Below are 121,896 nucleotides of genomic sequence, written 5' to 3'. Positions count from 1 at the left end.
CCTCTGCACCTTTTCCAAGGCCACTATATCAGCCACCTTTTATAAACTAAACCCTGCCCCAGAGAGAGGAAGGGAAACATCGGCACGCAGGTCCCATTGGAGCAGTGGCAGCGAGCTGGGAGGTGGTCACCTGGCCTGGCCACCCTCTCAGCAAAGAAACACATCAAAAGCTGACAAGGAAACAAAAGCAGAAGTTGGCACGTTTGTCAAGGAGATAATTTTTCTTCTTTCTGCCTTAGCGCCCGGGTCTCCAGGTTACACACCTGCTAGGGTCAAAAGAGTAGGGTTATCCAAGGCCGCTGCCGAATGTTATCCTCTCGCCAACATTTTTTTTTGTTACTGTCTTGCTCTCCAATCACGTTCTCCCCACAGGAGAGCAGGGATCACCACCTCAGCAGTGTAGAGATTGAACTAGTGACCCTCACCACAGTAGCATTGCATGCCTGTGCTACCAGATGGCGCTTCACCACACTTTGGGCAAACAGTGCTTAACATTTTGAAGTAGCCAGTGGCTGTTGAATACCACACAAGTGCTACACAAATTCTGCAGAATAATTTGAACATTGCAGGAAGTACAATTCCCCCTAGTGGTCAAAAGTAGAAAGCAACTTTACAAAATAAACAATCAAGTTTATCCGTTAAAATTTTCTACCCTCCCCTCAACCAGTGTCATCAGCCCTCACTTAGCTCATTCAAAGTGCCGTTCTTCATATTCGAGCATAGATGAGTCAGTAGAGGGGTACTGCATCCAAGCCCACACTCCTTCCTCAGCTGAGACACACGTGCACATTTTCCATTGGCAGCCACTGCATTTGCAACCCCATCCGATTTTTCCCCTCCTCAACCCCGTGAACACGCCGATCAATGGTTGCTACCTGCATCGCCAGCTAAGTTAAGCATCAAGGGGTCTTCCCGGTCTGAATTGCTTAGTGAACCACGGGGACCCATATTTGGTTCTAGAGTTCCAAAGCACCGCTCCAACGGAAGTATTCCAGGTCAGAGCAATCCTCTTCCCTTCCCATTATGCATTTTGATCTTGCGACCCCCCCTAAAGGATGGTCTCAGGATCAGTTGACAAATTTCAACCTCATTCAAAACAGAGTTATCCCCACCCAACTTCCCTTGCAAGAGGTCACAAAGGTCTCCCTAGAAAAGGTGTTCAAAAAACAGCAACTGTACAACCTCCTACACCAACCCCCTCCCCCAGAACAATACATCATCTTGGATCTCTGGCCATTTAACTCAACAGGGTATCCATTTGATCTGATTCTGCACTGGCTCAGAATCTGGAAGGTCTCTGGAGATGAAGTTTTAAAAAAAAAAGTCTGACCGTGAGATTTGAGAGGTTGAGAGTAGAAGGAAAAACACTTAGCGAGGCCACTTGCTCCCACAGGTCAAATTCCAGCAAGATGCATTACTTCAACCAGGCAAGAGGCTACCCTTTTCTGGCAGCAATCTGTAATTAAAATCTCCCAGAGAGTGGGGGGAGCAAACTAAAGCTTTGGAATTTAAGAAATTCAGTTTCAAGCATGAACGACGAGTCAAGAGACTGACCTGCCCCGATCTCCAGCATTAAATCTATTACCATAAGGGGGGTGGGGGAGAGGGGGCTACTGAAGTCACTGATTACCACGAGGGAGGGACTACTGAAGTAATCAATTACCGTAAAGGGAGGGCTACAGAAGTCATATATTAAAGACTTGCATTTATACAGCGCCTTTCATGACCACCAGATGTCCCAAAAGCTCTTTACAGCCAATGAAGTACTTTTTGAAGTGTAGTCGCTGTTCTAATGTGGGAAACGCGGCAGCCAATTTGCGCACAGCAAGCTCCCACAAACAGCAATCTGATAATGACCAGATCATCTGTTTTAGTGATGTTGAGGGAATAAATATTGGCCAGGAAACCAGGGATAACTCCCCCTGCTCTTCTTCAAAATAATGGCATGGGATCTTTTACGTCCACCTGAGAGAGCAGAGGCGGGGCCTCGGTTTAACGTCTCATCCGAAAGACAGCACCTCCGACAGGGCAGCACTCCCTCAGCACTGCACTGGGAGTGTCAGCCTAGATTTTTGTGCTCAAGTCTCTGGAGTGGGACTTGAACCCACAACCTTCTGACTCAGAGGCAAGGGGGCTGCCCACTGAGCCACAGCTGACAGTGGGGGTGGGGAAAGAAAGAGTCCTTGGAGGGGAAGCTACAATGTTGTCCAGGCACATTTACATTTAGCATGTTTATGAGAGGTTAGGGGAATGGACTTGCTTCATTTTAATAGGGTTATTGATGTTCCTGTCACTGTTTTCCTGTATTGCTCTAGTTATGAATTATTTTCTCCTCCCTCCCTTTCCTTCCATTAATCACTGACGACAGAGTAGGATAATTGGTTAAGCTCCATAATATTAATGGTATTCCTGGCCTGGTGTATAGATTTCAGCAAGTGCAGTCAGCGGGGAGAACCACAATTAACCTTAACAAACTTGGGTAAAGTGTAGTGGGGGGGGGGGGGGGGGGGTGGTGTTAGCAGGAAGAGAAAGGGAAGGGTTCCCACCATCAATTATGCATTCCATAAATGGGATAGCATTCTACCTAACAATTACTCCTGAATTATGGTACAACACACGAGAGATCATGTGGGATCCCCACCACATTCTGTCTCTCAAAGGCGGTAAATAGCACACCGTGAGACCAATGTGTATAGGCTAATAGTCAGATTTATTTACAGCTAAATTAAATGCACAGCAGTAAGACACAGAGAATGGTACAATACTTCAAACAAAAATAATCAGTCCACAAGGCATTAAAATATTCTTTTTACAATGTATTTCTCACACGTTGCGATATTAAAACGATTTGCAGCTTAAAGTCTTTTGCAGGCAGCCCGTTGCAATGTTGTGAACGAGCGATGAGATTCCGGTCAATCTCGTGAGTTGAACTTCACGAGCAAATTGAATGTCGGGAGGTGCCTATATATTCCAGTAGCAAAGGCCTCTGAATAAAGAACCATTACTTAATCAAAGGCAATAGCAGATGCTTGCATTTCATGCTAATGAGGCACTCGCACCTTGTCCAGGTCTCTATCAATGTTTTAACCGCAGATAACTTGATTTAACAGCTAAAACTTTGTATCTCGACTTCCCCAGTGTCTGATAATTGGGCTCTCGTCCCTGTTTTTAAATCTGGTAGTGAAAAACAGCTGCCATTTTAGTTATTTCTCAACTGATCAGCATAAAACAACTGTTTTGATGACTCAAAAGTCCTACTTCTTTTCCAGTCACCTTCAGCCTTTCTCTAACCATCTCAAAATTATGGTAAAAACAAATAGCAAAATTCTACCAACGCAGGAAATCCAAATTTTATTTTTTCTTTTAAATTAATTCTCGGGCAGCATTTATTGCCAATCCCTAATTGCTCCGCGCTGGCGATGGGCCTTCTCCTTGAACTGCAGGTGGTTTGATTGGCTTGCTAAACCGCTTCAGAGGGCAGGTAAGAAGATTCAGCCACATTGGTGTGGGACTGGAATCACATGTAGGCCAGACCGGGGTAAGGACGGCAGGTTTCCTTCCTCAAAAAGCACATTCGTGAACCAGTTGGGTTTTTACAATAATCCAACATCTTCGTGTTAAGGGTTCTGACAAAAGGTCACCGAGCCGAAACGTTAACCCTAACCTTCCCCTTGCCTCAGATGCTGCGTGACCTACTAAATGTTCCAGCAGTTTCTGTTTTATTCCACAATTACTGTTCGTTCCTCCAATTATTTTTTTTTAAAGCGAGAAATTTAACTCCATTTTAACTATGTTTTACATTTCAGTGAATACAAATAGTTTTGCCAATAAGTTTTCACGAGATCAAATTCTGGTTAAGAATTTTCTCAAGATTAAACAGCAACTTAATTCCATCACATTATCACCAAAACGCATCTTTGCTTTATTACTGATTAGTCACAAATCAACTATGTCACCGCCAGGCACGCTTCCTCCTGAATTAGACTTTTATAATTCTTCCAGGCGGTGCACACAAATTTATTTGTACAGATAAATTCAGTAACAGACATTAATATTGCACAGTCACACATTATTCTACCAGAATACTGAAGCTACTGTTTTATGTATTCGCATTTCAACATAACATGGATTTGAAGTAGTTCACACATACAATGCAACATTCAGAGGCTGCAACCCATCTGTTGGAAACAATACAGTAAAAGAAACACTGGAGTTTGAACCATTTTACACAATCACTAAAAAGACAAACACTGGTTTGAAGTGTTCTTTCTTTATTTGACACTGTAGTGCAACAGGCAAAAAGTTTAATCACCCCAAGAAACTGCACACTACAGAACTCATTAAAACATGCTGGACAATATTGTAGTGTTTAGGGCTGGAAATTTATTGTAGCTCAAAGACTGTTCAAACTGACCTATCATATACAGATCTGTAAGTAATACCCATATTGGCTACATACAATTTATAACATGATTACACCTGTTAGCTTTTAACATGATAGCCTTTAAGTCTAACATTATCTACGATGACGATATATGGATAGACTTCAAGTCTCATACACAACATGAACACAAGACATCTATGTCAGACAAATACTTTAAACATAGGATTTATACTTTTCCACCTTTTGAAAAAAAACTAGCAATTTTTTTTTTTAAAACTTGACGGAAAAAAAAAGAATCAAGTAAAACCATATGCCCCCACTGTTAAGAAATCTACAATTTAAAGTTACAAAAGAATTTTTTTTTTTTTTTTTTTTTTTTTTTTTGAGACTATTCCACTTCCTGGATGTACATTAAGTTACGCTATTTGCAAAAATCAAGGCACTCCCAACCAGCTCATCTCAATCCAGTTTAAATTACATGTTTCTGCTCAGGACAGATCCTGATCCATGGAATGGGAGAAGCAAGATGTAAAAAAGCAGACCTGGCTTCAAGGGGTGACTGTGGCCAGAGCATGGAATTACATGCTGTATGGTTGGAAAGGATTTATGAAAATCCTGATTAATAGCACATTCTGTACAAAAACGCTACATTCTTAACTTTCATTTAAAGAAGAACCTTGGATCCTCGTGTCTGGACTTCAGTTGAAATCTCATCTTCAAACACTAACAAATCACTAACTTAGCAGCACGCAAATATATTTTCAATTAGTGGTATAAATGCTACTGGCCCATCCCTGGTTAAGATGCTGGTGTACAACGTTCCCAATTATCCATTAATAGCAATTCTCTCTCGGATGTGAAACAATAGGCCAATTCTACAAAGGTTAGTCACTGTAGTTTATTCACCACAAAGACAGACGGGCTCTTGGAAAACCCATTACAAAACAGAGCTTTAAAATTTCAGTGGAAGGCTACTGTGTTATGTGAAAGAGCTGCATTTTCACTTTAGGCAGTGTAATGACTTAATTTCTGAGCCACCTAAATCAGCAACAATTACTGATACGGTCATTCACATAGCTGCTAATAGAGGCCCTACTCTGGAGATGTCTGTGGGATGCTGGCCTTTTCACAATGCTTTGATATCATAAATGATGCTCAACTACATTCTCTACACTCGAACAAGAATATCTCTCCATGTACACTTCTGATTTCTAAGGTTTACCCTAAGTAACTCAGCCCTGAAAACACTCATCTTTCTATTTGATACTGAAATGCTATGGGCATTCCCATTTGAAACTGCAATGGCAAACACTCTCAATCAAGCATTCCCTGGATTCAGATATTTTTCAAATTGCAGAAATGTTGCAAGAGTCTTTGGGCTAGATTTTCAGTATAGGCAGTTTTGGGGCGCAAAACTTAGCGCCCGCCCGAAGTTAGCGCCCGCCCCAAAGTAGCGCCCCGTTGCCGGAAATTCAGTGGCTTCGCCCTAAGAGGTTGGTGGAGCGCTAAAAGAGGCATTCCACTACTATCTTTAGGCACTAAGCCGGCGGTCCAGAGGGATAGCGCCCAGGCGGGGCGCAGCGCGGGTGCGGTCATTTTTGGACTGACAGCAGACCCCGTGGCGCCGACCAGCTCTTAAAGGGGGAAGGGACGAATTGGTCTGCTGCCACGCCCTGCACACTGCAGCCTTGCAAAGAGGCCTCAACACTGCTGCTCAGCCCCAGGGAGTCATGGCAACGCCAGAGAAGGCCCGTCAGCGTGCCCTGCGCTTCTCAGAGGGTGATCTGGACATAATGGTCACAGCTCTGGAGGTGAGGCACAAGATCATGTTCCCAGAGAGTGGGAGGGATCCAACCCACCACAACTACACCAAAGCCTGGAAGCAGATCGCCCAGAGGGTGACGTTCACCGGCGATGCCCCCAGGACCCACAAACAATGTCGTAAAAAACACAACGACCTGACCAGGATTGTCAGGGTGAGTACCCTTTCCAGTCTCCTCCTCATTCTTGCATGTACACCTGACATGATGGGCAAAGGGAGCTGAAAGTCCTATTGGCCAGCCCTCAGCCAGCAGCATTGGGACAGTCATGAGCATCAATTGGCCATTCGGCACTCTACACTCTGGCCAAGCTATTCCACAATGGGAGGCAGTGCACACTACATCAGGGCTTCACTCTGGCCAAGCTATTCCACCATGGGAGGCAGTGCACACTACATCAGGGCTTCTCTCTGGCCAAGCTATTCCACCATGGGAGGCAGTGCACACTACATCAGGGCTTCACTCTGGCCAAGCTATTCCACCATGGGAGGCTGTGCACACTACATCAGGGCTTCACTCTGGCCAAGCTATTCCACCATGGGAGGCTGTGCACACTACATCAGGGCTTCACTCTGTCCAAGCTATTCCACCATGGGAGGCAGTGCACAGTACATCAGGGCTACACTGCGCACTTACAGCCCGTCCTTTCTCTTGCAGGCTAAAGTAGCCTTTAATCGCCAGGCCCGTGCTAGGGGTGGCCGCGCCAAGCTGCAGAAGCTCACTCGGCTGGAGGAGCACGTGTGTGTGCTCATGGGAGCCCGTGTGCTCGTCCCCACAGCGTGCGGAGTAGCCGACCCTCCACTGCCCGGCAATGGTAAGGACCTCGCCTTTTGGCCCTCTCACGTCGCACTGGCCCATCCGAACTACCTCCTTTGCCACTGTCCCACCAATGCGCTGAATGCCACCAGTCCTAACTCCCTCGCTGACGCCGTCTCCTCACTCTGAAGCTACTCTTGTGCATTCCTGCTTTCAGCTGGTGACGACCAGGACCCTGAAGCTGCCAGTGACAGCACCTCTGAGCAGGAGGAGGAGGAGGAGCAAGCCGGACCATCGGGGGAACAGTCACGTCCCGCAGGAGAGGAGGAAATGCTTGACACCTCCTCACTGGACGAGTGCCTGGAGGAACTGTCGCAGGGCAATGCAGCTTCTGGGACCAGTGGCGTCCAGCCACCCAGGAGCCGTGCGCATGGCCCGCGGCCTTCCCCCCAAAGGGGGCAAGGATCAGAGGGGAGTGCTGCTGACCGGCACACTCGCCGCCACCAACGTGACAAGGGTCCCCTAGTTCGGTCCCCTCCTCCCCAGCGGGAGAGTCGCGACTCCAGTCCGGACACCTTCACCTTGGAGGAGGTGCGGAAGCTGGATAAGATGGCTGAGGATTCGGACCGGCGCCACACGGAGCTCATGAGCGTGGTGGGGCGCATGCCTGAGGCCATCGAGTTGCTGGCGACCAGTGTTCGCGAGTTCGGGGCAGCAACTGCCGCGAGTGGCGGCATGCTGACTGATGCCGTCAAGACCCTGGCGGATGTGATGCGGGCGCACACCAGGACAACAGGGGCTCTCACTGCTGCCACACGCACTGTCTCAGGCAGGCATCGCCAGGGCAGCCGCCGCGCTGGACCATCCCAGCAAGCCGCCCCTCGGCTGATTGTTGCGGATCCTGCAGTGCGGGCCCGGCCGAGTGCCACCGCGCCACAGCACCAGCCAGCGCATCCCAGACGCCAGCTGGCCCACATTGCGCCATCCGTCGCCGCCATTCCCCCACTGGGGCATCAAGGGCAAGCGGCTGCAGCTGATGGTGGCCAGGCTCAGGTGCGCCACTCAGCAGCCGGCCCCTCGAGGCCCAAACGCCATGTAGGCCACCCCCCAGCGGCATCTGGCGGAAGGGCATCTGAGCCTCAGGCGCCTTCCCCCAGCCTCGCAGCAGCCACTGGGCAGAGCTTGCAAAGGAGCAGCAGGCCGGGCAGGGGAGGCAAAAGGCTGGGCAAGGTCTCGCCCTCGCAGGCCACTCAGTAGAGGGTGTGGCCAGCTTTCCATTTATATGGCGGTGGCCATCTTTATTTTGCCCATGGTTGTGTTGTTGGAGGGCTTATTTTTTGCGTTAGGCCGACGTTGAGGCCCGGTTTGAAGAAATGTGGAGTGACTCCTCCCCAGTTTGCGGGAGTGAGTCGTTTGTTGGGCTTTTTGTGGGGCCCGTTTATTGTTTTTGGGGATTCATGTTGGAAGGGCTTTTCATTCTTGTGTAATAAATAATTATCTTTATTCATGCAGTCTCCATGATTGTTCTTCTTAATGTTTGTTGGCTTCGCCGGCTGAGGGCTTGCGGAGCGGCTGCATTCATCTCCCCTCATGGCCCCTGGCCATTCCCTGACAGGGGGCTTAGAAGTACCGTGTAATAAGGTGGCGTCGTGCGGCCCTTGGCCCTGGTCGCTCCCTCCTGGGAACGTACTCCTGCTCCTCCTCCTCCTCCTCCTCCTCATGCTCCTCCTCCTGAGGTGCTGGTCCAACGTCAGGTGGCAGTGCCTGAGTCCTGCAGATAGCCAGGTTGTGTAGCATGCAGCAAACCACCACAAATTGGGAGACCCGGTCCGGCGAATACTGGAGAGCTCCTCCGGAGCGATCAAGGCAGCGGAACCGCTGCTTGAGGACCCCAATAGTTAGCTCGATGATGTTGCGGGTGGTTTGATGGCTCTCGTTGTAGCCCTCTTCAGCAGCGGTCCTGGGTGCGTGGAGCGGGGTCATGAGCCAGGTGCACAAAGGATAGCCTTTGTCCCTGAGTTGCCATCCTCTTGGGGGAGGCTGTGCCTGGAACATGACATGCACAGTACTCTGCCGCAGGATAAAGGCATCGTGGCTGCTGCCTGGGAAGCTGCAATTGACTGCCATGATGCGCTGCTTGTGGTCACACACCAGCTGCACAGAGAATGGTAGCCCTTCCTGTTGCAATACTGCTCGCCATGCTCCAGTGGGGCCCGCAAAGCCACATGCGTACAGTCAATGGCGCCCTGCACCAAGGGGAATTCCCCGAGTCTGGAAAATCCCAATGCGCGCTGATGCTGGCTCTCCAGGGCCATGGGGAAGGAGATGAATTGGCTTCTCCTTCTGAACAGTGCTTCGGCCACCTGGCGGATGCAGTGATGCACGCCGTACTGGGAGATGTTTGCTATGTCCCCAGCAGCGTATTGGAAGGAGCCAGTGGCATAGAAGTTCAATGCCACCGTCACCTTCACTTCCACCGACAGAGACGTCCTGCACCTGAGCTTTGGCCGCAGATCTCGGCGAAGCAGGTGGCAGATCTCTGCAATCACCTCCTTTCGGAATCGGAGCCTTTTAACACATCCCGCGGCACTCATGTTTAGGTACGAGTGCTGCTGGCGGTATAGCCTGACTGGGTAAGGCCTACGTGGCCGACGCCTGTAGCCCCCTCTGCCTCTAGCCAGGGCTGCCCCTCTCACAATGCATCTGCGAGCCCTACAGACATGGAGCTGCAGCTCCGCGTTGGCACCCCATGCAACCCCCATCAAATCCTGGCAAACACTCAAATTTCCAAAAGGCCACTTGCAGCGCTCTGGCCTGAGTCCAAAAATACCTGGCTCTTGCTGCTTGAAACCAGTTAGCTATCCTCCTTGTTGTGTCTCCAGAAATGCGTTGCACAAGAGTGTTTTCTGAAAAAAGGCTGGCCTTTATACTGGAGAGCACGTCCCCTTTAATTTGCGCCCCCCGGGGCCCGCGCTGGTTGTGTTGCGTTCCTTTTTCCAAATGCTCCGGCCGCCGGCCGCACAATGGGGCGGTCCGACTGAAGTTTGGAATCGGGGCGGCCAAAGGGCGTTGCACGAGGATGTGACGTCATTTTCTGCGCGCGCATCCGGGCGGGCGCTAAACTTTGCGCCGGCGCTAATGGGCAACTTAATTTGGGGCGGGGCGCAAACTGCGCTGTGCATGGGCGCTACACGCATAGCGCCCGAAAATCACTTCTCTTAAGGCGCTAACTGCTGGCGCTAGCAACTGAAAATCTAGCCCTTTATTCTCAAGATTTTTGATTCTCGCAAGAGTTTTGCAATTCTAAGTAATTCGAGGAGAAGAAAAGGACGCAAGAGCACAGAACTGTCACTGCATCCACTTCCCACCAGGTCTTGCTTTTTCTTAGAGAGTAGCCAAATTCATCTCATCCCTTCTAACCATTTACACATTACCTCAGTCACAACAAAAGTCCTCACATAAATTCTGCAACAGCTATAATCTTGCCAATCACTTTGACCACAAATACTCCCGAGATCCTTTTCAATTTCTCCTGTTCGTTCAGCCAGGCCTGCTCTGTGCATCTCACCAAAGCTGCATATTTTAGTACCTTTCTGGCAAGCATTCTTTCATATCAATTAAAAATTCATTTAAAAAACATGGAGGCAGAGCACTGTTTTAAAACCACCAAACACGTGATTCACAAATATGAGCCAATTTCTTTGTACAATTTCAACTACAATATTACCAGGAGAAACCGAACTTTACTAAATGTAAACAAAGAGCTTAAAACTACAGTACAATTCAATGTACAGGAACTATTGGTAGTTATTTCAAATGTGTATTGATCCAACAGGGATGGTTCTCAAAGAAAGCCTATTAAGTTCTTGCTTTTGTTGAGTCCATCTCTCCCCATTGTAAATCCTCCATTTTAAAAAGACAGTATTACCTTTGCTTGGTCTATACAGGGCCTGCTTTAACACCAATCCACCCACCCAAGGCAGAGTGAAACTTTTAGAGTCACCAAGTGGTTGCCAATTCTACATTCTGATTAACCTTTACTTTCATTTTAACTGGGGGAAATAAATATTTGAGGATAGAGAAGTTTTATGCCAAAGGGCATACAGTCTTAAAGTCTAACTACAGGTTTATGCTGGTTAAGCAGTTAAAATTGCCCAAAAAACATTTTCCCTTTACTTCAGCTTTAACAGTTGAACACATTTTACAGCAGTACTATTTTATGTAGCGCCAGTAAGGCTGACTTTATCATAATTAAACTTAGTTACAACACAGCCAGAATATTTTAAAAGTATGTTGAGCAGGTTTGACTTGGAGCCTCAAGAGGCCAACATAAAAGATACACTGTCTCTTTAAACGTCTGCTTTTCAAACTCAAGTTTGTCCAATCCCTGTTTTCACTACCACAATGACATTAATTACATAATTTCAATATATTTACAAAATATTAAAAATCTTGTTATTCCTCTACATAAATCGACCTCTTCTGCAATTTTTTTCCACATGCTCTAGAAAAAAATTTAATGACCAGGTCAAAACCAAGCAACTTTAAACGCTACTCAATGCAATTTTTCTTCTTTCAATGGAAACAGAAAATAGCAAAGCTGCCTCTTAGAGCAAAAGGGACAGTCCTGAAAATCGTGTGTATTGTCTAGCTAGAGTCACTCATCCGATGACAAGAAAAAAGTGCAAGATGGTTCCTTAGGTAAGATGGAGTGGGCAACGGAGTCTCCAAAAGCACAAAGCGACAACAGGAAAAAATCAATAGGTAAGAGTCGAGTCATCCCATTCAAGTTGCTGCTGTCTGTTTACATTCTGCTGGTCTTCCTCCTGCTCACCTTCTTCCTCACTGCTTTCAGATTCTGCACTAGTAATGTCATCTTCCTCATCACCTTCCTCACTTTCTTCCTCCTCTTCCTCCTCCTCCTCCTCACTACTGTGCTGGTCCTCGTATGTCTAGTGAGGCAACATAATAGATCATTACTACAAGCAATTCAATGATCCCTCAGTCCCTTCAAGATGTAAAATAAAAACACACACAATCAGCAATTTATTTCTCCAATGAATAGGAATTTCAAAAAATGCTTTGGATTAAATAGCTATTTACCTCCATAGGGTTCACTGTAATTGTCAAGGCTGAATCATCCCAATCCATCTCATTCTCTTTCCCATTCTCCTGATCCCGCATAGTCCGCTGATGTGCGGCACGGATTCGGAAAACCCCAAGGATTATCATGAAGACCAGGAAGCTGACGCAAACCACGATGACAATTGTTGCTGCGCTGGGCACAACTTGGGGGGGGGGGGGGGGGGGGGGGGGAAAGTAAGTTTTTTTTTAAAAAACTAAAAAGGCAACAGTTTACAGCCAAGAACATAGTTCACAAGAACGTATGCATTCACTAAAACTACCTTTCACAAAGGATCGTGACTTGCTTGGCACAGCGTGATATTTTACTCCAGGTCCACACTTGCATCCAACTGCAATGGCTGTATTTTAACACCAAATTTGTAACTAGATTTTATAATGTGGCTATCTGGCATTTATTGTGAACTTCATTTTTAAAACCTGATCCTTAGGATCTCCCAGACCATTTTTCATTTGAAGCAATTTGCTCCAGGCCTTTAGGAAGTCACCAAATGGAACCATGGGTGACTTCCATCTAGCATGAGACAGCTACTTGGGTAGGTGACCAGTTATCGAACAGAACTGGTAGCTGCCTGAAAGCAGGTTACTCTCAGTCCTGATGCTGGAAGAACACACAGAATTGAACAAATTTTAAATTACGTATCTTGGGTAGGATCTTCATTTTTTTCACGTGGAATAACAGAAAAAAAATCATGAGAGCACTGGTACTTCTATATCACGACAGCCAAGCAAATCTCAATCTTTTGTAGCCTGCATTATACACAAAGTCACCTAGAATCACGTCTTAGTGCAGGTGGCAGCAGAAAATATTTGAAACGACGAGGTAAATAAACAAAGAGGAAAGGAATACTATATACCCAAATTTCAGTTGATACTTTAGGACTAATTAAAACAAGGGTGGGATGGAACCAAAAAGAGAAGTGTCTCGATGTGTTTATTTATAAAAATAAAAAGCTCATTTGCTGGGAGATTGATCCAATAACTAATGTTGGGACCTTTGAAGTCTTTCCTCCAGCAGAGTCAGAAGAGGTCGAGAATCAGAAATGACTTCAACAACCTTCACGACAGCCCTATCAATTAACCCAGAATAAAACTGCAGTTGCCTTTATTGTTTTAATATGATGAAATACAATTTCCATACTTAATTTTGTCTGTATTTTGGTTGTATGCGAGACTGGGTGGGTAGGTGGCAGCCCGGCAGCCCCTGTGGGTAGGAGGTGGCATTAATTCTTGCAAAATCATTTACAGTTTTCCAAATGTTCACAACGCTCTCCAGAGATTCTGGACTAGCTCATGCACTGCAAGTCGTTATGCAGTTCTTGAAGACAGCGCAAGGCCTTTGACATGGCCTCTGTTGCTGGAAAGGTCCAGCGACAGAATCTGCATTTTAGATCAGCTACTGGCATTAGCTGTCCAAGGTGGTCAAAGTGAGACTTTGATGGGAACAATATTTGCAAAATCAAATAGTAACACTGAACTGTTAAGACCTTGATTCAAAAAAAGTATAAAAAGAGGAATAGCTGGATTCTAATAAATACAACGAATTGTCAAGAAATTAACCACAGGCAAATTCAAAAACCTTTTTCTACTGTAAATACTGGGATTGATTTGATGAGTGTAACCCTTGCTTGGCTTTAGAGAATGAGGCTTTACATACAGGCACATTGGGGAAACTCAGGCATGGTACTGACTCATATTGCAAGGATGTAGACTTCGTGGCTTGGTGCCTCCTTTAATTCTCATTAGGATGGCTGCTTATACATTTTTACTAGCATACAAAACATTTCACCCAGTACAGTACTTTTGATTAAACCAAGGTCTTATCAGAAATTCTACTGAATTGAAAGCTATTGCCTCAAGCTTTGAAAAAACCCTGAAAAAGGTAGAGATTTCAAAATCCACCTTGTATATAAAAACTGTATTCATAATGAAACTTTTCCAGGTACCTGAGGATGGGTGGGGATTTGCAAGATTGTGTCCAGACAAGTCAACTGAAGCATGATGAACTGGGTGAACAAACTCTGGCTGGGCCAACACATGGTTGGGGTGCTCCACTGGATTAGCAGTGTGAATCACGTTGACCTGAAAATAACATGTATCTCAGTTAAATTGACTGCAAGACTCAGATTAGAGGGTGTAAAGTTAAAATTGTATTTAATGGATATCAAGCCAGGTCCCATTTCACTTCAATTTAAATCTCAAAAGGGAATAGTTTTACATTAGTAACCTTTCACAATAAGAATTCCAAATAGACCAAGAATTTTGTACATTCTTGGATAAGATTCAGATTTATTCACGGGGCTTCTATTGAAATCAATACGCCAATGCAAAAGAAGAATTTAATTTTTCTTTGCTCTGTCAAATGCACAAAACTATGCTTTAAAGTTGAGATGCTATCTCCTGATCACCCAATATTTGTACTCAATTTTTAAAGATTCTAATGCAACAAAAGTTTGTAAGCTTCTTCCACAAAAGCCGAAAGCAGTTTTCACCTACCTCAACTTTGAACTCATTACTGGCATAGCGCCCATTCAGCTCTGAGCAAACAAGCTGAAACTTCCTTTCAAACAGCGACTCACTGTTCCAGTTTCGGTAACGGATCAAATGCAGCATCGCTTCATAATTTGCCATTGTCTCAACACCTGTACAAATCAAAATAATGCAAGAACATGAAACAGATTTCAAAAAAGGTAGCGAGTATTAGGATTTTCATTCCAAAATTGTTGCAAGGCAGAAGACTCAAACGGACAGAACGCCTCAATAGCTCAGCGTGTTTATCCAGTGAGCAGCTGAACCAGATTAGAGAGGCCCTCAATATGAGCTGTTATTTTATCTGCCAGCAGAGGGGGATAGTAGTGTTAATATTGGTGTTAGCATCCCTGGGTTAGGGGAGAGGGAGAAAGACAGTCAGGTTGCTATTTCAGATTGCTGCCCAGTGATCTTTGCTGCAAGTGATAACTCTTGCAGTCAAATAGTGATATACCTATCAATTCCTCCAATAAAAGGCGAAGAGTTACGAAGGTGACTAAAGGTTTTTATTGACTAAATAACAGAGCCCACTCTCGTGGGTGATCCGATCCAAGCAGGAGGAATACCAGCCAGTCGCTCACCTTTATACCTGGCCTGGTGGGTGGAGCCAAGGCGGAGTCGGCAGTGGTCATCCCAGGTATAGCAGTGTGGCAAGAGGCGACCTCGTACCGTGATACAATAGTGGTCAGTGATACAGTTATAACGAACAGTGGTGAACAGTGCTAACTACTAACAGTGATACGATAGTGAACGTGGTTTACCACATTCACCCCTTGTTTAGAATTAAGTCCGGCGGGGTGAAGTGTACTACCAATTCTGGTAGGTCAGTCTGTCCGGAGGCTTCGTAAGCCTCTCCGATCGCCGCAGCGGTGGTGTTGCCTTATCCGGTGCTGGTGCCTTATCCGGTGTTGATGCTGGTGTTTGCGTGGTCGGCGAGGGCTCGTGGGGTTCCGGCATGCCGTCTACCTGGACTGAGGTTGGGGGGGGTGGTGGCGGTGTTTCCGGATCGGCTGAGGGTGCGAGGTCTCGTAGGGAGACAGTGTCCTCCCGCCCGTCTGGGTACGCCACGTAGGCGTACTGGGGGTTGGCGTGCAGGAGGTTCACCCTCTCGACCAGGGGGTCCGTTTTATGGGTCCTCACGTGTTTCCGCAGCCAGACCGGCCCCGGGGCGGTCAGCCAGGTTGGTAGAGTGGTTCCCGTAGTCGACTTCCTGGGGAAAACGAACATTCGTTCATGGGGGGTGGTGTTAGTGGCCGTGCAAAGTAATGACCGGATGGAGTGCAGCGCTGTCGGGAGGACTTCTTGCCAGCGGGAGGTTGGGAGGCCCTTAGACTTTAAGGCTAAGAGGACGGCCTTCCATACCGTCGCGTTCTCTCTTTCCACCTGACCGTTACCTCTGGGGTTGTAGCTGGTGGTCCTGCTTGCTGCAATACCTCTCTCTAGGAGGAATTGCTGGAGTTCCTCGCTCATGAAGGAGGAGCCCCGGTCGCTGTGTATATAGTTCGGGAACCCGAACAAGGCGAAGAGGGCATTCAGGCACTTAATGACCGTGCTACTGGTCATGTCGGGGCAGGGGAAGGCAAAGGGGAAACGGGAGTACTCATCAACGATGTTGAGGAAGTACACATTACGGTCAGAGGACGGGAGGGGCCCCTTAAAGTCGATGCTCAGGCGCTCGAAGGGGCGGGTGGCCTTGATCAGGCTTGCTCGGTCCGGCCTATAGAAGTGCGGTTTGCACTCCGCACAGGTCTGGCAGTTCCTGGTCATGGTCCTGACCTCCTCGATGGAGTAGGTCAGGTTGCGGGCCTTAATGAAATGGTAGAGTCTGGTGACTCCGGGGTGGCAGAGCTGGTCGTGGAGGGTCTGAAGCCTATCGATATGCGCGCTGGCGCATGTCATTCGTGAAAGGGCATCAGGGGATTCGTTCAGCTTGCCTGGCCGGTACAAGATCTCATAATCGTAGGTGGAGAGCTCGATTCTCCATCTCAAAATCTTGTCATTCTTGATTTTGCCCTTCAGCTTGTTATTAAACATGAAAGCCACCGAACGCTGGTCGGTGAGGAGGGTAAATCGTTTGCCTGCCAGGTAGTGCCTCCAGCGCCGTACTGCCTCCACGATCGCCTGGGCCTCTTTCTCGACCGACGAATGTCGGATCTCGGGGCCCTGTAGGGTCCTTGAGAAGAAGGCCACTGGCCTCCCCTCCTGGTTTAGGGTGGCGGCTAAGGCGAAGTCGGATGCGTCGCTCTCCACCTGAAAGGGGATGGACTCGTCCACTGCGTGCATCGTGGCCTTGGCTATGTCTCCCTTAATGAGGGAGAAGGCCGCGCACGCCTCCTCCGTGAGGGGGAAGGAAGTGGCTTTCAGGAGGGGTCTGGCTTTGTCCGCGTAATTGGGTACCCATTGGGCATAGTAGGCGAAAAGCCCCAGGGTTCTCCTAAGTGCTTTAGGGCAGTGGGGGAGGGGTAGCTCCATGAGGGGGCGCATTCTTTCTGGGTCGGGGCCGATGATTCCGTTCTCCACTACGCAGCCGAGGATGGCAAGGCGCGTGGTGTTAAACACGCATTTCTCCTTATTGTAGGTGAGGTTCAGCCGTTGGGCCGTACGGAGGAATTTCTCCAGATTCGCGTCATGTTCCTGCCGGTCGCGGCCGCAGATAGTGACGTTATCTAGGTAGGGGAATGTAGCCTGCAGTTCGTTCTGGTCAACCATCTGGTCCATCTCCCTTTGGAAGACCGAGACCCCATTAGTGACACCGAAGGGGACCCTAAGGAAGTGGTATAGGCGCCCATTCGCCTCGAAGGCGGTATACTGGCGGTCCTCAGGGTGGATAGGGAGTTGGTGGTAGGCCGACTTCAGGTCGATGGTCGAGAATACTTTATACTGTGCAATCTGATTGACCATGTCAGATATGCGGGGGAGGGGGTATGCGTCCAGCTGGGTATATCTGTTTATGGTCTGGCTGTAGTCGATGACCAGGCGGTTTTTATCGCCAGTCTTTACGACTACGACCTGGGCACGCCAGGGGCTGCTGCTCCCCTCGATAATGCCCTCTTTCAGGAGGCGCCGCACCTCAGAGCTAATGAAGGCTCTGTCCCCGGCGCTATACCGCCTGCTTTTGGTAGCGACGGGTTTGCAGTCAGGGGTAAGGTTAGCAAACAGAGAGGGTGGCGGGACCGTGAGGGTGGAGAGGCTGCAGGTGTTACGCGGTGGGCGGTTTAACGTTTGCTGGTTGTTGACTGTGAGTGGGGGGAGGGGTCCACCGTATGCTAGGGTTACGCTTTGGAGGTGGGATTGGAAGTCCAGCCCTAGTAGGACGGCAGCGCAGAGATGGGGGAGGACGAGGAGTTTAAAGTTTTTATACTCCGTGCCCTTAACCGACAGGGTCACGACACAGTAGCCGCTGATGTCCGTGGCGTGGGACCTCGATGCCATCGAGATTCGGCTGCGCGTTGGTAGGACAGAGAGGGAGTAGTGGCTCACCGTGTCTGGGTGGATGAAGCTCTCCGTGCTTCCGCTGTCGAACAGGCAGGTCGTGGCGTGGCCGTTCACTTTGATGTCCATCATTGACTTGGACAGATGGTGCGGGCGGGCTTGGTCCAGGGTGACGGAAGCTAGTGTGTAGCTGAGCGAGTCGTTGTCATCTGCGGGCGAGGCGGTCGGGCGTGGTGAGTAAAATGGCGTCTCCCACGAGGTAGGGCCCCATGAGGCACTATTGGGGTCGGTTGCCTTAATCAAAGATGGCCGCCCCCATGACTCATGTGTGGGGATGCTGGCCTCAGTTGCCCTAAACAAAGATGGCCGCCCCCATGACTCATGTGTGGGGATGCTGGCCTCAGTTGCCCTAAACGAAGATGGCCGCCCCCATAGTTCGCATGCGGCACTGCTGGCCTCTGAGGATCCGCTCCTGCAGGCCTTGGAGAAGTGGCCTTTCTTCAGGCAGGTTTTACATATGGAGTTCTTGGCTGGGCAGCGCGACCTCGGGTGCTTCTCCTGGCCACAAAAAAAACAGCCGGCGGCCCGATCGCGGATGCCCGATGTCGGGGCCGGTGCCGGGGGTGGCGGGGCCGGTCGGGTCCGGGACGCCGACGCAGAGGTAGGTCCCGGGGGCGGCGCTGGGAAGGGTGCTGTGGTAGGGGTCGGGCCCGAGTCCCAGGGTCGCGAGCAGTACCTGGTGAATGCTTCCTGATCTTGGTGGGCCACTTCCAGGGAGATAGCGAGGGCTTCAGCTTTTTCCATGCTGAGGTCTTTAGCTTCCAGCAGTCTTTGCCGTGAGTACTCGGACCGTAGGCCTTTCAGGAATGCGTCGCGGATATTATCTTCAGTATTTTCGGCTGCCGACACCGATTTAAACTCACAGTTCCTGGCGAGTGCATATAGCGCCTGTGAGAATTCGGCTACTGATTCTCCTGGCTGTTGCGGCCGTGATCTTAGGAGGTGCCTAGCGTACATGTAGTTTACCGGGGTCCGGTACTTCTGTTTCAGCAGGTTGATGGCGGTCTCGTAGGTAGTCATGTCCTCGATGAGAGTGTATACTCTCGGGCTCAGTTGTGCCTGCAGGACACTTAGTTTGGATGCCTGAGGGACGCTGGATTCTCTCAGGTATGATTCGAAGCAGACCAGCCAGTGTTTAAAGTCTGCGGCTGAGTTTGCTGCTCGTGGGTTCAGGTCCAGGTACGGCGGTCTGAGGGCTCGCAGCCAAGCTGGCTGGTGTGGCTGTGCTCCTGGGAGCTGCGCTGGTGGCTCCTCCGCCGGTTGTGACTCGTTGTCGGACATCATTAAATTTAGTCAATAAAATTGATATACCTATCAATTCCTCCAATAAAAGGCGAAGAGTTACGAAGGTGACTAAAGGTTTTTATTGACTAAATAACAGAGCCCACTCTCGTGGGTGATCCGATCCAAGCAGGAGGAATACCAGCCAGTCGCTCACCTTTATACCTGGCCTGGTGGGTGGAGCCAACGCGGAGTCGGCAGTGGTCATCCCAGGTATAGCAGTGTGGCAAGAGGCGACCTCGTACCGTGATACAATAGTGGTCAGTGATACAGTTATAACGAACAGTGGTGAACAGTGCTAACTACTAACAGTGATACGATAGTGAACGTGGTTTACCACAAATAGTTTGCTAGCAATTATGGGCAAGGCGCTCACTTAATAATGGAGGTACTAGAGGGGAAGTGGGACCTATCGAACACGACCCCAGCAAGGAGTTAAAGCATTCAAAAGAGATTTGATGAATGAACTATAGAAAACTGAGAGGAAAAAAGCTCAGTTACAGGGATTTTTGCCATACTACATTGTATTAGCAGTAGACAATCAATTTCAGTACCTGAAGTAACTTTTACTTATGCTTTAAGTTGGTTAGATGATGGTGCAGTTATGCACATTTATTGCTCAAGGTAATACCCCCAAAAAGTTATACTCCTTCTATCCAATGTTCTCCCTTTCACCCTTTCGCCAATGTTCCCGCTATAGCGCCACAGGTGGCCCTGCAGCAGCTCATTCAAATGCTAAATCTGCTTGGACAGACAACAGTAAATGCAGATCATCACTGTTGAGCTGGGTCCTGTCCTCGCTCAGCATCACACGCACGCTTCCAGTAGAGGTCAATGGATAGTTATTGGAAACAAACTCCAGCTGTTTTACCCTCCCCAAAACAGGAACAGAGGCCATGTGTAGCATCTGCAATGCCACCTAAGAGAGATTGAATTTTTTGATGTCCATGGGTACACCACCACAATTTGGGGAGGGGGTTGGGGAAAGAGATGAATATTTATCTCATTTCCAAAAAACATTCTTTAAAGTAAGTGTCCTTAAGCCTCACACAAAAAAAAAATCATACCACCAGTCATGTCTGTAAGCCCTAAAACCAGTGGTTTTCAAACTTTACATATTGAGGATCTCCTGCAAATATTGACATTTCCCTGGGGCCCATATCCTAACTTATGGAAAAAAAGACTTGCATTTATTTATATAGATAGATCCTTTCATGACCTCAGGACATCCCAAAGCACTTTACAGCCAATGAAGCACTTTTGAAGTGAAGTCACTGTTGTAATGTGGGAAACGCCGCAGCCAATTTGCGCACAGCAAGCTCCCACAAACAGTAATGTGATAATGACTTGTTTTTTGTGATGTTGATTAAGGGATAAATCTTGGCCAGGACACTGGGGATAACTCCCGTGCTCTTCTTCGAAATAGTGCCATGGGATCTTTTACGTCCATCTTGATAGGGTAGACATGGCCTCTGTTTAACGTCTCATCTGAAAGACAGCACCTCCGACAGTGCAGCACTCCCTCAGTACTGCACTGGAGTGTCAGCCTAGATTTTTGTGCTCAAGTCTCTGGAGTGGGACTTGAACCCACAACCTTCTGACTCAGAGGCTACCAACTGAGCCACAGTCAACACAAATTCTGAACAATAAATTCAGCTACTCAAAAGGAAAACAGTGCTACTATTGAAGAAAATGTTTTAGAATACAGAAATAGCAACATGCCAATCAATAAACACAAAAATGCAGAAATTTGTTGAAATCCAATGGCCTTGGGAACTGCAATGTGAACTCACTCTGCAATTTGGAAACCTATGTTCAAGACAACACTTTGCCAATGCTCGCTCTACATACAGTATCTCTGAAGTGCCCGCAGCCTCCCACACTTTAAAACTCACCTGTGATGGTCATGCCAGTAGAGGAGTTACTCATTTCCATACCCCTTTGTCGGAGTTGAGATTGATCAACTTCAAAGCTCTCCTGCTCTGCGTTCAGCTCATCTCCAAGAACAGAGACCTCGCATGTATCCAGATTGTGCATTATCTCTTCAGATACCATAGATTCTTGAACTGCAAACAAAAAAGCCATTGAAGACTGAATAAGTTTCAACTCAATAGAGATTAGAGAGAAATGGAGATGGAATTGAGAGTAAAATCAACATTTCCTAAAACCCCAATGGCTCAAATCTTTATGCTAAGGCAATTGGGGGGTGGGTGGTCTGTGGACAGAGATTTAATGCAGTATGTAGATCTGGGGAAGATCTAGACGGAAGTACACCAATATCGGATATGAGCACTACCTGAATAATCACTGGTTGAATGATCATTCTATGCTAAAAGATATGGGGAGACAAAGTAAAAGAAAAAATCATTAAGTCACACAGCAATCTACAACACTTAACAGCTGATGGGACTTTTACCTGTAGGCTCATCTTCATCCTCTCCCTCTGGCTCCACTTCCCGTGTGATGGTACTAACAATCTTCAGCTCTGGGAACAGTGGAACACCCTCATTACTTTCAAATTCAGAGGCAGCACGTGCAAAGTGATCAATACCACTAAGGCTTATCTTTGGTTCATCGGGCTGAAGCACCATTACATAGCCCTCCACCTCTGGGACACTGATGCAAGTCTCTTCATTGAAGCACCTGGAATTTAAAAAAGCAAGAATTTTAGTGCAGTGTTCTCCAAGAATGTTAACTAGCTTACAATATGTTTTTCTGCACGCTTTCAAAGTTTGCCCTGCACAATTAAGATTTAACATCGAGGGGGAAAGAACCACAAATAACACTACACTGTAAATTTCTACCCTCGCTCTGTCCTTTTGACCAGGTTATCTTCCCCCACTCCACTAAACATAGGATATCATTCTGAGCCCTTAAACCACAGGAAGCAGTGATCAAATGGTAATGCAAGCAAACTGCTCAAAACTTTTACATTAGTAACAGGAGTGGTAGAGGGTTCGATAGTTAGGGGAGCAGACAGGCGTGTCTGCAGCCGCAGACGTGACTCCAGGATGGTATGTTGCCTCCCTGGTGCCAGGATTAAGGATGTCTCTGAGCAGCTGCAGAACATTGAGTCGGGACGTTGAACAGTCAGAGGTCATGGTCCATATTGGTACCAATGACATAGGTAGAAAGAGGGATGAGGTCCTGCAGGCAGATTTTAGGGAGCTAGGAAAGAGATTAAAATGCAGGACCTGAAAAGGTAGAAATCTCCAGATTACTCCCAGTGTCACACGCAAGCGAGTATAGAAATAGGAGGATAGAGCAGATGACTGCGTGGCTGGAGAGATGGTGCAGGAGGGAGGGCTTCAGATTCCTGGGGTATTGGGCCCAGTTCTGGGGTAGGTGGGACCTGTACAGGCCGGATGGGTTGCACCTCAACAGGGCCGGAACCAATATCCTCGTGGGGAGGTTAGCTAGTGCTGTTGGGGGAGGGTTCAAACTAACTTGGCAGGGGGATGGGCACCAGGATGTAACATTAGAAAGGGGAAATAAAGTGCTCAAAAGATTGGGAGAGGCAGAGAGCACTAAAGTAAGAAATGGTAAGGTATTAGGAGGGGTCAAACTAAGAGAGAATACAGGTTTACAGTGTATGTATGGGAATGCATGAAGCGTAGTAAACAAGGTCAGTGAGCTGCAGGCACAAATAGCCACATGGGGATATGATGTTGTGGCAATAACTGAGACCTGGCTCAAAAAAGGGCAGGATTGGGTATTAAATATTCCTGGTTATAAGGTGTTCAGGAAAGATAGGTTAGGAAAGATAGGTGGTGGTGTGGTAGTATTGGTTAAGGAGAATGTTACAGTGCTGGAGAGGGAGGATGTCCTGGAGGGGTCAAGGACAGAATCTGTATGAATAGAGTTAAGAAATAATAGAGGTGCCATTACACTAGAAGGTGTGTTCTATAGACCACCAAATAGTGGGAAAGATACGGAGGAGCAAATTTGCAGAGAAATTACAGAGAGGTGCAAGAACTATAGAGCAGTAATAATGGGGACTTCAACTATCCCAATATAGGCTGGGATCGTAATAGTGTAAAGGACAGAGAAGAGGAAGAATTTCTGAAGTGTGTTCAGGAGAACTTTCTTGATCAGTATGTTTCTGGCCCAACGAGAGAGGAGGCATTGCTGGATCTTGTTCTGGGGAATGAGGTAGGTCAAGTGGAGCAAGTGTCAGTAGGTGAACATTTAGGGAATAGTGATCATAAGGTTTAGATTAGCTATGGAAAAAGGACAGGGAGCAATCTAGAGTAAAAATGTTTAACTGGGGAGGGGGGGGGGGGGGGGGGGGGGGAAAGAGGCCAGCCAATTTCAGTGGGAGGAGAACAGATCTGGCCCAGGTAAACTGGAATCAAAGATTGGCAGGCAAAACTGTAATGGAACAATGGGCTGCCTTTAATGAGGAAATAGTTCAGGTACAGTTAAGGTACATTCCCACTAGGGGGAAAGGCAGAGCAACTAAAGTCAGGGCTCCCTGGATGACGAAACAGAGAGAGAATATGATGAAGCAGAAAAAGAACGCGTATGACAGATGTCAGATTGCAAATACATCTGAGAATCAGGCTCTATATAGAAAGGTCAGAGGAGAAGTGAAAAAGAAAATAAGATGGACAAAGAGGGTATGAGAATAGAATGGCAGCCAACATAAAAGGTAATCCAAAAGTCTTCAATAGGCATATAAATAGTAAAAGGGAGGGGTGGGGCCAATTAGGAACCAAAAAGGAGACCTGTGCATGGAGGCAGAGGGTATGGCTGAGGTATTAAATGAGTACTTCGCATCTGTCTTCAACAAGGAAGAGGATGCTGCCAATAGACAGTGAAGGAGGTGGTAGTGGATACACTTGACAGGGTAAAAATTGAGAGGTATTAGAAAGGCTGGCTGTACTCAAAGTAGATAAATCACCAAGTGCAGATAGGATGCATCCTAGGATGCTGAGGGAACTGAGGGCGGAAATCGCAGTGGTACTGGCCATAATATTCCAATCCTCCACAGATACGGGGGTGGTGCCAGAGGACTGGAGAATTGCAAATGTTACACCATTGTTCAAAAAAGGGTGTAAAGATAAACCTAGCAACTACAGGCCAGTCAGTTTAACCTCGGTAGTGGGGAAACTTTTAGAAACAATAATCAGGGACAAAAATCAACAGTCACTTGATCAAGTATAGATTAATTAAGGAAAGCCATCACGGATTTGTTAAAGGCAAATCATGTTTAACCAACTTGATCCGAGTTTTTTGAGAGGTAACAGAGGGTTGATGAGGATAATGTGGTTGACGTGGTGTACATGGATTTCCAAAAGGCGTTCGACAAAGTGCCACATAATAGGCTTGCCAGCAAAGTTGAAGCCCATGGAATAAAAGGGACAGTGGCAGCACGGATACGGAATTAGCTAGGCGACAGGAAACAGAGTAGTGGTGAACCATTTGTCGGACTGGAGGAAGGTACAGTGGTGTTCCCCAAGGGTCAGTTCTAGGACCACTGCTTTTCTTGATATATATTAATGACTTGGACGTGGGTGTACAGGGCACAATTTCAAAATGTGCAGATGACACAAAACTTGGAAGTATAGTGAACAATGAGGAGGATAGTGATAGACTTCAGGAAGACAGACAGGCTGGTGAAATGGGCAGACACATGGCAGATTAAATTTAATACAGAAAAGTGTGAAGTGATACATTTTGGTAGAAAGAATGGGGAGAGGAAATATAAACTAAATGGTACAATCCTAAAGCGGGTGCACGAACAGAGAGACCTGGGGGTATATGTGCACAAATCGTTGAAGGTGGCAGGGCAGGTTGAGAAAGCAGTTAAAAAGGCTTACAGGATCCTGGGCTTCATAAATAGAGGTAGAGTACAAAAGTGTGGAAATGATGATGAACCTGTATAAAACACTGGTTCAGCCCCAACTGGAGTATTGTGTCCAATTCTGGGCACCACACTTTAGGAAGGATGTGAAGGCCTTAGAGAGGGTGCAGAAAAGATTTACGAGAATGATTCCAGGAATGAGGGACTTCAGTTACGTTGATAGACTGGAGAAGCTGGGGTTGTTCTCCTTGGGGCAGAGAAGATTGAGAGGAGATTTGATAGAGGTGTTCAAAATCATGAGGGGTTTGGACAGAGTAGAGAGAGAGAAACTGTTTCCATTGGCAGAAGGGTCAAGAACCAGAGGACACAGATTTAACGTGATTGGCAAAAGAACCAAAGGCAGCATTAAAAAAAACTTTACACAGCGAGTGGTTAGGATCTGGAATGCACTTCCTGAAAGGATGGTGGAGACAGACTCAATCTTATCTTTCAAAAGGGAGCTGGGCAAGTATAAGTAAAAAAAATTTGCAGGGCTACAGGGAAAGGGCGGAGGAGTGGGACTAGCTGAAAGTTGGCACGGGCTCGACGGGCCGAATGGCCTTCTTCCGTGCTGTAACCATTCTATGATTCTATAGGTCCAAGTCAGAGATAATTTTTGGATAGATTGGACAGGATCTTTGCATGTGGATGTTGAAATTCTTTACAGGAATCAAGATAGCCACATCCACAATGGATCATTCAATACTCTCCCTCATTTATTTAACCTCCGTTTACAATTACATGAAAGTAGTACAATGACCGATGATGGAAATGAAAACCCAAATGTCAATCTACGCAATCAGAATGCAAACCGTGGTGCAAAAATAGCTTCAAATAGCACTTTAGCAAATATAACCCCCATAGCTCAATACGTGAATGCATCGCCATGCTGAATAGGCAAGGTTTGATGCTTCATGTATGCTGTGGTAGCCCACGCCAGTTAAGACTGCTACGATTGGCCTCAGTGTTCCTGGGTTAGACAGCAGGAAAAATGCCAAGAGATGCCAACAATATGCCTTGTAATTTTTTTGTGGGCCACGTGGCCCATTTAACAGGCTGCACAGCCCATTCAGTGGTATTTCCATTTAAAAGCTGGCAAGGTAGCTGCATGGGACCTTGAGAGCTGCGCGGCTTACAGGGAACATTGGTTCCCAATGATGATCAGTATCAATAAACACTGCTGCAAGTACATACACCAACAGGGTAAAAGATGAGCCGTGATGGGTGCCCACAGCCCAGTTTAACAGCCTACTTCGCCATCATGCCTTATACTGAAATTCCTGCTTTGCCATAGTACCACATATTGATATGAGACACTCTCTTTTGAATTAAGGGTGTGTGTGTTTGGGGGGGGGGGGGGGGGGGGAGAGAGAGAAAGGAGATGTCTTCTTGGTATTGGCCCACAAAAGTTAATTGCAATAGCAGAATGAGCCAACTTCCACCAGATGCTCCTTGCCCTGCCAGGCAACAGCAGTAGAAGTATTTTACAATTTGGTTTACTAATCCGTTCAGCAACGGGTCTATCTATAGTTTCTTCTTCCCATAGCAGCACGAGTATTCAGTATTCTAGGCAATTTGTTTCCTAAGCTCCCGAGAACTTCCCACTGCGCTAGATTGAGAAAGTCAGCTGAGGATGCAGGCCTCCCCCAACTTCTGAGGCCTGTGAATTTACTTCACCATTTAACAGTTCATATGCCACAATGAGGTCATTCCTGAACTATCTTTCTAGGCTGTAGAGCTTGAGCTCATCTCATCTCTTCTCACAGCACATCCTACAGGAAACTTTCGATTTACCAGCACCTAAATAACCGGAAATCTCGGTTAACCGGCAAAATTCAGGAGTAGGTTTTACTTCATATTTATTTGCCTTCTTCCATCTGGTGCTGTGCAAGGGTGTGGCTGCAGCTGTTGCTAAGCTACAGAGACGCTTGAAACTTGAGGCCATTGTTCTACAGTTGTTGCTAAGCAACAGGGTTTGTTGCTTTATACGGAGTTGTCAGCTCCGTATCTTTTACGATAGCGTTCGGTTATCTGGAATTTTTGATGAACCGGCACCACGTCGGTCCCGTCCGTGCCGGATAAAAAAAAGAGTTTCCTGTATCTACATTTGGGATCAGTCTCATTACTGTTCTGTGTGCCTACTCCAACTCGTGCGCACTTTTGTGGCATGGTTCCTGCTCCTAGGCACTTCAACTGCTGTGCCTTAGAGAAGCAATTCCTTTGGAACCATGGGTAATATCAAACAGCGACCCCGCAATAACCCACATTCTACCACCCTACAATTAAAAAAGGGTAAAAAATGAGATTGGTGTATTGTGAAACTTCAAAATTTCTAAGTAAAACTATTACTTTTCACTAACAGTAATCATTGAAAGGCTAAAAATTGTAGTGCAGCTCTTGGGAAGAATATGCGGCTGTTCTATGCAAGCACATTACAGGAAACTTTCGATTTACCGGCACCTAAATAACCGGAAATCTCGGTTAACCGGCAAAATTCAGGAGTAGGTTTTACTTCATATTGTACTTGCCTTCCTCCATCTGTTGCTGTGCAAGGGTGTGGCTGCAGCTGTTGCTAAGCTACAGAGACGCTTGCAACTTGTGGCCATTGTTCTGCATTTGTTGCTAAGCAACAGGGTTTGTTGCTTTATATGGAGCTGTCAGCTCTCCGTATCTTTTACTATAGCGTTCAGTTATCCTGAATTTTTGATGAACCAGCACCATGTCGGTGCCGGATAAAAAAAAGCTTCCTGTAAATGTGTTTCCTTATAAATTCCGCAGTTGCCTTAAAGCAACAATTGCTATACAAAATACTTCAGATATTCAATAGAGCTCTACTTTAGAACAGTCAACATTAAAAGCTTGCACAAAATCTTGGTTACAATATCATACACCGAGTTAAAAAGGGATGTACATTTGAAGGATTAAAACTTCACGCTTTTAGATTCTATACAAAATTGTAATTGGCAGTCAAAACTACTGACAAAATAAAATCCTAAATGTTAGCATTAACCTATTTCAATTATTCAACTTACTTCACAGTAGTGGTGATTTTCAATCTTCTGATTCCAGGTGTTGGGAACTGCCGAGAGTTGAGGTACGACACATGCTGCATACTCTTGTCAAAGTTTTCCAGATCATCCCCTTCCATGCTAAGCACTGACTGGGTGGGATTGAAATGAACCTAAAAAATAAAAGTTTATTCAACTGTTTTCGATTTGGTTCGCAACAGCTTTCTAAATAGGGCGTTGGAACTTTCAATGTCCATGCAAGATTTGCTTGACTGCCCAGAGAGACTCAATGGGGCCAACAATGCTCTGCAGCACATCGGGCCCTAGGGCTCCACAAAGGCCCATTCTGCACCCGAGCACAGGGAAATGTGGGCAGTAAGTCAGAGCACGAGAAGCCTGTACACAAGACTCCTCAATGCCCCATTTACAACGCAAACGGAGACTGCTCCCCATAACGTTGCTGCTGAATCAGAGAGATTGTTCAGTTGTTCTGCAGCTATTATAAATGGATGCTGCAGGAGAGGGTGATGGGGAAATACAGATTTAAAAAAACACTTCTTCTAAGCTTGGACTTAAAAGGCTGCTGTCACCGCCGAACATCATTGTTCCCCAAAAGAAACGGTATAGTCAGAAGTGCCAGCAACTCTGAACGGCCAGCACTGAAATTCTCCCCTCTCCTTTTAACCTTGGTGCTCTTTCAGTGCATCCTAGGTAACGAAAGCCACTAAAATATTAAATGAAATAACAGAAAACACTGGAAATACTCAGCAGGCCAGGCAGCATCCGTGGAGAGAGAAACAGATTTAAATGAATTGACTTAATTATCGTGCCAGGTCAGTTCATTTGGGTGTAGGCATGGCCAGTGTCTGATTCTCAGCAGTCCTGGGACCGTTATTGGTCCCATTAAATCCGCAGTTGTTTGCAGTAGCATTTGCCAGGGCAGTTTTGAGGAAAATGAACAAAATTAGTACAAACCTACTGAGAATTCTGATAAATTGAGAGGGGAAATTAAATCAAGTTTTAAACTGCATTCCCACCATTAAAACATTTTGTCAGTAAGATGCCGGATACACATGGAAACCATCTTTAACAGTTTCCAAAATAAGCAGCTGAAAAATCTCCACAGATGGAATTTGTTTAGCCAATATGGAGTGCATCTACTTAGAGGTTGCCAAGTTCAGACAGCTTAGCAAGGTTTGCAAGAGCCAAAGTTTAGGCACCCTTAATGGTGTACAGGGTTACTGCTAGAGATTCACCATCTAAACTGTGCACCCCACTAGGACAGAGCAACGTTATGCTTCCCACTGCTTATCCAGCCACGGTCTTGGAAAGAATCCCAGCTCCCAGAGACACATCTACCCTCCCGGGTCCTGTTAATGAGCAGTCATCAGTACTGCAGACCTTACCGGCTCATGGATCTGATTTTGAATCTGCCAGAGGTTTGACTTGGTTCGGATTTTTCACCGTTTGGCATGTCATCTTCGAGCGACCTCGACCACAAGAGAACCCTTTTTGATGGACACTACTTGGTCATTAGACAACTGACAAGCATGGCTTCCTGCCCTCACTAGGTGCCAGCAAATATCAGGAACTACTGACTCGTAACCTGGCCAGCAGCACAAGCAATATAAATTGTGAGAAGTGTATTATTCTTGTACCTGGTGTCCAGGTTAGGCTTACTAGCAGCCATCATCCCAGCGGACTGTGTCCAGGCTAAAGTTACCATCCACCAGGACCTCCAAAATATCAATACAGAATAGCAATTGGCACAGATACCCACTGTACCTTCTAATCAATAGCTTCATGAACTCATCTTGAGCCATGCAAAGGCATAAACTGCACTTGGGCTCATCCACCACTATATCCCACTGATTAGATAAATCAGTGTGCATTTGAAAACAGCTTTTTAAATCATGTCACCACACACCTTTTGTACAAGGCTATCATAAAACAGTGTTTCAATACTCCAAATGCTTTTGACTGGCTTTGACCCATTGGTTGATACAGATGTCTGGAACTGAACAATCAAGATGTGATTACCTTTGAAATTAAAAACTGATGTAGCACATGATTTGATTATGTACCAGCTGACCAGGGCATGCGATAACCAGAGGTGCAATCAATACATGCGTAGATTACAACAGAAAACTGGAAAATACACAATTCTGTTACCAGAGGATTTCCACCGACTAGAGATAGAATCATAGAAATTTATGGCACAGAAGGAAGCCATTCAGCCCATCGTGTCTTAAAAACATTAAAGGGGAAGGGAAAGTAACCCGTTAGCAAGTGCGTGCCTGGAGGCAAAACTCAGGTGTAGTTGTAAAGCACACCCCCACCTCATTTTCTCAACATCATCTAGCTCACGCACAAAGAATGGCCACTTCAGTAAGGCATCAGTGGGCAGCATGGTCCTCTGAAATTGTACCCTAGAATGAGTTATATCGTTCAGGTAAACACTAGCCACCAAGGATGAGATTAGTACCCGGTTGCGACTCTACAGAGCAGAATAATTAATTTCTTGGGGAAAGGAAACATAACTGGGTGAAGCCTCATATCCTTAAATGTGAGGAAAACAACCTCAACAGCTCTCTTACCATCACGCCTTTGTCAAGATTCTCAGAATCTAAGAGATCCAGTCCTTCTTTACATGTGTACAAGCAGTCAATCACCTTCTTGCTCTCAATTTTGCCAGTCCGAATCATCAAACCAGCGAGATTGCCTTGGAAGAACTGAGTCATGCGAAATTCACCTCCTGGAATGAGAAAAGTTCATGTAAACATGCTTTGCTGTTTTACATTTAGCCACCTTTTATAATTGCCATGTACGTGCATTCATGCAGGTTAGTGAAACTTCCATTCTTTCCATGGTTAGCTTTCGGCCTCACATGTGCACAACGGATGACTTGCAGTAGGGCACTTGCCCTCATGCATATGGACTTGGGAAAACGCAGCACTTCATTGTAGTCAAGTATAATTTATGAAGATGGAAGGAATGGGGGGTGGGAGGGAGTTGTTGTGCCAGCTTTCTTTAATACAGTGAGGTGGTACATGAATAATCAGAATAAAGCTATGCTAGTTATTAATAACTAAGCAACTGACCAAGACTTACATAGTGAATCCAATTTAAGGAAACTCCTCCAGGGAACTAGAAAATACTCCAAAAATTGTAGCAACAACTAAAATAGCTGCTCCATCTAGTATCAGGCATCATACGACTGCATAACCAAAAAATAACCAGCTGCTTTGTTGCATTAGTTGCCTGGACACTTGGCTATATTAAGCCTGTTTAATGTTAACAGAATAAGTTCAGTGAAGTTGTCAGATTTTTTGATGCCCAATCTTCTGAACTCCATTTCTCCTTTATGTGCATGGGTTAAGATATTGCATACTCCTGTTGCCATGTCTTTTCTGCCTTTAAGTAATCCCAAATTCAAAGTGAACCATTTATCACAGCAAATTCATTACTTTAAAGTAGTATTTTTAGCTAAAGGGAATGACATTCTTTTTTAGATTTCCCCCCTCCCAGGGCTTTTCAACATGCTGGACCAGAAAAGAGCCGGAAAGCTGGGACATTCAAGGGCAAAATCAGGAAGCGCCTTTTCACTGCACAGTGACGAAAATTCCAGTAGTAACAGGAGTCTGTCCTGTACAGTAAATGGAACAGAGTTGCACCTTATTTACATAAAGCACCACAGTCTGTGATTTATGGGTTAATTATTTAAGGATTGGAGGGTGCTGCTTAACACAGGAACGGTGTGTTACTCATCATTGATGGGCAGGGCACCTGATTTGCTGTATTGGGGGGGGGGCGCGAGAGGGGGACGCAACGGCACGTAGGCTTTATAGAAACAGTAAGCCCTGAATTAGTCACCCAGAATCAGAAAGCCACTTGATTGGCCATATTAGTCAGAATACTCTGTACTAGAGCAGAAAATGCAATAGAATTAATAATGTAAATGTAGAAAAGCAAACAATCGCTTTTCTTTCTCTTCACGCTCATACTAAAGTGAACCAGAGCCATATTTGGCTGGAGCACGAGCTTCACAGGTCTGGCTCATTACATTTACAGAAGTTTTTGTGAATTCAGGAAAGACATCCAAAAACACATAATAAAGAGTATGCCCAAAGTCTCCCGAGTAGTCAAATTACACGAGATCAAAAATGCATTGTTCTGCAATTTTAAACCTCAAGTCAGATTGAAAGCACCAAAATTGACTAAATTTGGGAATGTCCACTTTAAAATAACAGCCCCATGAAGTAGGTTTTCCTAGATAATGCCACTCTACTTAAAACCACCTCACTGCCATTCAGCGTGCACAGAGAAACCCGACCTCCACAACCACCCCACGCTCTCCAACAAAAGAAATCTAGGTAGCACAACGCAGAAACAAGTCAGGAAGCAGGGTATGATGCAGCCAAAGTGGATAAAAACATATCATGAACATTTCATGCTAATTGTGGAAATATACATAAACAGGAGGGAAACCCCCAGCAACCTGGATAGGCTTCAGTCACAGTTTCATTTTCATTTTCGCTTCCTGTATATTCTGTAGAAAAGCAAGACAAAAAAAAAGGAAATATGGGGGTAAAGGACCAAATGATTATTGGGGAATCTAATTGCACATGTCAAGAGGGTACTGACAATCCTAAACTATGGAATGAAACTGGTGATAGTTTGCTTTCTTGTTCTTGTATTAAATATCCATATTTGCCCAATAACACAGCAACAGCTCTCTGAAGTAGCATTAAATTCATTGCTCTCTCTCTCTCCCCTCTCCTGAAGGCACTGTCTCTTGATGGGGTATGGATCCAAAGGCAGCAACAGTTCTCCAGCAACTTGTCCAAATGGTCACTCGTGTGCGAGACTGGATAATCGAAACTAGCAGATCATTCGACCATGCAAGGCAGCCGGACCGGATCTCACCCGAGATCCGCAGCTATGCACTTTGCAGTCGGAGCTGCTGGAGAGCAATCAGGAGCAGGAACCGGAGCTGACATTTCAACTTCCGAGCTCGGGAATGCTGAGCCTAATTGTAGCATCCCCATCAGCTAAGGACAGAGCAGCAATAACAACTGGGTCCGCTGATCTGTATAGCCTAGTGCTACAATACATGGTGCCTTTACCCACTGGCTATTAAATTCACCCTTTACGTTAACTCAAGTAGTAAATAGCATTTAAACTGCATCTGAGCATCATTCTTCATATTTAAAACAGATAAATTGTTTCTAAAACAGACTCCCATTTACATATAGAAAAAAAAGTAAGAAAATATACAAGCATTTCCTGCATGAAGGTGTCACTAAAACCAGATGCAATAATTCCCATATCAGATTATCTTTTGTAAAAATGAAGCCAAAGCATATATTACTAGTTTTATTCCTGAAACCTTTCTCCCTCCTTTTCTGAAAGCAGTGGCTTGTGCTGGAGTACAGATCCACAAACCATCTGGAACTTCAGCTATGTGGCTGTTCAAGTGTCAGCCTACACAGCGAATGTTAGCAGGCTACGCAACTATTGGGGTTTTTTGGGGGGGGGGGGGGGGGGAAGGGGAATGAGGAAAACAATAATCACAGCCGAGCTTGATCCTGTCCTTGCATGACATCCACCAACGCAGGTCTTCCACAAGTGGTTACTGTATAGCAATCAGCTGTTGGAACACTGGCTAAAAGCACTAACAAATACCTAATTGGTTACTTGCATCAATAGCCAATAAAAGCAGAAAAATCCATCAGAGAATAAAATGCATTGAATTTAATATGCGACTGGCCTAATTACTCCTGCCCTCCCCAAAACAAACAACCAGTTTTATACCACTTTACCTTGCCAGCAAGCTCCAACCACCAACTGAGTTGCAATCTTTGAATGGTGCAGTGGATAATCTTCAGTCACTAGGAATGGATCATACGAGACTCCATCCACATAGAGGGCCACAGTGGGGATGTCAACATTTAGCACATAGTGATGCCATTCTTTATCACACGCCTACAAGAAGTAGGAAAGCAACATTAAGGCAGGAAGTGCGTTTTACCTGCTCAGCAAATGAATATTTTAGTTAACTAAGCATAAAGCTAAGAATCAATACATTCATCCAAATCCATAAATCTAATCGCTATGAGCTATTAACATCCAATCTCATTATATGGATTCTGCGATGTGTTTGAATTCTCAACCAAACACAGAAAGTAATGTGCATATTGGAATGCTAACATTCTACTTGCTTCAACCAGAAGTTTCAACCATTTATTTTGAATGAATTACTATCGTAACCCCAGTACAATAAAATAGTGTCAGCACGTATTTCACTTCTCCCATCTTTCTCCTCCACGGTATAATATGACCCCCGAGAGTTCGGTTGCCACAATGTGAGTATTCTCCACAAAGACACCCGGTCTACGCTGGATTATTAGATTGCCTGAACATTTACCGATGACAGCATCAGGAATTGCAGCAAATTCCGATACAACTTTACTTCGCATGAAATTAAAGGAGGGTAAATCTACCCAGCTAGATGCAGAGTAAATTACTCTGGCCCAAAAATGTGCCTCAGCCCCAACTTCAGAAGACTGCATTAATATGAAATTTTTCTATTTGTGTGACATTGTCAATATGAATCGACATGACGGGCCAAATGGCCGTCTTATTTCTGTAACCATTCTACGAATGAGCTTACTGATTAATGCCAAATTAGGACAGTTTTGTGCTAGGAACTGGACTCGGATGGCCCAAATCATGTCACACAGGATCCTTATAGCTTTCACACAAAGGAAATTAGCAATCAGCCAGAGCAGGATTTGAAGCCAGGCTCCACAGCTATAACTCCAGCGCCAACTCACTGGGCCATCTAGCTCATCCAAACATATTTATAACTTAAATGGTGTTGCATGGATGGATTCACATAACTTGTCACAGGCATCCTTTGTAAATCCAAAATCCATTTTTTCATTTTAAAGTTTTATCTGTATAAGGAGAAAAAAAACCAGATGGCTTCATTTGTGCCAATAGGGGAGGGCAGCATCATTGTGCCTTTTCGTTTTATTATTGTACAAGAAAAGCGCATGCTTTTAAAAAGATTTGGACATGTACCCTTTAAATCAGTGTAGTACACGGCTACTGCATGACGGAAGCAAGTGCCTACAGAAGTTCAACTCGTCAAAAACTCGACCATGAATAACAGCCGTAAATCTGCACCAGTTACAGCTTTAACTATTTTACCAGGATCTTATTTACGCTCGCCGGATATACATGTATTTATACAAGGTTTTTCCAACCTGATCTAGTTTCCAATGGAATTCTGCAGGTCGAAAGTTCTCATTCTCTGAAGGATTTTGACGGAAGAGGAAAACCAGACGGCAGTTGTGCACATAAAGGGAGTAGTGGTGACGATTCATTTCTGTAAGAAGGTTTTAAAAACACAACAAGCAGTATACATTACCAAATATGTAGCAAACTTGGAAGTATAGTGAACAGTGAGGAGGATAGTGATAGACTTCAAGAGGACATTGACAGGCTGGTGGAATGGGCGAACACGTGGCAGATGAAATTTAACGCAGAAAAGTGTGAAGTGATACATTTTGGTAGAAAGAATGGAGGACAGGACATATAAACTAAATGGTACAATCCCAAGGGGGTGCACGAACAGAGACCTGGGAGTATATGTGCACAAATCGTTGAAGGTGGCAGGGCAGGTTGAAAAAGCTTACGAGATACTGGGCTTTATGAATAGAGGTATAGAATACAAAAGCGTGAAAATTATAAACCACCTGTATAAAACACTGGTTCAGCCTCACTGGAGTATGGTGTCCAATTCTGGGCACCGCATTTTAGGAAGGATGTAAAGGCCTTAGAGAAGGTGCAAAAAAGATTTACGAGAATGATTCCAGAGATGAGGGACTTCAGTTATGTGGATAGACTGGAGAAGCTGGGGTTGTTTTCCTTGGAGCAGAGAAGATTGAGAGGAGATTTGATAGAGGTGTTCAAAATCATGAGGGGTCTGGAGAGAGTAGATAGAGAGAAACTGTTCCCATTGGCAGAAGGGTCGAGAACCAGAGGACACAGATTTAAGGTGACTGGCAGAAGAACCAAAGGCAACAGGAGGAAACATTTTTTACGCAGCGAGTGGTTAGGATCTGGAATTCACTGCCTGAAAGGGTGGTCGAGGCAGATTCAATCACGGCTTTCAAAAGGGAGTTGTACAAGTACCTGAAGGAAAAACATTTGCAGGGCTACGGGGAAAGGGGGGACTAGCTGAGTGCTCTTGCAGAGAGCCTGCACGAGCTAGACGGATTCATACTGTAACCATTCTATGATTCTATGAGTGGCCACTCACTTGTGTGTCTAGAAGTTGTCGTCAGCAGCAATGTTCCCCGTAATTTTTTTTTGGGTGCATTGCCCCTTTAACAGGTTCGTGCACAAACTTTAACATTAAAAAAGCAGGTCACAGGCTGCGTGGGACCGGCAGAGAGTTGTGCAGCTGCGCAGCTTAGAGGGCCGTTGGCCAGCAGGCTGTTTGAGCTTGGAAGGCAATACAGCAGACCATGTTCCCGTTCTCAGCAGACACACAGATAATACGTACACTTTCCAGCAGATGTCACTAGATAGCAATCAGGAGCGAGAACCCGAACTGACTTTATTTCCTTTAGTCCAAGGATACTTATAAATCAGCTAATTCAGGGAGAAAATGAATCAAACCCATGAATTCTGGGGTAGAGAGGATAGTGCTGCACCAGGCATTGCTTTACCCGCCAATCTATTAAGGGAGTGCTGATTAAATTATCCATAAGTCTATACTGAAGCGAGCCCCATCTTAATGCAAGACTAAATTAACAGTATTTAAACCACTCAATTTCATGCAAGATGAAGTGACTGTACAAATAGTGTATTAACTTGAAACAAAAGCAATACATATGACCTGAAGACATCATTTTGATTTTCACCTTGTACGGCTAATTAACCCTAGAGCACCAAGAAGAACTCATTGCTCAACAGAAATACATCGCATTTCTACTCAACTTCAGAAATTCATTCTTGATGTTATACGTACGTACATACGAATTAGGAGCAGGCCACTCGAGCCTGCTCCGCCATTCAATAAGATCATGGCTGATCTGATTAATCCACATTCCCGCCTATCCCCGATAACCTTTCACCCCCTTGCTCATCAAGAATCTATCTACCTCTGCCTTAAAAATATTCAAAGACTCTGCTTCCACCGCCCTCAGAGTTCCAAAGACTCACGACCCTCTGAAAACATTTCTCCTCGTCTGTCTTAAATGGGCGACCCCTTATTTTTGAACAATGACCCCCTAGTTCTAGATTCTCCCACAAGAGGAAACATCCTCTCCACATCCACCCTGTCAAGACCCCTCAGGATCTTATATGTTTCAATCAAGTCACCTCTCACTCTTCTAAACTCCAGCGGATACAAGCCTAGCCTGTCCAACCTTTCCTCATAAGACAACCCGCCCATTCCAGGTATTAGTCTAGTAAACCCTCTCTGAACTGCTTCCAACGCATTTACATCCTTCCTTAAATAAGGAGACCAATACTGTACACAGTACTCCAGATGTGGTCTCACTAATACCCTGTATAACTGAAGCATAACCTCCCTACTTTTGTATTCAATTCCCCTCGCAATAAACGATAACATTCTATTAGCTTTCCTAATTACTTGCTGTACCTGCATACTAACCTCTTGTGATTCATGCACTAGAACTCCCAGATCCCTCTGCATCTCGGAGCTCTGCAATCTCTCTCCATTTAGATATGCTTTTTTATTCTTCCTGCCAAAATGGACAATTCCATATTTTCCCACATTATACTCCATTTGCCAGATTTTTGCCCACTCACTTAACCTATCTATACCCCTTTGTAGCCTCATGTCCTCTTCACAATTTACTTTCCCACCTATCTTTGTGTCATCAGCAAATCTAGCAACTATACACTCAGTCCCCTCATCCAAGTCATCCATACAAACTGCAAAAAGTTGAGGCCCCAGCACTGGTCCCTGTGGCACACCACTCGCCACATCCCGCCAATCAGAAAGTGACCCATCTATGCCTACTCTGTTTTCTGTTAGCTAGCCAATCCTCTATCCATGCCAATATGCCACTGCCCACACCATGAGCTTTTATTTTCCGCAATAACCTTTGATGTGGCACCTTATCAAATGCATTCTGGAAATCTAAGTACAGTACATCCACCGGTTCCCCTTTATCCACAGCACATGTTACATCATTTCTATTTTACTCCAAATGATGACCTGGATCGGGGCTTCTATCACCTGCAATGACACCCAATTTTATCCCCATTTGATCTGATCAGTCATGCATTCAGATCAAACGGTTCCCTGAACATAAAAAGCATGCTTTGGAGTGTGTTTTCAGCCCATCGCAACTTTTGCCATAATTTTAATCTTTTCATTCTAACTTCAATAAATTACAGATCATTCTGTATTTATTTTGATGTTCTAAAAGTAGAGACTCGTTACATCCATAATCATATAAGCAATATGTGAACTTTTTTTCTTTTCAGGATGTTAAAAGACAATTAATTCTTAGTTGTGTAAATCAAACGAGTTTGTAACCATCCATTTTCCTCTAACAGACATCTCTTTGGACTTTGATGGGAACTTTTAACTCCTCGTGTTTCTATAGTGCCTTTAACGCAAGAAATCATCCCAGTGTGGCTTCACCGAAGACAAAAATTGACACCAAGCCAAAAGAGATGATAGGAGGGGTGACCAGAAGCTTGGTCACAGAGGTAGGTTTTAAGGAGGGTCTTAAAAGGAGGAGAGGAGGCAGAGAAGTTTAGGGAACTTCAAAATAAACTCATGCATACCTCTTTTGTCAGAGTTGCAAAGGATAGTTTCCTTTTCCCCATGAATACTAGAGCCAGGCCCATGCCGCATCCACACAGAAATAGTAAATGGTTCCTTCAGATTGGTTGTCAAAACACCTTCTGGGATTTTCACAGCTTGAGTGCCATTGAATTCAAAGACTTGATCACTGTCATGGCCATTGTCAGTGGGAAGACCAACTGTCCAATTTGTATTGCTACTTGGTGAGGGAAGGAGATCAATTGTACCAGAAGAAGCACCTGAAATCAAAGAAGAACATTAGACATATGCATTACAAGACAAACAAGGCCAATACTGGCACTAATCTTTAGTAATGGCACATTAATAGACTAAACAAAAGTTGTGTTCGATTCATACTCGAGTATCAGACCCACACGGGGTTTTAAATTACTGAATCTTAATTTAATAAAGACTATTTTCAGGGAGAATTATGACAAAATGAATCCATTCCAAGCCAAAAGCCTAGTTCAACAGCACAGATCAAATGAAAATATAGCATTCTGAACCTCTTTTTGCAAGGACCTTTTGGTATTTACAATTTATACTGTGCAGCCTGTGCCCTAAAGTATAGTTATTGTTTCCAAGGCTTTTAATAGACTCCACAAAGCGTTTCCACCATCTACAAGGCACAAGTCAGGATTGTGATCGAAATACTCTCCACTTGCCCGGATGAGCGCAGCTCCAACAACACTCAAGAAGCTCGACACCATCCAGGTCAAAACAACCCGCTTGATTGACACCCCATCCACCACCTTAAACATTCACTCCCTCCACCACCGGCGCACCGTGGCTGCAGTGTGTACCATCTGCAAGATGCACTGCAGCAACTCGCCATGGTTTCTTCGAAAGTACCTCCCATCCTGCAACCTCTACCACCTAAAAGGACATGGGCAGGTGCATGGGAGCACCACCACCTGCAAGCTCCCCTTCAAGTCACACACCATCCTAACTTGGAAATATATCGCTATTGGGTCAAAATCCTGGAACTCCCTCCCTAACAGCACTGTGGGAGTACCTTCACCACACAGACTGCAGCGGTTAAAGGAGGTGGCTCACCACCACCACCACAAGGGCAATTAGGGATGGGCAATAAATGCTGGCCTTGCCAGCAACGCCCACATCCCGCGAATGAATAAAACATTTTAATTAATAGATGTCGAGCAGAGACATGAAAGTCAAATGATTCTATCATTCTCATTATTGAAGATATTGGTGAACTTTAACTCCAGACGGGATTTAACAGCAGGCAGCATGAGAAAAAAAAATCTAAAAACTAAAAATGTGTGTTAGTTACATCCAGCACATCTCATTTAAACCTCAGCATAAATTTTCAAAATTCCACAATAAACTTTCCATAGTTTACACGCCATCTTTTATAATCTAAAAAAAATACATCTGAAGAAAGCTTAAAGAATAAGGCAAGTTAGGTCGAGAGTTCATATGGAAAGGGGTTCAACTGACCTGTTGAAATTTACTAATTCCCTAGAACTACAGAAATGTGAAAGATTAACTAACATTATAGGCAAACGTGACTCTTGTGGCACAAATCAAAATATTCTTGTAAAGCCAATCAGGCACAGAAAGAATTAGTTTAGTGCCAGATTAAATCAGCAACATGCTGGTCGACTACACATTTTTGAACATGCGACTACAAACAAAAGAGACCTAGTTGAATAAACTACCTTTGGTAAGTTCACCCATTTGTCTAAATTACATTGAAATCTTATTCACTGAAGGTGAACGTTTAATCAATATTGGCTCCGATTAAGTAACTATACTTTATGTACTTGGGCTGCATTTCAAAACAAAAATCAAAGCCACACATTTTAAGGATGCAATTTCATAAATGTACCTTTGATGCCAAGTTCACTAATACTTAGTTGGGTTGAGTTCCCACCCGTAAGTATTTCCCAAAGCACAGACACTAGTTTTAAAAGACCGCGTCCTTTTGGCTACAGAGGAGAAATTCACACACCCTATACATCTTAAACAATAAGTAGAAGTAAAAACACCTGAAGTTGTTACTTGCAGTAAAACCACTCCGCATACATGGAAACAGACAATGTGCTGTTCACCAAAACTTTTCTTCAGAGAAAGATGCGACAGGGGAAGCTTAGAGATTCTGTGCTAGCATGCCCCTGTACTGATGGTTACCAAAAGCCTTACCACATAGTCTGTGAAGTGATTTTTCAGAATACGTGTCCCGGTCACATCCTTTGCCAATATGGCTGGTTTCTAATTCAACTGCTGCTTGAATGGATGTAATAGGTTCATCACACGTCTCCAAATGCATACTTGGAAACAATGCCAAATTTCCAGTGCCAGGCTCATATTCAATTCTTTTGCTCCAACCTGTATCACAAAAACATTAATGGCCCTTAATATTGCATTGCCTGAGGAATCAGTACCATTATAAAAAACATGCAACAGCACTTCTGCAGTGCTTTGCTGATTCAGTTCAAGTATTATAAGTTTTGCCACCTTGATTTCACAACCAGGTTACTAGGCATCTACTGATTTTATATTTCAGATAGGGAGAAAGTTATTTTCTACCTTAAAAGCTTGCATTAACTAAGAAAGTAGTGATAATTTAAAGCATCACAGATGTTTAATAGCCACAGTTGCAATGTGAAACAATTTAAAACAAACAACGTCTTAACTATTTTATCACTTTCATGTTAATTCTATTCATGCTCTTCACCTTGCCAGCCAGGCTTGCACGTAGGTTTAATGTTGATCTTAACGAGAACATCTTCTGTCGAACGCTTCTTCCCACAGTCATATGCAGTCACTGCAAGCTTATACTGCCGGTCTTTGCTATAGTTTATCTTCTCAGAATTCTTAATATACCCTGCAAAAATCATCAGTTTACAACACATTAATCTTCAAGAACCAAAAGCAAATACGGTGCTAATCTTGGCAAATGTAGACTTCATACTCCATCCCTCTCAGCAGCACAGTAATATTAGGATACAGATCAAAATAAGAGAGCTTACAAATTGGTTGTTTTGTACTAAAACTTATAATAACAGCTTATAGGAGATGGAATTTTCTTAGTCTAAGTTACAAGCTATGGATTGCTATGATGGGGAGAAAGAAAAAAATGATCAGGACTGATCATTAAACATTGACTCATGTTGGAAAGTGCGCGTGAGACGAGATCAGGTGTGATCAGAATTGGTCTCAGTTGTGAGGTATTCTATGGTCACACAGTCTGTTAACACTCACTGTCTAGGTTTACACATGAATATCTGCTTGGGTTACGCATTGATGGGCAGCCACCAGCCTTTGAAAGGGTCTTTAGGAGAGATGTGGAGAAAAAAAAGGAGGATGGAAAGTGGGAAAAAAGTGAAATCTGTTAAATCATACTCTTATTCCATTATATTCCTATTAAAATGGAAACCAAGATGCAATCCACAGAAACTAAACTTAACAGCAAACATTGACAAATCACAATTAGGGATTAAAATGTTGTTTAAAAAAAATCAAAATATAAAGAAAATTCGTTTTTTTTCATGATTCTGAAGTAATTTATAATTTCACAACAAAATGGCTTGGAAATTGTGTTCGGAGGCTTGCCACTCGCATACGCCTCTGAACCGAAAGAAAACTCAGTACTTACCTTGTGTCTCCGGAGCTTCGGGCTCTTGTGGTCCTGGGCCTGCAGGCGTATGACTGCATAAAGGCCCACGCATCCTAGGGGCGCATGCAGATCACAGGCGTCCCTGGGATCACGTGGGCCAGGCCAATGAAAAAGGGGGATTCCTATTATGCTTATGAGGATTCCATTTACGTATGGAACCCCCATCAGCATAATATAAATCAGCTAATAAATAAAATTTCACACCAGTGAAATAAAAATAAATGATCACAGGTTCAAAATTAATTAAAATACCCTTCAATTAAATATTTAAAATAAAAATTAAATTTATTTTTCAAAAATTGACATTTTAAACAGGACAAAATTTTAAAATGTAAGTGAATGTTTAAATCATTTAAAAAAATTTAATTTTAACATTTAGTTTAACCCTTACATTCATAAAAGAAAGCCTTACACCTGTTTTTGCCAGGCGTAATGGTTTTGTGGGTATTCGCTGGGCAGTAATTGGGCAAATAGCCCAACTCTGCACCAGCGAAAGTGAAGTTACAGCGGATGCGGACGATCTATCAAGGAGAAACTTGACAGATTGCAAGTTGCAGGTTTTTGTGCATGCACATCGCACCTTGGGGGGATGTCTGTGAAGTTAAGTCAATGTTCCCATTAATGTGCACGTATCTCAGATTTTGATGTTCTGATTTAGGATTTATCCACCATTGAGGCAACAAGTCATACAGGACAAGCCAGCGAAGAAGAAATACAGAAGTGCTGGTTGCCAAAAATTGGATTGTCAGGAATCTTGGACTACTTGCCTTGGGCTGCAGTTTGGACACCTATGGTCTAGATGACTCCATCCAGTATATATGAACCCTTCTGTCTGAACTCCTGACTTCTGAAATTTTATACTGGAAATTGAACTTATTAAAATTTCTGCAATAGGAGCCCAAATTTAATGTCTATTTTTGTTAAATTTAAGTGTATACCTGTATGGCTCATAACTTACCATCTTTATCAATGGTGAATGGCACATCAGGGGTAACAATTTCATAACTACAGATTTGACTGAATTGAGGTGAACAGTCTGCATCAATTGCTTCCACTCGCAAGATGCTGTCATACTTCTTTCCTTCAATGATTGTAGCTTTGTAGGACTTCTCCTTGAAAACTGGGGAGTACTCATTTACATCATTCACCTGGATATGAACATTGGCCCTGTGAAGCAAAAATACTGGTCAGAGATACTGTGGCGGTTACTAATGAAAGGGCGGGATCAGGAAGCATGTTAAAATCACTTAATGTGGTACAGGCACTCCCCTGATGATTCATTGATTTACTCAGCTAGTAGCTGAGCAATACAGACCACAAAAGATCCCAGATTCAACCCATAGTGTATGCTGAATTAGCTAATCACAGCTAGGCTAGTAGTATAGGTGCTACAATTAGTCTCAGTGCTTTAAATTACAACTTTCATTTATATAATGCCTTTAACGTAGTAAAACATCCCAAAGCGCTGCACAGGAACATACAGAGCCACACAGATGTTCGGACCAAATGCTTGGCCAAAGAGGGAGGTTTAAGGAGTGACTAAAAGGAGAGGGGGGGGGGGGGAAAAAGGAGAGGTTTAGGAAGGGAATTCCAGAGCTTAGGGCCTACGCAGCTGACGGCACGACCGCTAATGGTGGAACGAAGGAAACCGGGGACGCGCAAGAGGCCAGCATTCAGGAGCGCAGAAATTGGAGGGTTGTAGGGCTGGAGGAGATTACAGAGATAGGGAGGGGCAAGGCCATGGAGCGATTTGAAAACAAGAAATCCGAATTTTAAAATGCCAAACCAGGAGCCATTGTAGGTCGGCAAGCAGGGGCGATGGGTGAGCGGGACTTGGCGCGAGTTAGAGTACAGGCAGCAGAGGAAAAATAAGAGAGGAGGTGCCTTCTGATAATTATCCAACGGTAAATATTGTAAATGTATCTGTGTGTCACATGAAGAATGACCCGGCTGTGACACCCCAAGCAGACAAGCAGGCAGATGGTATTCACTTTTATAGTTTAAACATGAAAAATGACCACTTGGGCTCAGATGACCAGCACTGATGGGACACCTTCATGAGAAGAATGGTGATACAGTAAGAAAATTTGGGGCTCCTCACTATTCAGTCATGTGCAATTCACAGCGTGTGGATTATGGGATCGATCTCAGTATGAGAAACATTACTTACTGCATGTAGACATTGCTATTCTTCCAAAGAAGTTCAGCCTGCACATGTAAATTGCCAAGTTTTCCTCAATCCTTTAATTTTCATAATTCCAGTGAGGTGATCTGGATGATTCGCCGGGGGGGGGGGGGGGGGGGTGGAAATAATGAGGATTGCCTGACTGGGAGTGTGAACATTTATGGGATAGTGTCCCAGGTTGGATTTTCTTCCATCGGCTGAGGGACCCTTCTACAGGTTGATTATATGAGGAATATTAAAAGTGGAATTGCGATGACCTGCACCCTGCAATACCCATGTTTTTTTAATTATCCACAAAAATTAAGAGTGTTGGGAACTGGGTCTGGAAATCAGCAGGGCTACTCTGTCCAATCAGTGAATGATGCAGGAGCAGCCGGGACATCCAATTAATTGTTGGAGGGAGGTGTATGTTGGGGCCTAGGACTTTTTTTTTTTTTAAAGACACAAATGTTTAAAGAATTAAACCACAGATGAAATCTAATGTTTTCGATATCCATATACTTGCTTAGACTTGGTAATGCAATTTCTTTTGAAAACATTCTTAAAAAGGGAGTCATTTTCTCTAACTTTTGACCCTGGTGTGAACTGCATTTGAATTTTATGAAAGCTTTGGTTACGGAGCTCCTTTCACCAATAGCAAGAGGGGTAAGCCATTCGGAGCCTAAAGCAACGGAGAAGTTATCTTGCAAATACAAGGAACAGCCTGAACAGATCTAACTAATCAATATAGATTTCTCCACACCCCCCCCACAAGGTGAAGGTGAAACAGTAGAAACTAACAGTTGAACTCTAGTAATTTTATAAATCTGCTGCCAACAACTTCATCTTGGCCAATATGTTTACAGGAAAAAATTTCAGAAAAATAAACATGACAGGACAGACACAAAAACTTAATAGTAATGCAGTTTGCTTAATGCAAGATCGTGACATCAGAAGCTAAGAGATACTCCAGGGAGGCGGTAAGAGATTGTGGGCTCCAGGAGGAATTGAACCCGTGGGCGGGCTGGGAAGCTTCATATAAACCTGGTGTGGGCCTTGATGCGCTATCAATTACTCATAAAAGACAGAGAGTTAGGAGAGTAACTAAAGGCTTTTATTAGCAAAGAACAGAGCATGCCTCTCGTGGTTGACTGGGTTCCAAGAAGGCAGGGGGCTGCAGGGCAATCACCTTTGTACCTGGGCCTGTGGGTGGAGCCAGGGGCAGAGCCAGCAGAGACATGCATAGGTACAACAGTGTGCAACAACAAGTGAACAATAACAGTGGTTTACCACATTCACCCCTTGTTTAAAATTGAGTCCGGCGGGGTGAAGTGTACTAAAGGTTCGTGTAAGTAAGTCTATCAGGTGGCCTTGTATGCCGTCCTGATCGTCGTGGTGGCGGCGGTGATGGTGCAGCATCCAACGTCGAATCTGGCGTCTCATTGAGTGGTTGGGTGGTCAATGACGGGTCCTGGGGCTGCGGCATGCCGTCTAGCGGGGTTGGGTTGTGGGTAGTGGTGGATGGCAATGGTAGTGTTTCAGGGGCACCCAAAGGTGCGAGATCTCGTGTGGGGGCTGTGTCCTCCCGCCCGTCCGGGTACGCTACGTAAGCGTACTGGGGGTAGGCGTGGGTAGTGGCGGGTGGTGAGGGAGGTGTTTCAGGGGCACCCAAAGGTGCGAGATTTTCCCGGGCCGCCGGTTTACCACAGGCCTTAGGCCCCGAATAACAGCCCACAGGCCCCGTGTTTGCCCCATGGCGACAGGCCCGGCCACCCGGGTCAGCAGGGTCACTGGCCGCTATCTTGGACAGGGCGGGATCACGGCGCATGTGCGGCCATCTTGGCCAGGAACAAAGCATGGGCGGGGCTTCAGGGTCCCAGTGACCAGGAGAGACAATCAATCATTGACTCATTGAGTTTATTCTCACTCTGCACACAGCAAGTGTAGAACAGAACCCAACCAGAGTAGAGGGAGGGGGGAAACTGGGAGTGGAAGAAAGAAATGTTGGAGATGGTGCAATGGGTTTAGATTTCAGCACAGGGAGGAGAGAGAATGTGTGTGTGGGGGATGGGGATTTACAGCTTTGGGGAAACAAGAGGAAAAAATGTTCCACAGAAACTAGAATTGTCTGTTCTGAATTTCTATTCTGTACTTAGTGATAACTTTTATAAAATTCTAACAGGACTAGACTAGATGCAGGAAGGATGTTCCCAATGGCAGGGGAGTCCAGAACTAGGGGTCACAGTCTAAGGATAAGGGGTAAGCCATTTAGGACAAGATGAGGAGGAATTTCTTCACCCAGAGAGTGGTGAACCTGTGGAATTCTCTACCACAGAAGGCAGTAGAGGCCAATTCATTAAATATATTCAAGAAGAAGTTAGATACATTTCTTAAGGCTAAAGGGATCAAGGGATCTGGGGAGAAAGCAGGGACAGGGTACTGAATTTGGATGATCAGCCGTGATCTCATTAAATGGCGGAGCAGGCTCGAAGGGCCGAATGGCCTACTCCTGCTCCCATCTTCTAAACTCCTTTTACAGAGTATTAGAAGGGGAGGATTTACAGACGAAACTTCTGATCCTGTAGTGTTTTGTTTTCTAGACATGTGCATCTTAAATGCTGCTTGAAAATTGCAGAGGTAAAAGTTTTAACTATGTATTGACATAGTTCTGGTGACTTGCTGTGGAATGGAGCAATCCTTCCAAGCTAAAAGGACCCCCCCTGGTTACTCATTTTTGCAGTAGAGGATCGAAGGAGCAAATATTTGGCAGCACAAAATAGAGATCTATCCTAGCAGTCACATCATCCATTCACACTGCAATTAGGGGTAGGAGAAAAATAAAAAGGGGAACACATCATGACACCAGGAAACTGCACCAAAACACAACATGGAGACAAAAGCGCTTCAACTATGAACGGTTTTGTACATACAGGAAACTTTCGTTAAATGTCCGGAAAGCTCTATCTACCGGCAAAATTCAGGAGCCGTTTCCTATAAGTTTTTTTACTTCTCGTTGCTTTTTTTTTCCCAGTCAGGCTCTGCAAGGTCTAGCTGAAGCTGTTGCTTAGCTACAGAGATGCTTTTAAGCTGCGGCCGACTGTTTTGAAGCTGTACAGGGTTTGTTGATTCACACGGAGCTCCATATGTTTTAATATTAGCGCTGGTTTCTACGGCAGTTTTGATGGTACGGCACCAGCTCGGTCCCGTCAGTGCCAGATACCAGAAAGTTTCCTGTATAACCAAGGCCAAGACAGCACCTTTCAAAAATAAGCCGACATTCACTATTACCTTCTATATCCTATTGCTGATGAGCAGTCATTTGCAACTCGAGTTTTACATCGATTGCACCATGTGCTTTGATCTAACCAAAAGATTACAAAATAAATCTAAGTCGCCACAGCATGTTTTTCTGTTTCACATGCATACTTACTTGTGGGACTTCTTCATATTTCCTCCCTCTGGACCCTCTCCACAGTCATATGCCTGGATAGTAAATGCGTACTCTTTCTGCAACTCACAGTCCATCTTCTCTTTTGAACGTATGACACCTTCACCAGTGGTTTTATCAACCACCACCGCTTCAAAAGGAACATTCTGTCCATGAATTCTAAATCCACAAATCTCACCTAGAGTTTAACAAACAGCAAGTTAGAGCTGGAACAATAATGTATGAATTTAACAAAAAAAGGTTTAATGTGCAAGAGCAGTCCAAACTTCACAGCCAGGGATTTTGTTTTTATTGTGAGGGTCTGTGGAGAAAGCAAAGCCTGTGCCTTGTTGGGTGAGTTCTGGGACTTAGTAAAGGAGCATACGTCTGCCTTCCAAGCCATTGGTTTACATTGCATCCATTCATGCAGGAGAAAGAGAGAGAGACACAGAGAGAGAGACAGGCATTTCACAGGAGTACTTCGGACAGCTATAACTTGTAACATACAGCCATGGCTGCTGGCATCTTCTATGCCAAGCTACTGGACAGAGCTGGGCTGCCTATTCTGACCAGGACAAAAGGTTAAAGTGCAAAGTTAAAAGTCTGGAGATGTACAAGCGTTTGACACAGGTTCAGCACAGTTTCACAAATTCTGTCAATTTCTTTGAAAAATGATGAATTTTAAGTCTTCCTGTGCAATGTATCTGTCCACAATTAGGAAACCAAGACAAACCACTGGATGGCAATTCAGCATTAGAAATATCAGTTTGATACCCTATTCCAGAAAATGAACACTTTGCATATGTTGTGCTCATTTCAGTGAGTGTACCAGTCCTTTCGACAAGTAGCAATGACCATCTATTGAGCCAGAAGCAGCCAATATATCCAACATCACCGTCGGGTTCAGAATGCTCAGGGTTAACTGTAACTGATCTGAAAACTCACACTTTCCTCTATGGATTTTGAGAAAGGGGAATAAAGTAGCAAGCAGGATTATACATTATACCACAAATCCAGCATTCGAAAAGGGTCAGATGTCCAACTTCCAGCCAATTTCTTCCACTAATGTAGGGGCAAATTGGAAAGATTACACTGCAAAATGGGCTGGATGTCAGACTAACTCAACCATTTTGACTCCCAATCAATGGTACAGGGTATTAGCAAGCCACAGAAATGATCAAAAGTATGATTTCACAACACTAACATAAGGGCTCCAAGGTCAAAACTGCAGCAAATGTTGGTGAAAAGACACATTAATAATTAGTTAGACTTTTGGAATTTTGTGCTGTTAGAGCCTCTTGCTAAACACCCAAGATGAAAAAGTTCTGCATTAGATTTTAAATACTACTGTAAATTTAGGTCATGTTTTTCCTTTCTCATTTCATCTTCCAAAAGCATCCATTCCTTAGAAGCATACAGTTCATGGTTGCTGTTCGTTCTGAGCGTCAGCTGTGGCTCAGTGGGTAGCACACTCACCTCGGAGTCAGAAAGTTGTGGGTTCAAGTCCCACTCCGGGGACTTGAGCACAAAGCAATGCTGACAGTCCAGTGCAGTGCTGAGGGAGTGCTGCACTGTCGGAGGTGTCGTTCGGATGAGATGTTAAACCGAGGCCCCGTCTGATCTCTCAGGTGGACGTAAAAGATCCCATGGCACTATTTCGAATTAGAGTAGGGGAGTTATCCCCGGTGTCTTAGCCCATATCTATCCCTCAATCAACATAAAAACAGATTATCTGGTCATTATCACATTGCTGTTTGTGGGACCTTGCTGTATGAAAATTGGCTGCAGCATTTCCCACATTACAACAGTGACTCCACTTCAAAAAAGTACTTCATTGGCTGTAAAGCGGTCGTGAAAGGCGCTACATAAACACAAGTCTTTTTTTCTATCATAACTCGCCTTAGTGGCCATTATTCAGGTGAGTCTTAACATGCGGCATCTGGCTATTTGACTAAGGGACTTAACAGCCAAACCTAATCTGGCCTTCAACCAATGCCCAGATATGCACACTTCCAGCAAGGTTTACTGAAAAGCAATCAGGAACAGGAAGCCTGTCTGATTTTCCACTTCCACTGTAGCTCTCCCATCACCTTGGCTCAGATAAGATAACAGTAGAGATCTGGGACCTTTTAGTTTGAATGATTCAACTGTTCACTCAAGCTAGTGTTTTTCATACTATTTGATCTCCTGTGGCATTGCACATGGGGAGCCAAGACCACATATAGTCTTTAGGGAGAGCAGGGGATAAATGGACAAAAGTGCATAGATACAATTTGAAGTCATACACTGAGGCAGAAATTCCAGTCCCTATGGGTGTGTACGCGCTGTGTACTCACCCGTAGGGCCAACGGAAATGCAGGTTTTAGGCATGCACTGCTCATGCGCTGGAAACCGGCATTTCCGATCTGTCAAGAAAGCTCTCTGGCTGCGCTGGAGCAGGGCCTCTGCGGGCGGAGAGTTCCGCTTTTTGGAGACCCTCCGCCCACAGAAAACACATACAATTACAAGTTGAAAAAAGTTTTTTAAAAATTCCACTGATTTATCATTTAAAAATACTTTAAAGAAAGGTAAGTTTATTTTTAGCCCGGTTAAAAACATTCTTTTTCAAAAAATAAAATTTGTTTAAAATACTTAATTTATGTAATTTAGTCATTTTAAAAATGTGATTTTTAAAAAAAAATTATTTAAAGTTTTACTATGTTTTTGGGGGTGATCTCTATTCGTATATTTGACAGGTCTTCCTGTCAAATGAATGGAGATTCCCTTCTCCAATTGGCTCCCCATGGCCCACGTGATCCCAGGGACGCTGCAAACTATCTGCGCCTCTGGGATACGTGGGCCCTGCGCACCAGCAGTTTGGAGAGGCCCAGTAACGGAACTCCGCGCCTCCCGGGAGCCCTCCGGTCCAGGCGCAGATTTTTCCAGATCGCAGCCCTCCGCCCGCGGGAGGCCTGCGAACGGAATTTGTGGGCCAAATTGTCTATTTTGTATTCCCATTATACATTCCGATGTTAACCTATCACGCTGCAATTACACCCTCCTGTCAGCAGTGGTGCTACATTCCAAATGAATGAAACCAATGAACTACTTTTGAAAGGCAATCACATATCAAGGCAAATGCAGCATCCAATTTATGCACAAACAGCAAGTGAATGAATAACCAGTTTCTAAGTGGTGTTGGCTGAGGGAAGATTATTGGCAAGGACATCAGAACTCCCTGCTCTTCTTCAAAGAGAGCCACTGAATCTTTTACGAGCAGGCAAACAGGGTCTTGCTTAATGTATAACTCAAAAGAGGCAGCACCTCCCGACAATGTAGCACTCCCTCGGTACTGTACCAAAGGGCCAGCAATAAATTATAATTTATTATAAAAGATTGTGTTAAAATCCATAGAATAGCTTCAATCCAACATTTTCTGACTAAGCAAGAGTCCTGCCAACTAAGCCAAGAAGACACTTGTATAAAAGACCACCCTGGGATAGCGGCACACGATCTCTCAACTACTAACTAGAAACTAAACTGCCTATAAATTCAAGCCTGAATTTTACCACTCTGTGGGACAGCATGCTGAATAATCTTTCAATGGAATGTAACAATATAGTATCTGGTAAACTAAAACAAAGTAATTTACTATTGGGCATAAGAAACAGAACTTCATACTTCAACTGTAACAGGTTACCCAGACAGTTCGGTAAAGTTGTGAGCATAAAGTGGCCGATTATACATTAGTATAAAATAATCTAGACATCAGGAACTCAAGAATCTCCATACAAGTCGATTTTTATGACCACGCTGCCAGGTTAACCTATAGCAGTGATGAATATCCAAAGTACGGGAAGATGTTTCATTTATCTTGTGTACTCAAGTCAGAAGAGAGTTTGAGCTAAATATAATCTCCTAAAAAGAATGAAATGGAAAGGATATCAAACAACTGATATTTCTAACAAACCCTTTAATATTAAACTTCTCATCCAGTAATTTTTGCGGATAAACCTGGATAATAATGGGGAATAATGCTGATGACAGGATTTGCTGTGTAAGTGCTGATTCCCCATTTTATGACCAGAGTTAGTGGGTTAATATAACTGTTCATGAAGAATGAAAGAAAGAACCCAGGTATCACCTTCTTTGGTGAATGTCACCTCATACCTCTCTATAAGGGGAAGAAAAGATAAACAGAGGTCAGTCATCAAGGTAAGAAAGCAAAAAGGTGAAGACAGGGAATAAGTCAAAGGATCAATGCAAATACAAAGCAATTGATATTCAAACTCCAGTAGTGTTTGATTCATAACAGCAATTTTTAAATTAAATTACATGTTTTTCATGCAGACAGCTCCAAGATCTTTGTCAAACCAACACTGAAATTTTCAGTTTAGAGACCATTTAAAAAAAAATATTGACAGCAATATAGCTTTTTAAAAACATACTAACCTTCACAGTTCCAGGTTCTCTTTAAAAACAGTTTACATGAAAAAAATGACAAATTATCTAAGATTCAGAATTAAGCAACGTGTTGGAAAACTATATAATTTCTGCATATTGCAGTTTATTTTTCAGACTGACAACAGTAACTTTCAATATCGAGTAAAATATACCCATTTAGAAGCTAGTCCAAACAATTCAGCATACTGCAATCAAACTGCCATACACATATTGCACCTGGTGCATATACTGTAGTGCAGATTACAGAATCTTCACCTGAATTTAAGTTTATTCACAGAAACACAGAAATCACAGAAACCCCAGAGTGCAGATAGAGGCCATTTCAGCCCATCGAGCCTGCACTGACACATATCCCACCCGATCCCCGTAACCCCTACACCAACACATATCCCACTCTATCCCCGTAACCCCACGTATTTAATCCCCCTAACACTAAGGGTCAATTTATCATAGCCAATCAACCTAACCCGCACATCTTTGGACTGTGGGAGGAAACCGGAGCACCCGGAGGAAACCCACGCAAACACGGGGAGAATGTGCAAACTCCACACAGACAGTGTAACAGTAATAATTGAATATCAACACTGATCCTCTGCTGCAATCACACTTTAGTCCCCAATTTTTCCAGCAAGTACTCCACATTTTGTTAACAGTCAAACATTTAACAGCCAACATTTCTTGACCTTGCAGTTGTGTGTAGTACAAGAGCTACATGATATTGCATAAATGGCATATACATAATTGAACAGCAAATCAATAACATTTTCCATTTTAAGCTTTGCTCTCTCTCCCTTCAAAATCATCCAAATACATTTGTGTCAACCGATAGCCATTAGGTCCCAAACAATGCGTACTCAAGACGCTTTAAAATGTTAGATATAGATATAAAATTGCATTTTATAACTCCTGCCAGTAAACCTGCCATATCACTAAACACCCGCTAATATTCAATGGAAACGGTCCATATCCTTAGAGTCATTAAACGGAGACTTCTGAGAAATATTTTAAAGTTCTGGTCTCATCTCTGGACCTTCAGTTTTAGTTGTCATTTAAAATCTTTGGAAAAAAATTAGCCATAATTTTAGTCTGTTTTCTAACTTTAGTTTTAATCTTTTGGGGGGGGGGGGGGGGGGAACAAAAGGGGGTAATTTGACACGTGCCCCCCCCCCCTCCCCCCAGGGCAGGTGGGGGGTCGGTTCTTAAAATATTTTGTGTGTTTGCGTGCCTTCATTTTAACATTACTTTTATTTTTTTAACATCTGCAGGCCGGGTTTCCCAGGCCTCAGGAGACCAGTCAGCTGAAGAGAGACGTGAAGGGCCAGAGGCAACAGGTTAAGTGCCTTTACTGCACTGCTTGGGTGCCAGGAGAGGCAGGAGTGTTTTTCCCCCAGCCCAATAGGGGAACACTAATATGGGAAAGCTATTCGCAAGAGCTAGAATGGGTACGGTGGACGATGCCAGGAGAAGCCATGTGCCCACCCAGGTGGGCTTCAATCATGGGGTGGCAGATCAGCAAAGAGTTGTGGCGACTGGGCTCAGGGATGAGGAACTAGGGTTAGAAATGGAACGTGGTTGATAACAGGGATCAAGAATATTGGCAATGGGACAAGTGAAGTGGGTCCCAGAACAGGAGGGAAGACAGTTGACAAGAAAAGTCGAGGAGGGACAAATCAGCAAAAAGCAGCAACATTTTGGACAGTGAAGTGGCAATGAACTATATGCGCAAACTGGAGATACATGCATGACGAGAGTCTGTAATAAGTACATTAAGCGCCAGACAAAAGAGGATTGAAGGTGATTGAGGAAATCCGAGCCTGCTGATGAGGAAAAGAATCTGGGGATTGGTGATGGCTGAAGAAAATGCAACCTTGAAAGCAGCTGACTAGTATCTAGGGGGCAAGTTAGCTAGGGGTCTGGGTCCAGAGGCCCGGCTGTAGCTAGGGGTCTGGGTCCAGAGGCCCGGCTGTAGCTAGGGGTCTGGGTCCAGAGGCCCGGCTGTAGCTAGGGGTCTGGGTCCAGAGGCCCGGCTGTAGCTAGGGGTCTGGGTCCAGAGGCCCGGCTGTAGCTAGGGGTCTGGGTCCAGAGGCCCGGCTGTAGCTAGGGGTCTGGGTCCAGAGGCCCGGCTGTAGCTAGGGGTCTGGGTCCAGAGGCCCGGCTGTAGCTAGGGGTCTGGGTCCAGAGGCCCGGCTGTAGCTAGGGGTCTGGGTCCAGAGGCCCGGCTGTAGCTAGGGGTCTGGGTCCAGAGGCCCGGCTGTAGCTAGGGGTCTGGGTCCAGAGGCCCGGCTGTAGCTAGGGGTCTGGGTCCAGAGGCCCGGCTGTAGCTAGGGGTCTGGGTCCAGAGGCCCGGCTGTAGCTAGGGGTCTGGGTCCAGAGGCCCGGCTGTAGCTAGGGGGCTGGGTCCAGAGGCCCGGCTGTAGCTAGGGGGCTGGGTCCAGAGGCCCGGCTGTAGCTAGGGGGCTGGGTCCAGAGGCCCGGCTGTAGCTAGGGGTCTGGGTCCAGAGGCCCGGCTGTAGCTAGGGGGCTGGGTCCAGAGGCCCGGCTGTAGCTAGGGGGCTGGGTCCAGAGGCCCGGCTGTAGCTAGGGGGCTGGGTCCAGAGGCCCGGCTGTAGCTAGGGGTCTGGGTCCAGAGGCCCGGCTGTAGCTAGGGGTCTGGGTCCAGAGGCCCGGCTGTAGCTAGGGGTCTGGGTCCAGAGGCCCGGCTGTAGCTAGGGGGCTGGGTCCAGAGGCCCGGCTGTAGCTAGGGGGCTGGGTCCAGAGGCCCGGCTGTAGCTAGGGGGCTGGGTCCAGAGGCCCGGCTGTAGCTAGGGGGCTGGGTCCAGAGGCCCGGCTGTAGCTAGGGGGCTGGGTCCAGAGGCCCGGCTGTAGCTAGGGGGCTGGGTCCAGAGGCCCGGCTGTAGCTAGGGGGCTGGGTCCAGAGGCCCGGCTGTAGCTAGGGGGCTGGGTCCAGAGGCCCGGCTGTAGCTAGGGGGCTGGGTCCAGAGGCCCGGCTGTAGCTAGGGGGCTGGGTCCAGAGGCCCGGCTGTAGCTAGGGGGCTGGGTCCAGAGGCCCGGCTGTAGCTAGGGGGCTGGGTCCAGAGGCCCGGCTGTAGCTAGGGGGCTGGGTCCAGAGGCCCGGCTGTAGCTAGGGGGCTGGGTCCAGAGGCCCGGCTGTAGCTAGGGGGCTGGGTCCAGAGGCCCGGCTGTAGCTAGGGGGCTGGGTCCAGAGGCCCGGCTGTAGCTAGGGGGCTGGGTCCAGAGGCCCGGCTGTAGCTAGGGGGCTGGGTCCAGAGGCCCGGCTGTAGCTAGGGGGCTGGGTCCAGAGGCCCGGCTGTAGCTAGGGGGCTGGGTCCAGAGGCCCGGCTGTAGCTAGGGGGCTGGGTCCAGAGGCCCGGCTGTAGCTAGGGGGCTGGGTCCAGAGGCCCGGCTGTAGCTAGGGGGCTGGGTCCAGAGGCCCGGCTGTAGCTAGGGGGCTGGGTCCAGAGGCCCGGCTGTAGCTAGGGGGCTGGGTCCAGAGGCCCGGCTGTAGCTAGGGGGCTGGGTCCAGAGACCCGGCTGATCCCTCCCTGGATTTAATTAAGCAGGGTTGCCTCTCTCTGGCAGATTGTGGAGGAGGAGTTGGGTAATCTTTCACATCACCCATATATGCAAATAGGACTGTGGTAATCAAGGGCAGGACTTTCAATTGGTGGACAGTGTGTGTAGACTTAGCTAACCACCACAAATATGTTTTTAAAGTTTCTTTTTATTCCCTTTTTTCCCCCCCACTGTAGTTTTGAGCAACAATATACAGATCATCAGACATAATTTGCTTAGAACCCTGCAGTTATTTGCATTCATTGGATAGTGAGCCATTCAATAAGCTCTTGGGGATCAAGGCTTGATACCTCGCATTTACTGAAATTCTACACAACTACTGGGATATTAACACCATCTGGTACTCAATGTGTCTAAACTGTTAATTTATTTGGCAAAAACTCAGTAAATTGAACAATGATGATGATAAGATTAGTTTAAATGTTTTATATAAATGTAAAATTGCTGGCTGCATCACAAGTAAAGCTCCTGGAACAGCTCTGACAATAAGAGCAGACCAAAGATACGGACAGTCAGTCAGTGGATATGGAGAGTGCTAATTAGTAATTCAAATGTTTGATATTTCCAAAATTGAGAAACTGCAGAGGATTCTTGTTTGACAAATCCTGTACTTTGTTGAGTTCTCCCTGCTCACCGGTGGTGGGTGCTAACACGCAACTGCAAGTTACAGGAGGGAAACGGTTTCAAATTCAGTGCAAGGGAGTGGGTAGAAATTCCACACTACAGTGGGTGACTGTTGGCAGCATGGATAAAAAACACAAGAGCACTTTTGTGTCCAATGTTACATGGTGCCTGGGTACTTTGCTAAAGAAGTTATGTTTCGTCTGATAAGGTATGCAACAGAAAGCTAAATATATTTTTATTAAAATACCAGTTATACATTTTGGTTTGGCCAAATATATAAAATATGAAAATAAAATGTCACCATAGTCTACAGTGTGCAGGCCAAGCTGTTAAGTGGGGTTAAGCAGCTATGTGTTTTAATAAAAGTTGTTTTATGTTTTGGTCCATTTCAGTTACAAGGTTTCCCATTTGTGGAAAAATATTATTTATCCAGCTGCCTTGTTACTAAATAGTGAGCAATGCTGCAGTCAGTATGCAGAGAATGCCCTGGGTGTGTATTCTTGCACTATAACGAGTTATTGGCATCCACAGAAGTGGCCCTGGGACACGAAGGTGCTGCTTTAGTTGATGCTGGAAGTTGCTTTGGCCACAACTACACAGGGAGATGAAGGGGAAAAACAAATACATTTGATCAACATGTTTCAAGTGTAGAAATACAAGTGAACAGAACAAAACTAGTCACCCAGGCGTTTTTAAGCACAGAACTTTCTCAAGTAAACTTAGTTCTTGAAGGTCTTATGTTTAAGGTAATCAGCTTTCACAATCGTTTTTCAAATGTGTGTTTAATCAATTGTATAAAACGTGGCACCGATGCTGGGATGGTAGAATCCAACTCGCCTACTGGTGAATTTATTTTTACATTTCTTACTGTCTCTAGTGTATGTGAAGACCAAGGATGTAACAAACTAGCGTTTTGAAGCTTTTGAGTCCAAGTGTTACAGAACCAAAGGAAGGCAAGAAACATGACTAAGCACTGAATTTTCATCTTACAATGTCTTATTCACAGTTCTATTAAAAAATGACCCTTCACATAGCTTCTGCATTCTAGTTACAGAAATTCAACTTTATTTGAATGAATATCTTGGAAAGCATATGCACAGAGAAACCCAAAACCTTCGTCACTGTTGGAAATGTGCTGTCATTAGACCAATATCTTTCAGAACTAGCAAGCGTGCTTTGCCCGTCTCTCTCATTTGACATTTTTAAATTGAGGTTTGCATTTGTCAACAGCATAACTGCAGTTTCTCACTTTATAACTTATTCCTGATTATAGTTTGCACATCAGCACTGTTGCATTGCCTGCAAAAGGAGTTGAAGCAGCAGAACCAGAGTAATGCATATTAGGCACACCCCTGGTCGTCTTCAAAATGGTGGCATAGGATTTTTCACATCCACCAGTGGGGGCAGACAGGGTCTCAGTAGAACATCTCATCTGAAAGACAGCAGTGCAGCACTCCCTCTGGGAGTATCAGTCTGGATTTTGTGCTCAAGTCTCTGAAGTGGGACTTGAACCCACAACCGTCTGACTCAGTGGTGAGTGAGCCACAGCTGACACCTATTAGAACATAAGAAATAGGAGCAGGCCCTTCGAGCCTGCTCCGCCATTCAATACCATGGCTGATGATCTACCGCATCTTCACTTTCCTGCACTATCCCCATGTCCCTTGATTCCCTTTAATATTCAAAAATCTATCGATCTCTGTCTTGAATATACTCAACAACTGAGCCTCCACAGCCCTCTGGGGTAGAGAATTCCAAAGATTCACCACCCTCTGAGTGAAGACGTTTCTCCTCATCTCAGTCCTAAATAACCGACCCCTTATTTTGAGACCCCTGGTTCTAGACTCCCTAGCCAGGGGAAACATCCTCCCTGCATCTACCCTGTCAAGCCCTCTAAGAATTTTATTTGTTTCAATGAGATCACCTCTCATTCTTCTAAACTCCAGAGAACATAAGCCCATTCTACTCAATCTCTCAAGGACAATCCCTCCATCCCAGGAACCAGTCTGGTGAACCTTCGTTGCACTCCCTCTATGGCAAGTATATCTTTCCTTAGGTAAGACCACCAAAACTGTAGACAATACTCCAGGTGTGGTCTCACCAGGGCCCTATATAATTGCAGTAAGACGTCTTTACTCTTATACGCAAATCCTCTTGTAATAAAAGGTGAACATACCATTTGCTTTCCTAATTGCTTGCTGTACCTGCATGTTAACTTTCAGTGATTCGTGTACAAGGACACCCAGGTCCCTCTGAACGCCAACATTTCTCAATCTCTCACCATTTAAAAAATACTCTGCTTTTCTTTTTTTCCCTACCAAAGGGATAACTTCACATTTCTCCACATTATATTCCATTTGCCATGTTCTTGCCCATCACTTAGCCTGTCTATATCCCCTTGAAGCCTCCTTGCATCCTCCTCACAACTTACATTCCCACCCAGCTTTGTATCATCAGCAAACTTGGATATATTACATTTGGTCCCCTCATCCAAATCATTGATGTAGATTGTGAATAGCTGAGGCCCAAGCACTGATCCTTGAGGTACCCCACTAGTTACAGCCTGCCAACCCAAAAATGACCTGTTCATTCCTACTCTGTTTTCTGTCCATTAACCAATTCTCAATCCATGCTAGCATATTAGCCCCCAATCTCATGAGCCCTAATTTTGTTTAATAACCTCTTGTGTGGCACCTTATTGAATGTCCTCAGAAAATCCAAATATACCATCCACTGGTGCCCCCTTATCTATTCTAGTTACAACCTCAAAAAACTAATATTCGTCAAACATGATTTCCCTTTCATAAATCAGTGTTGACTCTGCCCAATCCTATTACTTTTTAAGTGCCCCGTTACCATGTCCTTAATAGATTCTAGCATTTTCCCTACTAATGATGTCAGGCTAACTGGTCTGTAGTTCCCCATTTTCTCTCCCCCTCCTTGCTTAAATAGTGGGGTTACATTTGCTACCTTCCAATCCGCAGGAACCGTTCCAGAATCTATGGAATTTTGGAAAATGACAACCAATGTATCCACTATCTCTATAGTCACCTCTTTCAAAACCCTAGGATATAGGCCATCTGGTCCAGGGGATTTATCGGCTTTCAGTCCCATTAATTTGTCCAGTACTATTTTTTTTTTTTTTTTACTAATACTAATTTCTTTCAGTTCCTCATTCTCGCTAGAGCCTTGGTTCTCCACTATTTCCGGGAAGTTTTTTGCATCTTCTTCCAAAGACAAAGTATTTGTTTAATTTCTCTGCCATTTCCTTATTCCCCATTATAATTTCTCCTGTCTCAGCCTGTAAGGGGCCCACATTTACTTTCGCTAACCTTTTCCTTTTTACATACCTATAGAAGTTTTTACGGCCTCTTTTTGTGTCTCTCGCTAGTTTACTCTCATTCTATTTTCCCTTTCTTTATCAATTTCTTGGTCCTCCTTTGCTGAATTCTAAAATCCTCCCAATCCTCAGGTTTACTACTCTTTGGCAACATTATAAGCTTCTTCCTTTGATCTAATACTATCTTTAACTTCTCTTGTTAGCCACGGTTGGACCACTTTTCCTGTGTGGTTTTTGTGCCTTAAAGGAATGTATATTTGTTGTAAATTATGTATTAAATTCATTAAATGCTAGCCATTGCTTGTCTACCATCATACCTTTTAATGTATTTCCCAATCTACCATAGCCAACTCGCCTCATACCTACGTAGTTTGCTTTGTTTAGCTTTAAGACCCTAGTCTCGGATTTAACTAAATCACTTTCAAACTTTATAAAATTCTATCACATTATGGTCACTCTTCTCTAAAGGCCCCTTTACTACAAGGTTATTAATTAACCCTTTCTCATTGCACAATACTAGATCTAAAATAGCCTTTTCCCTAGTTGATTCCTCAATATACTGATCTAGAAAACTATCTTGTATACATTCCATGAATTCATCCTCCACACTTTTACAGGTTGAGCCTCCAAAATCCAGAGTTCCGGAATCCGGGACGATCGGTGGCAGGGTCGTCCGGAATCCATAAAATGTTCCAAAATCCAGACACCCTGTCAAACTGCAACCTGGGTCCAGGCCTTTCCAGACTCGGAACGTGTTTCTGATGTCCGAAATCCAGAAACGCCCAAGCCCAGTTTGCGATATTTCCAGACTTTGGACATCAGAAACACGTTCCAAAGTCTGGAAAAACACGAAAAGCGACTCGGCCTCGGTCCCGAGGTTGCCAGATTCAGGACACTCAACCTGTACTGCAAATTTGGTTTGCCCAGTCCATATGTAGATTAAAGTCCCCCATGATTACTGTATTACCCCTGTTACATGCGCCTCTAATTTCCTGATTTGTACTCTACCCTACAACTACCGTTTGGGGGCCTATAAACAACTCTCACCAATGTTTTCTGCCCCTTGCTGTTTTAGCTCTACTCAAACTGATTCTACTACTTGATTTTCGGAGCAAAGATCCTTTCTCTCTACTGTCTTTATCCCATCCTTTATTATCAGGGTTACCCCTACTCCTTTTCCATTTTTCTTATCCCTTCTAAAAGTTATGTATTCTGGAATATTTAGTTCCCAACCTTGGCCACCTTGCAACCACGTCTGTGTTATGGCTATTAGATCAAACCTGTTAATTTCTACCTGCGCTATTAATTCATCTATTTTGTTGCGAATGCTTCGCGCACTCAGATATAGTGCCTTTAGCTTTGACTTTTCTATTTTTCCCTGATGTCACCTTAGTCACTGATGCCTTATTACCTTTGTTACACTCTGTCCCATCCTGACCCACTGTTTATTTTTACCCAAAACTCTACTCTGCTCTAGAGTCTTGACATTTCTCTCGCTGCTTTTAAATTGACTCTTTCCTGAATCCTCCCACCCCCACTTCATTAGTTTAAAGCCCTGTCTACTGCCCTAGTTATTTGGTTCGCCAGGACACTGGTCCCAATGGAACAGCTCCCTCTTTCCCCAGTACTGGTGCCAGTGCCCCATGAACTGAAACCCTTTCCTCCCACACCACTCTGAGCCACGCATTTAAACCTCTAATCTGTTTGTCCCTATGCCAATTTGCGCGTGGTTCAGGTAACAATCCAGAGATTATTACCTTTGAGGGTATATGTTACATCAAAGCTTTTCAAACTAAAAAACTTAGTGTCAGCACTTCTGTAAGCAGCGCTACGAACTCTGAATTTACCATGCTCCTCAGAAAATTTAAACCAAGCACTTTGCATTTGTAGTTATTTTCCCCTGCCCAGATCTTGCTAAAAATGGATTATGGCCTGTATCATTTATATTAAATGACTTCCTTACATTTTCACCTAGAAATCCATCCGTTAAACATATGTGTACGACCACTGGTCTACAGTTTAACGTGATCAAGGATTCCATGTGTACTTCAAAACAGGCAATATTCAAGTAACCTTTTAAAATTTCAGCAATGAATGACCAGAGTCAGCAGAAATCCTTCAACAAGGAATCTGCATAAGTTTTTTTTAAGATTCTATTCAATATCAATGTCCTAAACATTTGAATGAATCTGCATTACAGGAAACTTTTGTTTAACCGGAGGTTAAATGTCCAGAAAGCTCTATCTACTGGCAAAATTCAGGAGCCGTTTCCAAAAGTTTTTTTATTTCTCGTTGCTTTTTTTTCCCCAGTCAGGCTCTGCAAGGTCTAGCTGAAGCTGTTGCTTAGCTACAGACGCTTTTAAGCTGCGGCCAACTGTTTTGAAGCTGTTGCTAAGCAACAGGGTTTGTTGATTCACACGGAGCTCAAAAGCTCCGTATGTTTTAACATTAGCGCTGGTTTCTACGGCAGTTTTGATGGTACGGCACCAGCTCGGTCCCGTCAGTGCCGGATACCAGAAAGTTTCCTGTATTACTATCCTTGGGTGGTATGATGCTAAATTAAAAATCAGTGTGCGCACGCTCTGGCAAATTTAAGTTACCACCATCACGTAAATGGTTTGAAGCTTAGGAAATAATGGACTTGTGACATCACAAATGTATGACAGTGACTGCTACAGTTATTACCAGCCAATGATGGTCACCTTAGCATACTGCTCAAAACTTTACCACAATTTACAAATATCCCAATCAAGTAAAACGGCCAGACTATGAAGTTGCATGTATACGTACAATGATTCATGCAGCTTTTTGGTTTTAACAAGTCCAACATTTTAATGATGGCAAAGAAAATGCAATTCTACTGAAGAAAACTCGTGTAGCAAAGTTGAAGAAATAATCCATGGATTCCAGCACTAACTCCTGAAGTAACGGGGAATAATGTGCTTAAATCAAGTTCACAGTCATACTTAATTAAGTTCTTTGATGTAGATTTCCAGGCCATTTACAGTTTCTTACCCAATAATAAAACAAATGTCTGCACCATACTTAGAATACATTTGCCAATTCAAATGTGGAACATAATTTAGCATTTGGATATAAGCAGTACATACGCAGACCAATCTACATACCTGCATAACGCAAAGGTGCATCTTTATCCAGGGCAATTAGCGGAGGATCCAGGAGGACTGAGAGGTCATTTTCTGTAACAATACCATGATAAGTGGTTTCTATCCATGGCTTGTGCTTGTTAACTACAGGGGCAAAAAAAACACATCACTGGTTGACCAAAGCAAGACATTTTATGCATTTTACAAAATTTTAAATTCTGAACTTACAAAAGTGAGAAATATTCATACTTATTACATTAAAGTAAACCTCCGGTGGTTTCCGAGCCATCCAAACCTTGCAAATTTTGAACTTAGTGATCAGGTATCCCAAAGTAGTTTCAAAATGACAATATAATGCTCCAAAGATGCTAACTAGATGATTTTTGATCTCCAAAGTTGTTGCTACACCAGTGACTACAATATAAAGGACAAGCACCTCAAGTGTGGCATTTTTAGCTCAAACCTGCCATGTTATATTTGCCCAGTCAGAATCCTTTTAGCAGCACTGGGTGCGCGTGGCTGGTTTCATCCAGCCATGCTACTATAATATATTTATATAAATAAATGTCCACACAAATATACACACACATATGGGGGGGGGGGGGGTTATCGGCTAAATAAATTGACTGGATTTCACTTACATGTGGAGTCCAGGTTTTGTACAAGAGACAATACAATGAACATGCAGCTAGACCACTCTAGGACTAGAAGCATTAGAGACAATTCCATGTAAATCTATCTATACACCATACTATTGAGCCATCAGCAGTGTGCTGGATTTATATGGATACCGACATAAGTCAAGCACCAGAGTGCAAATATCACATCTCATTACTGCAGGGTTGCCTAGTTACAATTATAAAAGTCAGTTCATGTTTAATGCAAAAAAAAAGGGGAGGGAAGAGGGTAGTGCAGAATGTAAAATGGAGGGAAAACTGGTCCAAACTTGTGGTGAATCATACAAGGAGAGCACATCAGGCTGGGGAGACTGGTGGAAACTGTCAGAGCAACACCTTGGAATAAAGTACAGTACTGTGGTTTGTTTGTTTTTTAAAAAGGTATCTTCTGTCTGAATCTATCCTTATAAAATCCTAACAGTTACCGGATTGAAGGCAGCTGGTCAGTCATTCTGTATATAATTCCTAATGGATCATTAAATTCCAATCCAATGTCACAGTAAGCTACCAGCAACATTCCCTATACTTGTCCATGGAGCAGAACTTCATGTACACCCATCAGAAGGAATTCTATACAGGATGCTTCTAACCAGCAGCTGCAAAGCACAATACAAGAAACTCGATTTACCAGCACCTAAATAACCGGAATCTGTTAACCGGCAGAATTCAGGAGTAGGTTCAGGTAAGTTTTACTTCATATTAGTGGCCGTTCCTGGATCTGTGGCCGTGTAACCGGGGTTCCTGCACCTGTTGCTAAGCAACAGGGACGCCTGGATCTGTTGCTGTGGGGCGCTCATACCTTTTACTATACCTCTCTGTAATCCGGACTTTCTGATAAACCAGCAGCACGCCGGTCCCGGGTAAAAAAAAAAGTTTTCTGATTTACCAAGCTACAATGAACAGATGTCACAAGTGTACACTCTAATATTTGGGGTAAAAATATTTGGGGTAAAAAAGATGAACAATTAGAGATTATTTGGGAAGGAAGAAAGGGACTTGCATTTATATAGCGCCTTTCACGACTACCGGACGTCTCAAAGCGCTTCACAGCCAATGAAGTACTATTTGAAGTGGAGTCACTGTTGTAATGTGTGAAAGTATAGTGAATGTAGTAAAAAAAAAAAAAAATCTTTTGAAAAGCTGGCATTTTTATTTACAAGCCAAATCAAAATTTTGTAAAAATGCCCGATGGAGGAATTCAGCTGTACGGGCCTCGCCCACCTGACCTCCAACCTTTTCTAGCCGGATGCTTTTTTGCCCCTGGCCTTCTGCTCTTCCACCTCTGGCCTATTGTGCAGTCCTTTGTCCATCTATCAGCTCCACCATCTTGGCAGAGCCTTCAGTGGGCTCAGCCCTGCATTATGGAATTCCCTCCCTAGACCTCTCCACCTCATTATTACTTTACTCCTCTTCAAAAGCCTCCTTAAAATCTACCTTTTCGACCATCCCTTTGGTCAACTCCCACCCCACCCTTGTTCTCCTACCACTTGTTATCATTCTTTAGTGAAGCTCGCTGGGCTGTTTAATATATGAAAAGGAACTCGGGGCCTGAACTAAGAGCATCCTCCTCTACTGCACCAATGTTGGCATCCCCATTTCTCATACAGGTTACCGGTCCCAAGACTGCAAATATATGGTCAATTTTATACTCTAAACTTATACCTGCTAGGAACTCAGTTGAGAATCACCAAAGTTAATTCATTTGGGGCCCTTACAAAAGGCATTCATCCTTGTTTGGGTTGAATTTGAACCCCAGCTTCTCAGACAAGAGAGGAACGTTCAAGCACAATGCTCCATTAAATTTGCTTTTCAATATTCATTTTACATATTTGCAACGGAAAGCCAATTTGAACAAATAAAATTAGACTGATGATACTTGAAAAGAATATTTCTAATTGCAAGCTTCTTTTCAGTTTAACCTGCATCTTCGATTAATTTTAATGCTAGTGCCAACTTCGCTCAGTTGGTACCACTCTCACATCTGAGTCAGAAGGTTGTGGGTTCAAGCTGCAATCCAGGAATTGAGTATGTAATCTGGGCTGCTAATTCAAGGAGTGCGGTGTTATCAGTGGTGCGCTCTTTTGGATGACAGGGTGAACTTAGAAGATCCCATGGCATTGCTTTTAGAGCAGGACACTCATGTCCTGGCTACCATTCCTCTCAACCACCAGAAATAGATTAACTAGTTATTCATTTCAGTTGCTGTTTGCAGGATTGTGCTATATTCAGATTGGCCATCAGGTCTGCCTACTCAAAAGTAGACTGCACTTCAAAAATAATTCATTGGTAAGTACTTTAGTAAACCTGTACAGCAGAAAAATATGCTTACAGCTTCCTCAATTTATACAAAGCATGGTGCCATATATAATTAATTTAAAAAAGTCAGAAAACTAATCAGGTAATCAATCTAGAAAAAAAAGTGCTGTGAATCACATAGTAGAAAGAAATTTAGAAAAAAGTGTTTATGCTGGATTTCTGCAGCCATAATCCAACCTCAGTACTTAAATCAAGTAGACAGATTTAGTGGAACCAAATTAATTGTGTTGGTGAATTGCTCCACTAAATATTTTCTTAGAAAACAAAATGTGCCTGCAACTTGAGATTGTGAATATTCTTTTTCCATCATCAAACTGATGGGAAAGAATGAGTACACGTCTAGTTGTGGTTAAAGTAGTAATACAAGGGGAAAATGAGCTACAAGTCTACTAATTTGTACAAAGATTTGACATTCTACCAGTTTTCCCATCAGGTTCTGCTTTTCAGGTCTCATACCTTTTGTGCCCAGGAAGTAGCCTGCGCTGCTCCTAGTCCTAGACTTCCACTACCGGAACCTTCACCAGTTGCTAGGAGATGTGCAAAAAGGGTCCATGGGTGATTTTTGTTTCTTGTGCAAGGAGTGCCAGGGTTCCACTTAGTGCTTTCTCCAGTTACTGGAGATCAGTAACTGTAAAGAGCCTCCACCACATCTCTCTGATTTAGAAGTCTTATTCAAAAAAAACTTGCAATGCCAGACTAGAAGCTTTATTAAAAAATCATTCTTGGGATGTGGGTGCCAGTGACAAGGCCGGCATTTATTGCCCATCTTTAGTTGCCTTAAAATGGTGGTGGGCAACCATGTTGGTCAAAACCTAATGTTACTATAGTAGAAGTAAAATTTCCCCCAAACATTACCCTGCAGTAGGCAAGCAAATTGAACCCAGGTCTCTGCAATATGCCTTTAACTGGCCCAGTGGTTTGCAAGTGGCAATTTGCCGTACAAATTTCCTTTGCCGAGAGCAACTTAGCTTCCGTTCTGCACTTCCCCTTGATGATCAAAAAGCGAAATCCTGCTGCCATTTAAAGTTGTACCCGCTTGGAGGATTCCACGTAAAATGTCTGAACAGGTTTAACATTAAGCCGACTGAAATAACCAACCTCTTCCCAAAACACTTGTATGCAAGAAAAATCTACAGGCAAGTTTAAAATGCAAGAGATTTGTTTATTTCCAGAAAAGTTTACAATGCAGGAAGTTTGTTAGATTGGGCAAATTGGCCTTACAGTAACTACACCAGCTCTGCATGACTGCAGTTACATTGGAGATTTGGTGCCGTCTCCAGAGGATTGATTTCCTGCATTTTGTTACTCTGTAGAATACAATGCCTTAGCATGTGACAAATATTTAAAATATGATCCACAGCCACTTACTGCATTTGAACTTTTGCAAACAATCGATCTACACCAAATACAAAATAGGTTTAAAATCAAATTCTTGACACTGTTTTATTAATTAGACCAGTGCACAGAATGTACTAGGGAATATGCAATTCATCAGTCAATCATGTGCCCTTTACAGAATTTGAATTTAACATTAGACAACTGTGCAGAAGATCAAAATGTAGAAAGCAAATTAAAAACTTGACAACTCCTGATCCCCAATTGTGCCCAATGTCGTTACCTGATCATATTCCATCTAGCCTATGTGGAGGGAAAGGTTTAAAATCATACAAAATTATTTACCAGCCTGTTTCCACTTATGCTTTATAAATTCAGCACATTAAAAAGATGCTTGGCTCATAATCTGATAAATTGATGAACATTTGGACAAACTTACAGAATAGTTCAGGTTGTAAAGATGTGTAATTGACCCACATAGACCAGAGGGTTTCTGGTTTGGTTCCTATTCTTGCTGAATTCAGCTGGAGTGTAAGTACAATTGGAGAACAATTAGCCTCACCATTCCTACGATCTGGGGTGGGAGAGGGAATGAACACCCCAAAAGTTCACTCCTGACCATCACCCAGTGACACCTATTGGAAAGCATAGATAGGAATCTGACCAGGATTATGCCTGGCTACAATTACCATGCCATCAACAGACTGTTGAGACTTGCACATGAAAAGATAATCTGGCCAAAGTACAAGAGGGCCTCAAAACCTGTAGAACTGGACTCTTGCAAGAGTCAGCCCTCTCAAGAAAGGAGGGGAGGAAAGGGAGCAATAGTTAGATCAGAAGTATTCAAATGAAAGACCCACAAAAGTCAAAGACAAATTGGTGAACAAATACAAGTGCAAACAGAAAACGGTTTGCCAGAATTTGTGGGTTGCAGGTGTCCCACGGCCATAGCTTGAATGCTGCTGTAGCTTTTGCTAAACATCCCTTTTCTATCCATAGTCTGTATCAATAGCCTCGCCATGTTTTCGCTGTCAGCAGCTCTCACAATTAGCCATACTTCATGCGCAAGAGTGGACAGTGAGCAGAGGATCAGTTTGACAACCAGAGCTCGGCTGTAAAGTCACTCAGTATCCATTCATGCATTAACAGAATTGATTGAGCAGAAAACCTTGTTCTTTTGCCCCCCCACCCCAAGAAGCCAAGATAGTACAAGAATGACATCACCGGGATTAGGTAAGATTTGAACAATGCTATAAAATAAATTAGCAGTTTCATGGAGAAGCTGCTTCATGTTTTGGTTGGTTGGTTGGTTGGTTGGTTTGGAGATGTGACAAGGGGTTGAACAGTGAGAAAATTCATGTCCATTCCCCAAAAACACTTTCAACTATCTTAAAGTTGTTTGCATTTGTATGCTTCAACTATTCTTACACTTTCCAGAATGTGTCTATAAAGGCAAATAGTACAACATCTTACTGGACTGCAACTTGCAATGCAAAGGCTGGATGGATTCCATCATGTTTAAAGCCAGACACACACAAAATAAATGTTGGAGCGCACCAAGATTTGACAAGTGCAATCAAGATAAGCAATAGTATTTTGCCAGTGTTAAGTTCTGCAACTAATAGACATTGAATATACATTTAAAAAAGTGAATAGGAATGTTTTGTTGGGGTTTTGCAATGTTCTGTTTCACAAAGTACACGTTCTTACTATGATACAGTTCCACGGGTACATACGACCCTTCAGTAGCACAAGTGGCCATTTTTCATGTGAGTAAAGCATGCACACGCACACAAAAAGGTCATATTTGCCATGCAAATTGCATTGGCATGTGTTGCACCAACAATCTTTCCCAAACCTCTATCTCAAAACAAGTGCAGCCACTGAAAGTGACTACCATCCATTGCAGGTAATCCATTCTTGATTCTAAACAATGGCCCAGAAATTCCATTCGCAGCCCTCCCGCGGGCGGAGGGCTGCGATTTGGAAAAATCTCCACCTGGACCAGAGGGCTCCCGGGAGGCGCAGAATTCCGTTGCCGTGCCGCTTCAAACTGCCGGTGCGCAGGGCCCACGTATCCCAGGGGCGCAGGTAGTTTGCAGCGTCCCTGGGATCACGTGGGCCATGGGGAGCCAATCAGAGCAGGGAATCTCCAATTCATAGATTTGACAGGAAGACCTGTCAAATCTATGAATAGAGATCAGCCCCAAAACATAAGTAAAACTTCAAATACATTTTTTTTTTAATTACATTTTTAAAATGACAGTTACATAAATTAACTATTTTAAACAAAAATTTAAATTTGTAAAAAATAATTAAAGTTTTTAACGGGGCTAAAAATAAACTTACCTTTCTTTAAAGTATTTTTAAATGATAAATCAGTGGGAATTTTTTTTTCCCCCCCACTTTCTTCATCTCTTAGCCTGGTAAAAGCAGGCCTTGCGCCTGCTTTTCCAGGCACAGCTGTTTGACTTACCTGGACTGAAGCAACTGTTGAAAAAACCGGAAGTTCCAGCCGTACGCGCTGCCTATCCGGTGCAGGCGTTTGTCCTGTGAAGCCCTTTCTACAAAGAACGGAAGTTCCGGTTTCCAGCGCATGCGCAGTGCATGCCTAAAACCAGCACTTCCGTTGGCCCTACAGGTGAGTACACAGCGCGTACACACCCATAGGGAACGGAATTTATGGGCCAATAAAATTTACAGCCATTTTTCATCATTAACACCGAAGTCAGCGAGGCAAATTTTAAATCTCTGCTAAAAACCTGACAGTTAAACATATGGAATGTAGATATTGAGACAAAGACATAATCTGCCATCAGTACACCAAATCCATGAGTGGATTAAGAAAAGTCTTGCATTTATATAGTGCCTTTTATAACCTCAGAACATCCCAAAGCGCTTTACTTATCAAGTGTAGTCACTGTTGTAATGTAGGAAACAGCAATGAAATAAATGACTAGATAACAGGCCGGATTTTCCGACCCCCACGGGTGCGTACGAGGTGTGTACGCACCTGCAAGTACCGGTTTCAGCTATGCGAAGTGCATGCGCTAAAACCCGGCACTTCCGATCTGTGAAGAATCCTCTTGACAGATCCTCTGCATGGCCGGGAGGGGGGCCTCCGCAGGCAGGGAGTCGCACTTTCTGCACAACTTCCACCCGCTGAAAACCTTTAAAAATCTTACGCCTGGTAAAAACAGACGTACGGTCTGCTTTTACCAGCATAATAGTTTTTTTTTTTTATTTCACATTTATAATTTAGATACTTTTTTAAAAAAAGGTAAGTTTATTTTTAGCCCCGTAAAAAACTAAGTATTTTTTTCAAAAAATTAAATGTTTAAAAGATGTAATTTTAACTAATTTTAAATACGTGATTTTAAAAAGATTTATTTAATGTTTAACTTTTTAAATGTGATCTCCATTCATACTTTTGACAGATCTATGCGTAGAAGTGTGCAGGGGGGATTCCCTTCTTTGATTGGTTCCCCATGGCCCACGTGATCCCAGGGACGCTTGCGAACCACCTGCGCCCCGAGATACCTGGGCCTCTGCGCGCGCTGACCAGGAGAGGCCCAGGATTGGAAGTCTCTGGACCTACGGAACCAGCAGGTAAGTGCATAGATTTTTTCCGATCGGAGGCATCCACATGTAGGAAGCCTCTGACCGGAAATTCAGGCCCAATCTGTTTTAGGTGCTGGTTGAGGGTTAAGTCTTGGCCAGAACACCAGGGGAACGCCCTTGCTCTTCTTCGACTAGTGCCGTGGGATCTTTTACGTCCACCTGAGGGGGCGGATGGAGCCTCACTAACGTCTCACCCAAAAGACAGCACCTCTGACAAAGCAGCACTCCCTCAGTACTGCACTGAAGTGCCAGCTTAGATTATGTGCTCAAGTCTCTGGAGTGGGTCTTGAACCCATAACTTTCTGACTCAGAAGCAAGAGTGCTACCACTGAGCCAAGGCTAAGAGAAGCTGCTTCAGTTGTACCATATATTCAGCTGGCCATCAAATCTACTGTTACGTGTATCCATGTGCACACAATACCATTAAGGGGCAGCACAGAGCAAGTATCAGAATGAGTCACTTAAAATAGAATTAAAAATAAAATCTAGCATACAGGATCCTTGGCTTTAGAAACAGAGGCATAGAGTACAAAAGCAAGTAAGTTATGCTAAGCCTTTGTAAATCATTGATTTGGCCTTGGGTGGAATATTACCCAGTTCTGGACACCACACTAAGATGTCAAGGCCTTGGAGATTGTGCAGTGGAGATTTACCGTAATGATACCAGAGATGAAAGACTTCAGTTATGTGGAGAGACTAGAGAAGTTGGGATTGTTATCCTTAGAGCAGAGGTTAAGAGGAGATTTAATAGGTGTTCAAAATTATGAGGGGTGCTGAGAATAAAGGAGAAACTGTTTCCACTGGTTGGAGGGCCGATAGCCAAAGAACACAGATTTAAGATAATTGGCAAAAGAACCTGAGGGTGAATGAGAATTTTTTTTACACAAGTTATGATGATCTGAAATGCACTGCCTGAAAGGGTGGTGGAAGCAGATTCAGTACAGGAAACTTTTTTTAAATCCGGCACCGACGGGACCGACGTGGTGCCGGTTCATCAAAAATTCCGGATAACCGAAAGCTATAGTAAAAGATACGGAGCGATGAGAGCTCCGTACAAAGCAACAAACCCTGTTGCTTAGCAACAGGTTCAGAACAATGGCCACAAGTTCCAAGCGTCTCTGTAGCTTAGCAACAGCTGCAGCCACACCCTTGCACAGCAACAGATGGAGGAAGGCAAGTACAATATGAAGTAAAACTTACCTGAGCCTACTCCTGAATTTTGCCAGTTAACCGAGATTTCCAGTTATTTAGATGCCGGTAAATCGAAAGTTTCCAGTAACTTTCAAAAAGGCATTGGATATACACTTGAAAAGGAAACATTTGCAGGACTATGATGAAAGATCAGAAAAGTGGGACTAATTGGACAGTTCTTTCAAATGAGCCAACACAGGAACGATGATTCTAACTGATGTAGAAGCCACAGTGGATTGCAAGACCAACACTAAATTGAACACATTGAACAGTTTTTCAAATTTTGAGATCCAATCGAACCTCAAAACAAAATGACATTATGCACCTACTGAGTCGATGCCAATACCATTTTTTGATTAGTAATGAAACTCCCTGTCCATCTTTTCTACAAAATAACTTGCACTGAACTAAGTATTACTCTCTGGGGAGGCAGAAGACCATTCTTTTGCAACAGCACATTTGTAGTATAACTGCCCCAAAATCATGCTAGCCTGCTTCACGGTCATGTGGCTATGGTTAGCAAAATAATCCCAGGACTAATCGCATCCTGGAGGTTTACACAATTGAAAGCAGTTATATCATTCTCAAATACACAAGCAAAATACTGTACTGCGGATGCTGGAAATCTGAAATAAAAACAGAAAATGCTGGAAATACTCAGGTCAGGCAGCATCTGTGGAGAGAGAAACAGAGTTAACGTTTCAGGTCGATGACCCTTCGTCAGAACTGGAAAAAGCTGGCGATCGAACCGGTTTTTAAGCAAGTGTCGGGGCAGGGAAAGGGGGGAGGGGAGGAAAGAACAAAAGGGAAGGTCTGTGATAGGATGGAAGGCAGGAGAGGTTAAGAGGCATTAAGAGATGGTGTAAAGCAAAAGGAGATGGTAATGGGACAAGTTAAGAAACAAAAGATGGCTCTAGATGAAGTGTAAAAAAAATTAAAAAAAATGAATGGGGAAAAAAATAGCGGCAGAGGTTATGGTCTGAAATTGTTGAACTCTATGTTGAGTCCAGAAGGCTGTAAAGTTCCTAATCGGAAGAGGTGCTGTTCCTCGAGCTTCATTCTCAAATTTGCTTAAAAGCATTGCAATTCCTGCAAGGGTCAACACATGGTGCAACTCAACATATGCAAGGTACTGCAGGGTAAATCAGTCTGGAGAAACCAGCGAGTTGTTTTACTGCAGCTGGCTTCCCAATACAGAGGGCGGACCCACTGAGGAATGGGAGTCTGCCAGTTTGCACAGCTTCCAAACTATTTTTAAAGGTCTGAATTAAGCCCATCGGCTGACTCGAATCTTCATTCCCAGTGTACATTCCAATACACATACCCATGCTCATAGTTTTGTATGACTACTCAATTCAGTGCAATCTTTCTTGCAGAAATGAAAAAAATCTCAAAAATCACTGAACTTTGATATAACAGAAGTCCAACAAATTAAAGATATCTTCACCTAGAAAGCTGATGCAGTATTCAAAGCTTATACTGCAATGCAGTAAATCTGTAAAATGTTTGTGATATTTCACAAAATGTAAAGATGGTCTAACCTCTAGCAATCAATCAGAATCTTCTGTATAAAACCAAACAAATGATCTGCCTCGCACTAGTATTTTATTAGCAGTCATAAAACTCTGAAAACCACATTAAACCACAATGATCAATGCCAGTTTTAAAAAGGTACCACTTTGTGCTATTTAACAATCTTGTTTAAATGCCATTTGATTAGAGAAAAAGGCAAAGAGATGAACTCCCCACTCACGTGAACAGAAACAGTACAAAATATGCCTTTATTATCAGTTAACTAATCCCAAACAGGAAGATATGCTCAAACTGCCTTGGCACATCTCCAAAGAAAATACTTACTCTTTATAAAAACAGGAATATACAGCAAGTCTTTTATCATGTAGTCATACAAGTTCTAAGCTGATTGATGGACATATTACAGGTAAACAATGCATTAATTCAGCCCATTTATACTCGCATTGCAGAATGCAATTTAGAGCATCTGCCAGCACTCACAGCTCCAAAGTTCTATGTGCAACTTCAAAGTTTGCTGCCTTTATGAGTGGGCTAAGAATTCATTCTATTACCCACAGCCAAAATGGCAAGCAACAAGTAGCACTACGAGTGGCACAAGAACCCACTTAATGCTTGGTCTCCGTGTCACCACTAGCACTAACAACTTACATTCATATCGTGCCTTCAATGTAAAAATGCTCTGAGACACTTTAGAGACACGTATGGAGAACGGATGCTGATTCAGGAAGAAGGGGTGACTGAAAGCTTGGCCGAAGAGATGAGTTTTGAAAAGACTGTTAAAAGGAGGAGTGGAGAAGTTTGGAAGAGCAGGCTGCTGAATGCTCTGCCACCAATGGTGGGATGAAGGGAGGGGTCAATGCACACAAGGCTGGCTGAAGAAGCGTTCTCCCCGGTGTCCTGCCCAGTATTTATCCCTCAACCAACACCCAAAACAGATTATCTGGTCATTTATCACATTGCTGTTTGTGGGACCTTGCTGTGCACAAATTGGCTGCCGCGTTTCCTACATTACAACAGTGACTCCACTTCAAAAAGTACTTCATTGGTTGTAAATCGCTTTGGGATATCCCACGGTTGTGATGGGCACCATATAAATGCAATCCTCTTTATTTTTCTGCAAATGTAACCAATTTGCATCAATATTCTGAATCCAAATGTAAATTAGAAACAGTAGTGATCCCAATACCAATCCTTGGGGTACCACATTTGGTACCACCTCCCATCATAACATAACTTCTCCAATGAACTGATGTTGCAAACTTCTTCAGGTTTGGTGGAGCTTTCTTGATATTCTAGATGGCGCTGTTCCCAAACCTATACTTCACTTAAAATGGCTATCAAATACAATAAGCTGGTATCACAGGGAGCTGAAACATGCCAATGATGGGATATCACTGGACTTGCAGCAAATTATAACTCGTCAGACTTACTGTACAAAATTGAAGATTGGCAACATTAGACTACACCAAGTTTAATGAATTAGAGGGTTACATAAATACAAAATAATGCACAAACACACACTTCAACGCTACGCTATATATAAAGTTAGGGAGAAGCAACATACAAAAGGTGCATCTGTGCTGCACACAAGACTGGGAGGGGGGATTATTGGTCTCTGCCAACTAATGACTTTGATTTGTGGCACTGGACCGTGCCTGCATAGTTCCTGTGAGCTAGCCAAGAACAACATTGGCTATGGTCCAGAAGTAAACCACTCATTTTCTAGACCACGTAAGGACTATGGCCACCCGGGAAACCGGTGATGAGATAAAATTTGGAGAGGGGCAATGATAAGCAGCCCTCATTACTAGGCAACACGACCACCCCTAAAAAAATGTAGACAATGTCAAAAGGATAATTAACAGCATCACTTCTGTAGCCATAATAGGCTTAGGTAATTTCAAATTAACAAATTAAACTGAACAGATAGCAGTCATCAGCAGAGGGAATCATTTCTTTCTTTTAAAGAACTAATGTTCAGCTTTCCATTTGGGAAAGCAACTGCAGAAATGGGTTTAAAACACTGCTCTAACGTTTTCAGGAAACTAAATAAAATATATCACTTCAAATTACTAGAGAAGGAAATGAACACTTACTTCACAGGTAATTTAATTGTTCTTGTGGAGCCAGTCATAAGAACCTGTTCAAATTGCTTTGTTTTTATCAGTTTGCATTAAGTACAAAAAGTTAAGTGAAATAGAACACTCCATGAAATGGAGCTGACTACAACTCTCCATAGGAGTAAAAATGAAAGGAAAGGATGGGAATTTATGTAATGCAAAAGCTTCTACAGCAATCAACTTAGTAGGTCCCAAAGTGTTTTACAGCCAATTAATTACTTTTGAAGTGTAGTCACTGTTGAAATGTAGGTAAAGGCAGCAGCCAATTTGTGCACAGCAACGTCCCACAAACAGCAATAAGATAAATGGCCAGATAATCTGGTTTTAGTGTTGGCTGAGAGATAAATCTCAGCCAGGATACCAGGGGAACTCACCTGCTCTTCGAATAGTGCCATGTTTGTTTTTTACATCCACCAGAGGGGGAAGACAGGGATTCGAACATCTGATCTGTAAGATGGCATCTCAACTGATGTTCCTTGTAATTTTTTTTTTGGGTGCGCGCTCCCTTCAAAGTTTTGCACATGCGCGAACTTTCGTATTGGAAAAGCCGGTCCCGGGGTGTGTGGGACTGGCGGAGAGCTGCGCGGCCACACAGCTTAGAGGGAATGTTGATCTCAACATAATTCAAACTTAGTTGACAAACTATTCTTAATCCAGTTAGAAGTGAACAAGTGCACAAGAACAGGCCATACGGCCCCTCGAGCCTGCTCCACCATTCAAGATCATGGCTGATCTTCAATCTCAATGTACTGTGCACAGCTTATAAAAACATAGCTTCAGGGATTGCTTAAAAAAACACAACCAACTATATGGACATGCTGAAATAAACTACTTCACTCACCTATTGAGCAGGGGCTGTCTAAGCAGGCAAAGCAGACGTTAACCACAAAATCACACACCCAGATATTCAATATTAATGTCTTGGCATTTTCTATAAAGTCCTGCTTCACTTCTCACAGATCAGCTATTCATAATCCCTCAGGCTATAAATTTCCTAAAAAAGGAGATTTACTGCTCGAAACACTGACATAGCTGTTATAGCATTACATTTGATTTGAAAATTGAAATATATTAAAAGCTATCTTTAATTTTGTTTTTAAAACAAGCCTTCCATCCTAAATAAAGGAATCAGGTCAGTGACCTGCTTCCAGGCCTGTCAGTGCCACATGTAACACATTAAGAAAGGCGACTCAACTGCCAATTTTCCTGCCCAGTCAGGGACCACTCGATCTACAATTAGCCCAGCAATGGTGTAAGCTTTCATCCCAGAATTCTGTGGTGAGACACCAGAACACACTGCATCACCAGCTAATTTTTAAATATGGTGGTCATATGCTAATACACGTTGGGGGTTCCATACACTGCCATGAAGAGACTGGACATGAGTTCATCCAATCCCCCTCCATTCAGAACGATGCAATTCATGCCATCAGGAATCTCGAAGCACTGCACAGCCAATGAATTACATTTGGTACAAAAGCAAAATACTGCAGATACTGGAAATCTGAAATAAAAACAGAAAATGCTGGAAATACTCGGCAGGTCAGGCAGCATCTGTGGAGAGAGAAACAGAGTTAATGTTTCAGGTTGATGACCCTTCATCTGACGCAGAATTACATTTGGTGATTTGGGTTTTTGCTATGGACAAAACCAAATCAACATCAGAGGCAAATGCCCAGTTAATTTGTTTTTGGTGACGTTAGTGGAGGGATAAATGTCAGTTAAAGGAGGAATGTCAGCAAGCACATGAGAACTTCTTGCTCTTCTTTGAATGTCAGGGATCTATTATATCGACCTCAACAGACAGATGGGGCCTAAATTTAATACTGACCCAAAAGGCGCCGCTCTGACAATAAAGCAGTCCTTCAGTATTGCACTAATGCATCAGCTTAGTACATGTACTCAAATCCTGTTGAGACATGGGCGTCACAACCTTCTGATTGAGGCGAGTGTGCTGCCACAGAACCAAACCAACACGAGGAAGAAAAGTATCAAAGTACAGTCACGCCCAGATATCTTGTGTCTATCCTAGTCGAAGGACAGGAAGAGGCTGCTCGCCTTTTGGGCACAAAGAAGCCTTCAAAATTAAATGCACTTACAATACGTTTCAATTTTTCCAGAATAGTTCAATAAGTTAATATGTTTGTATTATGGTTGAAGTGACAAACCTACAAAGGCTTCAGCCACATACATAAAAGAAATGGTGGCTACCATTTATACCATTTAGTGAAACCAAGATTAAGATTGGTGGAAGCAGAATTTAATTGGGAGGCTTTGCAGCCTCGAAATGAAAAAAAACACAAGTTTCCCAGTTAATATGCAGCACAATACTAACAGCCAATAACTGTACAATGTGTTTCAAGCAAAATCCAGAGAAATCTACAGGTTGGACCAACCAGTATATCCATGGTCTTGCATAAAAGGGTAGCCAACTAGTGTGTATTAAATACATGTCACACTGTACATAATTGCTGCAGAAGCTTTTACATTGTGCATAGCAGCTGTGACAAACTCCATAGTTGTAGGACTGAAGATATTGATGAAGAAAGTCAATTATGCCCATAAAGCTAGTTGCAATACCAGATTTTTGTCTCTAGCAGCAGGCCTGAAATGGTTTGCACACCAGTACAGTTCATACTGTGCACATAAAAATCAATGGTGTACCTCTATGCTGTACTGTATTAAGAAATGAACTGGACAGAGGATTCTCTAGTTAGAATACTGTTCAGTTTCACATTAATCTAGATTCATCCCATCATTTATCTTAACCATTTTCCTTAATAAGGTATTTTGAAGCCAACAAAATACAAAGTCTTCATTTTAACAAATCACATTCATCACACAGCCAAAACGCTGCTGCCCGTATCACAATTTGCACCAGGTCCCATGGACCCATTATCTCTGCTGACCTACACTGGCTCCCGGTCCAGCAACACCTCGATTTTAAAATTCTCATCCTTGTGTTCAAATCCCTCCCAACCTCTGCAACCTTCAGAACTCTGCATTCCTCTATTTCTGGCCTTTTGTGCATCTCCAATTTCCTTCACTACTCCATTGGTGGCCATGCCTTCAGCTTAGGCCCCAAGTTCTGGAATTTCCTCCCTAAACACCTCAGTGTCTCTCTCTTCCTTTGAGACGGTCCTTAAAACCTACCTCTTTGACCAAGCTTTTGGTCACCTGTCCTAATATCTCATGTGGCTTGTGTCAAATTTTGTCTGATAACACTCCTTTGAAGCACCCTGGGACGTTTTGCTATGTTAAAGGCTCTATAAAATAAATGAAATTTGTTACACAGAATTTACAGCACACATTTGACTCAACTGGTGTATGCCGGTGTTTATTCATGCTTTAAATAAAGCATTAATGTGTTGCATCTTCTAACGTTGCAGGAGGGTAAAATGTCAGATTTTACAAACAGTATTGAAACACTCTTCCTTTTGTTAATAAATGTTTATTGCACTCCACTGTAATTGAATGCAACACATTGCAGAACACTTCCTAGAAACAAATCTATTAAGTATATATCTTCACTTATTGTTAAAAAATGGTAAACAAGAATGAAGTGTTTTGAATAATCAAGACCTCCACATTAAATTAAAAGCAGATGCAATTTAATGGAAGCTAATGCAATTTTAGGAGAAAAATAATCAAGGAATGGGAGTCTACACTTAATGGAAAGGCACTGAAGGGTGTGGAGGGTCAAAGAGACCCAATTACTTAGAGTGCAGTTAAATTAAACTGCCACTTCTGGTGTTATGACCAACCAATATGTGGCAATTTTTCTGGCCATAGGCAGGCTGCAATTATACAAGCCACCATTGTGCTTTTTCCATTCCTGACCTGTACAATTTTCCCAATATTGTGGAAGGTATATGGTGAAATCATTTACAGTTTTTGTACCTGTAACTGGATCCATCCTACAAAGTAAACAGAGCAGATTACACAGCATCAGGAGCCCCCAGCACATTGCAGCCATATTTTGAGCAGCAAACAGCCTGCAATATAAGACCAGCGGTAAAAACAAATCAAGATTTGTATCCTGAGGGTCTATAAATTGTATACCTACTGTGTTACTTACCCAACAGCTGCAGTGACTGTTCTCTTGTTAAATCAGACTGAATTAATCCCAATATGTTGTTTATGAGCTGTGAGTGAATAACCTACCTTACAGCCCAGATGTGGCCTGCAGGCCAATGTATGATGCAAAGAACGAATTCCCAATCACTTATTTTACGTGCTTGTAGCTTATCAGATGCAAGCTAAATAAGGTATTAGAACCACAATACACTCCTCTTCCCACTTCCCCACAGACAATTGTATTTAACATTCATAGTCTACGTAAGCCACAGAACGAGAAGCTTCCTGCAGGCTAAAGCTACAGCACAATTAACCTCGCACACAAAATCAACAGCAAATACAGAGAAAGACTTGCATTTATATAGCACCTTTCATGATCACTGGCCGTCCCAAAATGCTTTACAGCCAACGAAGTACTTTTTGAAGTGTGGTCACTTGTAATGTAGGAAACACGGCAGCCAATTAGCACACAGCAAGCTCCCACAAACAGCAATGTGATAATGACCAGATAATGTTTTAATAATGTTGGTTGAGGGATAAATACTGGCTAGGACACCGGGGATAACTCCACTGCTCTTCTTTGAAATAGTGCCATAAGATCTTTTACGTCCACGGGAGGGCAGACATCTCATCCGAAAGTCAACACCTCCAACAATGTAGCACTCCCTCAGCACTGCACTGGAGTGCAAGCCTAGATTTTTGTGCTCAAATCTCTGGAGCGGGATTTGAACCCACAACCTTCTGACTCAGGTGAGGGTGCTACAAACTGAGCCACAGCTGACACATGCAAATAGTTGTTGTCACATACAAATAGAAAACATTGGTAAGAAACAATTGCAGATTAAAGATCTACAATTAGTACTTGCATAAAATTTTTCACTGCACACATTACAGTGCATTAAAGTAGTTAATTGTATGTGAATTCAGGTTTGAGACACAAGGTGCTAAAAGATGCATATGTAAACATCGAGAGCTGGATGAGAGCACTTAAATTAAACTTGTATTTATATAGCACCTTTAACATAGTAAAACATCCCAAGGCATTTCACAGGAGTATTAAGAGACAAAAAATTTGACACTGAGCCACGTAAGGAGAGATTAGGGCAGGTGACCAAACGAGGTAGGTTTTAAGGAGCGTCTAAAGGAGGAAAGAGAGGTAGGTAGCGAGGCAGAGGGGTTTACGGAGGGAATTCCAGAGCTTAGGGCCCAGGCAACAGAAGGGACAGCCACCAATGGTTGAGTGACTATAATCAGGGATGCTCAAGAAGGCAGAATTAGAGGAGCGCAGATATCTTGGAGTGGTGGGGGGGGGGGGGGGGGGGGTTGTTTGTGGGGCTGAAGATCACAGAGATAGGGAGGGGCGAGGCCATGGAGGGATTTGAAAACAAGGATGAGAATTTTGAAATCGAGGTGCTGCTTAACCAGGAGCCAATGTAGGTCAGCGAGCACAGGGGTGATGGGCGAACGGGACTTGGTGCAAGTTAGGACACAGGCAGCAGAGTTTTGGATGACCTCAAGTTTACATAGGGTAGAGTGTGGGAGGCCAGCCAGGAGTGCAATGGAATAGTCAAGTCTAGAGGTATCAAAGGCATGGTTGAGGGTTTCAGCATCAGATGAGCTGAGGCAGGGGTGGAGACAGGCGATGTTATGGAGGTGGAAATAGGCGTTCTGCTAGGAATTAAGTGTTACCCCACCTCAATTACTCAAAGCATGGTACAGTTACTAAGTACTTAAATCATCAGATATTCCACAATCCAAAATTTAACATAAACTGGCTTCCTATTTCCTCTCTAAAATATCACAAACATTGTCCGAGGCCAAATGAGGATGCACACAGCAAATCAGAATCAAAATATAAAGAAGTTTTAAATAGCAAATGGAGACATTTACAAAAATGCAATGTAGCAGGGTCAGGAATCAGCCACGTCATTTAAACACCAGTATTTCTATAAACACTAGTGAGCTAGACTATGTTTGTTGTGTCATAGCTTAATATAGCAAATACATTGAAGAAACATCTAATTTTCACTGCTTAAGAAAAGTCAGCGGAAGGAATTACTGAGCGTTGACATTGTTTTCGGGAAATACAGTACTCGCATTGTTAGGCCCACACAATGTCAATAAAATAGGCATTTATGATCAATTTCTTGCAGTGAAATAAACAAAATGCAGGTTATTAACTATTAATGGCCTCATTGAGAAGGGGGCAGGAGAAAGGATATAAAATGTTAGTTCTGAGGGTTTGTTGGCATGTTTAGTCAGTGACAGATCTTTATAGACTACAATTTATATACGATATATGCAAATTTCATGACCTGCGCCTACCTCATTCTGACACCGATTAGATCAGGATTGCTTATGCTATTATCCGAAGGCCAACTTATTTTGGCAGGCCAAAGTGGTTCATTCACAAGAAGGCATTACTAAATTAAAAGCAAACTAACCTAGTACCAATGTTCTCTTTTTTTTGGGGTGCACGGCCCATTTAAGGGGCTGCGTGGCCCATTCAAAATACCACGCATTGGAAAGTCAGCGAGCCGGCTGTGTGGGAGAGCTTAAAGGGAACATTGCCTAGTACAAGTTGAAGACATACAACAGCCATTAGGAAATTTCTGAAATATTGGCTCAGATCTTGACTGGGGTGGGTTTTGAGAGCTTTGCGGGGGGGGGGGGGGGGGGTCGTTGGGGAAGGAAGAGTGGGGAGAGCCCCGCACGCTGTGCCATTTTAACATCGTGGCGTGCGTATTTTTATCCAGCAGGTTGACAGGCTTGTCTCCCTGTCTGGGGGGGGGTGGGTGGGTTTCGATGGCAGGCAGGGACATAGGTAAGCTTAGAGGAAGCACACCGGCTTCTCCTGGCCCACAAGCAGTGCTGTAGAAGCACGTGCCTCTTCCACAAAGCGGTCCTCACCTCTCTAACTGCTGGATTTTCCAAAGCACGGGAAGCCCAACAGGCAAGGGGTAAAACTGGAATATAGATTAAATCTGAGGCATGCAGCCTCATTATATTTAAATGACCAATTCACCTCCTAGGAACAGGCTGGTTGCCCGCCCCCCTCCAAAAGTGAAAGTGGGGTCGGGTTTGACAGATTTTTAAATTTTCACATTTCACCCAGCCCAAACCCACCCGCTCTTGGGGGTTAAAATCTCCCCCCCCTCCCCCCCCCCCCCCCCAATTATAACCACTCTCACCACACAAACTGAAGGGAGAAGAAAACAAATAATGGCTTCTGCTGAACAATGCTACCAACAACTTGCAGTTATACAAGCACCTTTAACGTAGTAAAAACGTCCCAAGGAGCTTCACAGGAGCGTTATCAAACAAAATTTTACACCAAGCCACATAAGGAGATTAGCGCAGATGACCAAAAGTTTGGTCAAAGAGGTAGGATTTCAGGAGCATCTTAGGAGGCGATTTGGTCATTTAAATATAATAAAGGTTGCGTGCCGCAGATTTAACCTATGTTCCAGGTTTACCCCATGCCTGCTAGGTTCCCCATGCTTTGGAAAACCTGGCAGTTAAAGAGAGGCGAGGACCACTTTGTGGAAGAGGCACGTGCTTCTACAGCACTGCTTGTGGGCCAGGAGAAGCAGGGGTGCTTCCTCTAAGCTTACCTATGTCCCTGCCTGCCATTGGAACCCACACCCTGCCATCAGGCCCACCCACCCCACAGACAGAAGAGGAGGACCAGACAGGTAGTGCAGGAGTCCCCGGGGTGCATTTCGCTCTCCACCCAGTATTCTGTTCCGAGTACTGGTGGGGGCGATGGTTCCGCTGGGGAGTGCAGCCAGAGACAAGTCCAAGGCACCACTGGTGGCTCAGCTGCACCGGGGGGGGGGGGGGGGAGAAAAAAAAGAGTGGAAGAGCAATAGTGGTAGGGGATTCGAAAGTTAGGGGAACAGACGGGTTTCTGCGGCCGCAGACATGACTCCAGGATGGTATGCTGCCTTCCTGGTACCAGGGTCAAGGATGTCACTGAGCGGCTGCAGGACACTGAGGGGGGGAGGGTGAACAGCCAGAGGTCATTGTCCAGATCGGTACCAACGACATAGGCAGAAAGAGGGATGAGGTCCTGCAGGCAGAGTTTAGGGAGCTAGGAGAGAGATTAAAAAGCAGGGCCTCAAAAAGGTAGTAATCGCCGGATTACTCCTGGAGCCACGTGCAAGTGAGTACAGGAATAGGAGGATAGAACAGATGAATACGTGGCTGGAGAGAAATGCTGTTCCTACTAGTTGATGGTACAAGGACTAGGACACAGATTTAAGATTTTGGACAAGAGATACACAGGGGGGCCGTGAGGAAAAACTTTATTACACAGCGAGTGGTAAGGACCTAGAACTCTCTGCCGATGGAAGTGGTGGAAGCGGAGACACTCAATGTTTTCAAGGGGAGACTGGATAGGCACTTGAGGGGAATAAACTTGCAGGGCTACGGGGATAAAGCGGGGGAGTGGGACTGACTGGATTGCTCTACAGAGAGCCGGCACGGACTCAATGAACCGAATGGCCTCCTTCTGTGCTGTTATGACTCTAAAAAGGAGGAAAGGGAGGTAAAGAAGTTTAGGTTAAGAACTTTAATGGGTAGGGGACTGGCCTTCATCCACACACTGCATGCAAGTTGACATTTACACTGTGCACATGAGACTCATTGAGATTATCCAATAATCTCTATTTTTACAAAAAGGTGGTCATTCCCCATAAGTGCAGATGAGTGTTGTTCAATTAGAATACATTCAGGCCAATTCATGGACCCTGAATCAGTTCCGGTATAAACTAGACTGATGTATGTTGAGGCGGCATCAGTGTAACATGCCAAACCTAATTTCTTCCTCCTGTTCCCTACAGTTCATCAAATCTCTGGTGCATATGGAAAGCCACTTAAGGGTGTGGAGGATCAAAGAGACCCAATTACTTGGAGACTCGATGCAAATTTTTGCTGTTTTGAGCATAGTCCTGTTGGTAGCTATGCATGTCTAAAGCTTCCTCTCCTGTATCTTGTTTATAAAATTTTACAAAGATAGCTGCAAATACTGGATAGTGCATGTCCACGCAGATGGTTTAATTATAGCATGCCAGAATGGGAGGGGTTGCATAGTACAGTCCTGGTTTGGTTTACATGACAGGGGACCATAGGAGTATCAATGCGTGACTAACTCATGAAGTGGGTCTGTTTACGCCAGTGAAGATTCAGGATTCAAGTGGTTTTAGGAGGCTAAAAAATGTTTATTGGGAATAAAAGCCTCAGCACAGTCACTTTAAAAATGTCATACCAATAAAATGGCTTCAATTGAAGTATTTTACTGATGATGGTTACAACAATAAGCAAAAAATTACTGCCTTTGAAAGGCTTTTTGCTGATGAATGCTGCCATCAGGAACTGCAATCGCTAACTATACGAGTGAATTCTAACATTTAGAATAAGTAGAATGAAAAAGTATAGTAGTTTGGGGCTTAAATTTCAACAGAATTTCTTCTTAGTACAGGAAACTTTGTGCTATCCGGCACCGACGGGACCAAGCTGTTGCCGTCCCATCAAAACTGCCGGACAAACCAGCGCTAATGTTGAAACATACAGAGATTTTGAGCTCCATATCTGGCAACAAACCCTGTTGCTTAGCAACAGCTTCTAAACAGTCAGCCGTACCTTGCAAGCGTCTCTGTAGCTTAGCAACAGCTTCAGCGAGACCTTGCAGAGCCTGACTGGTGAAAAAAAAGCAACGAAAAGAAAAAAAAACTAACGTAACGGCTCCTGATTTTTGCCGGTGGCTCAAGAATTCCGGACAGTTAACCTCCGGATAAACCAAAGTTTCCTGTAATTGGCAAAGTTGGCGAGGAGAATCTGGTTTCCTTTCATTTCTCAAAGATAGCTTCTTTGCATCGTCACATCTTGCAAGTCTACCTGAAACTACCACCAAAAAGTTCCGTTTCCTTTTTCATACCAGACGGTTTACCTTTAACTCAAACACTCCATAAAGTCCAAGCTCAACTACATTCTCAACTGCTGTACTTCTCTGTATTAAGAGAAAAGGTTCCATCTGATACACAATCCTCACCCCTAGACTTCAAATTATTGTCAAAGTTCATATGTCCCTCCAAATTTTTGCTTCGCTCCAGTTCATCTAGATATTCCTTCTTTTCAATCTGACATATGTCTACCCACTGCATTTAGCACATCATGACATCAGTATGAAATGCACTGACTGACACACCCAAGAGTTGCCCCTCGCCCTGCAGCTGAAGAGGAATTTATATTAGTGGCAGAAAGGGGTGCCAGAAGTAAATTGCAGATCCCTTCCTTCTGAGCTGTTTCATGCTGCTGACTGCAGAACTGGCACCAAGATTACTTTATCTATTTGCCAACCAGCTCTCCATTGCTGTCAAGAGGGCAAAATTAGTGCAGTATCAAAGTCATCATTAGGCTTTCAGTAAAATGAAATTAATGCAGTAACTGTGAAAAATACCCAGCAACACAATTATAGATCGTCTTTCTATACTTGGGATATATGTGGAAAGAATGTTTTCAGCTACAATAGTAGGGCAAAAGGTGGGTACAAGTTTATCACTAGTGACAAAGTAATTTTACATCAAGAGTATCACACAATATTACTGGCTTAAATACAATTTTCCCCAAAAGAGACAGTTGCAAATCAAAAGATAAGCAAGTCAAACCACCACAGCATTCTTTTGGCAAGAGGTAGCTTGGGATAGATACCATGGGTGGGAAGAGGAGAAATCAGTTTGGTGAACTGTTAAGAAAGGTTAACAGCTATCATTCAATATCAAGTTAACTAGTAGATAATATTAGACAAATATAAAATAATTATAGTAGGGAACCCCCTTAGTATTCAAGACAAGGAAAATTCAACACACCAATAGATTGCACCCAGAGCTGTTCTAGCTACCAAGAGAATACTGACTAAATCAATATACGGGTCCAAATGCTCATACTAGCGTTACCTAGTAACCACCATTCCAGAACGTTCTCCGGATTCTTACAATTTACCGTTTCAGATTAATTGTTTCGTTTACTCAAAAGTATCTGCGACCCGAGTTCAAATACAGCACAGACTGCTGGGATTAAAGTCATCTAGTGTTAACCTAAGGGCACTATGCAAAATATATTTCTGCAGCCTCATCCCAGTTCCTAGTGGGCACATACACACAACTGACAATAAATGGCAACTTCACTCAAAGGTCACAAGTTGGCTACTGTGTGGGATACAAATGCCTTGTGGGTGTGTTGGAAGTGTATTTTTCTGCGGTTGAGACCAAGGCACATTGATGAGACAGTAGAGGGAATGTTACGCTGCAGCTGCCTGCATTATCCCTGACCTGACGGTGCTTGTTGCTGACACTCGAGTGTCTGGAATGCAGAAATGTTCCATACCCCAGTGCTAATATCCCTCATCTGAACAGCTATATATATTTTAAAAATCACAAGTAAATGACATGCTATCTTGGTTAAGCATATATGCATAGATTTGGTCACTCAAAAATTCTGATTATCTCAAATCTCCAATGTTTACTCCCCCATGCCCCCAGTTTCTCCCCTACTGCCTAAAATATGTTGCTCTTATTGTTCCACAAGCCCTCCAATACCTTATCCAATGGCTGTTCTTCAAATGCAATGTTACACAGTAATAGTTAGGAAATCACAACCAACCCCAATACTGTTCTCACCAACATCCAAAATGTGCATTTTCCAACAGCAGTCACAGGATAGAAACTAGGATTACAAATCCAGTCTGATTTCCCCTTGCAGAGTGATCAGGTCAATAATAACCATCCTGTCGCTGTCCCAGCTGAGATCTGCCATATTTTAGCTCTCCGATTCTTTAAATCTTACTGGGGCTGTTTTTCCTGACACAAAACCATTATTTGCAAGAATGTACTGGCTCACTTTCTGCTTTAGTGCATCAACTGTGACCAGGCTCGATTGCACTCACCAAAGAGCTCTGCTTTGCACCTATTTAAAGCTATCTTTATATTATGCTTAGTGCTGTGCTAGTAAGCAAAAAGAACTTCCTGAGCACTAGGCAAGAAATTTGTCAAATATATTTCAGTGTTGCTGCCAGCCAAGAGAAACCAGGCACCCTATGCAATATTAAAAATCAGCTTTTCTCTGTTTTGTTAAGCAGTCTCTCCCTCAAGCAGGATTCTGACTCATGTATTATTCTGTTTCTGATCAAAGATTTATGCAATATTCCAAAACTGCAGTTAGTTGCTTACCATTTCTGTTCCCAACATCTCCAGTTGCTCCCATTTCTTGGTTGCAATGTTTTTTGTTTTTTTTAAAAACACTCCACAGTTTTACCTCCCTTAGGGTGCTTTGCTTTTATATACACTACTATTGCCACCTGGTTCCCAAACAGCAAGTCTCACAGCCAGTTGCAAACCAAATGTAAAATTCCCTGGACATGCCAAAAATCAGCAGCCCAGGAGATTGGCTAAAAACAGGTCTAGCTGGCAGCCAGTCTTCCCAAATTCTGGCCATTTTACATTTGGCTTGATACCAGGTGACCAAGGCACACGCTTCAGGAGACCAGCACCAAAAGCACTGCTCTCACAATAATAAACATCTTTAGTGTCATGGCGCTCAAATGCTTACATTAACTCTCCATACACATTTTTCAGTGATTCTGGTAAACCTTATGGAACGATACAACTCTTGGTAGGTACAAAAACATTTCAAATTAGAGTCCATATAGGTTTCCTATGGGCTTCCAGGCCAGTGGTATGCGCTTTGCCACGATTCCCTTCTGCTGCTTTTATCTGCTCCATGGATTATCTAGGGCTGCACTGAGTAATGCCTTTAACACTCAGCCACTTATGCAGCCCTCCATTGTTCTTGCGTCATAGCCATTTGAGAATTTGGAATGAGAGGGCTATTCGAGCCAACAAGATCACAAAACATCTAACACACCCTTGATTACGACCTCATGTACAACATGGCAGCTTTTCTACTGGCAGGCATTTTGCTATAAGCATACTGATGAAAAATTTGGACTAATCTTAAAATTATGTAGATATTTGATCAAAATGAAGTCTCTAAAGAAAAACTTTGGCAAGGTAAATAATAAAAGCCTTTATTAATACCTGGGGTATACAATGAAAGAACTAAGATATTTTGGCAAGTTTAGAAGAGCTTTGACAATATAATGAGTGTTTACTTGTCACATCAAAATCAAGTCTAGTCGCAAGAGAGACCAGAAATATACTTGCTGTACCAGCATATACTGAGACCAAGCAATAGTAAGGAAAGATAGATGTCAAGGGTATTAATCAAAAGACATGTATTGTGCATAATGACATGCCACAAATATTTATTATATTCAAGTTAAGCATTTCTTAAGCTCCCCCAATTGGTTTGTGAATAATGTACTAAGCCTTGGAACCCAGAAGGTCCCAGGTTTGATCCGCTTGGTGCAGAGTTAACTGGTCTGTGTCAGGGCATAAATTGGTGCACAATTGGCCTCAGCACCCCAGCTTGGAGGGAGAAAATATTTAAAACAGCTAGGGTTCCTGTTTATGATTGTTACCCACTGACTCTCGTTAGAAAGTGCACACACACGCCTCTGGCGAGAATAGAATCAGGCTCAGCCGCAATAGAACAGCCTACAGACACTCATTGCCTAGACACTCACACAAAGAATGACGACTTGGGCTCGATACGCGAGGCTACCCAGCAAAAGCCAACACTTTCAGATGAGTGAAAAACACACAGAAAAGTTTATTTTTCAAGTTTCAGTGATTCTAGAATGAGCAAGAGATTCACTTTTTACAAAAATTCTGCATCAGCTTGCACATGTATCCTAGCATTGGTAGAACCTTCTGAACAAGTTACCATCACAACTAACACAGAAAGATGATTTTCACAAACTGCAGAATATGTTCCATTTCTCCTCAAAATCAAATGGCATTTGTAAATTACTTTGCTAGTTCACTCAATTTTTTAAAAATACACATTTTATATCTGTTCAATAAAAAATTGACAACTGAATTTCAGGCAGCAAACAACAAACAGGCTCTTGCTCCCAAAATAACACATTTTTGTTAAAGAACTCGACCTCTCCCATTCAAACCAACCACAATTACCAACCAACATCAATTGCATCAGCATTATGAAGCTGTATTAATAACCAGACAGAATATTCAAACTCAGGATTCTAAAATAATGACAATTACTGAACAGATGATGGTAATTCATCAGGGGTTTTGCTCGGTCAAAAGTTATAGACAAATTAAGATTTTCAAGAGTGGAAAAGCTGAATTTTGATGACCAGTTTTGGATCGTCAAGAAAAGCTGTACTTCAACTTACTGGAAGCAAACAAAAACATGAAAAATGCCATCTGCCCTAGAGAGCGTTTCAGGTTGGAACATTCCAGAATTATCTAAATGGTTCATTGTTCCATAATGCTATAGGAATTTTTTTTTAAACTCATTTATCTGAGCTTGCAAAACTCAATGTGATACCAAGTGCCAAACATTATTCGGTCTATTCATGAAAGATGTGATGGCACTAGAGGGGGTACAGAGATTTACCAGGATGTTGCCTGGGCTGGGGAATTTTAGTGATGAGGAAAGGTTGGATCGGCTGGGGTTGTTTTCTTTGGAACAGAGGAGGCTGAGGGGAGATTTAATTGAGGTGTATAAAATTATGGGCAGCCCAGATATAGTGGATAGGAAGGACCTATTTCCCTTAGTGGAGAGGTCAATACCGGGGGGGGGGGGGGGGGGGAAAGAGAACAGATTTAAAATAAATTGGTAGAAGGATTAGAGGGGAGTTCAGGGTTAACTTTTTTCACCCAGAGGGTGGTGGGGTTCTGGAACTCACTGCCTGAAAGGGTGGTAGAGGCAGAAACCCTCATCGCATTTGAAAAGTACTTGGTTGTGCACTTAAAATGCCGTAACCTACAAGGCTACAGACCAAGAGCTGGAAAGTGGGATTAGGCTGGGTAGCTCTTTTTCGGCCGGCAGACATGATGGGCCGAATGGCCTCCTTCTGTGCCATAAACTTCTCTGATTCTATGAGTCTCCTCTACAAATGAAAAAGAACAGTTTGATATATTGTGTTTGTGATTCTTCACACAAACCTAAATGAAGTTAGATAAGCTGGAGATTTTAAAATTGTAAGCCTGCTTTAGAAAGTAGTGCTGGAGAATATAGAACTGGTTATATTCTGAAATGGTGATTAAACTTCTAGCCCATGGTTTTCAGTTTCTTCTTGCAAGGCTGTTGGATATTAGCAATATACCTCATTCAAATCTTTTTGAATTATTAGCATATTTTTCCACCATCAGTGCAAAACCCAATATTTAAACCCAGCTATGTTGTTGTAATCTGATGAAATCACATTGGTTTCTTCCTAATATTAACCCAAACATTTTAAACTCCTAACCACTTTGGTGCGATATCATAAATCACAATCGAGAATACAATCTCAGCTTTGCAGTGACTACTACAAAATGGATGAAAATACTAAAGTTGTAATAAAAGGGACTTGTATATTGATTTTTGCACACGCCTAGACCTTCAACTTAGAGTCAAGATAAGGGACTATATTCTGTATTAAGTGTGCAACATCAGATTTCCTTTCAGTAAAACAAATATAATAGTTAACCCAGGCTTGTTATGACAAAGCCCAGTATGGTGATTAGTAAATGCAAGATAACTGTTGCAAGTGGATTACAGGGCAACAGCGAGTTATTTTTACATGCACCAATTACAGGTTAAAGCACAGTCAATCAGAATCAGTTGCACCAACATACCATGGCACGCTACTGAACTTTCCGAGAGGGTTTATTCTGTATCCACATCAGTGATTATGCAAAGGGGTGAGAAGAGCAATGGAACATGAACATTTACACAAAGTGTCAGCATCAGACAAGCACCAAGTCAGATTAAGGCCCTCTTATACTGCTCCAACAATACAACATCAGAGTAACAGATGAATTTTCTCCCTCCACATCAACAAGTGCTAGAGTGGGATCGCCAATTCAGTGTTATGGACTTGTGCAACTGTCCAGGCTTATTCACTTACAACCAGCAGAGATACAATCTTCCGGACTGGAATCAAACCCAGATCACAAATGATTTGACAACTCCTAACTCCACCACACAAGGCTTCTCATGGTCTTCTAGACCAGATCTAGTTGCACAGTGGGAATCAAGATCAAATGAAATCTTCAGGTGAAACGGAGTTAGAGGCCAAAGGATATTTTGACTAGGGTGCAGAGACATAGTTCAATTTAGAACAGAAACTGCCTATGTAAACTTGCCATACTGTAACCATATTCTCTTCTCTTACCAGTAGTGACACTACTATACATTCACTGGGGGGGGGGGGGGGGGGGGGGAGAGCCGGCAGAGAGGGTATAATTAAAAAATGACATGTCTGCATTAGAAGTTTCTATTATAAATATGGACATAAGGGATTAATAATGGAAAAAGTTGACATGAAGTGCACACAAATGCATGATTTTTAATAAATAGGCTGTACAATTCACCCTCCCTCCTTGCCTTAAAAAAACAAAGACATCTCTCTTCATAGGCATCGCATTACACCATACACCTCATTTTCCTTCACACCAGACAGCACATGACCTCAAATCACTCATTGCTCTGATGGTACAACCAAGATCAGGAATTTACCATATGAGCAGCTAACACAAACCTGCATCCTACCAACCCATGGGATAACATTCTGCTGCTTTCTTAATAAAACACTGAGAAATGGATGACCTTAGGGTAAAATATACCATGCCACTGAAAGTAGTTACATTTGTTAATCCATTGTGTAACATTTTGTTTACTGTAAGAGGATCCAAAACAAAATTTCTACATTGGTATCCAGCAGCTTTAGGGTAGGGGATTTTTTTGTGTCGTTGTGGAAGTAGAGCAATTGCTAAGAGTCATTGTGGAAGCTGAAGATCAAATGCTTAAATACAAAGCCAGACCGGCAAGAAATGTGATTAGGCAATTATATCTGGGCTCTAGATCAGTTACAAAAGTAGAAATCATCTAGGTGTACTGTATTGCTTTTGATTTTGTAACCAGTATCCTTGCAAGCAAATTTATGCTGCACTAAATACTGGAACTACCAGTGCAGATTTTCATAAGTCTCACCAGAAGAAAAATGCAATAAAAAGCTTATTCCCAGGTTTCCCACTGCATCGCTAGTAAATACTTTTACTACATTTGTTTAGGATTAGAACAAAGATCAGGGTAAAATAAAAAGACACACCCCTGTAACCTGGGAGGATTATACTGTTTTGCAACCAATATTTCAGATCTTAAAGCACTTCTAAAAAATTAATTGTACACTAGATTTATTGATCTCTTTCTGCAAGTGGCTATTTATGGCGGGCATCTGTAGTAAAATAAACCAATCCACTTCAAAAGAATGGAACCATTCATTATAGCTATAGGCAATCATTCACTATTATCTACAGTGAAAAGATAAAAATCTAACCATGAACACTGCAAAAAGATAGGATAAAGGAATGGAACATTTCTCTAAAATTCCTTTTCTTGGGAAGAGATATGAGCAGAGTAAATTATGAGATAATTGCACCCCCACCAACAACATGCATACACTACTAATCATTTATGAAGCAAAAAAAGGGTGAGATAGTGAACAAGTCCACTAATGAAGTCATTTCAAAGCAAATGCATTGTTTCTTGTGACTGAGTATCTCAATCATCTAGTCAAAACAAATCTTGTAACGTGGTACAAATAGGTTAGCTGTTTTCAGCCTAATAACATGGTTTATACACTATGTTGTAGGCAATCAGTAAAATAACACTTTCTAAATTCCTGAAATGATCTGCATAATTAACTGAATCTGAAATCGCCCTAAACAAAGACTTTAACCAGGCCAACACAAAATGACCATACTACAAATTATGATAGCTTGAGTATTCAGTTGCATTTAGACATGGAAGTTGGAGAAAAGTACACTTTTAAACTGCATTGAGCAGGCACACAGGTTTTTGCCATCTAGTAAAGCATTTTGTTCAAATACAACTATCGAGCTATGCTACTCAATGCTGTCCAAAACACAATTTGTTTGGAACTTGTTCAATCGCCTTTTCATATTTTGACCAGATTTTTCACCACTCAATTCTCAATGCCCAGAAAACACTGAACCATATCCAACATTCAGGTGTCTATCATTTAGCATTTATAAGAATTGATAACTAAAAACTTTTATCTGTAACAAGTTGAATTGGGCAGCTCCCAGAATCATTGTCCCTTTGTCTATGGAGCACAAGTTATCTTCAACAACCTTTCAATGTTGTCCATTAATTTTCAGGAATTGCCCTGCAACAATAGCAAATGCAATGACATTGTGGAAAGGGGCAAAACTAAAAATTACTGAGCTCAGCAATGTGAAAGAGCAGATTTAACATTTGAAATTACTAGATTAGAACAACTTGTGTTAATAATTTCTCCACTGTTACTTCAACTTCCTTGACATTGTTGAGCGCAGCAACTTCTAAGCAGTTATCATTCCTTGCTGAAATAAAAAATACCCGAATACAAAAGAGGGGTGCAACAGATTCGTATTCTTTAAAGTACTGACGGAAATACTGATTTTATCAAGAATTTTCAGAGATAGAGAGAAGCTGACTGTGAATTATTTAAGTTTAATACCCAGACTCTACTACATTGCAGAATCTAATTATAATTAAAAGATGCAAAACACCAAAGCAGTAAATATTTCAATTGCATTATTTTCTCAGTAAGAACCATCCTCAATATAACATGCACCATCTATTGAATTTGTCCATCAGATACTTACTTCAACATTAAAAAATGTATCTTGAGATTTGAATCATTTCATTAAACTATCACAAGTAACAGTGGAAATCCTGATTTTATCAAGAATATTTGATGGTACAGATCAAAGAACCTGCAATGCGTCTACTTTTGAGCTTTAAAAGGATAATCAATATTTAATATGAACCATTAAGCTTTTTTTTAAAGTCTGGCTGACTTGGTCATTTATCAATGTCTTAAAAAACTTAATGGTCAATACTGTAAGGACAACATAACATTTTTAATTCTTGCAGCTGTGATCAAGTTCTCAATATAACCAAAAAAAAACTTTTCATCAGTAAAAAAGGTCAAAGGCATAGGCTTGGTGCTTACATTATTTAAACCTATTAAAAATGTTGCAGTGAGGCAGTACTGTTGCACATCCCAAAAATATAAATGACAAACTGAGGATTTTAACAGAACTCCTTAAATTTAAAAACAGGGAAACATCTTTTGGGAGGAAGGAATGGCAAGAAATAAATGTGCAGCGTTTATTCAACGTTAGACTGGAAATCCATCGGGAGACAGAAAATCCTTTAATTACCATGAATATTTAAGATTAATATACACTTTGCTGCTGCAGTTTTTAAGTAACGTCATTTTGGTTGGATCTATACGAAAACAAAGCTAGCCCTTTGCTAACCCTAGAACCAAAACCACAGTGGGGGGGAAAAGAGGAAAAAAAGACAAGTCTCTGGAATATTTAACTGCAAGACCTATGCAAGAAAACAGGACGGTGGGGAGGGTTTCAAACAATTTTAAATGGACAAGGCTGCAGAAACATTTTGAAGTAGGAGGTTTTTTTAATTAAAAAGATGAAGGGAGGCAAGGTCGCTCCCCTTCACAGCGCATCTCCAATCATCAGGAACATAAACCAAACGACGTAGTGGGGGGAGAAAAAGGAAAAAAAATAAAAGACGAGCATTTTGTAGAAGGGTGGGCGGATTCCTGAGCTGAATGAGACGTTTTAATTAAAAATAAAACTAGGGCGAGATGCCCCTTCCCCTCGTCCCGGTGGCGAATGGGTTAGGAAGGAGCCCACATCCCAACTAAAAAAAATAATCAATGCTTTAAAAACTATGCGTCCACACAAATCTTTAAATAAATGCCAATAAACCATCCTTTTTTTTCTCCACAGCATCAACACCCAGAAGAACATGGCCGGGACCACAAGAGAAGCAAAAAGAAACACCACACACACACCAGCCGCACCGAAATGAACAATAACAACAACAAAAATAAAACATAAGTGCGATTTAATCAGTAAAAAAATAAACGGCCGGCAATGCTCACCTTTGCCGGCTGAAACGCTGGTTGAAACGGTGATGAGCAGCAGCCAAGCGGCGAGCCGGCACCTGAGGAGCTCCATCCTCTCCCGCACTCTCCCTCTCCCTCTCCCTCCGCCCGGCTCAGGCGGCAAAATGGCGGCCGCTCGCGCTCCGCAGCCCCGGGCCCGAGCCCAGTGACGTCACCACTCCCCCCCACCCCCGGCCAGAGGGCGGCCCGCCCCACGTGACTCTTAAAGGGACAAGGACTCTGGTTTGTTTTTATATATAATAAAAAATATATATAAATATACATATATATATATATAAAATAACACATATATATACATACAGTATATACATTACATACATTATATACATACATTATATATATAGCACATATATACATATACAGTATATACATTACATATACATAACACACACATATATACATACACACATATATAGTAATACATATATACATACATTACATATATAGGGGAAGGGGCATCCTGACAAACTGTATCACAGTATGGTATGGCAGCTGTAGCTCCCATGACCGGAAAGCCCTGCAGCGGGTAGTCAAAACTGTCCAACGCATTACCGGCACCCGGCTACCGACCATAGAGCACATATACCAGAAACGCTGTTTACGGAGGTCACGGACCATCATCAAAGACCCTACCCACCCCAGCCACAGTCTGTTCGCCCTCCTGCCATCTGGGAGACGCTGCAGATGCATTCGCACCCGAACAACCAGATTTAGGAACAGCTTCTTTCCCAGGGCTGTCATCCTACTGAACTCCACAAATAAACTCTAAAGCCTGCACATCTGCCAATGCACTTTATTATGTTTATGTTAATGTATTACAAGCCAAATGAATATTGAATGTTTAAATGTCTTATCTAAATGTACACTCTCGGGAGCCGCAAGCCTACATTTCGTTGTACTGCACTTGTGCACTAACAATGACAATAAAGTTGATTATTATGATTATAACACATCATCATCATCGGCGACCACTCGAATTCGAGTATGGTATGTCCTTCATCAGTCATCTACTTGTGGGTCTTCAGGTGGCTGTGGAGGCCAATCCGAGATCCACAGACTCTACTACAGTGTGGGCATGTAAGACTATTGGTAGTGACTGGAGTATGGGTCTTCTTAAGTTGTTGTCTCTCCTTACGGCGCTGGCGTTTATCCTCAGCGGCACGCGGGAGATTCTTTTCATGTAGTGCGGCACCGTTGTGGATGCATTTTCTCCAATTGTCTCTGTCCAGTGCGATTTCCTCCCAGTTATTAATATCGATATGGAACTTTTTAAGGATTACTTTGATGTTATCTTTGTAACGCTTCTTTTGACCACCAGGAGACCTCTGCCCTTCCTTCAACTGGGAGTACAGAACCTGTTTTGGGAGACGTGAGTCTGACATGCGAATGACATGTCCAATCCATCGGAGTTGATGCTGCATGATGAGCGTAGTGATGCTGTAGATATTGGCCTCTTCAAGTATACTCCAGTTGGTACGCTTGTCCTCCCAGCTGACCCTCAAGATTTTGCGTAGAGAGCGTTGGTGGTATTGCTCTAAGGCTTTGAGATGTCTACTGTACGTAGTCCAGGTTTCAGCTCCATATAAAAGGGTGGGAAGGATGATGGCTTTGTATACAAGAATTTTAGTTTGAACTTGGAGGTCATGATTTTCAAAGACTCTCCTCCTCAGTTTAGAAAAGGCTGCACTTGCACAACTCAGGCGGTGATGGATTTCAGAATCAATGTCAGCTTTGGAGGATAAATGGTTACCAAGATATGGAAAGGTGTTGACATTTTCAAGGGTGTTATTATCAATCTTTATAGAGGGAGGAGTTGCAAGCTGATTAGGTGATGGCTGGTGGAGCACCTGGGTCTTCTTTATATTCATGGTGAGGCCCAGAAGTTTGTAGGCTTTGGAAAAAGCATTCAAGGTGTTTTGTAGATCATGCTCGGAAAGAGCTGTGATGGCGTTATCATCTGCATACTGTAACTCCATAATGGTAGTGATGGAGACTTTGCTCTTGGCCTTAAGCCTGTTGAGATTGAAAAGTCGGCCATCAGTACGGTAAACACATATATACAACATATACATTACATATATAACACACACATATATACATACATACACATATATACAGTATATACATTACATATATATAACACACATATATATACATACAGTATATACATTGCATACATGCATATATACATACATATATATACATATGCAGTATATGCATTACCTATATAACACATATATATATACATATATACATTACATATATCTAACACACACATATATACATACATACACACATATTCTTATATAAGAACATAAGAAAATAAGAAATAGTAGCAGGAGTAGGCCATACGGCCCCTCAAGCCTGCTCCGCCATTCAATAAGATCATGGCTGATCTTCTACCTCATCTCCACTATATATGTGATATATATATATACATACAGTAAACACACATATACATATGTGTGTGTATATAATATACATAACATATATAACACACATATATAGAAAGAAAGACTTGCATTTATAGAGCGTCTTTCACAACCACCGGATGTCTCAAAGCACTTTACAGCCAATTAAGTACTTTTCGTGTGTAGTCACTGTTGTAAGGTAGGAAATATACACATACACATATAGATACGAGTGTGTATAATATATATCATATATAACACACACACATATATACACATATACACACACATACATACATATACATATATATGTGTGTGTATAATATATGTATGTGTATGTATACATATGTATATATATGTATGTGTGTGTGTGTTATATACATAATATATATTTGTGCTCACCATGGCTCCATTCGTAGCACTCTTGCCTCTGAGTCAGAAGGTTGTGGGTTCAAGTCCCACTCCAGGGACTTGAGCAGAAAAAATCTAGGCTGACACTCCTAGTGCAGTGCTGAGGGAGCGCTGCACTGTCGGAGGTACCGTCTTTCGGGTGAGACGTTAAACCAAGGCTCCGTCTGCTCTCTCAGGTGGATGTAAAAGATCCCATGGCACTATTTCAAAGAAGAGCAGGGCAGTTATCCCTCGTGTCCTGGCCAATATTTATCCCTCAATTAACATCACTAAATAACAGATTATCTGGTTATTATCACGTTGCTGTTTTTGGGAGCTTGCTGTGTGCAAATTGGCTGCCGCATTTCCTACATTACAACAGCGACTACACTTCAAAAAAGTACTTCATTGGCTGTAAAGCACTTTGGGGTGTCTGGTGGTTGTGAAAGGTGCTATATAAATGCAAGTCTTTATATATATGTATATACACACATTTAGAATTACACAGATTACATAGAATATACAGCACAGGAACAGGCCATTCGGCCCAACCAGTCATGCCTACATTTATGCTCCACTCTAGCCTCTTCCCATCTTTCCTCATCTAACTCTATCAGCATAACCCTCTATTCCCTTCTCCCTTATATGTGTTTCTAGCCTCCCCTTAAATGCATCTATACTATTCACCTCAACCACTCCCTGTGGTAGCGAGTTCCACATTCTCATCACTCTCTGAGTAAAGGAGTTTCTTCTGAATTCCCTATTTGATTTCTTGGTGACTATTTTATATTGATGGCCTCTAGTTTTGCTCTTCCCCACAAGTGGAAACATTCTCTCTGTATCCACTCAATCAAAACCTTTCATAATTTTAAAGACCTCTATTAGGTCACCCTTCAGCCTTCTCTTTTCAAGAGGAAAGAGACCCAGCCTGTTCATCCTATACATACATATATATATAGTATGTGTATCTCAAAAATAATTTCCATTTCCCACTTACTGCTCAAAGAATGATAAATGCTTGCACAAATCTACCAAGCAAGATAAAAGAGGCAAAAACATTAGGGTTATTCACATTATTATTATTAGATTAGCCATAATGGAAGAGTTCCTCTCCCCCACTGTGCAAGTCCCACCTAAAAGAACCTGAAACCCATTTCAATTTGTGGTACTGGTTGTTAATCATGGTCCCGATGTTTCCTCAGAACTGGAATGATCCTTGGAAGGAGCTTCCACCCAAAATTGGGGGAAAGAGAGTAGACTGTTGCTTTCGAGTTCATTAATGGCCACTGGCTGCAGAACCTTCCAACTGCTGTCCAGAAACAGAAGCCATATGGCCTCCAGCTTCATTGACACTCCTTGCTCGCCTTAGAAATGTACCTGTTTGAAGGTGCGAAGAGGTTGCAGGCAACCCTCTTTTTAGATCCACTAATCTGAAAAGGCTAATCACAACCTCAAAGGCTCACTTGCAATGGGAAAGTCGGCTTCTGAGCGTCTGCCAGGCAGAAACCCAGGAAATGAGGCAGGAGGCAAGTTGACATCATTCCTGCTGCATTACAGTGCTATTTGAAAGCTTTCACCTGTATCAGGTGGGAAACCCCCAAAAGCCCAGCATTAAGGATCTAAGAACATAAGAACAGGAGTCGGCCATAAGGTCCCTCGAGCCTGCTCCGCCATACGGCCCCTCGAGCCTGCTCCGCCATTCAATAAGATCATGGCTGATCTTTGACCTCAACTCCACTTTCCCGCCTGATCTCCATATCCCTCGATTCCCCTAGAGTCCAAAAATCTATCGATCTTAGCCTTGAATATACTCAAAGACTCCGCATTCACAGCTCTCTGGGGTAGAGAATTCCAAAGATTCACAACCTTCTGAGTGAAGAAATTCCTCCTCATCTCGGTCTTAAATGGCCGACCCCTTATCCTGACACTCTCCATCTTTTTCCTATATTTTAATTTGTGCCTCAGAAATAGTCACACCCCAGGCACAAAGCAGAGAAACATCAGCCCCAATATGTATGGGGGGGGTGGGGGGTTGAACTTGGATAAGCCAAATGTCCTTTTCTTAACCCTGACTTTCTTATGTTTTTATGCCTGTATAGATTTAAGGATTTATTATTTTGCCAACCCAGAGCTATTCTGATTTGGGAAAATATAACTAAACAAACAAATAAGACATTAAATATATACAGTATTACTAACAATTTCCTTTTTCACCGTTAGGATTTATTTATTATTATGGGCGTACATGCAGAGTTGCTTTCAGCTGTAAAAGTATAAACAAGTAGGAAAATTCTTAAAGATGCAATGTTCTGAAAATAGTGCGATAGCCAATCTTGGCTAGGGCTGTAATGGTGCCCAGTAGAGTGTAGCCTCCGTTACAAATAATCTGCTTCCACCAGCTGCCAGGGTCCAACTCGAGAAACATCCATCCTCCTTCCAGTTGCTTCTGGCTACAACCCGGCTGCTTGTACTACAGGATATAAACACAGCCAAAGAACTTGCTCGAAGTAACATTGTCTTCTTAATTGATTGTAGTAATTGCTTTCCATCACTGCAAGACTCACAGGGGTAGAAATTCATCTTAGGCAGTCAAGCAAAGCGGTTGGGACTGAACCTGCCGCCCATTATACGCCCTGCCTGATATTCCGTTCCACTGAAGTCAATGGAACTGGGCCAATAACTGGCGGTCGATAATATACCACCCACTTTGCGCTACCGCCTAAAATGAATTCTAACCCACTGTCCTGTACTTAATCATGGGCCGCGATTTTGACGACCGAGGTAGGTCCTGGGCGCTTGGGGTCGGTGTCGGGTCCCAGCCTGCTGCCTGCTGCAGCCCGCACTCTCCAAGTGATTTTACGTTAATAGGGCTTGTTAAGCCCGCCCTGCGAGGTCCCTGGCCAATTAAAAGGAAGCGAGTCTGATGACGCATTTGATGACGCGCCAACAGCCGGTTTCCTTAAAGGGACCACGTCCAAATTGATTTTGACAGTTGTGCTGTCAGTGTTCTGCAGCATTGAGGTGCTGCAAACACTGACAAGCACTGCACAAAGGTTCACGGCTGCACCCAGACTCTCCCATGACTCCCTCTATATGCTTATGGAGGGGATCACAGCACGCAGGGAGGTTCTCTTCCCTTCCAATGGGCAGAAGAGACCTTCCCGGGGGGTTCAACGCAGCCTGGTTGCACATTGCACAGGAGGGCACAGGCAGGGATGTCGTCAGGAGGAGCAGGCTGCAGTGGCACAAGCCTTTCAATGATCTCAGTAGATCACGAAACATTACTGCAAAGCCACACTTATCCTCATCCTGCTGTGCCACTCATCACATCCACATCACTCTGCCTTCCCTACCCCACTTCTGCACATCCTTACTCACATCAACTTACCTTGCACCTCCACCCACCCCTCTCTATCTACATTATCACTTCCCCATCTCACTAGCCACCCCTTACACTCAACCTCGTCCTAGTGCACTCATACCAACTAACAACACACAAGGATAGGCACTTAGGTGGTTTAGCCAATGGTCATGTGAAGTTTCTAGTAATGTACTGTCAAACATTGAAACCTTTATTTTCAGCACTTTGCGTTCTTGGACAGATTTGTCTGCACCTTTGGAAGTGGCTTAGTGAGTTGTAGTGACTGGTGAGACATAAGTGTACCCACCACCCCCACCCCGCCCCTCCCCCCCCGCCCCCCACCCCGGCAATGTTGATGAGTGTGAAAGGAATGGGTTGGACATTGTAGGGATGCTTTATGATGTTGCTGTGGGGTGGTGCCAACCTGGTGCATCATGTGGCAGCCAGGGTGTACGGCGTCAAGTGAAGTAAATCTGGCCATGGTGAGGCCATCCCTGGCATCCCGGGCAGCATTGTGGTTGGGTGCTGATGCCCTGTGTCCTGTGCAGCACCAGGTGATTGCGGAGAAGGCTGGTGGTGTTGTTGTTGCTGCTAGTGTGCCCGGTGATGCTGGTGTAAGGGCTGATCTTGGTGGGATTCTGAGGAACAAGGTGAGATATTTTCAAGGGCACCGATGCTGATGGAATAGATGGCAGGTGAGGTTGAGATGACAGAAGCGATCTGTCAATGGTGAGAGAGGTTGTTCCAATGAGGTGACACTGGATAGAGAGTTGGCTCCAAACACTTGCAAGCTGCAGAAAGCTCAATCAGTCTTCCAAATGCAGTAACCAACAGTTTCTGAGCTTTGAAAGTGAACAGCTGTAACATGGGATCTTTTATACAACTTTGGCAGCTGTCAGGTCATGAGATAATTCAATGCTGAATCCACTCACGACATGCTGAGCTGACGTGTTCCCTGAGCAGCGGGTAACCCGTGGGGAGCACGTAAAATTGAAATGTAGGATTAAAATAATAGTTAAGTGGGTGCTAACAATCCATTTAATGATGTGAATTGCCTCCCCCACCGCTTGGTGTCAAGTCTGTTCAGCGCCAACAGACCTGACACCTGGGAGGCTCGCGTGGAGGCGGGTTGGCAGCGGGTTCCCTACCCACTGTCAATCTTTGCTATTTTGCCAGCTGATCCGCCTCCGAACCCACCCTCTGAGTGCTGGCAAAATTCAGCCCATTAAATCATAGCATGGTTACAGCACAGAAGGAGGCTATTCAGCCCGTCGCGCCCATGCCAGCGCTCTGCAAGAGCTCTTCAGCTAGTCCCACTCCCCTGCCTTTTCCCGGTAGCCCTGCAAGTTTCTTTCCTTCAGGTACTTCTCCAATTCCCTTTTGAAAGCCACGATTGAATCTGCCTCCACCACCCTTTCAGGCAGCGAATTCCAGATCATAAAAAAGTTTTTCCTCATGTCGCCTTTGGTTCTTCTGCCAATCACCTTAAATCTGGGTCCTCTGGTTCTCGACCCTTCCGCCAATGGGACCAGTTTCTCTCTGTCTTTCCAAAATGTGCTATTGGGAAAAATTGCAATTGTAACCAATGAAATCATATCATTAATGCAAGGCAACACAGACGTTTGAAGGTAGGCTGACCACTTCCCCGTGTCGCAAACCTACGGCCCTTATTGGCAGCCAGAGATGACCAGTGTAAGAACATTGAATATCAATCTCAATATACAGGAGAGAAATCAGATCTGGCCAGACCACCCTAGCCACATTGAGGGTGATCTCGGAGGTATTGACATAAGTAATTGCTCTAGTTGTAGGGTACAGTACGGAAAAGAATAATAAGACACATTATAAAATATAGCAGAATAGGGTTAATGCTGTAAACTTTGTTCTACCAAACAGCACTACATTTTTACTTTTTTTTTCCACCCCTTTGTTTTGGGTTTTACCTTCCCCCCCCCCATTCCTTTTGTTTCTCTCTCCCACATGGCAGCTGTCTCTCATCCTGCCAGTACACTTCACACCTAATCTGAGCCGTCTTTTGTCTCCACTGTCCTATTACCATCTCGTCTGGTTTTGAATACCTCTTAATGTCTCTTTACTTCTTTTGTTCTATCGCAGCCCTGCCTTCGATTTATTTCATTTCCTTTCCAGTTTTGAAAAAGGGTTCGACCCGAAACGTCGATTCTAATTTCTCTCCACGGATGTTGCCTGGCCTGCTGAGTTTTTCCAGCATTTTCTGTTGTTATTTCGGACTTCCAGCATCTGCAGTATTTTGCTATAGCACGACATATTCACTTGCATTGAAAAGTGTTCCTTTCTATTTGCTATACCTAGCCAAAAATATCACAGCAGTCTTCAGTCTCCAGTTAAGTTGTTTCCTTAAATTTTAGCTATTTCATGTACCCTTAATTTTGCCCTCCCGTGCCCTGCTCCGGTGAATAAAAATACTGAAGCATTAAGCCGTACAGACTTTAAGGGTCCCACCTTCCAAGTTCCATCTCTGACCTATGGCACGATCCAACCTCCGCTAGGGCAGCAACGCAGCCACATCCAATTGCTCTCAGTATCACCATTCAAGGGAGGGGAAAATGCAAGAAGCCAGGGTTCCTGCTGTTGATTGCTATCCGTTAACTCCGATTGTCTGCGCAGATGTGGAGAGACAAGACAAGGAGAGAATTGGGCGCATTTACTGTGTCCCTCACAGTTGCCTACCTCATCGTCCAGGGAAAAGTGAAACATTGGCTAGGCGAGACAACCTTTGTGCAGTTTCATGGCTTTGACAGTGGTCTGATTGGGGGTTAGCTGCTCACTCTCTCAACTTGGGAATCATGCATGGGAGACCTAATGAGAGATTTTTTTTAAAAATACAAATACCTCTCAAAAGATATAGGAGAAAATGAGTAAATGAATGAATTAGTACTCAATTAATACACTCACACTCCCATTCAAATGTTCTTTAACAAACTGTTCATCCAAACAATCAAGGTTAAGAACGTTAAACCATAAGAACGCATGGAAAGAGGAAAAGTAATTCAGCCCACGAAGCCCACTCCTTCCATAGATGATGTGTAATCTACCCTATCATGGGCTCTACCCCACTCAAATCATCTTTCAAAGGAAGGTTCTGCGCAAATATTTCCTAATCTCCATAATCTCCAAAGGTCATCAAAGAAATGCTAGAATATTTATCAATTCGTACCTTTCCACTGTCCAATTCTGCCTGTTACCCTCTGTGACAACTCTCTGCTATCCCATGATCAGCATCCCATCCATCCTCTAGGCTATAGCCTCCAATCCCAATCGTACATTTGTCCAGCTTCTTAGTTGAAGGAGTAAACTAGCGCAGCAACCATTGCTTTTTCTGAGAATCTGTTCCACAAGCCCTTTAGGGGGGAAACATCCTCTAATCTCCAGTTTCGCTGGAGGCATGCTAATTTTAAACCTGCATCCCACAGTTCTAAATTCTCAGTCCGACTCAAACAGCCTACTTCTATCTGCATCATCTATGGCTGTCAGCATTGCAAAGACCTGGATCAGCCTCCCTCCATCTATAGCTTCATGCCCGGTTTTCACAATGAAAATGTGCTTGCAATCCTTTTAAAACGTAACTGCACAAATTAGGCTAGAATTGCATGGTTACTGGTATTCCCTACCCTGTATTAGCCCCTAATTAATTCATTCATTCACTCCTGACAACAGCGCTCCTTTTAGATTAGAAACCAGCATATTTGCATTTATTAACAGAGAGAAGAAAGTGATTGTAGCAATTTCCTTGGCTTTAATTATCCTTTCTTATACCTTCTCAATGCCACATATGGGATTATTTTCATGTGTACCACAATTTTTTCTTATATTAGTTCTTTACTAATTATCGATAGCCTTTAAACTTAATCAAGAATCATGTCACATGCAGCCGTAACTAAGTACAATCATTTTGATCAATATCTTTCTTAAACATTTAGCTGTTTTAAATTGAAGGCGGAATAGTTGCTTTTGATCACTGTGTTTTAAAAGATGGTTTATTAAATCTGATCTGCAAAACTTCATAATATCATCTAACAGTACAATGGCAACAGTTAATATTTGGGGCTGTTAACTCGCTCCTGCTGCATTTAATCATTCTTGTGCAGATTACGTTCATTACACAGTTGTTCCACTAACATTAGCATAATTATAGTAGACAACTGGGAATGATTATTTCCTACAAAGCAAGGGTATTATTTTCCTATCACTGTTTAAGTACTGTTTCTGCCCTTGGCCTCCTACACTCTTCCAATGAAGCTCAGTCTAAGCTCGCGGAACTGCACCTCATCTTTCAATTAAGCACTTTACAGCCTTTCGGACTCAACATTGAGTTCAACAATTTCAGACTATAACCTCTGCCCCTTTTTTTTGGACAGCAGCTGTTGTTGATGATTCTGCCATTCCCATTTACACCTCCTCTAGACTCATCTTTTGTTTCTTTACTTGTCCTATTTTGCCTCGTTTCCTACATTGCAACAGTGGCTACACTTCAAAAGTACTTAATAACAACAGAAAATGCTGGAAAAACTCAGCAGGCCAGGCAACATCCGTGGAGAGAAATTGAAAGTTAACGTTTCGGGTGAACCCTTTATTTCGGATTTCCAGCATCTGCAGTATTTTGCTATCCTTCAAAAGTACTTCATTGGCTGTAAAGCACTTTACGACGTCCGGTGGTTGTGAAAGGCGCTATATAAATGCAAGTCAGTCAGTCAGTCTTTCTTTCTTTTTTCTTTCTTCTGTTTTCCCCCCTTTCCCCCTTCCCCTCTCTTTTCCCCCCTTTCCCCCCTTTCCCTGCCCCTACACCCGCTTAAAATCTGTTGCATCTCTAACTTTTTCCAGTTCTGACGAAAGGTCATCGACCTGAAACGTTAACTCCGTTTCTCTCTCCACAGAAGCTGCCCCCGACCTGCTGAGTGTTTCCAGCGTTTTCTGTTTTTACATCTTGTACCGCAGCAGCCATCAAAGTAAAGTTTCAGCTGAACTGTCATAGCACGTCATTCTCAGGGTTCCACTTACAGCAACAACACTCTGTGATGGAAACAATCAAACTACATAGACCATCCTCTGCACAGCAATATGTTCCACAGAGAGAGGAGGAATACCAGGCCTGTGTCATAAACTGTACATAAAAGCTGTGACAGGACTGTGCTACAACTCTCACTGCTCCAGTGCTCAATATTCACCAACTGATTTTGTACAGACTTGTTGAGTTCCAAGATGAATGAACAGAAGGATTAGTTGCAAAGCCAGAAATGTACTATGATGTTATCATTTCTATGTGCGTCTGGAAATTATGTTATCATTTCTGGTCCAAAATTCTGTTTGAGAAAGAATTTGAAACTGCTGTTTTTCATATTTTTAAGTGGTGTTAATGTTCCCTTAGGTTCAAGTTCATTCTTTGGTCTTCTTCCCCTCTAATTTTCTCTCCTCCTTTCCTGAGCTCTTGTTAGGTTACATTCCGACAGGCCCCAAACACCTGTCCCGTACCTTGCTGGGGTCCACTTCACGGGCCTCAGCAGCCCTTCAGTACCTTGCTGGGATACACGAGGCTTTGGAAAATTCAGCCCCGAGTCTCTGCAAGCTACTTGATGGTGGAGGGCACCACAGCTAAGCCTAACCCTGTTCACATCTGACATTCACGCACGCTTTGCCCGCATACTCACAGATACTTACTTCTGCCAGAGTTCACTGGATAGCAAGCTGCGTTGCGATTTATTTTTCCTCACCCTAGCCCAGAGCACCACAGCACCAATGCTGCGGCATAGCTGAGATCAGATCACTCTGCATAGACCAGGGAATGAGCTTGCGACCTTCTGCCTTCATGGCTTAGCACTTAAAGAAAGACTTGCATTTCTATAGCGCCTTCCATGACCACCGGACGTCCCAAAGCGTTTTACAGCCAACGAAGTACTTTTTGAAGTGCAGTCACTGTTGTAATGTAGGAAACGCAGCAGCCAATATGCGCACAGCAAGCTCCCACAAACAGCAATGTGATAATGACCAGATAATCTGTTGTAGTGATGTTGATTGAGGGATAAATATTGGCCAGGACACCGGGGAGAACTCCCCTGCTCTTCTTCAAAATAGAGCCATGGGATCTTTTACATTCACCTGAGAGAGCTGACGGGGCCTCGGTTTAACGTCTCATCCGAAAGACGGCACCTCCGACAGTGCCGCACTCCCTCAGCACCGCACTGGGAGTGTCGGCCTAGACTTGAACCTACAGCCTTCTCACCCAGAGGCAAGGGTGCTACTAACTGAGCCACACCACAGTGCACTTACCCAGTGTTTAAGTTCACCTTTAACATAATTGTAAAACAGTCATTACTTATTTTTGTCACTTTTTATACATTATTCTAACTGCATGTACGGTAGCCCTTGCGAGTAAAAGCACGTATTGTTATGGAAGGATTGGATGCTCTATGGACCTGAACTATTCCAAAACAAACCCCCTGTCGTTAGTATCTTAGCAAGATGCTGGCCTGTAATGGCAAAGCTGCCAAATTACTTTAGTGTTAAATCGATTACAAAAATCTATTATTAATGGCTGAAGCTGTTCAAAAATTGTATTTTTTCGAAACACAAGGCGTACAAATATTGCATCGCATTTGTTTATCTGGTAATGGTGGTGCTTTCATAGCTGGGTACTCTGCCTCCAGCATCATGTGCCTGACATTAATCTTCTGCTGTGTTGCCAGAACACAAGTAAACCGTACTGAATAACATACAATTATGGCATGCTGGTTTGTTCCCATCTTCGCTGCTGTTCCTCAAACAGCCAACGTCATGTGGTTCTCTGCATGCAAGGTTTCTCTGTACCCGGTCAACAAGCTGGCTGTCTGTAGGTCAGTTGTGTACAAGTCACTGAAGCCTTTAGCAATAAATTATGTTCTGCTTTATTTTTTTGCCATACAGTTTTATTTCTCCCTTGATGCTGCCTGGTGCAGAAGTATTGCTGCTCAGATATAGAAGCCCGGTTTTTCTTTCTTTGGGAGCACAAGGGCACAAGTTTGCTCCATAAAGAACAATATCAAAAGAATTGCAGCTTTCATTTTTGGTCTCAAGTAGGAGATTGTATTCTATTCAGATGTAAATTTTCAGAATCTCACAGCACAGAAGGAGAGCATTCTGCCCATCGTGCCTGTTCCGGCTCTTTGAAAGAGCTCTCCAATTAGTCCCACTCCCCTGCTCTTTCCCCATAGCAAGTTTTTTTTTGTTCAAGTATATACCCAATTCCCTTTTTGAAGTTGTTTTGTCTGACTCGCTATTTCTACTTTAATTCATGGTAGTAAAAAGCTGGTTCAAGACAATTTTACTTCTTGGTGAGCGCTATTGACACAATTGGACTAAACCGTAATTTGATCTGCACTAAGCATTGAGCCAAAGGTAATTGCATCAATGTAACCAATTTCACTGGAACCAATCCGTGGAAGAACGCATTCTGCAGCGTATTACTAAAGCATTGGCTTTAGGTATTTGATGATTCGTTTAGCTAGGAATGAGATAATAGCAGATGTAATTGCATGTTAGTTGGAGGCAGTGCATTATGGCGTACAAATCACTGAGCAACAGACTGCATAACAACAGCACCACAAGCACAAGTGAATTATATTGACTGAGTGGCTTTTCCCTGCTCACTTATCCTGCATTCATCATAGTACTGTATATCTATCATAGTACGCGGTACCTGCCAGCTAAACAACTGTAAGTATTTATATCTACGTTTGTATTCCATTTCACCATTGATAAGATGCTGTGACCATATGAAGTGATCATGTTTATGACATAGTGTGAAGTAGTCCTAGGAGTGCTGATTATGAGCTTGTTGAGAGATAACATCAGGCTTAGTCTTTAGGATTGTTGTCCCATAATTTGGTAGCTAGAGTAGAGTGGTATTAGTGATCACTTTTTTTTAATTCGTTTTTTTATGGGATGTGGGCGTCGCTGGCAAGGCCAGCATTTATTGCCCATCCCTCGTTGCCCTTGAGAAGGTGGCGGTGAGCTGCATTCTTCCGTGTGGTGAAGGTACTCCCACAGTGCTGTTAGGGAGGGAGTTCAAGGATTTTGACCCAGTGACCCAGTCAGGATGGTGTGTGACTTGGAGAGGAACTTGGAGGTGATGGTGTTCCCATGCGCCTGCTGCCCTTGTCCTTCTAGGTGGAAGAGGTCGTAGGTTTGGGAGGTGCTGCTGAAGAAGCCTTGGCATCTTGTAGATGGTACACACTGCAGCCACGGTACACCGGTGGTGGAGGGAGTGAATGTTTAAGCTGGTAGATGGGATGCCAATCAAGCGGGTTGCTTTGTCCTGGATGATGTTGAGCTTCTTGAGTGTTGTTGGAGCTGCACTCATCCAGGCAAGTGGAGAGTATTCCATCACATTCCTTACTTGTGCCTTGTAGATGGTGGAAAGGCTTTGGGGAGTCAGGAGGTGAGACACTCGCTGCAGAATACCTGGCCTCTGACCTGCTCTTGTTGCCACAGTATTTGTGGCTGGTCCAGTTAAGTTTCTGGTCAATGGTGACCCCCAGGATGTTGATAGTGGGGAGTTTGGCGATGGTAATGCAGTTGAATGTCAAGGGGCGGTGGTTAGACTCTCGCTTGTTGGAGATAGTCATTGCCTGGCACTTCTGTGGCGCGAATGTTACCTGCCACTTATCAGCCCAAAGCTGAACGTCGTCCAAGTCTTGTTGCATGCGGCCATTATGGACTGCTTCATTATCTGAGGAGTTGTGAATGGCTCTGAACACCGTGCAGTCATCAGCGAACATCCCCATTTCTGACCTTAGGATGGAGGGAAGGTCATTGATGAAGCAGCTGAAGAAGGTTGGGCCTAGGACACTGCCCTGAGGAACTTCTGCAGCGATGTCCTGGGGCTGTGATGATTGACTTCCAACCACCACAGCCATCTCCCTTTGTGCTAGGTTAATGGATCGCAATTGGGGCAGTAAATTTGCCCTGGTCTGGGGAGGGAAAAAAATCAGCAAGTGTTTTCCACCTCTAATTGATATTCAAGAGGCCTCTGGTAGAAAGTGCGCCTGTACAGACTTTGAGTGAGAACATAATTATTCCTTACAGAATTTATGTTCAGATTTCAGCCTTTACTATATTGACTCATCCTTTCTCACACTGTTTCTGGTGTTGTTATGCTTTCTCAGCTTCATCTTTAATGAATAACGAGGGCAGTAGACAGGGCTTTAAACTAATGAGGGTGGGGATGGGAGGATTCAGGAAAGAGTCAATTTAAAAGCCGCAAGAAAAATGCCAAGGCTCTAGAACAGAGTAGAGTTTTGGGTAAAATTAAACGGAATGGGTCAAGAAGGGACAGAGAGAGTAACAAAGGTAATAGGGCTTCAGTGACTAAGGTGACATCAGGGAAAAATAGAAAAAAGTCAAAGCTAAAGGCACTATATCTGAATGCACAAAGCATTCACGACAAAATAGATGAATTAATAGCGCAGATAGAAATGAATAGGTTTGATTTAATAGCCATTATGGAGACGTGGTTGCAAAGTGACCAAGTTTGGGAACTAAATATTCCAGGATACTTAACTTTTAGAAGAGATAGGCAAAATGGAAAAGGAGGCGGGGTAACCCTGATAATAAAGGATGGGATAAAGAGAGTAGAGAGAAAGGATCTTAGCTCGGAAAATCAAGAAGTAGAATCAGTTTGGCTGGAGCTAAGAAACAGCAAGGGGCAGAAAACATTGGTGGGAGTTTGAAAAACCGGGGAATCAAGGGTTATGGGGAGCAGGCAGGAAAGTGGAGTTGAGGCCAAGATCAGATCGAGGGGCTGAATGGCCTACTCCTGCTCCTATTTATTATGTTTTTATGAATTGTTTATAGGCCTCCAAACAGCAGTTGTAATGTAGGGCAGAGTATAAATCAAGAAATTAGAGGCGCATGTAACAAGGGTAATACAGTAATCATGGGGGACTTAAATCTACATATAGATTGGGCAAACCAAATTTGCAGTATAGTGTGGAGGACAAATTCATGGACCGTATACAAGACAGTTTTCTAGATCAGTATGTTGAGAAACCAACTTGTGAACAGGCTATTTTAGATCTAGTATTGTGCAATGAGAAAGTGTTAATTAATAACCTTGTAGTAAAGGGGCCTTTAGGGAAGAGTGACCATAATATGATAGAATTCTATATTAAGTTTGAAAGTGATTGAGTTAAATTTGGGGCGAGTTGGCTAAGATAGATTGGGAAACTACATTAAAAGGTATGATGGTAGACAAGCAATGGCTAGCATTTAAAGAAATAATACATCATTTACAACAAATATACATTCCTTTAAGGCACAAAAACCCCACAGGAAAAGAGGTCCAACCGTGGCTAACAAGAGAAGTTAAAGATAGTATTAGATCAAAGGAAGAGGTTTATAATGTTGCCAAAAAGAATAGTAAGCCTGGGGATTGGGAGGATTTTAGAATTCAGCAAAGGAGGACCAAGAAATTGATAAGGAAAGAGAAAAAAGAATATGAGAGTAAATTAGTGATGTGCCTTCAATAACCACAAAACTAGAAGTTACAGACTTTAACAAGTTGGCTTTTAATCACTAAGATCAGAGCTAACATCTCAACACACCGACTGGCTCACAGGAATGAGTCATACAGATCCTGAGATCTTTAAGTAAGAGAAGTCAGGGGCAGAGCCAAGAGCCAAGACCTGGAACCTTCCAGGTTAGTCAGGAAAGAGGAAGTGAAACTATACACCGTGTGGGGGAGGGTAATATACATGAGTGCAAAACGGATACAGGCAAGACAAACAGATTTCATTACATTCACCCCTTCTTTAGATTTAGTCCATCGGGGTGATGTTTCTTAAAAGTTGGTATAAGTGAGTCTGTCAGGAGGTTTTGCAGTTCTCAGTGATCGGCGCAAAGCCGGTTGGGGTGCCTCTAGGGGAGTGGATTCTGGTTCCTCCGCTGTCCGGGCCTCCGCAGTGTCTTCCAGGTTATCTGCAGTGTCCTCCAGGTTAAAGTTGGGTATTGATACCTCTGGGCGTCCTGTCTCTTTTTGGTGTAGGTCTTCCTCGGGTAGTCTCTCATCGTTCTCTCCGCTCCCCGAGGGAGCGAGGTCTTTTATGGAAACAGTGTCCTCTCGCCCGTCAGAGTATTCGATATAGGCATACTGAGGGTTTGCATGGAGGAGCTGTACCTTTTCCACAACGGGGTCCGTTTTATGGCCTCTCACGTGCTTCCGCAATAGTACTGTCCCCGGAGACGTCAGCCACGCGGGTAGAGATATGCCCGAGGTGGATTTTTGGGGGAAAACGAACATCTTTTCGTGAGGGGTAGCGTTAGTGGCAGTACATAACAGAGACCTTATGGAGTGGAGCACGTCTGGGAGGACTTCCTGCCAGCGGGAGGTTGGAAGGCCTTTTGACTTTAAGGCTAACGTGACAGCCTTCCAAACAGTAGCATTCTCCCTTTCCACTTGCCCATTACCCCGGGGGTTGTAGCTAGTGGTTCTGCTAGTGGCTATCCCCTTTGAGAGCAAGAACTGGCGCAGTTCGTCACTCATAAATGACGTCCCCCTATCGCTGTGTATGTAGTTCGGCATGCCAAACATGCAGAATAGATTACCGAGACACTTGATGACTGTGGCACTGGTCATGTCTGGGCAGGGAATGGCGAAGGGGAAGCGGGAATATTCATCGATGATATTGAGGAAGTATACGTTACGGTCGGCAGAGGGAAGGGGTCCCTTGAAGTCCAGACTTAGGCGCTCGAATGGCCATGTGGCTTTGATAAGGTGTGCACGGTCAGGCCTGTAGAAACGAGGCTTGCATTCCGCACAGATGCGGCAGGCTCTGGTCATTGCCCTGACCTCCTCGATGGAGTGGGGCAGATTGCGGGACTTTATAAAATGGTATAGTCGGGTGACCCCTGGGTGACAGAGGTCATTGTGGAGACCCTGTAATTTGTCCGTATGAATGCTGGCACACATTCCCCGCGATAGGGCGTCTGGGGGTTCATTAAGGGCTCCCGGCCTGTACATAATATCATAGTCGAACGTGGATAGTTCGATCCTCCACCTGAGTATTTTGTCATTCTTGATTTTCCCCCTTTGTTTGTTATTAAACATGAAAGCCACCGACCGCTGGTCGGTGAGCAGGGTGAAACGTTTGCCGGCTAGGTAGTGTCTCCAGTGCCGCATTGCCTCCACTATAGCCTGTGCCTCCTTCTCGACAGAAGAGTGCCTGATTTCAGGTCCCTGAAGGGTTCAGGAGAAGAAGGCCACAGGTCTCCCAGCCTGATTGAGGGTCGCAGCTAAGGCAAAGTCTGACGCATCACTTTCGACTTGAAAGGGAATGCTTTCGTCCACTGCACACAGTGCAGCCCTTTCAATGTCCTGTTTGATACTGGTGAAAACCTCCCGAGCTTCAGCTGATAGTGGGAAGGACGTCGATTTAATGAGGGGTCGGGCCTTATCAGAGTAATTGGGCACCCATTGGGCATAATACGAAAAAATCCCAGGCACCTTTTTAAAGCTTTGGGATTGTGTGGCAGGGGCAGTTCCTTTAGGGGGCGTAATCGGTCAGGGTCCGGTCCAATTACCCCATCTTCCACCACACAGCCGAGGATACAGAGACGGGTTGTGTTGAAGACACATTTGTCTTCGTTGTAGGTTAGATTCAGCTTTAGGGCAGTTTTTAAAAGTCTCGCAAGATTTAGATCGTGGTCTTGCTGGTTGTGCCCGCAGATAGTGACATTGTCCAGATAGGGGTAGGTAGCTTGTAGTTTATTCTCGTCAACCATGTGGTCCATCTCACGTTGGAAGACTGAGACCCCATTTGTTACCCCGAAGGGCACTCTGAGAAAATGGTAGAGGCGTCCGTTCGCCTCAAAGGCGGTGTATGGGCGGTCCTCCGTTCTAATGGAGAGCTGGTGATACGCGGATTTGAGGTCGATAGTCGAGAAGACTCGGTATTGCGCAATCTGGTTGACCATTTCTGATATGCGGGGTAAAGGGTAGGCGTCCAGCTGGGTATAAATATTAACAGTCTGGCTGTAGTCAATTACCATCCGTTTCTTTTTGCTATTTTTAACTATGACTACTTGGGCACGCCACGGACTGGTACTGCATTCAATAATGCCTTCCCGCAGGAGTCTGTCCACTTCCGCCTTGATAAAGTGTCTGTCTTCCAGACTGTACTGTCTACTTTTGGTCGCTACAGTTCGGAGCGAGATTAGCGAATAAAGAGGGCGGGCTGATTTTTAAGGTTGATAGGCCACAGACTGTGAGTGGTGGCTGGGACCCGCCATATGCTAGCGTGACACTTTCGTGGTGGCACTGGAAGTCCAGGCCCAAGATTACATTAATACAGAGTTCTGGCATCACGAGGAGTTTAAAATCCTTGTAGTCCGTGCCTTTTACAGTCAGTGTTACCACACAGTAGCCCAAAATGTCCGAAGTGTGGGGCTTAGCAGCCATAGCAATTCTGCTCCGTGTAGGGGTTACCGTTAATGAGTGCCGCCGTACCAGGCTAGGGTGGATAAAACTCTCGGTACTCCCACAATTAAACATTTCGTTAAATTCCCGTTTACCTGTATGTCCATCATGGATTTTGTCAACGGGTGTGGCCTGGATTGATCCACCGTGATCGAAGCCACTGTTGGGCCCTGGGTGGCCGTTGAGTCGGGAAAAGATGGCGGATCCCAAGATGGCGGCCCGCACGGCACGCACGAGGCGGTGACGGAGTTGGAAATCGGATTCCCCCTGCAGAATTTGTTAAAATGCCCCTTTTTCTTACATTTGAAGCATGTAGCGTCCTTCGCTGGGCATCGTTGTCTGGGGTGCTTGGCCTGGCCGCAGAAGTAGCATTTCGGGCCTCGAGACATTGCCGCTGTAGTAGGACTCCTGGGTGAACTTCTGTGTGGGGACTCCGGCGGTGTAGAGCTGGTCTGAGACCTGGATGGGGAAGATGGCTGATTCCAAGATGGCGGCCCGCTCGGCGTGCACGAGGCGGTGAGGGCCGCATGGCCGGAAGAATAAGAGTCAGAGTTTTTCTGGGCCACGTCCAGCGATCGCGCAGTGGCCACTGCCTTTTTTAAGTCCAGGACCTCCTTCTCCAGCAGTCTCTGCCGGATATAATTCGATTTGAGGCCCGTGATGAAGGAATCGCGGACCAATTCGTCAGAGTACACGTTGGCCGTCACAGCCTTGCAGTTACAGTCCCGGACCAAGTCCTTTAGGCCCTGTAAGAAATCGTCCATTGATTCCTCAGGTCGCTGCCTGCGTGTAGCCAGCAGATGTCTGGCGTACACTTCTTTTACTGGCCTCTGGTATTGGGCCTTCAGGATAGTGATGGCCTCCGTGTAAGAGATGGCGTCCCGGATGAACGAATAAATCCGATGACTAACGCGAGTAGTCAGTAGACTCAGTTTATCTACCTCGCTAGCAAATGAGGCCCTCGCGAAGAGTTCGAAGTATTTGAGCCAGTGTGCAAATTGATTTGATGCTTCAGCAGAATGTGGATCCAAGTCCAGACGCTCTGGTTTTAGGAGTCGATCCATCCTAGTATTCTTTAGTGATTAAAATTGATGTGCCTTCAATAACCACAAAACTAGAAGTTATAGACTTTAACAAGTTGGCTTTTAATCACTAAGATCAGAGCTAACATCTCAACACACCGACTGGCTCACAGGAATGAGTCATACAGATCCTGAGATCTTTAAGTAAGAGAAGTCAGGGGCGGAGCCAAGAGCCAAGACCTGGAACCTTCCAGGTTAGTCAGGAAAGAGGAAGTGAAGCTATACACCGTGTGGGGGAGGGTAATATACATGAGTGCAAAACGGATACAGGCAAGACAAACAGATTTCATTACATTTAGCAAGCGACATAAAAACAGATTGTAAGCGTTTCTATAGGTATGTAACTAGGAAGAGATTTGTGAAAGTAAATGTGGACCCATTAGAGGCAGAGACAGGAGAAATTATAATGGGCAACAAGGAAATGGCAGAGACATTAAACAAATACTTTGGGGGGAATTTTGCCAGCGCTCAGGGGACGGGTTTGGAGGCGGACATCCAGCTAAATCACAAAGATTGACAGCGGGTCAGAAACCCGCTGTCAACCCGCCTCCAATCAATCTTCCCAGGTGCCGGATCCCCAATTTGCGCAGCGACCCAACACCTAGTGATGGGAAGAGGATTATAGGCATTTAACTGCTTGTTAACAGGCAGTTAAGAGGCTTTTTGCAATTTTGACACGTCTACTGCGGGTTTCCCGACATCTGGACACCACACCAGGTAAGTGTGGCTTGCTGTGGGTCTACTGTAATGTTTGTGCATTGATGACAGCTGCAGAAATGGTGTGAAGGAACCAGTGGTACACTGGTGAGTTTCAGAGGTAAGAAAATGTTGAGAAAATCATTTTTAATGTATTTAGACATTTCTGTAGGTGACAAATTTTGAATTATTTGTGTAGTCCCACTTCATTGGGAGAACCTCTCTCACCAGTGACATATTGCTTCTGTAACCTCACCTGCAGCTGCCATCTGTTCTAGCTGAAGGAGGGAGTCATTGGAGAGCCTGGATGCAAGAGCTCACCTTTGTAGTGGTTGTCAGTGTTTGCAGCACCTCAATGCTGTCAAACACTGAAAAAGCAGCTTTCAAAAAAAATTGTGTGTGGCCCCTTTAAGAAAACTGGCAGATGACGCATCATCAACTGATGTCATCTGACACCAGCTTCCTCTTAATTGGCCGGCAAGCCCGCAGGGCGGGCTTAACAAGGCCAATTGACGCAAAATCGCATCTGTGCGTCGGATGTCATTGGGGGCGGGAGTGGAACCTGGAATGCAGTTGTCCCGCCCCCCAAGCCGTGTCGACCGGAAAAATCGTGGCCTTTGTATCTATCTTCACGGTAGAAGGCACAAAAAATATGCTGGAAATAATGGGGAACCAAGGGGCTAGAGAGAATGAGGAACTTAAAGAAATCAGTATAAGTAAAGACATAGTACTGGAGAAATTAATGGGACTAAGTGGCGACAAATCCCCTGGAACTGACGACCTGCATCCTAGGGTTTTAAAAGAGGTAGCTGCAGAGATTGTGGATGGACTGGTATTAATCTTCCAGAATTCCCTAGATTCTAGAACAGTCCCCAAGGATTGGAAGGTAGCAAACATTACCCCGCCATTTAAGAAAGGAGGAAGAGAAAAAAAGGGGAACTATAGACCAGTTAGCCTGACATCAGTAGTAGGCAAAATGCTAGAATCTATTATTCGGGACATGGTAACAGGGCACTTAGAAAATCATAATATGATTAGGCAGAGTCAACATGGTTTTCTGAAAGGGAAAATGTGTTTGACAAATCTGTTAGAATTTATTGAAGATGTAACTAGTAGGATGGATAAGGTGGCAAAAACCAAGATTTTTATTGAAGAGGAAAAACTTGATGCAATCTTATGGGAAAAATTACTAGTGTACACTTCTACAGGCAAAAATACAAAAGAAGAATAACTATACTTATACAGGGAATGGGGAACACACGGCACATCGAAGGAAAACAACTATCTTAACAATCCCCTTATCCTTATCCCACCCCCTATACCTAACTAGATTAAGCTATGAGGGGCCAGAATTTATGCTCACCAATCAAAAGGGTTTGTTGGACTCAAAACAGCGGTGGGGTTCGGGGTTCGCTCTTGGTGCTCTCTGGAGCCTGCCATCGTCACGTGGCCTCCGAGTGCTGCAAGAGCGTTGTCCAGGTTCGAGTACCCCAAAGTTAAAGTCTCTGTTTGGGTACTTTACCAGGGATGATTCTTCGTTGACAGCCACCAGATTGAGTTAGTGTGCAGATATTCGAAGGTCGGCTGAGGCTGAAGGCCCGATAATTCGAAGCCTCCCCTCAGTTCGTCTCCTCAGTTGGTCTTCTTCAGCCGGTCTTCCTCAGGTGGCCTTCCCTCCGGTGGTCTTCCCTCCTCCCCTCGTCGCGTCCCGCCTCGCCTGGCCTGAATTGTCCGTGTCTGCCCGACCCGGTGCCGGGGCTAGTTCCAGATGGAGTGGGGAAAAAAAGCACGGGCAAAGGCCAGGGGGTAAGCGCGGGATGGGGAAAGAGCGGCAGCCACGAGGGCGAGGGGCCGAAGAGCAGAGAGAGCAGCAGCACCAGCACGCAGAGCGAGCGATTGCTACCCGGGGGCCTTCAATTATACCTTTTTCGAAAACCCTTATCTGCGCGCCAAATCAGGTTAGTTCTTTGTCTTAATCTTGGCAGGCTATTTTAAATAATGGTAGCAATCCATACTAACTGTTTTTAGATGGCCGGTAATCGCATCTACCAGCCAGATAATTGACTTGTATTCTCCTGAAAGTTCCTTGATGGGCCTGTCCGGCCTCGATGGCTCTGTTAATCTGTTTCCGATAATATATGTAGACTGCTTGATGGCCTTAACTATAGGCCTAAACTGAATTTAGAGTTGTCTCCAATTCGGTCTAATGCATAATTCAGAGTCCTATCTGGTTCCAAAATACAAAGTCTCTCTTCATAGAAACCTGCAGCTTGGGTTTCGATCCACAGAGTCCATTTTAAAATCCCACAGGCTTTCTGCCACGAGGCACGGACGCCATCTTGGGTACCCCTTTTGATTTAAAATGTCCATGCGGGGTCCCGTTTATTAATAACAGCCTTCGGGGAAATGTAGAAATTTTGCAAATCTTACAGGAGTGCAGCGAAGGTTAAGGGTAAAGGGATCAAGGGATATGGAGAGAAGGCAGGAACAGGGTACTGAATTTGGATGATCAGCCATGATCTCATTGAATGGCGGAGCAGGCTCGAGGGGCCGAATGGTCTACTCCTGCTCCTATCTTCTATGGTTCATCAGACTGGTTCCTGGGATGAGGGGATTGTCCCATGAGGAGAGATTGAGTAGACTAGGCCTATATTCGCTAGAGTTTAGAAGAATGAGAGGTGATCTAATTGAAACATATAAAATTCTGAAGGGACTTGACAGGGTAAATGCAGGGAGGATGTTTCCCCTGGCTGGGGAGTCTAGAACCAGGGGTCACAGTCTCAGGATAAGGGGTTGGCCATTTAGGACTGAGATGAGGAGAAATTTCTTCACTCAGAGGGTGGTGAATCTTTGGAATTCTCTACCTCAGAGGGCTGTGGAGGCTCAGTCGTTCAGTATATTCAAGACAGAGGTCAATACATTTTTGGGATCGAAAGGAATTAAGGGATATGGGGATAGTGCAGGAAGGTGGAGATGAGGTAGAAGATCAGCCATGATCTTATTGAATGGCAGAGCAGGCTCGAGGGGCCAAATGGACGACTCCTGCTCCTATTTCTTATGATCACCATTGGAAGTTAAAGCTCTCAACATCTATGTGACAGTAGCAGAATAAATGATGGACTGAACTCTAGCTGGCGTACTGGGCTATATTCCTCACTTGAAGCAAAAAGTGTTACCCCCTATCCGCAATAAAATAGCCTGTGAGTGCTCACTGTCAGTGGAGAATAGCCACTTGGGCATGGTGCTGGAAGCACCAGGAAACTGTAACCTTGCAGGGTGATGTAAAAAGACTACTGAGAGCTTGGTTTGAGTATAAAACAAGGCTTTAATCAACTGTTTCGAAACCATGAGATTTCTGGTTACATCACTAGTTCCTGGTTACAGAAACATCCTGAGCAAGCTGGGCCCACGCCCGAGTATTTATATTCCTGGGACGGCGCCACCAGCTGGCCGCCCAGTGTTACTTCATGAGTCATGATAAGATTCATGACACAGGGTACTACTGTCAAGGAGAGGAGGGAGAAAACTTGGAAAAATGTCTTTGTTTTACATGGGCATGAGAACAGAAAATGGAAAGGACATGAGACCCTGAAGGAGAGAAAGATAAACATTATATTGGATGCATATATAATGCACCATTGCACGTGAGTGCAGAATATAGGCCAGTATGCTTATTGCCAACTCGGCGCTCAGTCCAACATTTATTCTGTTGCTGTCACATAGATGTTGAGAGCTTTAACTTCCAATGGCTTTACTGTGGCTCAGTGGGTAGCACACTTGCCTCTGAGTCAGAAGGTTGTGGGTTCAAATCCCACTCCAGTGACTTGAGCACATAAAGCTAGGCTGACACACCCAGTGCAGTGCTGCACTGTCGGAGGTGCTGTCTTTCAGATGAGACGTTAAACCGAGGCCCCGTCTGCTCTCTCAGGTGGACGTAAAAGATCCCATGGCACTATTTCGAAGAAGAGCAGGGGAGTTATTCCTGGTGTCTTGCTCAATATTTATCCCTCAACCAACATAACAAAAACA

At 43.8% G+C, this 121,896-nt stretch overlaps 1 protein-coding gene across 4 annotated transcripts; it reads right to left on the bottom strand.

The window, feature by feature from the left end:
* Positions 1 to 2,691: 2,691 nt before the first annotated feature.
* On the bottom strand, positions 2,692 to 96,554 carry clstn1 (calsyntenin 1). Of its 4 annotated transcripts, XM_085967381.1 has the most exons (19): positions 96,421 to 96,554; positions 63,458 to 63,580; positions 52,473 to 52,502; positions 48,353 to 48,548; positions 43,717 to 43,925; positions 41,817 to 41,966; positions 41,282 to 41,467; positions 39,097 to 39,354; positions 35,529 to 35,650; positions 34,080 to 34,242; positions 32,756 to 32,806; positions 30,855 to 31,012; positions 28,282 to 28,430; positions 21,821 to 22,047; positions 21,300 to 21,470; positions 14,599 to 14,744; positions 14,049 to 14,184; positions 12,064 to 12,248; positions 2,692 to 11,912 (listed from the first exon to the last, which is right to left on the bottom strand). In XM_085967381.1, the coding sequence occupies exons 1-19, from the start codon at positions 96,494 to 96,496 to the stop codon at positions 11,718 to 11,720; spliced, it is 2,931 nt and encodes a 976-aa protein (XP_085823507.1). In that variant the 5' UTR covers positions 96,497 to 96,554; the 3' UTR covers positions 2,692 to 11,717. The 4 variants fall into 4 exon arrangements, with proteins under 4 accessions (XP_085823507.1, XP_085823509.1, XP_085823508.1 ...); XM_085967383.1 differs by lacking the exon at positions 32,756 to 32,806; XM_085967382.1 differs by lacking the exon at positions 52,473 to 52,502.
* Positions 96,555 to 121,896: the final 25,342 nt, after the last annotated feature.

The sequence above is a fragment of the Somniosus microcephalus genome, chromosome 25 (assembly GCF_052327205.1).
Source record: "Somniosus microcephalus isolate GS21.2 chromosome 25, FLI_Smic_1.0, whole genome shotgun sequence".
NCBI classification, from domain to species: Eukaryota; Metazoa; Chordata; class Chondrichthyes; order Squaliformes; family Somniosidae; genus Somniosus; species Somniosus microcephalus.
This window is presented reverse-complemented; position numbering and strand designations above follow the sequence as displayed.

Bases quoted from the DNA above. Each gene is read 5' to 3' on its own strand.
- clstn1 (XM_085967381.1), bottom strand. From the start codon at position 96,496: ATGGAGCTCCTCAGGTGCCGGCTCGCCGCTTGGCTGCTGCTCATCACC. The intron at 48,549-52,472 runs GTGATACCTGGG...GTTAAACTCTAG, and splicing joins GGTGACATTCACCAAAGAAG to GTGAGATTTGTGGATTTAGA. The intron at 41,468-41,816 runs GTGAAGAGCATG...TTTGTGATACAG, and splicing joins GTGCAAGCCTGGCTGGCAAG to GTTGGAGCAAAAGAATTGAA.